The sequence below is a fragment of the Sebastes fasciatus genome, chromosome 13, assembly GCF_043250625.1.
Source record: "Sebastes fasciatus isolate fSebFas1 chromosome 13, fSebFas1.pri, whole genome shotgun sequence".
NCBI classification, from domain to species: Eukaryota; Metazoa; Chordata; class Actinopteri; order Perciformes; family Sebastidae; genus Sebastes; species Sebastes fasciatus.
This window is the reverse complement of record NC_133807.1, coordinates 28,830,244-28,974,025: the sequence shown is the minus strand read 5'-3', so window position 1 is coordinate 28,974,025 and position 143,782 is coordinate 28,830,244. Positions and strand designations below refer to the sequence as shown.

The following is a 143,782-nucleotide window of genomic DNA, read 5'->3' as shown; positions in this document are numbered from 1 at the left end:
TTATCTTACTGATTTGTTTTAATGCACTATTTAGGTTGTATTTTTTACATAAATTTTTTTTGCCTAGATGAATAGACTTAGCAGGTTACAGACATAGGAATAGTTACATTAAATACAATTAAAGGCACTTGTTAGGAAAAAGGCTATAATAGACTTGTTGACACTTTTCCCAAAAATGTGTGTCTATAGCTGCTACAAGCACAGAATGAAACCATAACAACATGTGAGTGAAGAACAATAAAGCTAATTCACTGATTTTACAATCATGTACAATGTACAAGCCTCACATGAGCAGATCAGGTCCCAGAATTAAAAAAATACTGCATGAAACTGTTACTGATGATCCTTTAGACAGTTGATCAGCAGAAAAGTGATGTTTTTTAAGAATGCATTATATTTCAGTTAAAAAACGACCTATGAGCGTAATGTAACAGGTTTTCTTTTGTATTAACAGTAAAGCACTGTTTTGAGCAATAACAGGTTAATACTGTTGAAATCCTGCAATTGTTTACAGTGTAGATTAACACCCCTAAATTGATTATTTGCAATCCCATAAAATGAAGCTGTGAGTGGATAAAGAGGGGGAGGTTTGCATCTCTATTGTGTGATCATATTTCAGACCAGCAGCAGCAGCTTTATGAATACCTGGTCAGAGGTGTCATGGCTGCCATGCTTTACTCATGCTTATCCAAGACTGCAATGGTGACAATTTAGGGACTCAAATTGTGACAACAGATGACTTCCACTTGTTCACATGCACCACCAGCATAAAGGCATGATGGGAGGGGTGGGGGAGGAGGTATAGTGGGGGTAGTGGAGGGTTTAGGGGGGGGGGGGGCTTTACCATTGAAAGCCTCCCTGCCTGGTATAGATGGACTGGAGCAGCTGAGGCGACAAGCATGTGACGACAGGGGGAAATAATAGGCACCACAGCAGTATGTGGATGTGTCAAGCAGCCAGAGATGACCAGAGTCACCCAGGGAAAGAGGCTGGATTACTTTCAAAATAAGAGTGTCGCATCATAAAAATGAAAACTGTGACTTGATTGCAGAAGAAAAGGGGGCAGGGATTTGTGAGTTGACTTATTAAACAAATAGCAGCCTAAATAAAAAAGAAGCAGGTCATTGTGAAATACTCACTCAGTGATCCCTGGCTCCTTCTGACTTCTGTCAACATGTTTAAGTGAGCAAAAAACAAAATTTGCCCCTGATGGTCGGACCAGTGAGACATCAGTGTGTGTCAACAATTAACCTGCATGTCTTTGGACTGAGGGAGGAAGCCGGAGAACCCGGAGAAAACCCACGCTAACACGTGGAGAACATGCAAACTCCACACAGAAAGACCAGGTTTGACCTGGCGACCCTCTTGCCGTGAGGCGATAGTGCCATGATTTGTATCATAGAAATTGATCTACTGGTCAATCTTTGTTCCTCCTCTCACCTATGGTCATGAGGGCTGGGTCATGACCGAAAGAACTAGATCGCGGGTACACTCCTCTGCCTGCCTGCCTTCACTCACACGAAGCACGCGTTCTCACGTTCTCACGTTTTCGCTCCACCTCTAGACGTGCATGCGCGCTCACTACACACTGCAGAAGAGTTAGTAGTCTGAGAATATCTAGTGAACGTTTGTGCAGAAATAAATGCTGCAGCTCCTCCAGACCAACAGAGGTTTCCCGTGTCTTGTGAAGTGACGGGGCACCGAAACGAGAAACGGGTGCCGGTGTCTCCCGTTCCCTGCGGCTGCGGTCGGGAGGCTGAAGCAGGAAAAGCCAACACTAGGATCAGCAGTGATTCATGGAGAGACCTTCGTCTGGTCAGCTAACATTACTGCCACGCAGCTGAAATATAGAGTGATATTGTGGTTTTAGCTGACGTGTGTCGCCTCACTGTTTTGAGCGATGCTCGTTCATGTCTATGTAGAGCAAGCAAAGCGCGAGCAACAGGACGCTGAGTTTCGTTGACTTAACGGCCACAGGTGTCGCTGTTACAAGCATTTCTGAAAGTTACAAATAGTCCCTTTAAAGAACTTTATTCTGACAGGTACAACCGGAAATGGGAGTTTTAACAGTTTAACTTGACACTGTATTGGTATATTTTCTTTGATTTAGCGCAGTGAACGAGGTTAAAACAGAACCGCTGACTGGAACTAAGCAGGAGTGGTTTATGGAGAGTCCAAGTTGTGCGTAAAGTCTGTGACATTAAGACAATATATTTAGGAGGTGTGCGTAAAAGAAAGAGAGAGAGTATTTATCAAGGTGGTTCCTCCTGTCAGGCACCTATTCATTTATTGGAGAGTAAACCAGTTAAAGGGAGGAGAGGACAGAGAGTCTGTGGAGAGCTGTCACTTTCTCTGCCTGTGTGTTTGTGTCAGAGAGTGCGGAGAGGGATTATCAGTACGCGCGTTATGCGGAGCGCAGTTTTGGTGATGCGTTCAGTGGAGAGATGTGCAGCGAGGAGCAGTGAGCGTCAATAGCAGGAGAAGAGGATCCTGCAGGTTTTCGTGGTGTGCACCGGCTCTGTGCATCACATCACAGGATTCATTGTGCATTTTTATTTCTTTTTGATGAACGCTCCTCTGTTGGTGCAGAGTGAAAGTCAAAAGATGCGCACCGCTGAACAAAGGATTTAGGGGAAAACCACATTTTTTTTAATCCTGACACCCCGGTGTGCGTGTCGTCCATCCGTGCCCGTTCTGCCTCTGAGGACAACGGACTAATAATCGGGTCTCCTGTTGGGTTTCAAAGCTGGAGGAGCTGCAGGAGGAGGAATCATCTGGGCTGATCATCGCGTAGAGCTGCGAGTCCATGTGGATGGAGATCGAGAGAGAAATGTGACATTTTTAACTCTCCACAGTCTGCTGCTCATCCAACCTGACAACCAAACCGTGCATCTGCCTTCGTTCTCCACCGGATTTGTTTACATCGATTAAGGTACGTGCTGCTCACCATGTAGCTCATATTGATTATGGAGGTTATAGGGGAGATGCTTGTGGAGATGCATGATATATATATATTCAGTGAGTGTTTTTAGCTGAACCCACAGAGGGATCTCAGGTTTATTTGAATGCATCTCTCGGGTTGTGTTGTAATAAGGCTGTTTCAGGGCTTATTAGGTGGATGTGCATCACTGACAGCCCGGTGGGGAGAAAAGCCAATGTCGATGCACCAAATGCATCTATGCATTACACCTATAGGTGTGTGGAGCAGAAAGGGCACGCAGTATTGTAGGCATAAATATACATTTACGCACAGCAGGGCATGCTGCAGAAAGGTACATTTACACACAGCAGGGCATGCTGCAGAAAGGTACATTTAACACACAGAGGGCTTATGCTTATGTGCACATAATGGCCTTGACCTCAAAGGGCATTTGTTAAGCTTAAATAAAGACATGGAGGACTTTGACCTGTGTGTTATATATATATATATTGAAGGATTTGCTGTGGAACATTTTGTTTCTCATGAGGATGAAAATGTTGGTCTCTGTTAGTAGCTGCACCTCGATTTTTTTTTACCTCACAATACATTTTAGGAGTGTCAATCACTCCTCCATTCTTTAGTTTTAGAGGTTAGATGTCATTCTTTATATTTGGATCACCTCAGTAACAATGGTCTTACTGCTGTTCCCTCAAACAAACACTCTTCTGGAACCCCCTCCAGGGATCCTCCCATGTGGCCGGTATTGTTAAGAGAGAAAAAAGAGCATTCTCCAAATGTGTGTTTGCATTAAGCTGCTCCTTAGGTCAGCTAAAACCAAGGGTGTCCCCTTTAGGAGACGTGTCCCTCCCACGCTGGCCTCATAAACAAAAGCCTCCTTGTCTGATTCTGGGAAGAGATTGCACTTAAATGGCCACTTGAGTCCAATTAGACTAAGGAAGTTTGCATGGAAAATGGAAGTCAATGCATGGATTGACTTTCTGTTGGTCAATAGATAGATGACACATGAGCCCGAGGCCTCCGTCAGTGCAGTATTTGTGTACTCAGAAAGCTCCCGGGCCTATTTTGGAGTGTTCTGTTTTCCATCATTAATCAATATTCAGTGGAGAGTGGAGCTGTTTATTCTCAGACTGTGCTTTCATGAGTTAGTTAGCTTCCTCATGGGAGAAGAGGACGCCACAGTATCTCCTCAGGGCTGATGCCATATGTACCTTGTTTGGATGAGTGTGTGTGTGTGTGTGTGTGGCCTCTGTATGTACACATGACACAGCTGAGTGTATGAACTGGATTTTCACATACATGGGAACTTCTGTTTTCATATGAGCATTTGTATTCACGCACCCCTCCTCCTCTCACGCACACCCACACACACACGCTCCAGGCACAAGGCTCGCTCCAATTCTTCCTTCGCACATCCGCCTGTTCCTTGTTTCTGCTGCTCCTCTGATCACTATCACACTCTCTAACCAAATCTGATCTCTCTGGGCTCTTGTGATCACCCCCCCTGCTCCCATTCATTCCATCACTGTATCTATAATAGAAGATGCTCAGTGACATCACATAGAGGCAGGACACATGACACCGGAGGTCTGCGGTTCCGTTCCAGGGTGCATTTTTAGGTTTGGGATGCCGTCACATCTGACCGATCTCGCCACATCGATTGTTGATGTAGGAAGAGGAGGAAGAGGAAGAAAAAGGGAGCAGAGGGAGGGGTTGCAAGGCGCTGGCGCTGTTAATTGTTAAGTCAATTAGCATATGGTCTTGCTGTGAGTGCAGTCACATGGTAATGAGGCCTAATTAGGATGGCTGGGGATGTCTGAAGAGGCATGAGGAAAATATTTCCACTGTCAGTTTCCTCATGCTGACACCCAGGAGGCCGGTGCCTTTCCTCTTGGCCCTGCTTCTCCTGTCATCTTCAAGTCTATTTAATCCTAAAACTTGTCCTCGCTAACTCCTTTTCAATATTTTAGCACACCCATACGTCACACCTTGTCGTCTACCGCATCACTCCTCCTCTATCATCTTCTTCTGCATCCCCTTTTTTTGCTGCCACACAAGGGATTGGTGACGTCACTGTGGAGGGTTACAGACGTGGAGAGACTAAAGGCCCATTCACAAACGCACTACAACCATGAAATTATCCAGACATTACCCGGAGGAGCCATCTGAGAAGTCAGACGGCTCAGATCATATGATGTGATTTATGGTTATTGTGCATTTCATTGGAAGTATTGGATGGGTTTCAAGTGGCGAGCTAAATGCATTCCTTTGCATTTGTTCAAGAAAAAAAAATCGAAGGATCGATGTTGATGTGATCAAATGAGTTTTCAAGTATCTATGAACGGGAAATTTGTATCGAAGGTTCACTGTGGGTGCTGCTGTGTAGCTGTGATGTCAGGTCTGTTTATTTCAGCAAACTTGCACCGGAGATATCTCTCTCAAAACGCAGACTTCGAAATGTTCTGGCTGTGCTTTTGCGATTTTTTGTGCGTAGGAGGTCTCTGACTGAATGCACGATTGCTAAGGGAAGGCCATCTCTGAAAAGTCACAAGTTCAGGGTTGACAACGACCACGTGTCCTGTCTGTCAAAGTGTCCTTGGGTGAGAAAGAGAGAGTTTATCTGTTGTGGATGAGCATCCTAAAGAGTATGTCCACGTTAAGCTCTTTTTCCAAATGGACCTTACCGAAAGAGAGGATGAATGTTAAATGCCAGCTTGGTGACGTCAGAAACGTAGGAAGCAAGAAAGAGATTTGCCAGCTGGTCAAAGAGACACACGAATCAGAGAAGAAGAAAGACATATATATGTAATATATGTAAAGTAAGACAGCCAGGTCCTCGTTGGTACTCATTACTTCTGTGACCTCCCTCCATTCCTTCTCCCGTCTGGACAACGTTTCAGGCCAGACTCCAACTCTACGAGCAACTTCAAGCCAATTATTCCCACTCAGGACACTAGAGAAGGTCAAGAGAGCTTAAGAGAGAAGAAACAACTGATAAAAGACCAGTCGGAGATGCCTCCAATGACAAACATAGCTAGCAGAGCATACAATCTTATTTTGAAGCGCAGATGCGTTTTAAATCCAAAGTAAATTTCCTACAGTGAGACAGAACATCCAGACAGCTCGGGTTAATTTAACATGACTGATATCTAAGGCCTTATGTAATCCCAGAGATGTAAATTTATGCGCTGTCAGAAAAGGAAAGGTCTGCAAGTGTTAGACAAGACGGTGGACGAGGCTGTGGAGTCTCGAACGGCGCCACCAGCGAGCAGATGCCAGCACAGGTCCCGCAGACGACCTGCTCACCTCAACAGCTGTGTTACCAGCCACACACACCTACACACTCATGTAGACTCACACATTTTCTCCGTCAGTAGTCTGAATAAAACAAAAGTGGGAGAGAGAAAAAAAAAAGTATCGAAGCGAGTCGTCAAAATGCAATAATCCTCCCAATTATCACCACGGTAATTAGACAGCATCTGCTTGTGTGCTATGTCTGATAATTATAGGAGGAGGTAATTGTACAGGACGGCTCGCTAGATTCCCCCCCGTCCCTGCCTATATCCAGGACTGCAGTGCTGCACATTTGCACTCTCAACGCCTGTATTCCTGTTGTGTGTATAAGGAATGCACGCTGCATACTTGTCACATTGTGGGAGAATGTGGTGCCTTCACACACACACAGATGCATAATACATGCCACCAAGCAGAATGTTCTATTTACATGCAAATAGAGCCAGCACACATGGGCATTATGCCAGGCTGTGTGTGTGTGTGTGTGTGTGAGTGACACGTGCAGCACGAATGCATGTAACCCCGCTGTATATGTGCAGAATACAAGATGGACCTCTGAGTGCCAGCAAGCTGCTTGGCGTTGAGGAAGATGATGCCCGAGAAACAGCAGCCATGCAGCAGAACTGGCAGGGGCTGGATCCTTCCCCCAGTTACATAAGATACACAGCAAGAATAAAGGCAAAGGGGGGAGGGAGGGAGAGAGGGAGAGAGGAGGAAGGGGCACAAGGAGGGAAGAAGGAGAAGGCAAAATGGAAGGAAGAGGGGTGTGTGTTTGGGATTAGATGGCGGTGGGGGTGAAAAGAGGGAGAAAATGTGGGTGTGCGAGGCGCATCTCTCACAGCACGTCTTCAAATGTAGCAGAGAGACGAGACCGCTGTGGAGGAGAGGTGGCATTGAAATCCGACAGAATAGAGGATTTTTAAATGGAGGGGAGGACAGAAATGGCTGCGTGGAGTGGGAGTGACAGAGAGAGAAACATGTCTAGAAAGATGGGAGGGGAGGATGAGACGGTGGCAGCATCCTCTGTGCATGCACAAAGCGGAAGGCCAAGGGCTCTCTCGCTCTCGCTCTTTGCACATGACTCATATTAGTGAGAAGCAGGGACTCAAGTGTGTGTGTGGCATGTGTGCTGTAGGTGTGTGTTATGTACTGTGTGTCGTGCATGTTTGCAGGAGGTGATTTTGCACATGTGTGTGTGTGTGTGTGTGTGGGGCCCTCTGTGTGCATCCTTCAGCTCACCAGTCTGCCAAGTCCCACTCAAAAAAGTAGCCAGAGCAACCATCTGTGCAAGAGGGGAGCGACTGGGTGAGAGGGTGAGTGAATGAAAAAGTGGTCACTCACTAGTGTGCACAAGCTCCTGTCTCTGTGTCTGGAATGTGTGGTTTCACAGGCTCTGTCATTAGGAAGTGTCACAAAGAGAAGTAGAAAAAAAGAAAAAAAAAAAGACAGAGGAGGAGGAGCAGTCGGCTGGAGGATGCCGAGCTTTTCAGCTCACAGTGAGCCTTTCTCTCTTTGTCTCCATGTCCCCCTTTTGTTTTATTCCTGTCATTTAGAGATGGGGCGTAACCATGGTTATCACTAGAAAAACAACATGACGTTGAAGAGAAAGCATGTGTTTGTCAGGAGCGTGTTGTGCCACTTGTGCAGGTATGCATGTAAGTGTAAAGTGTTACTGTGTAAAAAAGCTCCAGCACTGTGTTTTTGTGTGTGCGTGCGTGTTTTGGTGACTCATCCCTCCATAAGCACTGATTGATGTTAATGTAGACCAATAATAACCAGCGGCAGTGAGCTGCTGCTGCAACAAGGCGGGAAGGAGACGACAGGAAACAACGCGCTGAAATAACGGCAGGAAACGAGGGGAGCGGAGAATTTTTGTAATGAGGAAGCGTGAGGGGGAATTTGGAGGACTGTAAATCTCTGAAGGATACATGAAAGAGCTCTAAACAAATGAATATGCACAAACACACACGCATGCATCTTTCACTGTTCTGCCCTCTGGGGTCTCACTGAAATAAATAATGATATTTCACAGGTTGTAAACAATCGCTGCCTTGAAATGTTTATATGGATATTAGGACAGACACATCAAAAGCTTGTGCATAAATAGATGGACTAGCTATGCAGGCAACATCTGTGTGAACATGTTTGTGTTTTGTGTGTATGTGGAAAATTGCTGACTCTGAACATATATTTTAATAGATGAGAGTTCACTCACACAATAAGTAAGGGATAATGTACAGCGAGAGGGTCATTATTGTGAAATAAACCACAACAACCCCTCTTGCATCGCCCTGGAGGGGTTTATTTCACAACAATGACCCGCTAGCTATACATTATCCCGCTTATTACACGGCTACTTACTTAAGAAATCAATAATTTGACACAAAATGGTCCGCCAGGGTTCAACATCAGAACTGCGCCCATAGCAACGGTCTATTATACATAGCAACGGTCTGTTACACATAGCAACGGTCTGCTATACATAGCAACGGTCTGTTATAAAGAAATAACAGACTGTAGAACGCCGTGATTGACCAATCAGAATCACGTATTCTACAAAGCCATGTAATAATGTTAATTAAGTTATTAATAACACATTATACATTATTAATATATATATATATATATATATATATATATACACATTAATAACACAACCCTCTGTTGGGCAACCTTCAATAGAAATCAGTGGTAATAGAAAACCAGATCCTTTACTAGTAAAAGTACTGATACCACACTGTAAAAATACTCCACTACAAATAAAAGTACTGCTTTCAAAATGTTCCTTTAAGTAAAAGTATGTAAGTATAATTAGGAAAATGTACTTAGAGTATTAAAAGTAAAAGACTCAATGGAAAAAAAATGTCTGTGACTATTTGGTTGTTGTATGTAGGGCAGCAAATAACGATTATTTTCATTATGGATTAATGTGCTGATTATTTTCTCGATTGATTGTTTGGTTTGTAATACTTCAGAAAATAGTGAGAAATGCTCATCACCATTACCATGAGCACCAAGTGACACCTTCAAAATGCCTGTTTTGTCCGACCACCAGTCCAAAACCTCAAAATTATTGATTTTGAAATGTTGACGAATAATCTGTTATAAAACAGTTCTGTCGATGGACTAATCCGTTAATCAACTAATCGCTTGTTTTGTATACAAAATCTTAATTTGTAAAGCAACTATTGGTGTTAAAAGTACCCTCTGAATTGTAGTGGAGTAGAATTACAAAGTTGCGTGAAACGAAGATACTTCGAGGAACAGCGTGTAGGATCTGGCGGTATCTAGCGGTGAGGTTGCAGATTGTAACCAACTGAAGCCTCTCCCCTGTGCCAAGCGTGTTGGAGAGCTACGGTGGCCGACGTGAAAACGCCCCTCTCTAGAGCCAGTTCTTGTAAGAGTAGCGTAGGTCATTTGGAGCAGAGTGTGTGTGGGAGGGAAGTGAGTGCTGAGGCGAGAGAGAGAGAGCGGCGGCTCTTATTTTCGGGTGATTATAAACTAAAGAAAACATAGTTATATAATATTATATTCCATTTCTACCAATAGATGCCCCTAAATGTGACACACTGTTCCTTTAAGTAAAGTAGAAGCACCTCAGATTTGTGCTCAAGTACAGTACTTACTAGTACTTTACTTACTAGTAAATGTACTTCATTATGCTCCACCACTGTAGAAAAGTTACATCTGGTCTGAGTATATTTGCTGCAGATCCACCAAACTTCCTCCCACTTCTGTCCTCACTTTCCTCATGATACCATAAATCACAGTATCTAGGGGTCTGTCTCCGTCTCGCTGTCTGCCCCAGTTAGTTAGCTACATGCTGGAAGGACTGTGTGCGACCTGTAGCCCCGGCTGCTATGTATTTAAATCCACCACTCTCCCCTGACGGCTAGTTCATGTAACTCTCTCCGATTTACAGGCATGGAGAGAGAATACGAAGCTAGGGATATCCAGTGTCCTTTATGTGGTATGTAAATATTGTGGTACAGTCTATTTGTAGACCCCAGGAGCTCTTTTTATGTCAAAACTACAGCTGAAATAAACAATCCAAAGTGTAGCTCCAAGCATGGAGCGGCTGGAAAAGAGTGTGTGTGTGTGCTCTTTGTAAGCGTACATTGTTTGACACACTAATGTATGAGCCAGCTTGGAAAGAATTTCTGAAAGCTTAGCGACGTGGTGGAGAGACAGTTGACAGTAACCTGGCAGAATGACGTGTTGTGGTGGCTTTAAATACAGATCAACCTCTCAAAAAACACACAGATTGTCAGGTGAAACGACACCACTGATCATCCCGGCAAAGACCTCAATGAAACGAAAGAATGTGTATCTGTGTGTGTGTGTTTGTGTGTGGCTGTCTGACAGTTGTGATGAATAAAGGAATAAGTAGACTGAGACAGCATTGATTTTGCTCACCGAGCGCCGCTGCTGTTTTTTTTGTATTTTTTTTTCACGGGGACACAAAAGTACTTTGAGTGTTTGTACTTGTGCTGGAGGCGCTGTGTATTTGTGTGCAGTGTATTATGCATTGTCTCACGCCTTGCTAGATGCCCTTAGATGCCTGATAGCGAATAGAACTGCTTGTACGCACTACTTCCCTTCCCAGTATCTTGTTTTTTTCCATAAAAATATGCATGATGCTGCAGCTTTCCTGTCAGCGCTCCAGCAGCCGGTTCACTGGACATGACTGGACAAATAATACACTCTAGGTGCTCCGACTCTGACCTCGCTTCTCTGTGAATGAACTGAAGGCAGCTTATCTGGACTTTTCTGGGCTCGTTGGTATTATTTCTGCCATGTTTGTGTTGTTTGTTTCAACAACAAAATGAAACCTTAAAGCCTTTAAAAGAGGGCAGGGCTAAAGGCCTGTAGACCTTTAACCTTGAGCCCTTAAAAAAAGGCAGGATTTCAAAACCAAAGCGGGGGTCTGTTCAGAGTTTCAGAGACTTTGTTTCCTGCGTTTTTGTGACTTTGATAACAAAATAATAAGTACACTGCAACAGCATATGTTAAACTTTTGATTTTACCTCTAACTCAGGAATAACGTAATAATTCGCCCCTCTGGTCTGAGCTTAGCGTGTGAATCTCTGGCGTAAACTAATATTCATCCGTTTTTCTTTATTGTTGTTCCTGCTTGAGTATTTCGTTCTCTTAGTTCTCTCCATTTCTCTCTCCGTCTCTCACTCACTGAAGGTCCTTTCAGACACAACGCAACAACGGCACCACTGCTCTCTGAAACCTGTTATTTCCAACGGCTTACGCCACGCCACAACGGCTTTTCGCTACATCGAGCAAAGCTCAACTTTAGGAGCTGCACGCCGTGGCGAGCGCAGCTCTAACATGAGCTCAAACTGCGCTGTGTCGCGAGCATAGACTGCTCTATTCCGCCGGGAAACGACAGTTGGTGTGTTTCTATTGTCGTCCGGGTGGAAAGAGTAGGGATTATACACCAGAAACAGGTTGAGATAACGAAAAAGGGAAAAAAAAGTGTGAACATTTGTCAGAAATCGGGAGAAATACGTGAGAACAGTGACCCCGGGAGGAAACCGGGAGAGGGCAATGAGAAACGGTTGGGTTGGCAAGTATGGCTATAGGCTACAATTGGTGAAACAGGATGTGTGTGTTTGGAAAGGCTTCAGTCATTCACCCCGCATGAACTACTCTTCTTTGTTTCCTCTCTAAAACACAGCAGTGGCTGATTATCTGTATTGTCACTCACAGACGGATGATTACTGTGGGAATGACTGACTGCTCAGCACCGTTGCATTCATGACCAGAATGACTCATTCTTTTTCTCTCTCCATTCCTTTGACTTTCTCCATCTTTGCTCCTTCATCTCTCTCTCTCTCTCTCTCTCTCTGTCTTCTGGTCTGTTGATCTCTCAGAGATGGCGTTCCTCCCAGTCCTCCTCCTGCTGCTGCTGACTGTTGTTCAATGCGCCACCAATCAAGACATGAGCCCGTACGAGGCTCTCCCAAGAGGCTGCGGATGGGGCCTTGTGCATCCCTACACCCTCCTCTGTGACCTGGACTCCATATGGGGTGTTGCTGTCGAGTCAGTGGCCGCCGGCGGGGTGCTGACTGCCATCTTGCTGGCCCTAATCCTGCTGTGCCGCTTGCACCACATCAGCGAGGCCGAGAAGCGCAGCGGCGTGGGACCCATCCTCCTGCTGCTCCTCGGCGTCCTCGGCTTGTTCGGCCTGAGCTTCGCTTACCTGATCGAGCAGGATGAGTCTTTGTGTTTGCTCCGCAGGGCCCTGTGGGGTCTCCTGTTTGCCGTCTGCTTCTCCTGCTTGTTGGTGCAGGGCGTCCGCCTTCGCAGGATTGGCCGCGAGCGCCGGAGCCCCGGGGGCTGCGCCCTAACAGGCCTCGCGCTGGGTTTGAGTGCCGTGCAGGGCATCATCGCCGCCGAGTGGCTACTTCTCACCGTGCTGAGGGAGGGACGAGCTGCCTGTCAGTACCTGCCGGTGGATTTCTCGCTGGCCTGCAGCTACGTGCTAGCTCTCCTGCTAGTCGCGCTGACTGCCGCCTCCCTGGCCCTGTGTGGGAAGACACGCCAGTGGCGCTGCAATGCCATCTGGCTAGTGGTGACCTGCCTGCTGTCGCTGCTGCTGTGGGTGGCCTGGGTGGGCTTCTATCTGTACGGCAACGCCTGGCTGGGGAGGTCCCCGGAATGGAACGACCCGGCACTGGCCATCGCTTTAGTGGCTCAGGGCTGGCTGCTGCTGATCTTCCACGCCATTCCTGAAGCCCACATCTGCCTGAGACCCCCTCCTCAGCCCACCGCCCCAGATTACTTTGACACCTCCCAGAACTCGACACGGATGAGGGAGACCAGCTTCGACGAAGACATCCCTCTCTCCCACAGGCAGTTTGTGGAGAACCAGGGCTACGGATACAGCGACGAGAACGCTGCAGGTACAGCACAATCCAATATTTCAGAGCAGACACGCGCAATGTGTGCGGACAGGAATGTAGGCCAAAGTGAGTAATAGAGCACCAGGAAATATTTGCATGCGTGGCTAGAAATAAGTACAACAGGAAATTTACTGTGGTTACACAGCAAGTGTTTCTTTCTACAAGAGAGAGACAGTGTTGTGGTGAGTCACAGCGAGTAATCTCTGTGTCTATTCCACGCAAAGGCTTGAGGACTGGTGGCGGTGGCGGTGCCGGGCAACACAACAGCAACACCGGCCCCAGACCCAGCGCTCCTTTCCGCAGCAACGTCTACCAACCCACCGAGATGACCATGATCCTGAACGGGGGAGCGGTGAGTACATCCTCCCAGTCACAGGTACACGCCGCTTACACGCCGCTCTCTCATTCGACCACGCCGACAAGACTGCATGCACATTTGTGCGTTCCAGACCGTTACGTCATTGCACAGGAATGAGGGAGAGGTGTGAGTATGTGTGCATTATCAGGTTGTTGGATGCATGGTCATGTGCCTGTGCGTGTTGTATTTTGTGTTTTTTTGTCACAACTGGTCACTCATCTGACATTGAGATTGTGAGTGTGAGAGAGCTTCCATATGCTGCTGCTGCTGTGTGTGTAAATAAGCCGCTATATAGATGCTATCTGTCCACTGAGTGATGCTACTGTCTGCCGGGCCTGTCGCGCCCTTCGTTATGCAGGATGAATTGGCACTCTGCCGGGCACAGGTGGACTTATTTCCAGCCACTGTGTTATGAATTAAGCACAACACACCACCTCGCACACCACTGGAGGCTAAAACGCTGAAGCAACACTCTCCACTGACTAAATTTGTAGTCACTATTCCTAGAGATCGCAGGCGTGCTGATTTAACCGACAAAACGGGAACACAGAGATTTCTCCTTAAGCTGCTCTGCATAAAATATCATTAGTGTTTTTTTGTGCATTCATTTTAAATACTCAAAGGGAAGTGCTTTGCATAATGCGTACAATATATTAAATGAGAAATTCAGCTTCTAACATCGCAATTTAAAAGGATGGAAGCACAGAATTAAGTAGAAGAGAGCGTAGGATGCAAGTGCAAGGTGGATAATGGTCTAAGTGTGTAAGATTGAGTTAACTGAATAGTTTGACATTCCAGAAAATATGTTTATTCGCTTCATTGCAGAAGGTTAGATGAGAAGATTGATACCACTCTTTTGCCTGTACAATAAATATTAAGCAGCAGTTAGCTTAGCTTAGCGTAAAGACTGGAAATAAGGGGAACAGCTAGCCGGGCTCTGTACAAAGGTAACAAAAAACTAGGGATGTACCGATCCAACTTTTTCAGTCCCGATACAGTTTACCGATCCGATACCAGTGTTTAATTAATAAGCTGTAGGCCTCACTGTGTGGAAGTGACTGGGATCATTATTTTTATGTGTAAGGCAACATCAGGCTTGACTTAAACATTGTTTTCAGAACTTTGTAAAACAAAACGTAATAAATAAAATACATAAAATAATAAATCATACAAAAAATCTTAAAATTTAATAGGAATTACAATTCCAGTATATAATGTCTATAAACTAGAATTGAATTGAATAGATCGGCCCCATTGTCACCGATATCCGATCCAGCTATTTGAGTCAGTATCGGCCCGTTATCCGATCCGGTATCGGTGCATCGCTACAGAAAACACCTACTAACCACCCACAATTTTACACTTTGTTTTTTGTAAACATATGAGGTATAAAACTAGTGAGCTTTAGAGGTGCTGGTAGATGGATTTTGACACAGCCTGAGCCAGGCTAGCTGTTTCCCCTTGTTTCCAGTCTTTGTGCTAAGCTAAGCTAAACCAGCTGCTCATATTCTTTGTACAGACATATCTGAGAGAGATATCGATCTTCTCATCTAACTCTTGGCAAAAAAAAGTGAATAAGCCTAGTTCCAAAAATATCAAACAATTGCTTTAGAAGGAATGGCGAGCATAAATGACTATTTAAAGATGGTCAGGGCTGAGCCAGGTCTTTTATACCTTCTGGAGGTTTGTTCCAGCTTTGCAGAGCACAATAAGTAAATGCTGCTTCTCTGTGGTTTGCCTTAAAATCTGGGACAGTTAGACAGCTACTAGATGACACGAGAGGGTTTATGTTAAGTAGAAGACAGTCAGAGATGTATTTTTTCCTTAAAGCTGCAGTCGGTTATTTTTACATAACTGTCACTATATCCTGACAGTAGTGCATGAGACAGGTAATCTGTGAAAAAAATCATGTTCCTCTGCCTTCTTTTGGTGCTCCTAGCGGCATTTGCAAGTTCACGAGTGATTGACAGCTGCTGTAGAGACTGCTCAGCTCTGACTGGTTGTTTTCCTTTGGCCGTTTTGCAAGGAGAAAAAACTGACAAAAATGCCGGTAGGAGCACAGGAGGACACAGAGATTACCTGTCGCATGCACTAATGTCAGAATATAGTGACCTTTTATAAAAATAACTTTTTAAAAAAAATCATATTTGCTCAAAGTTACCGACTGCAGCTTTAAACCACGGAGGGATTTGTAGACAAACATGAGTAAAATGTGTAAATGGGGCCCATGCAGCTACTGTATGCATGTGTGTAAAGATGCATGTGTGAATATTAATGGTATCCACATTATTTATCATTCACAAACTTACATTTTTCCTTCTACAGGTGCCCTCTGCCCCTCCAACCTACACGGGGAGGCAGCTGTGGTGAGCGAGAGGATTGGAAAGAAGAAGATGTGTGGTAGAAAATGAAGAAGAGGATGGAGAGGGTGAGGAGGGAGGGAGGCGTCCGGGACGACGGGGCCCGCCTGGTTGAATTGGACTTAAAAACACGGATGCCAACAGGGCCCCTTTCACTCTGTGTACAGACTTAAACACTGACTGTGTGCCAATCAACTATAGTATGAGTGTGTGTGAGACTGAGAGAGAGTATAGGGTATGGAGGACAGAGCTAAAGCTCTTCTAGCACACAAATCTCTATAGAAGGGTTAAAAAAAAAACTCAAATGTGACCAGCAAGTAGCAAAACAAATCACGCTCCGACTCAGATCTGAAAACATCAACATTCTTCTTTCTTTGTGTTTGATTTGCTCTCATGAGACTATACAGCACTGTAAGCACCCTTGAAAAAACTGTGAAAATCGCTTTATTTTCCCCCGCTCCATCTCTCTTCCTGACGGTCAGGATGTCTTTTCTGCTGCTCCTCACAATGCTGACGCTCACATGGAAACATTTGGCTCTGTCCTCCATCCATCCACAGTGTAGGTGAAGACAGAGCACATGGGCAAACTGTACAGCTCGAGCACCGCCCGCTTAAAGAGAATCCAGCCTCTGTGGGTGTGTATGTAGAGTATATGAAAAAACAAGAGTGTGTGTATTCCCTACATCTCAACTCGACCGCTCCGATAAACCTCCCCCCTCCAGACTGTTACCCCTCCGTGAACACTTCTGCTTCCTCCCTCTCCATCTCTGTTTCCGGTTTCACTGCACCGTCTGTGAATATATCACATAAACTCTTCTCACCTTGCCTCATCCTCCCACCTGCATGGACACTTTGCAAAAATGTGAAACAAACTGTGAAGCCCGAACTGCGGGTCGGAGAGATGAAGAAGTGAAGCAGCCTGGAGCACCTGAACAGAGGGGACGCAAGCTGCTAATGAACCGCTGTTAGATATTCGACGGAGCAGAGAGCGGATTCTGATTGGACGAGGAGGGCGTCAGTCATCGGTGGGGGGAGGCAACCGCCTGGTGAATCTAGGTCAGCTGCTCTCCCACATCTCCGGTGGCCACTGGCGTTTTGAACCAGCCAGGAGAAACTGTCACTTTATATCAGCAGGAAACGGAGCGAGGAAAATGAAACGCTCTCCTGTACTTAGCTCCTCTATCTGTGTTAATGTGTGCGTAAGTGTGATTTTATGAGTGTCGGGGCGGGGGGAAAATTCAAAAGTCAAGGTTGCTTTCCAGCCCGCTCTCATTCCCAGGGCGTCAAATACCGACGCTTTGTCACGGCCATCGGCGTTAAATACCAATGCTTTGTAATGCCGTCGGCGTTAAATACCGACGCTTAAAGCACCCTTTAGCGTCGGCACGCACCGGGCTTTCCATTAACTACAACGTCAACTCATCCGCGTCAATACGAAACGCTCAGGGAAAGTGCGCCGGGAGTGTGGCGACGTAGCTTTAAGAGCGAAAAGAGACACACCGGGCGGGCGGGAAGGTTGCTGGATGGGTCCAAAAAACACAAGGCTTTTATCCAGGAGACCGCTATTTGTGTCCCGTGCGTCACGTTACAATCAGCTGTTCATTCATGTCCCGTGTTCACAACGTTCAGTGTCACTTTTCACTGTACAAACGTAGTAGTTTTCCCAACCATGTTGGCTTTTCCTAAACCTAACTATCGTGGTTTTTATTGCCTGAACCTAATCAAGTGTTTTTTGTTCAAATCACAACATTAAGCACATGTTCACTGCGACCGAAAAGAGTGACGCCGAGGGGCCTGATGAAGCGTCAGTATATGACGAGTTGGGATGAGAACGCGTTGGCGTGCGTATACGTCAAAAGTCGAGGTTGCTTTCTGGTGCTAAATAATCCTCCACACGACTTCCCAGTGCGGCACAGAACTACAGGAACAACACTGATGCAGAAAACTGTGTGAGTGACAGGTTATAGATAGAGCTGTGGCTGGTGTGTGGAGATATCCTAGAGCCTTAGAAAAGATCAGATTTACAGTGCAAGGTAGAAAGAGGGAGATCAAACAGAAGAGGAGGAAGAAGAAGAAGGGGGGATGGGAGCGGGGAGGAAGGAGATAGCGAGTGACGGTCCGAGGGGAGTTTATATGCGACAGTGCGAGATCTGTGTGAGAAAATGGCTCCCTGGTCCGTCTGTGTGTGAGTGTTTGTGTGTGATGTGCGGGCGGCCGTGCTGCTCTGCTTTATGTGGTTGTCTTCTTTATCTGGTGAAGCGTCTCCCTCCTCCTCCTCCCTCCTCTTCCTCCTCCTCCTGTCTCCCCGTGGTCGGCTATAGCTCGAGTGTAGCCCCGTGCCAAGAAGGACTCTTGTTTCACTGGAGTCGCCGTTTCACGCCCTTTCCCTTCATCACGACACCAGCTCTCTCTCTCTCTCCACCCCGAGAGAGCTGTGTACATAGTAGTGCTGTAAAGCTTTGCTTGCTTGTTTACTTTCTTTTTTATTTTAACTGTAGCCTGAGTTTAGACACCAGTGTCATAATGACCCACTGGAAAACTGACTACTGTTTTTATCTGGGGATCTTTTTTTATTTTTGCTTTGTTGTTCATACATTTGCTTGTTGTTACATTATGCTTTCTCTCTTGCTGGTGTCTTTTATTTTTTTAAACTAGCATTTTTGGAACTGTTTGCCAACACTAGATATGCTTTTTTTTTTTTTTGGATTAATGGTCAAGGAAATGATATGAGTTTTATAGGGATTTACGTCGGTTGTACCTCCCGCGCAGTATTCTCAGTCAAGACAGCGGTCCTCTCTTTGCTTTAACAGTTACGGGGAAACAAACAACTTATTTTTTCAGAAAAATGACAATAGCTGTGAATATTTTTTGGCACTTCATGCAGTAAACAATGACTTATTCTTCGATACTTTTAGGGATAATTATATATAAATATATATTAAAAGAAAAAAAACAGGGAGCAGGGACGGCTGAAAAAACTTCAAGCCCTCCCAGTAATTTTGGCGACCCCTGGTCTCACATCAACCCTTGACTAAGAAAAGCCAAAAGGGTCAACCCTTGACTGTTGCTGTATGTTTATGTCTTACCCACTGGCTATTCTAAAATAGGACTGGTACCAGCAGGCCAGCTCCATGCCCAAAGAGAGCGTGTCCTGCTACGTCAGGCTCTGTTTGGGCCGACCCTGGTCAGAAAACAGGCTACGGACCTCCAGATCTGTGCGTCGTAGCCCGTGAAGAAGAACTGTCCTCAGGGTTTTGGATGGTCGGCAGTAACGAGACAGAGCGGAGGAGGGGGGGGAGGAGGTTTCAGTTCTTGTGATGTTTTCACTCAATGTGGAGTACAAAAAAAAAAACAATAACATGTGACTTTGTAGATTTTGCACTTGTCGACTACCTATCTGTGCATGCTTATCACCATTTCTACATGTAAGACCTTTCTCAGACGTACTTTTGAATACTAACTATTTATGTAAAGGTCGTGTGACAGCAATCATAATTTCAGTGTATATCAGATGACACACTTAATGTCTGTGCTTTCTTAAACACAAAAAGAGAGCTGGCTCTTGAGAAGCAAAGAGATTAAAGTCAGGGGAAAAATGGTCCAAAATAGTATGATTCCACAGAAAGGAACACAATGCCATCATCACTGGACCTAATAATAACTTCCTCTGTTAGTTTGAAGACTCGAGGTGGGGAGAAAAAAAAAGAGAATCTTCTGACTGATATCGTCTCTGTGTTTAAAATCAAATAGACTGTGGTGAAATTTGCACAAAACTTCTATATGTTAAGTTTGTCATCCCTGGGCAGCCCACTGAACACCCATCCTCCCTGGGGTTGACATGTCCTTGCCTGTCCTCTCCTGATTTGTCTTGCCTTCAGACTGTTCCAGCGGGGCAGCTGACAGGGGTGATATTGGTTTTCACAGCTGTGACTGTGCAGTGACGCAGCATGCCTATGTATAGAACTTGACTCCCCTGATTAGAAAAATTAAAAGAAAAAAAAACACACAGTTAACTCTCTTGTTTCTGTAACTGAATCAGGAAAAAAATAAGTTCAATAAAAGTGTCATGTTTGTAGTTAACTTTTAATTTGATGTGGTGTTTTTTTCCAAGGTAGTGATGCGGTGACATACATGATGAATTAGAGCCCAAAATTAGAGATATTTGACAGTTAAAAATCTGATAATGATAATATCATTACATGTTACACTTTTGATAAGGACCCCCTTAATTAATTTAAAGGTACAGTTTGTAGGTTTTGGCGACATCTAGTGGTGTGGTTGCAGATTGCAACCAACTGAGTACACCTCCGCTCACTCCTCCTTTTCCAAGACTGCGGTAACGTGAGCCGCCGAGTGCAAGACCGTGGGAACGCCGTTCGATGTCCTTACCATAATAACACTACTTTAGGAGCAACGGAAGTCAGACGGCGGCTGGCGGTACCACGGTTTTGCACTCTGTGGTAACCGCAGTTTCCCAAGCATGTCAGAGAGCTACGGTGGCCTTCAGGTAACGTGAAAACGGGAAAGTTTCTCTCTTGAGCCAGTGTTTGGTTTGTCCATTCTGAGCTACTGTAGAAACAGGGCTGACTCCGTGAAGAGGACCCGCTCCTTATGTAGATATGAAGGATTCTAAGCAAACGAAAACACACCGATTCTTAGTTTCAGGTGATTATACACTAAAGAAGAGATAGTTTTGAATATTATTTTCCATATCTGCTAATAGATCCACCGAAATGTCACACACTGTTCCTGTTTGGGCTCACTCTCAGTCTCACTGCTCTCATTGCGTCGTTTCCGGCCGCAGCAGGCAGCTGTTTTCAACACAAAAAAAACCCCTTTACACTCCCTGCTCAGCACCAAACAGCAGACAGACACAGTTAGCGACTAGCTGGTGAACATAGTGAAGCATTTAGCAGCTAAAGAGTCAGATCTTTCCCTCAGCAGTTGGTAAAGACCAAAAATGGAGCTAAAAGAGAGACAATATTGGACTTAAATTCACAAGGAGGACACAAACACCACTCCAAATGAATGATAATGTTGCTCCGTGACTGTTGGATGTATAAATAGTTTGCCATATCATCATTGAGAGTGGTTTTTTTTCGGAAAGAAATTGTATGATTTATGCAGGAATCCAGCTCCAATTCTACTGGGATTTATTTTTAGACTAGTCAGTGGCTAATATACTATAAACTGTATGTTTTTGCACTCTGAAATATACATAATAATATATAATCAACTGCCTTTTATTTAGGCCTATAACTTCCTATGTTTTAATGTTTGTGGCGTACTGTTTACATCTAAGAACATGGTGTTAGAGTAATTTATAATCAGTGTATTCCCAGCCTACACAGGAGTACCCACTATAAACACAGTCGCATTCTTCACTTCCACCTTCAGCCTGAAATTGCAGCCCAGAACCAGTTGTTTTCTGGCTTTGCTCTGACAGCCCGGTGCCCACTCCCCTCTGCTGCTGTGTGATCCAGTTTCAGTCGGGGCCCAGCGCTGCCAGACTCCGTGGAGCTGGCTGCACTATCAGATGTCCCCAGAATGAAATGGGCTGTTTTATCACCTCACCCAGTGGCAGCTGTCTCCTAAGCATCCACATACCTGCAAAGGGAGATACATGACCCTCCTCATGCCTCACTGGGAGGCGGTGTGCATCAGTGACTGGAATGGTCAGGAAAGCCGTCCATCACGAGACCGCCGCCACCGCCGCCGCCACCGCCGCCGCCACGCTGCTCTGCAGAGACACTGGAGGGGAAACCAGAAGTATCCTCTCAGGTACGTGATGGAAACATGCCAGGAGTGCACTCTATTCACTCAGTTTAATTGACACACAGTCGGGAGAAGACGGTTATAACCTGCACGGTCTTTTAAAGTTGACATGAAGGAGAGTGAAGAACTGCAGTTGAGCAGCATGCACGTCTTTTTATCCTGAATATTCTTTGCAAATTTCATGAACTTTCCATGACTGATGCGTGGCATTTACGATGACGTTTACCAGGTGCCAGAAAAAAAAGGCAGCTGAATGTGATGGAGTCATTAGGGGCAAAATGTCCAACCTTTATCTACAGTACATCTCGGAAAAATACCAAAAAGAAAAATACTAATATTCCAACTCTGCTGTCATGTGAGAATAAAATACAGCGAGTAAAACAAATTCACAGACGATGCTGGAGAACACCATCATACAGTATCACATTTTTATGATAGTGAATAATGTTGCCTGTTGGGCTTCAGTTTGCCATGTTATGATTTGAGCATATTATTTTTTATGCTAAATGCGGTACCTGTGAGGGTTTCTGGACAATATCTGTCATTGTTTTTTTTATTGTTAATTGATTTCCAGTAATAAATATACACATACATTTGCATAAAGCAGCATATTTGCCCACTCCCATGTTGATAAGAGTATTAAATACTTGACACATCTCCATTTAAGGTACATTTTGAACAGATAATCGTGATAAATTTGCGATTAATCAACAGCCCTAATATATGTAAGGGATAATGTGCAGCGAGCCGGTCATTGTTGTGAAATAAACCCCGACGAGGAGCATCGCATCACCCTGTAGGGGGTTTAATTCACAAAAATGACGCCCTAGCTGTAAATTATCCCGCTTATTACACGGCAACTTACTGAAGAAATTTGACACAAAAACGGTCCGCCAGAGTCTGACATCAGAACTGCGCCCATAGCAACGGTCTGTTATACATAGTATAGCGTAGAACGTCGTGATTGACCAATCAGAATCGAACATACTTATGTTTTGTGGTAGGGTATAATGTCCAACTTGGCTTACTGAAGCTAACATTCATACCACATAGTGTCAGGACATACAGTATATAACAGGGTTATTATCACGTGTAAAACAGTAGGATCTAAGGAGAATAATAGGATATTCCTGTTTGCTGCTCTGTCTATCATCCACCAGTGACGTCAGTGATGTTCTTAAACTCTGTTTTTATTCTCTGTTCCTCTGACAGGATAATTTCCTTTCCTGATAAACAGGATAGAAAGTGCTGCTCTGCACGCTGACTCACCTTTCACTCTGGCCTCAATTCCTGACTTGAATGGAAATGCTATAACCTCTTTAGTGGAGTGATATGTACTGCTAAGGAAAAAGGAAATGACAAGGCGAGGAAATACGATTTAGTTATCTTCCAGTGAGCTGCTATCAGCTAGAAGTGCTGCGAGGAAACATTAAGTCTGTTACGGGACGCCTCACTCCCGACAGTAATAATATGTGAACCGTGCTATATGGCGTTCATTTGTCGGGTGGGACTCATGAAGGGAGGCGATCCATCAAAAAGGCAATAAAAGCAATCAACTAATTAGACACGAATCTCAGACCATAAATCCCTGCCTGGCCATATCCAATTGGTTACAGGCGTTTTTAATGGCTTGTTTGACTGATCACTTTGGTCAGTCTGACATCAACCTAACAGAGTTTAATAGCCTTTAAACACAAGAAAAAAAAGAAAAAAAACATGTTCATGGAGCTAATGTTTCAGTTAAGAGTACCACCAGTCTAGAGCAGGTTTGGAGGTCCTAGTAAAGAAGGAGACGCTGCAGTCGGGGATTTGTCACCGTTCACGGACACAGAGAGGAAATCAGTCAGGGATGGCGTGCAGGCCATTTTCTCCACCCTGCGCAGGCTGGGGGTCAGCCACTCAACGCCCTCAGGGGTCATCTCGGGGGTGGGGGTGTGGACCACGGTGCTCTGGGGGGTGGGGGAAACCACCTGGATGGACACATCCGAGTCGCCGGGCTGGGGGCTTCCTGGAAGGTCTGTCATGGCAGAGCCCACTGGAGACAAACAAGAACTGCATCCTTAATATGAACAGGTTCATCGTTGTTGCAAGCAGACCGGGATGTTCATCACGACAACAATAAGCTTTATTTTTGAGAATATTTACATTGTGCTGCTCTCCACTGAGGCAACAGTTGCCTTAAATCCTGAAACAAATCTCCTGATAAAAAAATCAAAAGCTCAAAGAATTGTCAGACAGATCCTCAAATGATTTACCAAAAAGGCTTTTTTGTGTCAGGTTTCATAAACTTTACTTTTGCACAACTTTCGCCCATTTTTATCTGTAAAGCATAAACATATCTACGTTGGCCGACAAGGGCAAACGCGTTATAATGACACAAAACATTTCCATCAGGAGAAAACGTGCTGCAGCTTCACAAACAATGCCAATTCACAAACACATACGAAAATCCAAAACAAATATGGGAATGTGTTGCAAATGAAAAAGCGACGCAAAGTCAAAAACACACAAACCCCCAAAACAAATTGAACAAAAAGCTATGTATATCCAGTCAACACGAGGGAAGTTCTCCCGGCCTCTAGGCGGAGCGCTAAGTGGAACAACTTGATTTTTTCCCCCGACCAGGGTCACAACCGTCACGCTGTCGTCACAGCTTGCTAACTCCTAATGACCTAAGGACCTAATGATTTAAAATAAGGGCTATTAGAGTGTTCATACTGTTAAGTTGATTCACCTCAAAAAAAATTATCCGCTGAGTTACAGACGTCTCTTTCCCAATGTAATGTCTTTTTGGGTCCAATGGCATCACGTGACGGACACGGAAGTTGTAGTACCGTCGTTTGGCCACTACGAAAATTGGCATCAACGACCGGTGCTCATCCCGGGGGCTTGGATGCCAGACGTTTCTGTTGATATAATTGTTTTGGTTTGATTTGATTTTCATATGTATTTTTGAATTGGCATCGTTTCTGCAGCGAGTTTCTCCTGATGGGAATGTTTTGGGCCGTTGTAGCACGTTTGCCCTTGTCGGCCACCGTACATTTGTGTTTTTGGTAAGTACATTATGCTGGTGTTTGAAGACCTAAAACGATTAGTTTCTGAAAAATAAAAGTTGTGCCTTTTCCCAATCATAATTGACAGAAACTATATTTTAATAAGGCCTGGGTGGAAACCTGTTTAACAAACCGTGATTCAGCCAGTTACTGACACTTTCTCACTGTGACAGCTGCAAGGCTATTGTGGTGGCCTTTTGTTATCTGCCAGTAAAAGGCAATGGCTTTGACATTATGGAAGTGACGCTGTGATGAATACATTTGGCCTTTTATAACACAACACGAGACACAGTGATGATGCTAGTGAGAGTTGTTTTGCTTCATTTACAAGCTAATGACTGTAACTGTGGTTTTAAGTGTGGTTTTGAGAACTCTTTGAGGTGCGTCGATACCATCTGTAGCATCAAAATCTGCACCGACGCAGCTATTCAGCAGGCTTTTAATCATCTAAAAATAATTGTCTCTGTTTCAGATGACTCATACTTTTAATAATGTGCCATTTATAAACATGGTTTTGGATGGTCCTTTTTAATAAATGAAGATGATAATAAAAATGCAGTGTAATTTGTGCCAGACTGGGATACAATTACCTGCAATTGACACATTTATATAACGGTTTGATTTTATGCTGTAGGGCGGCGCAGGAATGAGTCCTAAAACCTGGAAATGAGTTGTCATTTTAGGACTTCATGTTCCCTCATCTGGAAGTCAATGGGTTTTTAGTTAGATGCCTGAAATAAGGTCTGTGGTTAACACAAGCGTGAAGTCATGCGACCGTGGTGTAGTTTGTTTATAGCCGTAACGTTAGATTTTTACTTCTGGCAACTGCATGTTGTGTTCATTTGTGGAGATTATTTTACGGAACAAAGCTTGCAAGTATCATAAACGTGTGTTTGCCACAGAGCTTATTTTCTGCTATAATCCGAAACCAAATGGAAAAATCCCATTGGCTTTTTGTCGAGGGAACCAGGGAGATGCTAACTTCCTGGTTGGCCTACAAAAATACGTCATCCCTGCAGAACTCTATACTATTGACAACAACATGAATTGCCATATTGATAGAAGTTACTACTACTATTACTATTAGGAGGAAAAGATGTTTTCTGAGGCCAGATAACTATTCTGTTTTACCAGCGCTTGGACTGACGGTACACATGTCAGGCTGCAGTCAAGGACAGCCATGTGGTGATTCACGAGCTGCTGAGAGCTGCACCTGCCCAATGAGCCGTGACCTCTCGACCCCGAGGTATCATCGTGTGTCTGCTCTCTGGGTTACTTTGCTCTTTCCCTCTTTTGTTTTCCTCTCCGTCTCCGATTGATTCTGATGTCAGGCTGTGAAATGGCAGAGGAGGTATCGCATGCTGGTTTCCTCGGGTCAAATGAGACGAGTGCAGCTGTTGCTGGATCGACTTAAAGAGCTTGTGTACAGTAGGGAGGGGGCTTCCCTAAATAATCTCACTCGCCCTCTCTCTGCCACAGCCTCCACCCCCAAACATGGGTCATTTATCTGTCAGTGCTGAGGGGGATTAGGGGGGGGGGGGAGCGCTTGCTTCATTACCTCCAAAAGAACAACAGACAAACAAAGTGCAACTTCAGCACCAATCCCTGCCTGCCTCTAGCTCACACACGTCTGGTTCTCTCTCCATCTCATCCATTTTTAGATTTGGTCAGAAAATGGCTTCCATTCAGGACAGTCTGGACAGACTCTGTACACACACACACACACACACACACACACACACACACACACACACACACACACACACACACACACACACACACACACACACACACACACACACACACACACACACACACACACACACACACACACACACACACACACACACACACACATCCCCAGGCCCCCCTGCTAAAATGTCAGGTCAGCAGTAGTGGTGCAGCAGCAGCAGTAGCAGCAGCTAGCAGCAGCACAGCGTGGCTGTGGCACCCCAGCGGAAGAATGTTCCGTCGACCCGCCGCGGCTGCAGCGAGCGCCTTTGTTGTGAGGAATGTGTCGGCGTGGAAGAAACCTGTGTTTACGGTGGCGTCATTGTTTGTGGGCGACAAAAACAGACATGCTACGATGCCCAACGGTAGTGTGCGAGTTGGAGTGTGTGTGTTTGTAAAAAACTATTTGTATTTGTGTTTATTTTCTTCCTTTTTTTTTTCCAAATTTGCTTTTCGTCACAGTCTTTTCATGTACCCTCTGGTAACCCCTAGAATAATAGGGGGTACTCGCTGGGCGTTAATCACTTGTACAGTGTACCACTGTGTGTGTGTGTGTGTGTTCAAGGTCAAAGTTCTTTCACTCTCATTGAGCTCTAATGCCAGTCAGTAACATTGGACATGGGCCTGCATTCCCAGCTGCTCTGCTCTGTCCTTCATGTGTGCACACACACTACATACACAGTAAGTACATACACATACAGGCCTCGACACACTTTATCACTTTATACTCTTCTCCGTCTCCCTCCCTCTTCGCTCTGTGTCTCTTCTCTGTCTTCACATGTATCCCCAGCCTCCATCCTCTGCTCTATCTCTGTCACTCAGACACACCCTGAGCCCTGCAGACATTTTCTTTCTCTCCTTCACTTTCAATCTTCCGTCTCTGTCTCTGCCCTCATTCTCTCTCTGTGTCACGGCTCTCCTCATCTCTCTGCTTTAACTTCAAAGCCGTGTTGGGATGAATACTGTATCTCTGCAGTTTATATGGGAGTAATTGTGTGTGTGCGAGCGTGATACTGTACTATGCACAGGCTGACATATATTGGTGTGTATAGTACTGTATGGGTTGGTGTACTGTAGCCTGTTTTTGTGAATGTGTGCTGGCGTCCTGCCTGCCTATCAGCAGCTGCTGTCACACACCACATGAGAAAATTCAAGATCAATGGTATTGTGTTGCCAGCGAGCCTGAGGCCTGGCATTTAGTGATACCATGTGAGTGTGTGTGTGTGTGTGTGTGTGTGTGTGTGTGTGTGTGTGTGTGTGCGCTCTCACCTCGGCTCTCTTGTTGGGCCCAGAACTGCTCGACAGTTTTGCCGATGTCGCGGTTCTCTCTAAGGTCTTTCTGCCACAGACGTAGCTCCTGCACATCTGGGCGCGCCCTGACCTACAACATACACACCCAGCAGAACATGCAAACAGCATCAATAGCTTAATTAAGTCACAACCTAATCAGTGCTAGTAAGCAACCAGTGTAGTTGCCAATATGTTTGTTTAATTAATATATCATTCTCTTTTACTTGTATGGTGGTTAAACAGTGAAAGTGGCTCATTTACTGTGTTTGGATCACAGACTGTATATAAGAAGTGGATGTAGTCAATGTGGCATCACTTATTGGTTTGCGGACGGCCGTTTTAAGGCCTCAAGTTCGTCATTTTGGCTATTTGCAACCAGAAGTGACACAAGAGGGGGGGTGGAGCTAATGGTGCCTCCAAATGAAACTTGTGAGCTCGTGTTTACAACATTGGTAGAAAATGTACTAAATGAACATCATGCTGTATTGAAGAAGACTTGAAACTAGCGATTGAGACCATAAACTCATGTTTACAATGTTTACTGAGGTAATAAATCAAGTGAGAAGTAGGCTCATTTTCTCATAGACTTCTATACAATCAGACTTCTTCCTGCAACCAGAGGAGTCGCCCCCTGCTGGCTGTTAGAAAGAATGCAGGTTTAAGGCACTTCAGCATTGGCTTCAGTTCTCAGACCCAGGAAGAAGCCCACTAGTAGACTCCATAAGTCATGTCACATCTGTCCAGCTGACTATGCTTATGCTCTACCTTCATCACTTGTGTAAATAACATATTTGTGCTCATATTACGTAGAAAATTGACAATATTTTTACTGTGTGCTAACAACAACAAGGTGAAACAACTTTACAAACCAGTAGATAAACAAGCCATTAGATGCTCCATCATCTAAACCATCACTGTTGTAAGTAATGAAGCGTGTTAACATGTATAGCTGAGTGTGTTTGTGCATCTGTGCCCACATAGGTGAGTAAATGGGTCAAATTCTGCTGCAGATTCGTGTCAATAAGCCGTCTCTGATGCTTTTGTTCTTGCAGGAAACCCCTGTAGTTGTTGTGTGTGTGCGCTGCCTACTTTCCTGAGAGATTATTAAACAGTCTTGCTGTTTTAGATGAATAGAAAATGTCCCTGAAGAGCTAAGTCTCATTTCCTTTCTTTATCTCCTCCTTCTCTTCTTACTACTACGACTACCCTCCCACTAACTCGGCCTCCTTCTCCTTCCTCTTCCTCCGCCCTTCTCTTCTCCTTCAGGTGTGCCTCTATATCTCTCACACCAACACCTTATTCTCCCCTCATTCTCCAGCACATCGACGTTTCATCTCTACTCTGTATTCTCTCCCACCTCTCCTCTCTCCAATCTTGTTTTCCTCTTACTCCTCCCTCTCCGTTCGACTGCTTGAATGACGACAATAGTGTTGCCATTAGCAGTGGGCATGAAAGTGGGCCTGTTATATAAGCCTGGCGATGGGTTGAGGAATGGGTAAGACTAGCAGGGCCTCCAATAGTTAATTCACCGGGTGTCACAGCGCTGCAACAGCCTCTCCACTGATGGGAGCGAACCATAGAAATGGAAATGAGGGGTGAGGGTCAGGAGGGGTGGAGGAGGAGGGGGGGAGGCTGGTAGTCTGTCGTGTTTGCTCACCGTCGCTTGTGTGTGTGTCTGTGTGGCCATTTCTACTCTGTCACTTTCCATTGGTGTCCTGCAGAAACGTTGTACCTCCAGTTCCTTTTCGATCGCCGTCAGCTACTGCTAAACGACGGGAATATCTCACGGCCGTGGGACCTCCCCGAGACAAAGCTTTACAAAGTGCCACACAAAATCAAAGTTCTTGGAAAGCTGACTTTTTGAATAAACATGCTTTCTACGGGGGGAGCCTGCCAGTTTGTGTGTGCTAGCAGGAGACAAAGAGCTGTGTGTTTTGAAGCCTGTCTGTGTGCATCAGTACAGCTGATTAGCAGCGGTGAGGTACTGTTTTGACTGAGTGCATCAAGGACTCTGTGTGTGTGAGCGTATATACATATGATTAACAACACCAAATTCTGCTTTTTCTCATCTAATCTTCCTGGTATGAATCATTAATGAAGCTTTGATAATACAGTATCGTGTTGATCGTACATGTGTCTCATTCCGTGTACGTGCATGAAGGTTGGTATCAGAGTGATTAGTTATATTGCGAGGCTGCGTGCATTCATGCGCATTATTTGACATGCAAAAGCACAACCGAAATAAAAAACACACTGAAAATAGAAAAAGAGGAACTCCATCCTCCTCCATCTCTTAAAGGCAGCAGCACAAAAAGGCCCCCCACGCTCCAGCCACACAGTGACACAAACTGCGCCCTCTTTCTCACACACACACACTTCAATCCCGCTGCACAGCCTTTTTATGAGCTGCCTTCACCCTTTTTTTTGTGCAAAGCTTGCCTGTGAGAGCGAGCTCTTCTCCTGGTCTCACACTCAGCAGCAGCAGCAGCACAATGGCTTCTTTTCGGAGGGGACTGGCTGCAGTCACATCACCAGCCGCACTGACAGGCTGCATAAAGACACGGCGACAGCAGCCGGCTCCGTCTACGCCTCGCACCCCATCCACACACCGATCCATCATGGTTTTGTTGGTGAGGCTTAACCAGCTGAGCAACCTGTGATCTGATTCGTGCCTCCGTAGACTCAGGCACTGTCCCTACTGTCCTTTGTAAGAACACTTAGAACTGAAATGCTCTCTGTGTTACATATGATATTACAGCCTGTGTTAGGCCTTTCATGCTACGACTAGTCCATCTCAGCCTGGGACAGTGTGCCCCTACAGCCCTTCTGCAGGAGGGGGAAGTGAGGACAAAGCAGAGCCACCGGCTACTGGACGTCCTGCACGCCTGTGACAAATTTTCTGCACGAGTGTCAGTGCACGTGGCCCGTCACTGACTTAACACTGGAGCTCAATTCAAACCATTCATCTATCACTGCCCTCGGATCATTCAGCTGGAATCACAGACCTACTTCTGCTGTTGACTCTACAGCCTTCTGGGTGTGTGTGTGTGTGTGTGTGTGTGTGTGTGTGTGTGTGTGTGTGTGTGTGTGTGTGTGAGAGAGAGAGAGAGTCTTTCAAACAGCTCCATTAGTTTATGTCATGTGGAATACACTCAGTACTCACAGTGTCCTACTTTCAGACAATAACTGGGCCTGCTAGGCTAAGACGACTTTCCTCAGACATGTCAGGACTGTAACAACGTTTCTATTCAAAATGACTCACCAAATGATGCTAAAAAATGATGACTTATTATTTTTTTTGTGGCCTGTTACTCTAAGAAACAAAGCATCCACTTCAGGTGAGAAAATCGACATCAGGGTTTCTGCTGGAGTAAGGAGTAATTTTTACTGACGTTATGTCACATGACATTATGGCGCTAAGTCACATGACAGTACGTCCATATATTAGGTTACATTACAAGCGTACTTGTTTTAAGCCAAACCATGATGTTTTTTCTAACATTAACTAGGTAGTTTTGTTGCCTAAACTTAAACGCCACACGTTACAATATTAGCTGCGCGTCACGATACTATGCAAAAGGAGGAGCTTCTGCCTAAGATGCAAATTATGACAAGTAGGGATGAGATGAGAAAGATAACCAACTGTTAGTTGTAGCTTTGTATTTGCCGGACAAATATGACGATATGATATGGTATCGATCTTCTCATCTAAAGACCTTTACACACCAGCAGCTTCGTTATTGTGTGATTAAAACATGTCAGTATATTTTTTTTGAACTGTTGTTTTTATAATGAGTACTTTCACACAGAACGTGAATATTATGCTGCTTCTGAGCTTTCGCACCGCGAATAAAGGCATCAACCAATCACGTTGTGCAGAACGGTTTGAGTTAGGCCTATATTTATGAAACAACCACACGGAGGCTGCGCAGTCCAAACCAAGACGGAAAACTTTAATACTTTAAGACAACGCAGACCAGATCCACTACTTCTGTCCTTATTTTTCACAATGAAATCCCTAGATAAATAATATTCGCATGTGAGTATTTCGCATTTTCATGTGGTTTATTCGTCACGCCCCCCGGTGTGTAACGGCCTTAACTCCCTGCCAGAAAGCAAATAAGTATGTTCCCAAAATGTTTAACTATTCCTTTAAAAAACATAGAATCCAATCTGACAACAGATCATGGACCGAAACAAGAAAACCAATCACAAACATCTTGTTAGACTTGGACAGGGCTACAGGGTCAACCACAGTGTGTGCACGCTTGATAGATCAGTGGAAATGATTATGATAAAAGCCTGCTTCTCTACATGACCACAAACCCTTAATACTGTCAGCCTAATTGTAATGCCTATTTATTACACAGCACACACACATCAGCTGACCAGACCTGAGAGAGCCTGAGAAGTCTTAGTGATCAGCGGACTGCGTGTGCAAGTACATACTGCATGTGTGCATTACAGTAGCAGGCATGGATGAATGGATTAGTGTCGGCACACAGTGTAAAGAAGATTATGTAATATGTTTAGACCGCAGCAGCTCTTCATAGTTGTACATGAGAGAAACAAGAGACAATCGCATTGTCCGGGTCATAGATGTGAGTTAGTGTGTGTATTATCTCTACCGCTGCTCTTCTTCACTCCTCAATATGGTTTGATGAAAGAGATTAATAATGGAGGGATAAAATCCTAAACTACAAAAATACTCCCTGCTTCCTGGACCTCAGTCTGTCTTTCTTACAAACACACACACACACACACACACACACACACCCCCTCTGCAGTCAGCGCTGCGTCAGGCAGGTTATATAACAGCATAGAGTGTAAGAGTGAGGGGGAAAGAGACGGTGTGTGGAGGAGATGAAGAGTATATTGATGAAAGTAGAGGTGTGCAATTTGGATAAAGATGTTATTATCACAGCATTAGATATCTACTGTTTATGTTACAATATTTAGTGAAGTATTCAAAAAACACACAGAAAACTCATATTCATCATTGAGTCAAATGATTTCTTACAGCAAAATCTCATAATCCGATTATACTCTCCTATAAAAATATTCTCAAGCATTTGAAGATTAGGACAGATTATGGTGAAATATAGCCTGATATTGTTCACTAAGATTTTAAATCTGTCAACAATGACATCTTGATATGAGAGTTTTGCTGGAATGGAGTTGGTTCCAGTTCCCTCATCTCAAAGTCAGTGGGTTTTTAGTTAGATACCTGAAATAAGGTCTGTGGTCTTTAACGTTTTGTTCTACGATATAAAATTCGTCTGTAAATATTAGGGCTGACCCAAATGCTTCAAAGCTTCGACTGTTGCCATGGTATTCAATTTTCAAATCAGTATATGAATGCTTTGTTTTCTAATTAAAAAAAAAAATTTATATATAAGTATGTAATATTAATGTATAAATCCCAAAATAGCCCATGCAATAAGTAATAATCCCACAACATTATTCATTATTCATATCCAACATCAATTATTATTAGTTATTCTCAGACAGATATCGCTGTTTATCGTGTGTAGAGGTGCGTGTGTATGTACAGTAGTGCGGCAGCGGCACTGAAACAGGGGAGATGGAGACAGAAGACCATGTCAGCGTGCCGCGCTGCGCTGCGCTGCTCCGCGAAGCTTCGAATACCTTCGAATATTACTCACCGAAGCTTCAAAGCCCCAAAAAACGGATTTTGGGACAGGCCTAGTAAAAACCCCACTCGTGAACTTTGAAGCCTTTACGTATCTTAAAAAAGACGGTTGCTAACAAGCGGCTAAATGAGACTACTAAACGCCATCACGCCGACTCGTCCGCCTTTACAGCCTCGTTGTGTTTATATTCGAGCTCATGTGACCGTGGTGTGGTTAGTTTATAGCTTCATGTTAGCTTTTTACTTCTGGCAATTGCATTCAAGCTTCAAAAAACATAAAAGTTGTGTTCATTCATGGAGATTATCTTGCTGAACATAACGTGTTAGTATCATAAACGTTTGATGGCCACAGAGTTTATTTTCTGCAATAATCCAAAACCCAATGGAAATATCCAATTCGCTTTTTGTCGAGGGAACCAGGGCGATTCTAACTTCCTGGTTGGCTTACAAAAAAACGTCAACGCTGCAGCATTCTATAAATGATAATATTGAATTATCACGTGCTATTTGAAGAACGCATACATTCTCACGCCAGTAGACACAAATGATGTCAGAAACTAATGACGTTTTTACATCACAAAATGACTCCTCGTCTCTGCTCTGCTGCCCACTGAGCTGTTAACTGCTGTTTTTCCCCAGCCGAGGTAACACACAACAACATCTGTCAGGCCTCAGTGCCTACCCAAAATATCTCAGCCCTGTGTACTTTGAATAAGTCATGATCTTAAGACGCAAACCCTCAACTTTGGACCCCGATTGTGCTGCGTTCACAGCCTCCTGTGTGCTTCTCAGAGGCTCCGTCTCTCTCTCCCTAGTCTTCCCTCAACCATTCCTAATCCAAAACCACTCTGCAACATCATTTCTCCTCCCTTTTGTCATCCATCCATCCATCTGAAAATGTTCCCGTCATAACCTGAGCTTCATCCTTTCCAGATATTACCCTCCCATCCTCTCACTGCTGTCTCTTTCCGGCTGTGTCTCTCTCTTCCTCTAAACCCCTCGGGGTGCTGGGCTGCAGTGCTATCAGCGGCCCTGCTGAACCTCTCTTAGTTCAGGGTAAACAAAGTGAGGAGTGACAGGCAGCCCGGCTCACTGCTGCCACCTCATGCGAGCATTTTTTATTGTTGTTACAGAAATAAAAGAGGAGGTGTTGCCCCCTGCTGGTGCACAAGTAGCCCAAACATGGATGCATGCACACACACAGATTCAGTACATCTTTTCGTGCACACGACCACAAATTCAACTCAAATGTTCAGATCATTCAAACAGAATGTAATTGCACACAACAGCACAGCTGGCATCTTCTCCTCTCAGCGGTTTGTGCAGCAACACTGAAGCTGAATCCTCCCACAAGCACCGAGGATAAGAAAAAAAATAAGCTCTTCTGTTGAGACAAACAAAAACACGACCCCTGCTTGCGAGACTGGGTTTATTTGTTTGTGAGTGTGGAGAAATTGCTGCTGTTTGCCTCTGGTAGTGTGTCTGTTTACGTCTATTTATATCAGAGTACTTCGACGCCCACACAGGAAGGAATTAAATCCCCGCATCACTGATTACATAATCGAGCCGCTGAATAAAAATTGCAGTCCCCGTGGAAGAGGGGCTTTTCAGCGGGGATGGGATTATACAACAAGATGGCACTGTGGGCCGATGCACTGCAACACGCAGGAGGGCGCCGGTTGTTTGTTAAGATAGCAGACCCACACACACAGAGAGCAGGCAGGCAGGCTCGCTGTGGTGTGTGGGGTAATTGCAAGGTTCCTTCAAGCTTTCTACGTCAAAAACCCATTATATTTTCTCCACTCTGTAACTTCTTGAATCAATCTGAGACGTTTGGGAGCTGGTAATTAGAGTTGGTCAGCCTGACAAGCCCAGCCAGGCGTAGCTAAAGTTATGTGTATGTCAAATGATAGGCTTTTCTTCCAGGCTTTTAATTTGAAATTTTCCCGATATTTTTAAACTTTAGAGTTTATTCTCCATGTTTCAAATAGGGCTGTCAAAGTTAACGTGATAATAACGCGTTAACGCAAAATTTGTTTTAACAGTTTTAAGGCTAGAGTGAAGATACTTCGAAACTAAAAACACCTGATGAATCCATCGGTACCAACCACGTCATACTAGCTCTTCGCGAAGGAAGCTAAATAACACTCCAAAGTTGCGCTAAATTTTGATGAGGAAAAACTGTCATGGACATTTTCAACCTCTGACCTCAAGATATGTGAATGTAAATGGGTTCTATGGGTACCCACGAGTCTCCCCTTTACAGACATGCCAACTTTATGATAATCACATGTAGTTTGGGGCAAGTCATAGTCAAGTCAGCACACTGACACACAGACAGCTGTTGTTGCCTGTTGGGTTTGAGTTTGCCATGTTATGATTTGAGCATATTTTTTATACTAAATGCAGTACCTGTGAGGGTTTCTGGACAATATCTGTCATTGGTTTGTGTTGTTAATTGATTTCCAATAATAAATATATACATACATTAACATAAAGCAGCATATTTGCCCACTCCCATGTTGATAAGAGTATTAAATACTTAACAAATCTCCCCTTAAGGTACATTTTGGACTAAATATTTTAATCCATTTACAGCCCTTGTTTCAAAGCTTTTAAGACCTGTGTTGAGCCAATGTAATCATTTTTCTTCCACCTCTGTTGGTCTGAATTCCCAATACATCTTTATTTTTCTTCTAGTCATATCCAGTGTACCTTGTATCCCCTCCAGAAAGCCTGGATGAGCAGAGCAGCCTGATCCTCACTCAGCAGTAGAAACAGAGGGATGGGAGGCCTGGGACTGAAGACAGAGAGAGACAAAACAGGAGGGTGTGTCAGCTCATCTGGATTAAAAACAAATGCAGCATGTATCTGTGAATGAGCATGTTTGTGTTGTCATAACTTTAATCTAGTTTTTGCATAGTTATTTTCCTTGAAATTAATGTTTGTTTTATACTTTAAACACAGCAACCTTGGAAGGTGACCATGGGACTCAAAAAGGCAAATTTGTGTCATATATCTTGACAAACAATGAATTTGCAGATAACAGCTGTAGCGTGTGTGTGTGTGTGTGTCAGGTTAGGGAGACACTCACTTCATGCTGAGCCAGTCCTTAACAAACGGGATGTCATTAAAGTTCACTGGGACTTGTTCTCGCCTGCGGGGGTTGTGGCTGAGGAAAAAGGACAAAAAAAAAAGACATGACACACAAACAAAATATTTTTGCACACAGCACTTCAATTATCACATTTGAGCTCTTACTTGTAGAGCCACTCAGTCAGGAAGTCACACGGGTTAAATGCCGTTTTTTCCCTCTGCAACACAGAAGAAAGTACATGAGTAGAAGTAAAAATATAACAATGTAGAAATACTCCATGACAAGTAAAAGTCTGACAAAATCTCACTTGAGTAAAAGTGTTACCAGTAAAATGTACTCTGTCAATATTATAAGATTATTACTACTGATGCAGTAATGTGTGCACATTTCACTGTCGTAGCTGGTCAAGGTGAAGTTCATTTAAATTACTTCAAAATGCTGCTGGGTAATTTAATATATAGCAATGTATCACATTTTATATGATCAAAACATTTTAGTAGAATTTTGTAAAATTTTCAAATCAGCAAAGTAACTAAGAACTACAGCTATGAAATAATAGTGCTGAATTAAATTTAAATTAAATTGCAATATTTACATCTGATATGTAGTGAATACTTAGAGTATATACTAGCAGTCTAGTAGTCAAGTAAAAACTAAAAACTGTACTTGTCGAGGGAACAGTGTGTAGGATTTGGTGACATCTAGTTGTGTGGTTGCAGATTGCAACCAACTGAGTACCCCTCCGCTCACGCCTCCCTTTCCAAGACTGCGTTAATGGGAGCTGCAGAGTGCAAAACAGTGGTAACGCCGTTCACCTCGCTCAGAGGCCATCCTTACTATAATAACACTACTTTAGGAGCAACGGAAGTCAGCCGGTGGCTGGCAGTACCACGGTTTTACAATCTGCGGCTCACGTAACCGCAGTTTCACAAGCGTTTCGGAGAACTACGGTGGCCTTCAGGTAAAAAGGCTCTCTCTGGAGCCGGTGTTTGGTTTGTGCTACTGTAGAAACATGGCAGAGAAACATGGTGATCTCTGTGAGGAGGACCCGATCCCTATGTAGATATGAAGGGCTCATTCTAAGCTAACAAAAACACAACGATTCTTAGTTTCAGGTTATGAATATTATATTCCATTTCTGCTAATAGATCCCCTGAAATGTTACACACTGTTCCTTTAAACACAGTAGTTGAGTAAATAATGTTAATTTTACCATATTTATCCTTTAATTTCCTGTATTAAATTAATCTGTGGTCATTTTAACCACATTGGCCGCCTGTTTATCAGAAGAAATTCAGACCTCGAAGCAGCCATGTTTCCGGGCTTCTTCCAGCAAAGCCTCCAGTCCAGGCAACAACACTGGGAACACTCTCCTCTCCATAAAACGCATGGCAGGACCTGAGAAACACACAAACATACATTTATTATACAACATATATGGACCACGATGGCAGTTGCAAAGCTCATTCAATTACATTCATGTAGTTGTGGAATTGATGTAGTTTCAGCTGTTGATGGGCGCGTCTGGCTTGAAGGAGGTTTTCCCAACACAGAGTATCCAGCGAGAGCAGGGTGGCAGAGAAGAGGGTCAAAGTCTCTCAGAGGATCATCATCCACAAACACCTGATGAGACCAACGATGAACATTTAAAGGTCCCATATAATAAAAAAGTGAGATTTTCATGTTTTTTTATTATGTTCTAGTAGAAACACAAAATACAAGTATGAACCTGAAAATGAGCACGATATGGGACCTTTAAAGGGACTGTTTGTAACTTCTTACACGTATAAATCACCCGTGTCGGTGTCCCATGCACGCCCGCATATACGCGCTCACGGGTGGCTACGCTGTTCAGACAAGACTCCAACACAAACTACACCCAAACCGAAAAGTTCTATCTAGTGAAGCCCGTCTTGCAAAACGTTGTTGGCCGCGGTCGGAGGACGCGGGGGAGACCGTAGCTTTGGTCTCCAGGGCCGGAGTCTCTGCTCCTCTGCCTTCACTCAGCTCGCTCCACCTCATGTGCATGCGCGCACACTACACACTGCAGAAGACTTCGTAGCTCTGAGAATATCTAGTGAAACATTGAGACGTTTGTGCAGAAATAACTGCTGCAGCTCCTCCAGACCAACAGAGGTTTCCCGTGTCTTGTGAAGTGACGGGGCTCTGCAACGAGAAACGTTATCGTCTCTGACCAAAACTCCGGTGTCTCCCGTGTTCCCTCTGGCCGCGGTCGGGAGGCTGAGGCAGGAAAAGCCAACACTAGGATCAGCAGTGATTCATGGAGAGACCTTCGTCTGGTCAGCTAACATTACTGCCAAGCAGCTGAAATATAGAGTGATATTGTGGTTTTAGCTGACGTCTGTCGCCTCACTGTTTTGAGCGATGCTCGTGCATGTCTATGTAGAGCGAGCACAAGCGCGAGCCCGACGCTGACTTTCGTTGACTTAACGGCCACAGGTGTCGCTGTTAACAAGCATTTCTGATTCTTACAAACAGTCCCTTTAAGATCCAAACTAATCAGACACATGAGCTGACTGATGAGCTGACTGATGAGCTGAATGATGAGCTGACCTTGGCTGTGGTGAGTCCATAGAAGACCGGTGAGTGAGTGCTGGCGCTGTACTGGGAGACCTGGGTGCTCACTGAGCTGCTGTCTGTCCACACAGCAGCACCGGGAGCACTGGGCTGCTCAGCTTCATACTCTCCAAAAACACACATGAAACAAAAATAATATTATAATTCAATTCCCTAAAAGCTTAAGTTAATACAATATCATCATCTTACCGTCACACACTTGTTGCCAAAGTGATTTTTTGGCTCCGATTGTCTTCGCCATTTCTGTCTGTTCGGTTCGCTCCGGTGGTTGCTAGGGACCAGTGGTTGCTAGGGACTCGCTCGGTTGCCAAGGAAGTAGCTGTGACTTCCGGTGTAAACAACAAGAGCAGACTAGACTAGTAGCGCTGGGAGATAAAAAGGGAGAATCTAACTAACAAACAGCTAAACAAAGGATTAACCAAAACAATGCTTAACAGATTTTCTAAACAGTTTTGTGGAATATATCGACTCACCGAAAATATAATATAATATAATTAATTTATTATATATATTAATATTATATAATAATACTATTAATTTATTATATATATTAATTATATATTATTAATGTATTATATATATTAATAATATAATATTGATTTATTATATATATTTATAATATAATTAATAATACTATTAATGTATTATATATATGCATAATATAATATAATTAATTTATTATATATATTAATAATATATTGATTTATTATATATATTAATAATACTATTAATGTATTATATATATTAATTATATAATATTATTAATGTATTATATATATTAATATTATATAATACTATTAATTTATTATATATATTAATTATATATTATTAATTTATTATATATATTATATAATACTATTAATTTATTATATATATTAATTATATAATAATATTATTAATGTATTATATATATTAATAATATTATTGATTTATTATATATATTTATAATATAATTAATAATACTATTAATGTATTTTATATATATATGAATAATATAATATAATATAATATATACATAGTCCGACTTCATAATCTTCCCTTACGTTAACTAGTGCTGCAATATTTACACGGTACCAACACTTCTTATAATCATAGTGGAACACATTAGGATAACGTTACTGGTTGAATAATATATAATAATAATAACGATAATCATAATAATAAAAGGGCTAACGTACCTGAAAGTTGAAATTCATACCAAACAAACAGCTCTTCTTTAATTCCGTTGTTCCTGTATTGGCCGCTAGAGGGAAGCAGATCACTTAAAATAAATAAACAAAAGGCTTTATGACCTATAGATGCTGTAATAAAGATACAAAATAAGATTCACACACTATAAACTATTGGAAAAAAAATTGATGTAACATGTAATAACTTAATGTCAGTGTTTCTATTTAGTTTACTCTGAAAGGTCATTTTTTAGACTTCTTTAAATATGATTCTCAGTAGCCGAAAGTCTGTAAATCAAACTGTTTAACTATAATGCTCTTTTAATTAACCCTACTGTGGGTATTTATGCATGCAAGAACCCACCACATACCTAAAAGCAGCAGTGGGTAGAAATGGAGTGAATATGAATCAAAAAAGTTATTTTTATAAATATATATCACTATATCCTGACAGTAGTGCATGAGACAGATAATCAGAAAGAAATAATGTGTCCTCCGGTGATTCTAATGGCATCTGCAAGATTTCACAGACCGGAGTAAAACAACCAATCAGAGCCGAGCTGGAGCCTCGCCGTCTCTGAGCAGCTGTCAATCCCTCTGTAAAATGAGAAAGACATGAACATGGCTGCCGGTTCTCAAACTTTCTCACTTTACAGCTTAACAGTACACTACAAGATGTTTCTGAAAACATTTGAGGCGAGAAATAAGCATTATAGTAACAGAGTATTGAGTCATATTTGATCAGCCTAGTTTGACTGTTTGATCAGAGTTTGCGAGTGATTGACAGCTGCCTCCATTGAATGATATTACAGCAGCTACAGACGACGGCTCTTTTCCGGTCCTTTTTCAGAGCTCATCAGTAATGGATCGCTGTCGGGGTGTAGAGACAATTTCAACCAATATAACAAATATTGTATACTGGAGAACATCGTCAACCCTGCCTTTTAGGATTTTACTTTTTCAAATTGATAGACAAGGATCTTTGGCTATCATCACACCAAACACCAAACACCATGATCTAAGATTAAAAGGTTTTCAGAAGTAAAAATCTAATTATTGTTATCTTGAGGGATTCTTGTTTCATACCACTTGTCATCTTGTATTTTTGTTTCTTTTAGTTAAGATGTAATTACATTCCTGATGTGCCAATTTTGCTTTTCTACCAGGAAAAAGTTCAGTCCTACATAATGTCAGATCTGATATTGATGGAGCAAACGAAACCGACCAAAAAACAAGTTGCATTTTAAAAAACATTTTTTTCTCTACAATAATAACAGAGCAAAAGGTAAAGATTGTGCTGAAGTGATCACAATCTTAGTCTTTAACCATGATTATATTATTCGGAGAAATTCTTCAAAATTAAAGTCTTTATTGGAATATATTCCAAAGCAGTTAAGTCATCTCATGACTGAACAAAAATAGCCATTTATCTTAAAAAAAAGTCCCAAGATGGTTCCAAAATGCACTGAACAGCTTTTGACAAAATATACATTGCAGTAACTCACATCTTGCAGTCACTAATTGACTTGTTAATAAATAGGATTGTGAACAAAACATTTTTATACATAACATTTTTAGACTTCCCCATATTTGCAACCAAAATTAATGACTACACACACCCGCGGTATTTAAAAATTGTGAAGACCTGTGCCACAAACATTTCTCTAACAAGTCGTTGCAGTGCATCCTCGGACATAAACAACCCCCCCACTCCCCCCAAAATAAAACAAATAAAAGCAGAACACAATGAGTAACAGTAGAAATAATGGTAGTATTAGAATAATAATTATGATAATGACAGGATGATTATTTTTTATAAAGCAACACTGATAAAAGCAGATATTATAAAGGACCAACTATCAACAATGAAATATACAGATTACATTCCTTCAGGGTTTCAGAATAGAGGGAGCCCATGTGAAGAGGACGTTTATAACTGAGCTAGAGGGAGACAGACAGAGTCTCCGCTTTATAGAAACAGAAAAGAAAAATCACACTCTTGTCTACAGGAGCAGTTATATTATTTAGCGTTCAACAGTGAAATGTCGAAAGCTAAATAACGGTCATTATTTAGCTTTCGACATCCGTCATTTTGAGATCCAGGCACAGGAGCCAAACCTTCAGAGAGGACACACACTCGTGTAAATCCATGATGCGTGTAAAAGTTAAGGAGTATGGTTTGGGAAGAGTCACATGCTAGAATTAATGCTGGAGTCCATCCGTAACCATACACATATTTAATCTAATGTACATAACGAATAGCCTCCTAATACTCTGAGCTCAGGTCAGTGGTTATATAGTGTTGCTGTGAAGTTAAAGGATGATTTGCATCAAGCCTCCACTCGAGGAAACATTCAAGAGCGCGTCCATAGGCAGCGTGTTCGGTTCCAAAAGAAAAAAAGTTATGGCTATGTGGATGCATGATGCCGAGTGTTGAATGTAGTGAACCTTATGTCCCACTGGGAGTGAGTTCCAGTCCTGCAGGCTGCCCAAACAGCTCAGTTAAAGTCATTGCAGAGACTTGACAGGGAGTGACATGCCTGGACAGCGTCACAGGCAAAAGGTGCTTTGATCCTGAAAATAGTACACTGACAGGAAATCAAAGTGAAACACGGATGATTAAGAACAGAAATCAGAGAAGCAGTGTGTAAGGAAATGGTGGAGATGAGTCTGTTATCCCCCATTTCAAGTGTCCACCTCTCAGTAGGAGTGGAAGGTGCCAAGAGGGGGATGGATTTGTGTCCGCTCGGTGGAGCCTGCCGCCCCTCGAGGGCTGATTCAGTGCAAGAGGCCTTTTTTACGAAAAGGGGACCGGGAGTTTTAGCTTCTTCCGTGGTTCTATTCTTCTTCCGCGATCATTTACACTCCCCATACAGACTTTCCTGTGATTCTTTCAATATTACAAAACACATGTTCATGATTCAGTCTGGGCACATTCCTTTAACAATCCACAACTTCAGCGTGTCTTTCGTACAAAAAACAAAAAACGTCCAGAGTTCTTCCGAGTCCCCCTCCGTTTTAATGAAGTTGGCGAGAGCTATGTACAGATAGGGTGATATGTCGTATATATGAGTGTGTATGGTAGTGGTTGGTTCACTGAGGCCGAGGTTCTCCGTGGACTCTGAAGCGGTACATGCATGTGTATTCTGGGTGACCCCAGTTAGACAGCACCCGCACCTCGATGATCTGGAACGCCCTGTCGTTCTGCTCCTGAGAGAGAAGAGGGGGAATATTCAGAACATGCTGGCAGACAATTAAATATTTTATTTCTAATAGGTTACGAAAGGCATCTTAATTTACCATGACAGGAAAGGTTTGCAGTGACTCCCCATCGTCCTCGTATTTGTAGTGCCCCAGCAGCTTCCCTTCTTCCTGGTACTCATCATCTAGACCCTATACGCAAATAAACATCAGTGAAAACAGGCATTCACCACTGTGTCCAGCTATAAGGCTTTACTTTGGTGTGTTTCTTACAAAGACAGTGAAGTTCTGTGGGGCGCTGGTGATGTTTCCGGTCGGGGACAGGGCCTTGGGAATGTGCTCCACGCAGAAGGATGTGGGCATGATCCTCAGGGACAACCGGATCACCAGATAACCCTGAGAGCCTTTGAACGCCCAGCAGTTACCGGGGTACACATCGGGCTGAGGAGGGGAAGTGAGGAGGGAAATGACAAAATAAGTTTCATGACAGCAGCCAACACTTGTGACTGAGTGTTCCTACTAATCAGTTTTATTTCCCACCAATAATCAAATGACATTAATAGTTGAATAATCATATAGTATAATCAAAGAATAACCACCGTTAGATCTTAAACCATCATAATAACTTTAAGCCCTAGCCCTCAGAAAAAACGGCTAAAATAACTACCCAAAATGAATCAGGGCTAGCTCTGCAACCATATGGCTTAGATGCATATCTCTGGTCTCATTTGACTTGTAAGAAGCTAAGGAATATCAATACATTGGAAGTAAATTAAACTATAATACCATGGAGATTACAAAGCAATAAAAAATAAGGATAGTACAATAGTTTATGAACATTTAAACAGGTTTAGCTGGCTGTAATCATTTCTCCTGTTCACACTTGCCATTAGAAGATCTCTTCTTTATGTGCTTTCACAGTAAGTAATGGGGGACAAAAGGTAACATGAGGCTTCAGCAGCCTGAGTAAAAACAAACAATGTTCCCTCTTTGTGTTTCCCTGCTGAGAGGAAGAGCGATTACAGCAAGAAAAGGCTGTTTCAAAGTTCACATGGCTTCACCTGACTATTGTTGAAAGTCAAACTGTGAAACTATTCTTTAACTAACTTTACATAACCAGTAAAATAGACATTTCTCTCATGGATATCTCCTGGTGAAGCTCACCTGGATGACGACACGTGGCGACTGGGAGAAGTACCAGAGCGGCAGGCCGAACAGACTCATGAGGGCCGTCTTGGTCTCGTACGTCTCAGAGCAGCGAGTGCTGAGGATGCTGCCACCTGAACACACACAAGTGGTAAACTTGACTTTAATATCAAATAACTATTAGTATACTTCAATGATTGTGGAGTGGAAGTTGGGGGTCAATCACACTGCACAGCTTGTGTGTACAGTTCCAACCGCAAAACAGCATTTTTATCCTTAAAGCCATCTGTCAACAGTTCAGATGGGCACCATGTCCTTACATAGATGCAGTTAATCTGGTGGATCGTGACCTTTGACCCCTTTGCTTCACTTATCATAAGGACAGAGACTCAGGCAACAAAGTCTGCAATGAAGTGTTTCTTTGTACACCCTGACTTAAGATAAGATAAGATAAGATAAGATAAATATTCCTCATGTTTGCTGAGGTTTCCTCCTCATTTGGTCCCGCCTCAGTGTTTCTGTCTGACTGTGTGCACTAGCTCCAGGGTTTCCCACAGCGCCTCGCCTTGCCTGTAATGAAGAGCTCCTTACATTTTTATTACCAATCTTCAGTGAAAACTAGCAGTGGCAATACATCACATTAAAGGCCATATATTGGGGTGAGGCGTTTGTTTAGACGTGGAATAATTTGCAAAAAACATCTAAAATATGAAACATTTATATTCATTGATAAATTTAGGGGCATCATATAGTTTTGTTTCAAATAATTCCCTTTTCTTCAATTATTTTTTGTTACTCCTGCCTTCGAGGCCACTTTCCTTAAATGATAAATGGGAATTTTGTGTTGTGAATAATGAATGTTAGATGGTGAAAATGCTGAAACGTGGCTCTGTTTTCATCATATCACGACTGTTTTAGTCAAATCGGCTTTAAATCAATCAAATCACTTGATAATTTACGGCTCAATTTTTTAATTCACATGCATTTTCATCACCTCAATTTTTATCAATTATTTTTGTTACTTCCACCTTCATGCTTATAAACACGCAGTGAGTACTGATGTACTGATGATCATGGTGCACTTAATTTATGTTACGCGACAGTTAATAAAAACATCATAGTCAAATCATGGCCCATATCTGTTAACACATACCGGCGATAATGTCCAAGCCTATTATCTTGTCAAAGATATTTTGGATTCTCAGCCTGTATTGACAGTAGAGACAGACAGGAAGTATTGGAAAAAAGGTCCCCTGCTCAAAACCAACCGGGTGGTTGTGATCATACGGGGTGTGTCTGAACTAAACTACCATGACCTCTCAATACCCACAACCGCCTACTATGAAGCGACTCATGTAGGTCAACAGACGGATCAGTAATGCGTCCGACAGAGGAGCCTGAGCTTTTTCTGTTAATACCCCGTTGTCCTCGAGCCCGACTGATGCCTGCACCCTCATTACGTAAGAGACGTCCATTAGAGCACAGTGCTGGGTTATGGAGCAGCTAGCTTGCTTACATGTCTACCCATTACAGGGTTAACTACTGACTTGGATGGACAGGCGGTGCTAACAATGTGAGGCTTCCTTCTTACCTCCAGACTCCAGGGCGTAGTCCACCAGACCTGTTCGATCCTGTGAGTAGAGCCTCAAAGCGTTTTGGACAATCAGCTTCACTTGCTGGAGTAGAGAACACAACCCAAGATTAGATAAGAGCCTCAAACACACGTTTAAAAAGAGCTCAGCTTCCTCAGCGATGATGATGTTGACAGTGCACGTTCATTACCTCTTCTTTCAGTCCTTCAGCAGCAGCAGTATGCTGGACGGTCCCGGTTACGGTCTGAACGATGGTCTCGGCTCGGGACTCGGCGTCTCCCAGGGTCTGGGCCCGGTTAAGCTCAAGCTGCAGGGACACGTTTTTCAGGATGCTCTGCTCCATCGAGGACAGGGAGGCCTGCAGGTCGGGCGTGCTCACGTAGCGCTGGGACAGCCAGAGGATCAGAGACTCCGGCACCTCTCGCTGCTCCTCTCCTGACCCGCCACTGCCGAAGAACAGGGCCTGCAACTCCTTACGCACCTGCGAGGACACCTCGGAGGACACCTGGGCTGATATCTGGGAAAAGGATACACAGAAATATAATGAATAAAGAAATGTAATAGAGACTGGATGTCAGGAAAAACTATTTACAAAACTGCATCACAGTAGGTGCAGATTAAAGCCCCAAAGAGTCAAAATTTGTGTTACTTACCGTCTCCTGCAGTGTGTCCAGCTGCTCACACTTGCCCTTGCATCCCACAACACCCTGCAGGTCCTGTCTGATTTTGCCCAACTCCAACTCAAGTCTCTGCACCTCCACTAGCAGAGCATCATGGTCCTCCTGCTTCACACCCACACTGAGCGAAAGACACAATCTACATGTGAGCTGCCATAATATTGGAGAATTTGCTCACAAAATGTGAATAACACATAATAAAAACTACCACATAACCAAAAAGGAAGAAAGAAAATCCGTCAACATGTAGGTTTGAAGGTTTACTCATTCTTCCTGTTTTTTTGTACCTGACAGGAGCCGTGTCTGCTGCTGAAGTGACAACCACCACCTTCTCTCTTTCCTGCTTCTCGTGCTCATACTGCTGCTTCTGCTGCACCTCCTACAACAAATATCATGTACAAGGGTTACTGAAAATAGCACAGAAACAAAAAGATCCAGATCTGCCTTCACATCTGTTCCTGTCTGCCTCTACCTGTCAGGATATTCTTTCGTCTTTCTAACACTGTTGTCTCTGTGGTTGTGGTATGTATCACATTATCTCATGCTATTACATACGTTTTTTGTTAGTTAAAGCTTGGGTAAGTAACACTTGAGAAACCGGCAAGAGTACGCTAGATTAAAAAAAAGAAGAAGATCTGACCAAAAAACCCAGCCCCGTGTTGCCAACAGTTTTCCTTCCAATGAAAGTAGCTAGCAGCACTAGCTCCAAAAGTCGCTAGCAAGCAAGTTTCCAAATCGACAACACTGACAGTTCGTCCCTTCAGGTCTCCCCCCAAATCCACTCCCTTAAAATCATCATAATGAACGTGAATGGTGAACATGTCTATTGTTAGTACTCATAGCTGTCAAGCTAGCAGCTTGTGGAAGACCTCGTTGACGTGCAATGAGTGCACGGGCGGAGTGTACGCAGACAGGTAGCCCGTCCAATCATTGCATTCAGGCCAAATGAAATGATTGGACGGGTTTATTACGGTCCTGCGAAAGCCACAGTTACCGGACATTTTTCTTTATTTTGTCAGAGCATTTGATTCATTGATTGTTATCGGGATGTAATGACAAATTCAACAAATATATAAAAAATGTTTCTAAAATACATTACCCACCCTAGCTTTAACAACAAGACTCCAGGCTTTGTATGATTGCCTGTGTTGTATGTTCCTTGTTAATGTTTACCATTTGACCTCTACTACCTCTGCACTTCATTATGGATTATAATGTTACTTTTATGATTTATCTACTTAGTTTTGCTTCTATTTATAATTTTGGCAGTTTTAATGAGTCATTTTTGTGGCCTGTAAAATAACAAATATCAAAAAAGTCAGATAAATAAGCCATCTCGTAGGCACATTTTCAAGATGTTTTCTCAGTGGATCTGCTCAACGTACCTCAGTCTTGGCCGCCAGGGCGTTGAGTGCAAACTCTAACTCAGCAAGCCGTGTTGCCTGACCCTCTTGTTGCTGTTTCTGCTGCTCTGCACTCTGCAAGGAGCAGGGATGAAGAGAGAAAAGTGAGATACCTGTACACTTTTTAATCAAAACATAACTCTTGTAACGCAACCCTCGTCCTCATCTCTTTACCTGTGCTATGTGTGTGTTCTCCTTCTCCAGCTCTCCCCGTAACACGCCGAGTCTCTGCTCCAGCAGGGAGGACACCCACAGTCCCAGGCTCTCCCTGTCGGTCTGAGTGTGGAGCTGCTCCTTCAGGCCGCTGTAAAGACCCAAAATGTCCCCGTGACGCTGCTCCAGCTTCTGGTCACCCTGCTGGACTTGCACCCAGAGCAGGTTTAGCTGGCGCTCCACGCGCTCCAGCCGCTCTAAGTCCAAACTAGAGACCGCCACTGGGGGAAGGAACGGCTGAGGAGAAGGTTGGAATAGAGAAAGAAATAAAATGACAAATTTGTGGTGACTCCAAGACAGCCCTGCATTGCAGCAAACACACAATGGCATTATTTAAGTGCAGCGCAAAAGCACTGTGGTCATTAAAAAAAAATCTTAAGTAAAAAATTCATGAACTGCAACATGCATCATGAAATACTTTATACACATACTCACAATCACTCAGTGCTTTCTAACAATGCTCAAGTGCTACTCATAGTTTCATCTCTTACTGGTGCCTGTGAGACCGGGGTGGCTGGGGTCAGCTCCACTGGAGACTCTGCTGCAGGGACGGGGACATAGGCGGGAACTGGAGCAGAAGCCGGCATCAAGTTAGATAGGAGGGTGAAGGGAGACGCAGGACGCCACTCGGTTAGGTTTATGGCTGGGAGGTAGGCGAGCAGGGCAGCAGTGGACGGACCCCACCACCATAAAGCTGCACACAGACGACAGATAGAGAAGGTTAAACCACACGCACCTGCTGGTTGGTTAACTCATAACAAACTCACGATGTGCGGATAAACTTTGTTCAAACCCTTCAGAAATGTATTTTTAAATTCTGGTCAATATCACAGATGGAACGAGCACATACAGAATTTTTATTTGAAAATTGACTTCCAGGGATGAATATGTAAATTATGGAGCAGTTCACCAGGTAAGCGAAAAAAAAGTGTTTTGCTGCTGTGTAAGTATTTGTGAGCAGAGCAGCGCTGAAACACAGACTGGAGTAACTCACTAGAAGCCCAGAAAGGCTGACCTGAATCTGGTGCTGGATTTGCAGCACACTCTGGGGATGCGTGCTGGTTAAGACATCTACTGCCTCACTACAGCCTGACTTTTCTCTGCATGTGTGCTCACTAAATGGGTTACAGCTGCGACAAAGGAAGAGAGCACTTCTTAGAAACTCACCAAGGAGGAGCAAAAGAGGCAAAAGGAGCAGGAGGAGCCTCCAGAGTTTGGGAAGGCATCTGAAACAGAAACAGAGTCACGCACAGGTCAGTTAAACACACAGCTGACGTACGTGCTGTTAATTCACAAAGATAAGGACCTTTATGAATCAAAACTCCTCAAAGGAAAACTTGAATATTTAATCAAAATGAAATATTTCAAGATACAAGGTAAATAATTCCATCCCGATTGCTGTTATAGCTCTGAAAATTTGGCTTCACTGGAAAATGAGTGTAATACATTTATTTTATTCTCATTTAAAAGGTCTTATTGGTAACATTTTTATGTAGACGAATATTTTTTTTAAATAATAATACATCCACAGACTTTTAGAAAGGTGCCGAATAAAAGTATGGCTTTTCCTGAAAAAATTATTATGATTGAGAATTTATCATTTTAAAAAATTGGACAGATCCAAAATGAATATTTTGTTTTTCTCAGTGGAAGATATCTGACATTTGGTTCCCACTTCTAACAAGGCTTGTGAGTCAATAGTAAAACGACGTTGGTATCACGTGGTATCTCTGGGTCGTCAGTTAAGTGTGGAAAAAAAACAGATAAATTGCTGAGTTGACGGTAAAAAGCCTGGCAACAACTTGTTGTGAAGTAAATGCAATGGAATACGGGAGGGAGAATGAGAAATGTAGCGGCTCAATGTCATCAATAGCACCTTTAAATATATAAGTAACCTATAACTTCACCAACAGCTGTCTCTTCTTGAAAAGCTCAATGACAGCATTTTTTGTAAGAGCAGTCATTAAATCTTAATGATTATGCAGAAAATCATCATTTTGAACATTTAAGCCTAAAATAACAGATTTTTGGGGCATTTGGGAGCAGCGGAAACAACATAACAATGACATGATATCACCTTATAACGCTCAAATGTTGAATTTGTTGCTTATTTACACATCCAACAGTTATGGAACAACATTATCATTCATGTGGAGTCGTTTTTCTGGTCACCTGGTGAATGTAATATTCTTTTTCTTAGTTTTGTTTTTGGTCTCAACCAACTCCTGAGGAAAATAGATCCCCCTTAATGCGACACACCGGTCCTTTAACTATCAAATTGTTACTTCTGTGCATTGTAATACCTGAAGGTTCATTAAAGATAATGGGTGAAGAGCTCTTTACCGTGTCAGAAAGAAGACGTTGAGGAGAGACATGAGAGACACCAGCTGGTACCATCCTGCTGCAAGAAACCACAGGAGTCCCCTGCCTGCCTTCACTGGGATGATCGAATGAATATAAAAACACATACAGACCGAGAATGAGAACACAATCGCACGATGTTGCCAATGAAAGAAGCAGAGAAGATGAAGATGAGAATAAATTGCCCCCCAACCTGGAGCTGCCAGGAGCATCCAGAACAATGAGAGCAGCCTCTGCACCACCGTCCCGACCCCGGATCCCAACGCTTTGCCTGCTCTCACCACACAGTAACCTGGCTGGATGAGAATGTGACCTGGAAGACAAAGACAAATTGATTAATGGCAGCAAGAATGATCTATATCTACAAAGAGGTTGAGTTATAGACGTATCAGTACTAATCATGTCCTTGTAACAGTATATAAACAGGCTATCATCAACATAAGTGAAGTGCTGGTTAACCTGTGTAAGCTAGGACGCTCCACAGCGCCCCCACCAGGCGCTGAGACCTGGAGGACTGTGTGAGGAGGACGGTGTGTGTCTCTGCATGCTGCTTCCCTTTACAGTCATCGCCTGTGTACGCCGACATGATGGATGGCAGGCAAACACACACACACAGAAAACACAACAACAAAGGATGTGTGAATGAATGACATTACGATGGTATACAAGCAAAATAAAATAAAACAAAAGAAAAAAATCTGCAAAAGCAATAGAAATTAAAATACAAAATAAGTAATAACTAAATCATATGTTTAGAATAAAAAAGAAAAAACAAGTGAGCAACTTGCATGCATGTTGCAAAATAGTGCATGTGATGACAACATGAACACGCCTGTGGTCATTCCTCAGCTGTGTCTCCTGAATAAAACATGCTTTTATTTAACTGTAACTGTTTAATTATCAGCCTAAGTTTACAAATGTGGTGCTGGGTACGTGGACCTCACCATTCAAACACAATATTAAACTTACTTCTTTTCAAATGATCCAAAATGCTGAATATTATCTGCTGAGCAGAGCTGCATTGTTCTGTTTGTGTGTCTCTTATTTTTCATTATTCTTTATATTTTATTCATGTTTTTTTTTTATATATTTGTTTCATTATTTAAGGAAAGGTCCACTACTGGACGTCTTCCATCACATATATTTAACCTTTGATTATCTGGTTTTATACTATTTGTATAAGTGCAAAATAAAAACTAGGGTTGTCAAAGTTAACGTGATAATGTGTCGACGCAAATTTGTTTTAACACCACTAATTTCTTTAACGCATTAATGCAACTTCTGATTTTTAGGTTGTAGCGGGCTCAGTTTTAAAGCTAGAGTGAAGATACTGGCATCATATGAAACTACAAAAACCTAATGAATCCATCGGTACCAACCATGTCATGCCAGCTTAGCCTAAATAACACTTCAAACTTATGCTAAATTTTGGCGAGGAAAAACTGTCATGGCCATTTTCAAAGGGGTCCCTTGACCTCAAGATATGTGAATGAAAATGGGTTCTATGGGTACCCACGAGTCTCCCCTTTACAGACATGCCCACTTTATGATAATCACATGCAATTAGGGGCAAGTCAGCACACTGACAGCTGTTGTTGCCTGTTGGGTTTGAGTTTGCCATGTTATGATTTGAGCATATTTTTTATGCAGTACCTGTGAGGGTTTATGGACAAGGTTTGTGATTGTTTTAATATTAATTTCCAGTAATAAATATATACATACATTTGCATAAAGCAAGCATATTGGATAAGAGTATTAAATACTAATATAAAGATGTAAAATGTGTGATTCATTTCCGATTAAATATTTGAATCGATTGACAGCCTTAATAAAAAATGAAAACTAGACTTAAGACAAGCCGGCTGTTAAACCGAACTGTATTCATCTCTGGAATGGTCATCAATTATGTCAAGTTGTTGGTGTCAAATTGGTCCCTCGAAACAGGTTTGAAAGAGAAGTATCTGCAGGTCACAACGGTCAACAAGCTGCAGACCGGTTAAAGTGGTTCACACAACCTCTGCTCACTGGTCCTAACACAGGTCACGCATGTCATTAACTCTGTCAATCACGGCCACCGCAAGAAAACATACAGAGTATAGAGAGAAAGAGAAAAAACGTGTGTGTGTGTGTGTGTGTGTGTGTGGTTTGTGTGTCTGCTTACACAGGGAACCATTGAGATTAAGATGCAACGCATCTTCAGTCACCAGATCCTTCACATTCAAGCTTCCACAGAAACTCGAGTGAGCTGCAACACACACATACAACACATTTCTTTACATGACAAAAACCACGTCGCGTGAGAAAACTGACGGAATGAACGATGGGTGAAGAAGAAGAAGAGTGAACGCGCATGTCACCGATGTGACGGCAGAGGAGCTCGATTGTCATCATGAAGAAAATGAGAACAGAGGCGCATGAAGACAGTTAAGGAGGATACACGGTGACAACTGCTGGAAATAAAATAAAGAACTGTGAGTTGATGAAATTCTTCTGCAGCTGTGAAAGAACCATCTTAAAATCAGCAGTATACTAGAAATAAAACTGGACTTGTACAAATAGAAACCTGCAGAGTTATCAATGAGGTAATCACGGTGTCTTTTTAGTTCTCCCATCTTCTCACAAGTTCATGTGAACTTAAAGGTGCAACTTGTCATGTGATAGCTTTGTCTGAATTTCGGTAATGGTGTTTCGGGGGTAGGGCTGTGTATTGGCAAGAATCTGGCGATATGATACTTATGATGCAGGGATAACGTTTCGATATATTGCGATATATTGTGATGCTGTAAGCAAGGCCATATACCGCAATTTTTTCAAATCTAAATTTTAGGGAAACTGTCATAGTATAAAGACACAACACCATAAAATCTGAGTTAAAACAAGTCACTATGCGAGACTGCTACTATGGGGACTAACATCATCACACATGACTACAATTGTACTCATTAGATCCACAAGAGTCTCAGCTTTACAGTGATACACAATTTATGCAAGTCTAAGACTGTTTAAGGACCCCAGTATGCAGAAATATTAAAATAGCCTACCCTATTTTAGAATAGGTGAAAATAACACATTTATACTGCATGAAAGAAACTGCATGGTTTTAGGCCAAAACTGCATGTGATTATCATAAAGTGGGCATGTCTGTAAAGAGGAGACTCGTGGGTACCCATAGAACCCATTTTCATTCACATACCTTGAGGTCAGAGGTCAAGGGACCCCTTTGAAAATGGCCATGCCAGTTTTTCCTCGCCAAAATTTAGCGTAGTTTTGCTGCGTTATTTAGCTGCCTTCGTGACATGCAAATATGACATAGTTGGTAGCGATGGATTCCTTGGGTTTTTCTAGTTTCATATGATGCTTCTCTCCACCTACAACCTCTGAAAGGATTTCCAAGAGGTTAATTAAAAATCAATACAGCGTATCGGAGAATCAATAACCAAAATATCGAGATACTCGTGTGTATATATTTTCTTACACCTCTATTTGGGTGGGGAGGTACAATGTAAATTTTGTTTCTAGTATACGTCATCCTTCAGAAATAGAAAGCCACAGTGTGAAAGTGAAGGCAGGATGGACCGAGAAAGAAAAAAGTCAGTTCAACTATCGTAATATGAGGCTTCTTACTCCTTAAAAAGTAAGAGCTTAGGAAGGAGAGAAATGGTGACAAGAAAGTTTATTAATAGAAGAGCAGCAGAAGGGGTCAGGAGCTGTGACCCTTGCCCTTTGTATTTACGGCTGGTACCTTGTCCTTCATAGCCATTGGCCTTGTAGCCCATCATCCTGTGGAGAGTGGTCTGCTTAAACAGCCACAGTTGAGACAAACTGGAGGACACTGCTTGTCTCATCGCGTCCGAAAACGACGCTAGGACACCTGGTGACACACCCAACCCGTACAATCACTGTTAGTCAAAACGCACAGTGGCGGCATGGCTAGAGACACAGAGTAATATTAATAAAAATGGGTGATATGATGATAGAAAATCCCCTGAAGGTAAAGAGAAAAACAACATGGATCACTATGGAAAGCCCGATAAGAGGAAAGGTAATAAGGTGAAATAGACCACGACTCAGCCAGAAACATTAAGAGTGATGAAGAGAAGCCTGCTCAAACAGGAAGAGGAGATTTCAAATTAGCTGCAATAGAGAAATGAGTTTAAAATCTGTCAGTTTTTCCCCCAAGATCAGTGAGAATCTCCCTCTGAGCGACTCAGGAAAAAAATGCCACCACAAAAGACAGAAGAAGACAAACAGAGTGATGTGTAATGAATGAAGAGCAAGAACATCTTGTGTTGTATACCTTTTCCTGGAGGACTCTTGGCCCTTGAACCCAGCCAGAGCACATTGTTGTAGATCAGGGTGATTAAGGACACTATGGGGGCCACGGCTCGCTTGCTGTAGCGCATACACGTGTTAGACATAGACACCAGGACACCTGGAGAGAGACACCTCTACCAATTATACTCTCATTATCACAACATACCGCCGATTTCACCTTCCGGCGCCAATAATTTCAATATGTGGAAGGACAAATGTGAGGAAGAACAGTTTCTCACCTGTCTTGCTCCTTCGACTCCTGTCTCTGGAGTATATGCTTGTGAAAGGTGACGAGGAGGAGGAGGAGGAGAGGGCTTCCGAGGAAGCTTCCGCAGTCTGAGATGATGATGATAATAATAATGACGATGAAGACTGTGTAATAGGGGAGTCCCCCTTCTCAGAGTGAAAAGAGCAGTCTTTACAGATGTAACCGTTGGCGAGCGAGGCGTGGGACTTTGACACGCTGGTGTCGCCGTTGACGCTTGATGAGCTGTGGTCGTTATTGGAGCTCCTCCCTGAGCACAGAAAAATAAGACACATTAACTCAAAAACACCTTATTTAGCCTCCTTCACGACAAGCTAGAATGAAATACCAATGAACTTTGGATGGAATGGAGGTTTTCTAATTTCATAGGATACCAGTATCTTCACTCTATCTTTAAAACTGAGCCTGCTACAACCTAAAAATCACAATTTGCATTAATGCGTTAAAGAAATAAGTGGCGTTAACGCGTTATTATCCTGTTAACTTTGACAACCCTAGTTATAACCTGTGACTAGTATTTACCATTGTATTCTTCTTCTTATACTATTCTAGCTTTGTGTTTTAATTGCATTTATTTAATCCCACTGAATATGACTTTTTAGATCTGCAGTGCCTTATTTTCCCATGCAGGTCAACAGTTTAATGTTATCTCGTGATATACTCCACTCTTGGGTAATTACTTCCTTACTACTGATTACGAACCACATGATAACCAGGTCTAGATAATGTCAATGATTACCAAGAATAACTATCTCATAAAGAAAACTTTAAGAGACAAGGTCATTCAATTAAAATATAATCAAATAACTTCTAAATTTTGCAAAAGCATAACAGGTCACTTGTGAAGGAATCCACATTTTCAACAACTGACCACAGTGTCGAGCCACAGACGTCGAGGTGGTGGTTGTGGTGACGGTGCGTTGTCGCAGTTGGGACTGGTCCAGGATGGAGGTGAGCAGACCGCCATCGGACTCTGTGTTGCTTTCATGAATGACGCTGCTGCTGCTGTTGTTGATAATTGGGGTATTAGCGGCTGAGAAGGAGAGGGTTTTCCTCGGTGTGGCGTCTTGGCTCAAGGATAAAGACAGAGAGCTGGAGCTGGACTGCTTGTTTTTGCTCCGCAGCGTCCTGGAGGAGCAGAGACAGGAAACAAGAATTGAGTTTTGGTGCATCTATACGAGTACGGCCGTGGCATGTTGAGAGCACCTGAAAGATATGCACTGTAGAGTCTGTCCCAACACCTACACATACGGCCTTGAGCACTTACAGCTAAGTGCACGCTCACGGTGCGTCAGGTAGCCACGGCGGTAAAAATACCAATGCTCAGTACACTTAACATGCACACTTCTCCTAACACAAGCAGCATTCAGAGCTAGGTGTATCCCACAATTCACTGTGGTCAAGGGCTGCACGACCATGGCCAAAATGATTATCACGATTATTTTGATCAATATTGAGATTTTTCATTGATTTTAGGGACAACATATTTTATTGCACTTTCATAAATAAACAGAGCAATGGTTTCACTTCCATGTTGTGCTACGTTCCTGTTAATGTACCAATCTTTGCATCAAGATAATCCATATTCACAGTGCATCTCCTAGAAGCAAAATAAAATCGTACCAAAACGTTTTACCCGAAATTAAAATCAACAGAGCACTGCTTTCACTTCCATGTTTTGCTACGTTCCTGCTAATTAACCAATCTTTGCATTAAAATAAGACGACATGACAGCTCCCCAAAAGTGAAGCCAAAACATGTCGATCTCCCCCCTGGTGTCCGTTAGTTTAGGAAGCGCTTGATTTGATTTGCAGCAGAGTTTTCTATGAGTGGGGAACACATTCTAAACAGAAATATTGCAGTCAATCATGTTTATTTAATTGTGGGAAGCCAAAATCGTGATCATGATTAATATTTTATTACTTGTGCAGCCCTTCTGCGGTCTACTGCGCAACATCAGTCCAGCTGTTGGTGGTATTATGCCCACAGGCTGCTTTTAGGAGTGACATTAAGCAACAAACATGACTAAGTTTTATGGTTATCACTTAATATCAAAGTCTATTCCTCCTAATGACACTAATATGAACAATTGATTGATTAGTTGTCAACTATTAAATATGATTCCAGCTTCTTAAATGTGAATATTTTCTGGTTTCCTTACTCCTCTATGACAGTAACACTGATGGACATTTTTAACCATTTTATTGATCAAGCAACTAGTCAATTAATTAAGAAGTTAATCGACAGATTAATTGACAATGAAAATAATCGTTACAAGAGTGATATTGTATATCTGACACTGTCCACATGAATATTAGACATCATCTCCTTTTATAATTGATTTTAAACTTTGAAAATAATGCATGTCTGTGTCTCTTTCCTATACAGCAGAGCTACGTGCTTCTCACTCCATTTAATTGCTTTATTAGTTGTGCGTGAGTGTTAGTATCTATTGCTAGTCTCACCGTGTCTCTCTCCTGGTGCTGGTGTAGCTGCTGTTGCTGTTGCTGTGGTTCTGGGAGTAATCAGCCAGGCTCTCGTTGCCATAGTGACCGGCACCGTTCTGCAGACGCAGGCTCCGCCGTGACATCCTGGGCGACTCGTACACGGCAGCAATCTGGTGCTGCTTCTCAAAATCTAACGCTGCCGTGGAGTAGCTGGAGCTGAGCGGGAAGAAGAGTGGAGCAGAAAGAGCGGGAAGTTAGAACGAAGAAGAAAAAAGAGGGTTTGATGAAAGGAGGTATTGCATGACAGTTTCTAATGTCTGCTGCACGCAAATTATTTGGAGACAACAAACAGGCCTCGAGCGACTCCAACCTCAAATTAATACTTAACAGGGATATCCTGCGCTTTTCCTGATGCGTGTGCCATCTTCAGAGAGGCATTCTTTTAGAAAAAAACAAACAAAACACAGGAATCGACAGTACGTTTACAGAGCTGTTGTTCCCTGCAACTGGCAGTGGGCCTAACAGGAAGTGACTCACTCGCAAGGGAGGGAGAAAACAAAGACAAAACAAAAAGGCACAGTGTGTTTCTGAAAGTCAAATTTTGCCAGATAAACATCCCAAAGTATGCAAGTAGGTTGAAAAAAAACATATTCTACTCCACTCACCGCAAAGTCAAAGCCAACAGTAAGTGGAAACACACCATGAATGTTGTAAATTTTGACTTTGCCATTCAGCGCTGACTCACAGTGCCACACCCACCTGGCAGAGTAGGCAAGCAGAGTCAAGGCCAGCACTCAGACATGACTAACAGGCAACAGGGCAGCAGTTGCGAAATTCAGTAGAACCTCGATAAAAAACAATTTATATAACCCCTCTTAGCTGCTGCAAACAAACAAACAATGCTTAAAAAATACTCTACTTTCTCCACTGTGGTAAAAATCAACCTCTTATATAATATCAATTTGTGTTAGCATACAATATTGTGTGAACACCAAGTGAAATGAGCTGACCGCGCTGCACTTGTCAGGCTGTGTACACTCCTCAGCATGAGGCTCAACTAGGTCAGGCAGAATTACTCCACAGATATGATGCAGGGGAGGGTGGATGAAGAGGAGGGGCTTAGCACTTTATCTGCCACTGGAGGACAGAGAATAAACTTCCTGTTAGACGCATGTAAAGGAGTGACCTTCACTGTATAAACAAGAGCTGTTTGGTTTAAGACACAAGCACAGAGTCCCGGTCAGTGGCTGTTGACCAGCAGTGAGTATATCAAGGCAGATAGGACAAACAACACTGAACAATACTAGCAGTATGCATGTGTACATGTACAGTGCATTTTGCTCTCTGGCCCTCCCTCTGGCTCTAAACCCAGAGGATTACACCGAGAGCCAATTATGTGCTTTCGTCTTCGCTCTGCCTCCTGCCTCCAACTGGCTTTTCTCTGAACACATGACCCGGGCAGGGCAGCACCTCTCCCTCTGAATCCCATTGGTCTGACTTTGACCAGGGCTAGCGTCTACTGTTAAACACTTGCCAAGGAGAATGACTGTAAGTACATGCTTGGACCAGAGCCCTTGTTTACATGTGCGTTTATGTGGAATATCTGCTTTTTCATTAAAAGCACAACACTACTTCTATTTGTTCCAACACTAGCAGACGATCATCTTTTCTGTTTAACACAACCCTCTCCTTATGTCTTTCTGTCCAACAAAAATAAATCTTTGAGAGGAAAGATTGTGTATTAAAGGTTTGTAAAATCACAAAAGTCACTACTACATTAAAACCGCACAAAACTGTCCAAACAGCACAACTCTGTGTACTCCTGTAACTCGAGTGTCTGAATATGTGTCCTTGTGTGACACACCCCTCTGTGGGGATTTCCCAGTCACATAACTATATAAGCTAATATATAGCTATATAAGTCCAAGTCCATCCATAACTACAAAAAATAAAAATAAAAACATTTAAAAAAGGCAATGTGGTATGAAAACAGCACTTACATTAGTGCTACCTTCAGGAGTAAGTAACGCTAGCAATACCAACTCATGCTATTCCCAAATTGTATTATATTAACTAATAAACATACCAAGTTTTACTTCATGTGCATTGAAAATATCAAGCAAAATTGAGCTTTAACTTAGGGATGCGCCAAAATCACTGGATCGGATATCGAAGGAAAAAAAAGTATAATCCGATCCATTTCCATCACATACGCTCTTCTATGTCGGCGTCTGTGCCGGGGCTGTCCGGGGCTCAGCCCGGCACACACGCTCTTCTAAGTTGGCGTTGCCAGGGCTAAAGCCCCGAATGTTTTGAGTGTCGCCCCGACAGAAAACGTAATGTATGTGAATGTGCGATAATGTTTATTACAGAACCTACTGTCAACTTAAATGCAGCTCTGTAAACCAACTGTGTGTGCAAGGGTCTGACAGCTGAGTGACCTACTACAGCGGGAAGACGAGAGGAGAAATGGTGTTTGTTTTCTTCATGATAGTAGCTGTGGTGGTATGCTTTAACTGTTACAAATATATCTGTATCACACTGTAGACCACGTATCTCTATATGTGCTGAATTGCCTGAGAGGGATAGTTACACACTGTCAATGATACCAGCACAAGAGGCCATGCAAGGACAGCTGAGCAGAGAGGTGAAGTAAAGTCACTGTGGCTTCCTGCAGTAGAGAACATGGGGACCCTGGGGGAGACACTCATGTGTACCTGATCACAGGTGGGCCGGATATCCACAGAACAATCAACTTTCCATCATGTCTACGTCACTGCTTGTCTGATTCAAATTTGACATTCAAATCATGGAAGCTAGCAGTGAGGCAGTGCTCTTTGAAGACAATAAAATTCATTCCAGTGGGCCAAATGACCAAATGAGTACTTCATAATAATATTTTATTAACAAACCTAATAAAGCTTGCTTCCAGGTAACATCCTGAGCCAACAAACAACTTCACTGTCTTTATGTGTATAAGAACAAGCAGGCAATGTAGTTTATCATACCAGAACATCAGGATTCATTGGTAATGTCTCTAACTGAGTGCCTGTGGCGTTGGGCCAGGGCAGGGCAGGGCAGGGCAGGGTAGGGTGTGTGTGTGAAAGAAAACAGACTTGTGTCTGTGTAGCCTACAGCCAGACACAATCATTAATGTAACCGTCTGCTCTACCTGGCAACCCATGGACACTGTCACATACAGTAGATCTTTATTTGAACAACACAATAGGGCTGGGACGATACACCTATCTCCCGATTCGATACTATCACGATATTTTAGTGCTGATTCGATATGTATGGCGATTTGTAAGTATTGTGATTTTTGTTAACTTTTTTAACACTAGACCATGGGAAAAAGTTGAATCATACACTTCTAGGGACTTTTACTTTGGAAAATATCTAAATTAATACAGTAAATTTTTTTAATTTTCAGCATGTATGTAGACAGAGATGTCCTGAAGTCAAATATATCAGTCATTGTCAGGAATTATTTATTAATACTTTTCCCTCACAAATGTGTAGTGTTATTTTCTTTTTAATTTATAAAGGGATAAGTAACATGTTTTATACTTCTGGTGAATATAATCCAATCAATCTTATTTCCATATATGTATTTTGTATATAAAGTTCCCTTTGTAAACACCTTATTTTGAAAACCAGACGTAGTCACACGTGTATACTTCCGCTAACTTCGCCAAGTCCTTCACTAGCTCTCTCGTCAGCTCCGTTCTCTATATACATCGATGGTCAGCTCCATCGGGGCCGTTTGAAAGCATTTAATATAAATATCAGTATATGGGTGCTCTACAGTTGTAGCGTTGGCCGATTTGACCACCGCACGTTACCGCAATACGATAACGTTTCCTCTCCATGACAGAGTTAGCATGCAGCTTTAGCCGTGATGTCTAGCTCTAGACTCAAATGAAGCAAATATATCAATTCTGGCATTAAAATAAATAAAAAATAATCACGATACATAGGTGAATCAATTATTTTTCCACCCCTAAAAATTAGAGTGTGCATCTCCCTGTCGGTGCTTCCGATCACGCCGTCCTTAAACAAATTAAAACAATGTTTAACACTGAGTGACTGTTCAGATCCCAGCCTGTCTCAACAGAAGCTGTAAACAATGATTAATTAGTTTGCAAAACTCTTTTCAGTTGTTCTTCTGGGTATCCAAATTGATTTGTATGCTGCTCTCTCTCTCTCTCCCAGGCGGCTCCCCGGCCCACATCAGTGATAAAAATAGAGACGGACTTTCAGAACTGAGTGAAGAAGACACAGATTAAGAGAGCGACATACAGTATAGAGAAAGAAGACACTTCCGTCCTGACTGGAATCTCTCCTTGCATAACACTAACGCTTTGATTCTCTTCCCACACTCAGTGGGCACAGCCGGCTTTCTTACAACACACAACTACAGAAAGCAGCAGATCAGATAGGATTCGATATTTTAGTAGCTTATGTTGTGCTATTTAGCACATATATTATGCACAGCGACATGAGCATGCAGGATGGGGTTCAAAGTTTGTGGGCATCAGAGGATAATAAAAAGATACACCATCATCATACATGACTCACAATAAATAGCCAAGCACTGAGATCCAGGCACACTTCATGACAAACTATCTGTTACATTAAAAGGCAGTGTCCGAAATTAACTTTTTGGTCAAAAACCAAGAAGACGACGGTCAAAAACCAAGAGGGCGATGGCCAAAAACCAAGAGGGCTACGGCCAAAAACCAAGAGGGCGAAGGTCAAAAACCAAGACGGCGACGGCCAAAAACCAAGAGGGCTACGGCCAAAAACCAAGACGGCGACGGCCAAAAACCAAGAGGGCGAAGGCCAAAAACCAAGAAGGCTACGGCCAAAAACCAAGAGGGCGACGGCCAAAAACCAAGAGGGCAAAGGTCAAAAACCAAGACGGCGACGGCCAAAAACCAAGAGGGCGAAGGTCAAAAACCAAAAGGGCTACAGTCAAGCATATTGTGTAAACGATTTCTCATGTTGTAAACACAAGCTCACAGGTTTCAACTGAAGGCACCATTAAATCCAGAGAATATGATCCATGTCTACCTTAAGAAAAATGTATATTACTTCAAGGTGCACATGCCCGATTGGAATGAGATCAGATTTTCCAGACAGCCTCAGATGGGGAGATTGGATATCAGCCATCCATCCAGGTGTAAACGCAACATGATGAATGCGTTTGTGTCGTTGAGAAAGTATCTGCCCTTGGGGTGGAAGCACCATTACTTCAGCATCTGCCCTTTATCGGCTCATCAGGATATCATACCCTGGAGACAACAAGAAACTCAAATTTTACGGCGGTGTGGGGTTCACAGCAGCTGCCAAAATTTCAAAACCGGCTCGTCGTCATTTCTTTCACATCCAACTTGAGAGCAACAAAAGAAAAAAAATCCTCCATGACAAAGAAAAAGTAACTTTAGTAACATCACGTCTTCTGGTGAGTTTGGTTTGCTGCCACTAAAAAAAGGGCCACCCACCCACCCACCTTCTGCCTGCTTTGCATGGTGTATGCAAAACAGTGAGCTCCCATCACAAAGCACACAGAATGGACACAATGAGACATAACGTTTACATGCATAGACAATGATCTGGTACTTTACCATCGACAAAGCAGATTGCATTTGAACAGATCAATGACATTTGGACTCAAAGAAACATTTCTCGAGCAAATACGGATTAGCTGAAAGATGTTTGGATCGTAACATTTAGGGCTGCAACTAACTGCATAATACTACAGATACTAATCCGCAGACTATTTTGTAAATATTGGTGATAAATCGATTAATTGTTTGGTTAATAAAAGTCCTTTACAATTTCCTAAGACCCAAGGTGATGTCTTCAAATTGCTTGTTTTATCTGACCAACGGTCTAAAAACATTGATTTCATAACTGAATAAATGTTTACCAAACACAAAAACAAATGCAACAGTCAATTTCTTCTCTTTGCTAAACTTCCAAAGGGTACAAAACACCGTCAAAACAAAATAGAAATAAGATCATCTTTCTGCTAATTCTGCCAACAACAAACATAGAAACTGATCTTATAATAGGACCTAATCTGCAGTAGTGAGCCTAAATAGTAACACACACTTGCAAAACAATACCCTTAACCAAAAAAAACACTGTGGCTACCATTTGTGGTCTCACACACACACATATCTTAGAGATTATAGAAACCACGTGGGTTGTAAATCTCAACTTCAAAACCGCAAGTGTGGCTACAAAGTCCCTGTCAAGAGCTTGCCAGAAAGCCCATACCTTCACACGCACAAGAAAACTGAGAAGTTTTTACAAGACCAAGGGGGCTTGTTGTTCCTAATGAAACTCTTAGGAGCAAAATCTGCCAGTCAAAGTTACTGAAAAACATACATTAGTTAGCCGTTAAGTGTGTGCTGCATGGTGAGACTACTCAGAAATTCTTGTCCTACCATGTGACAGATTAAAAGATCAATACAACAAAATGTTATGCAGCCAGGAGTCAGATCTTTTAAATCAGATGTATGACACTTTCACCAATGAGTCTGTAACTGCCATCCCATAAAACGTTGTTCGGTTGGCTCTATAATCCGATCTCAACTACAAAAATTTGTTTTTCTCCCTCCTCTCTGACACAGCACAGAATGTGGTATGGGAAGCACAAGCAGAGAGTCTAAATCTTTATGGGTTAGATCGCTGCCAACGACAAATAATTTTAGAGACTTGGGATGCTGTAATTTAGCTTAAGTAAACAGAGTATTCTGTCACCCATTCCCAGCAATTCATGTACAATCTCCTCCCTGCTACACTATGGGACCATGCTGTGTTTACTGAAATTATACTGCACTCATTATTTCCTCCTGAAATTCAGCTGCGAGAGAAATCTGGGGAAAATACCGAAATCAGAGCACAAACATAGCACACTCTGCCTTCCTGTTTCCTCAAACTGTTACAGAAAGTCTCTTCCCCTGAGGTGCTGAGGCCTATATTTACCAGAGACCAGGAACTGGGAGCAAATAGCCATCGAATTTCCATCCAACTATCTCTGGGTGGGTAGGATTTGGCAGTGTGATTAGGATCACTACAGCCCACCCTCACTTCGCCTCCCACAGAAGCCACTTTCCCTTCAGCCCCCCTCTCTCTCTATCTGTGGTGTCCTTCGCTCGCCACGTTATAGCACTATAGTGTGCCGTTTCATGTCGCCGTGGTTGCCATGGAGACCCCTCCAAACAGCTCCCTGGCTCAAGCCAGGCTGTGGTCAGCAGCGGAGGCTGGACATGTTAGCATTTCCAACGGACAGATGCTGTAACACAAACGAACACAACTCAGCCTGGCTGATAAGGAAACAGAAACGCTTTTGACGTCTAAAACACCTCCATTTTTTGTGGTTTATTAATCATATAAATAATTAGTAATAATAATAATAATTAGTAATACTTCTAATATGGTGTAAAGTAATATGTATATGAAATTATTTAATTTGTAATAATGTCTTCTTTTTTTTTTAAATAAACAAAAGTGGTGTTTGGACCCATAAAATGCTTCATACATTTTATTAAATAATATTATTTAGTAATTATTTTCTATGTCGAGCTGGGTAATAACTAAGCCTGACCTAAATGATTCAAAGCTTTTTGAATGTTTTGTTTTTTAATATAAGTATGTAATAATAATGTATAAATCCCAAATAGCCCATGAAATAAGGAATAATCCCACAATTATTCATTATTCATATTCAACATTAATTATTATTAGTTATTCTCAGACGGATATCGCTGTTTGTCGTATGTAGAGGTGCGTGTGCGTACAGCAGTTAGGCAGCGCCACTGTACCGGACACTGAAACAAGGCCACGCCGCGAAGCTTCGAATATCTTTGATTATTTCTCACCAAAGATTCGGGACGGCCCTAGTGATAACACTGTGTATATATTTATCAAGCAAAACAAATTTTAACATGAATCCAAAATTTCACTAATGCGACTTAAAAATGCCCGTAGATGCAGAAACACCCATCTGCTTTTGAGATGCGGCGTGTGAACGGTCCCTTAAGCATGCAAGGAGACACACGCTCGGCTTCTAAAATGTGTCAGGGCTCTGTTCATCGGAGTAGTGACAGTTAAAGCAGGTTATAGAAATCTGTCTGTGTTGGAGTAACTATATGGCACAGGTTGACTCCAGCTGCTGGCATTTGCTTGGCTCTTGAGCAGTGGTGCATGTCCTGGAATACACTCAGACCAGATGTCAGAACAACTGTGACAGCAGCAGTGTGAACAACGCCTGTCCAACTGGCATCCCTGAACCTTGTGTTGCAGAGTGTGACTTGCATTTACAAATGTGAAGCACCAACTGTGTTTTATATGCTCTCTCAGATCAAATTGATTTAAAAAATAAATAAATAATACTTTAAATTAGGGCTGTCAAAGTTAATGCGATAACGCTTCAACACAAATTTGTTTAAATCACCATCACTAATTTCTTTAATGCATTAACGCAACGGGCATGAAGCTAGAGTGAGTATACTGGCATCATATGCAACTAGAAAAAACTAAAGAATCCACTGGCACCAATAATGTTATACTAGCTTGTCGCGAAGGAGGTTAAAGAGCATGCTAAACTTGCACTAAATTTTGTAGAGGAAAAACTGGCATGGCCATTTTCAAAGGGGTCCCTTGACCTCTGACCTCAAGATATGTGAATGAAAATGGGTTCTATGGGTACCCACGAGTCTCCCGTTTACATACATGCCCACTTTATGATAATCACATGCAGTTTGGTGCAAGTCATAGTCAAGTCAGCACACTGACACCCTGACAGCTGTTGTTGCCTGTTGGCCTTGAGTTTGCTATGTTATGATTTTAATAGATTGACAGCCCTACTTTAAATTAATAGTCTTAATAAAATTGCCTTTTCAGACAGTTTTTCTGTTTTCAACATTTACACAGATCTTTGAGGGATGGGAGGTTGAGTTTCCACCTCTTATCTCTCATACGATTTTTCTCATCTGCTGCTGCTGTTCCCAGACAGCCACATACACAATCAGATGACTCCATCACTGCTGTTGCTGCTGCTTACTGTCACAGTTCAGCTATCACTAGTGGGGGGAAAAACACTCCAGCCAGAGGCCCCACTGACCCACTTCCACCATCATAGAATATGAAAGGTCTGTGTGAGTCCATACACAGCACACATGGCTGCTTTCAGTGAGGATATGGGCACAGTCAGTCTGTCTTTTGAAGAGGTGAAACAGCTCGATGCTGAACTACAGAGTGTAAAGCACCACTGTACCACTTTACAGCCAGAACGCAAATCACAAAGCTTTATCGATGCAGTACTTCTCTAAAATTGTAGCTTTGTGTGTGTAAAATTCCCCCCCCTCTAGAAAGCTGTATATTATTTCAAGGAAAAAATAAAAGTACTGTCAAAATAAAGACAACTGCCTCAGAAATATTACCCGTTTTAAAAAGGAAGGGATAACATTTTCAGAGTTTTAGATCCAAAGGTTCCATTGCATAAAAATACTACACTATTTGAACCCTCTGAGACCCACAATAGACCTGTTTTAATCTTTTTTAGGGGGTTACAGGTGGTCTTTAGGGGGGGATAGCAGGTCAACAGTAGATGTCACATAGAAGTGGTGTACATCATCTGAAAGCTGGGAACCTGAAGATGAATTTGAGATGCTTAATAAGATGATTAATAATCCCTCCAAAATACCACATTAAGTCACCAAGACCTTGAGTAACACCATAGAAAAAGCCGAAACATTTGACATTTGGAGATTTCTGCAAGAATGGCATTATTATTGTCAATCTAACTAGGAAAGCCGTCCATCCTCTGAATGCTCTAGGTCTCTAGTTTGTGGTTGTAAAGTGTCATGAGGCGGTGATTATCCTAGAGGTCACCACAGGTCATTTTATACAGTGAGGTCAAATTTAAAAAAATGGGCTCACTACAATGAAATGGCTACTATGGGGACTAACATCACACATGAATTCAAGAAAAGACAGAAAAGATCTTCTCAAATTAAAGGCTTGCTAAATTTATCTGTATTATCTAAAAGACATGTAAATTGAAAGTTGGCTTCAAGACGTAGTTTTTTTTAAATCCCTGTGCACAATAAAACATGTTCATATCTTCTATATGACACAGATACTGATCAAACAACAAGATCATATTCTCTCTAACTGAAATTACTGAATCAGTCCAGTAAAGAGGAGAGTGAGAGCAACTGTGAGGAAGAGAGAGAGCACAGAAACCTAAATCTATTAGTGGTTCCCTCCCTGTATTTACAATATTAATTAAATCAACAGAAGGTTGGTGGTCCAAGTTGTAGGCTAATGGTCTCTCCCTGGTATGTGGATGGAAATAGCACGCGATTGGCTGGCCTCCTCTCCCTCTTTCTTCTTGGACCATTCAATGGTACAAAACTTGTCGCTGCCCTTTTGAGTTTTGACAACAGATGGGCCAACGGTTTCTGTCACCTGACTCCGTCCGTCTCTGCACTGGTCTCTTGTATTCACTTTAGGCCACACACACATACAGACACGCTCTAAAGTCTGAACACAATCCGCCGTCAGACTGATGGGTTCATATTTCTGAACTTTGAACAAGCAGCAAATTACAGCATTTAGCATCTAGCTGTTCTGTTATTTACTTAGAGGCTGAGACAAAGAAACGTAACTAACCGCTATCGAGGTTGTTTCTCGAGAGAATCATTTGTCGCCGCTCCGCTGCAGTACACACAGGCTAATAAAGACCACAGATCTTTCAACTAGCTAGTCAAGAAGCATAAACTATTAGTCTAATCCTGGGATCAGGGCCAGGGTTGTGACTGAGGTTCATTAATAGCTTCTCAGCTGACTGTTTTCAAAGGAACGCGATTAGCTTGTTACCGCCTTCACGTCTACCTGGAAGATTCCAGAAGGGTGTCAAACAAGCTTTTGTACATTCACCTTGCTTTGCCTCAATCCACAGTGTGACTCATAAGACTAGTTTTCACATTAGTGGAATGCAGTTTGTGTGCGACAAAGTTGACCAGAAATCATGAAGATGTTAAGTTTGCCATTTGTTTTGCCATTTATGTCATGATAAAACATCAGCAGCATACCGGCTATTCTACATCTCAACACGAAAACCCCCAACAGGCAAATTCCCATTGTGCTTCAACGCCATTCCCACAACCTATAAAAATATAAGATAATAATACATATATAATACAACTGTTACATGTTAGCTGTGTTTCCACTCAATTATCAAGAAAATTTTAAGCAAACATTTGAAATGTCGCAAAAATGAAATGCAAATTAGCCTCTTAAGCCCTAGTTGCTGGAAGGTGTGGTTCTCCTAGACAGATATATAAAATACATCAAGAATAGCTTCAGAACTACCAGGTCTATATGCATGATCTTGGTCTCTATGGATAGGTAGGACCTCAGAGAATTCATCCACAGTGTAAGTAACATTATGACTGGTTCTATGCCTGAGTAAATTGTGATGAACCAAAGGAAAAATGTACATTTTTATCTTTGCCTAAAATGTTTTCTAGATTAGACAGTGGATAACACCATTATAGCAACGATGCCATGCACAGAAATGCCACTGAATTCATTCAGCAACTCCTTGACTACAACTGTGCCATACAGCTTTTTTAATGTGATACTTAAAAATGCACATAAAAATGTGAGAATGTGTGACATATAATTACACCTTAAAGAGACTGCGGTCTGAACTTGTTCAGCTGGACTGGAAGGAGTACTGTAGGCCTGCTGACTGTAGTTTTCACAAAGTGCTCTGCATTTCTACAAGACACCGCTGTAGATCTAATGAGAGGTCTTTGTTCACACTGGATTTTTTTACAAGACAGTTTCACTCCCTCATTTAAATGATGGAATCTCCCAAAGGTCATGCAATAACTCTTCATTCCCTAAAGTCAGAAAGTGAAGGCAGGGTGATATTTCACTCCCTGGCATAGACACCCTTTCTCTGTTCTGAGAACTGCCAACATCAACGGTGACAGTACTAAAGATAACAGCATTCCTCCACATGCACAGACCTTCCCGGTGAGGTGTCTGTCGACCACACCTACAGTATGAGCTGTGATGAGGAGCCCAAGAAACAATGCATGGATGAGGAGCACGATGGGAGAGGTTACAGGAGTGGTATGTATGGTGTAACCCAAACTGACTGTGCTGCCTTTAACTTCTCAAAAGCTGAAAATAGTTGGCAGTTGGCACCTTGAATCTACTTTATAGTAAAAGTATGTATGGAGAAATCTAGGGTACATGCTCTGTTTTTACCCTCTTCAAGACACCCCAATTCTCCACTAAGCATACAAACACACACACCAACTGAATCATGAGGCTGAGTCATCAAAACCACAGGATTTTTCTTTTTAGAAAAAAAAAAAAAAAGGCTGACTTACAAAACCTCTGCAAGTTAAAAAAAGAGAATGTAATCAAAAGTAAATACTAGGGCTGTCAAAGTTAACGCAAATTTGTTTTAACTCCACTAATTTCTTTAAAGCATTAACACAATCGATTTTCTGGAGGTTGTTTTGGATGTCAGTTTTAAAGCTAGAGTGAAGATACTGGCATCATATGAAACTAGAAAACCTAAGGAATTCATCGGTACCAATCATGCCTAAATCGTGCCTAGATTGTGCCTAAATAGTGCTCCAAACTTAAATTTTGGTGAGGAAAACCTGTCATGGCCATTTTCAAAGGGGTCCCTTGACCTCAAGATATGTGAATGAAAATGGGTTCTATGGGTACCCACGAGTCTCCCCTTTACAGACATGCCCACTTTATGATAACCACATGCAGTTTGGGGCAAGTCGCAGTCAAGTCAGCACACTGACACACTGACAGCTGTTGTTGCCTGTTGGGCTGCAGTTTGCCATGTTATGACTTGAGCATATTTTTTATGCTAAATGCAGTACCTGTGAGGGTTTCTGGACAATATTTGTCATTGTTTTGTGTTGCTAATTGATTTCCAATAACAAATATATACATACATTTACATAAAACAAGCATATTTGTCCACTCCCATGTTGATAAGAGTATTAAATACTTGACAAATCTCCCTTTAAGGTACATTTTGGATTGATAAAAAATGTGTGATTAATCGCGATTAAATATTTTAAGCTATTGACAGCCCTAGTTTTAACATGTCATGCTGCATTTGTAACCAATATCCACCTGGGAAACGGGGCCCGACTATCAAAGCAAGCCGCTTCCTAAAAACAACATACAGTTGGCTCACTGCTCTTAACAGAAAACCAGCACCAGCAGTGAAAGTAACACAACCTTTGGCATAATTTGACAGCCTAGAAACCGTTCATTATATTACACTGACATATGACATAAGTAAACTGACAACAGTTATTATAATAGCATTAAGGTTGACAGCCCTCAATGGCATACTCTGACCAGAGACCAGATCAAATGGAGTATGGAGTAGCTGCTGGTTGACAATACACACGCAAAGCCTTGATTAAAATGCAACAGCAGGAGTCTCAAGGACAATTTAGCTCCATTCTGAGTTCATTCTCAGAGCTACCCGGAGTCACAAATGACAGGCAGGGTGTAACTGAAATGTTTGATGCTGCAGCCAGCATACTGCAGCACAGCACTGAGGTCTCACCTGAGAGAGTAGGTATAGCCGGTGTTCTCCGGAGCACACTGTGGCGGCGTATATGTGTGCAGTTGGGAAAAATCCATGTTCATTCTTCTTTGTTTAGACTGCTAGAATCAGGACGCAAAGGACAGGACTCTTTAAGCCAAAGCTTACATGGTGGAGGGGGATAACAACAAGCACAAACTAACTACCATACATGCTCACAAAAAGAACACATGCATTGCCTTGTTCAGCCTGTCTCCTGCAGACAAATGAGTTCTGCTAATGAGCTCAAGTTCTGTGTAATTGTATTTTTTTTTTTAAATCTGATTCAAAGCCGCATCTACACATTAAATACAAACAGCACTGGTAAATTCCCTGCCTCTTCCCAAATCAATTCTAGCGCTATTCCCTGGGCTGCTCTCCAAGAAAACACAACCACCGGTTACTGCTACGCTGTAAAGGCATGTCAGAAAGCCCAGCAGGCCTTAATGAGCTGCTGGACATTCCTTTTCCTCAGGAACACAACAACGCTACTGTGGCTCTGACAGTGGACGAGAGTTGGCCGACCTCTTCCTGCATGTTGGCTCTGGCTGGTTGTTGACGGAGCCGTAATGGTAATGAATGACTTGTCTCTTCTCCTCCGGTCGGCAACTGATGGGAAAGGCTGGTGGAGACAGCACAGAGAGAACGGCGATCCTCACTCCCGTCCTGTTGTATTAAGTAGACTCCTCACCAGGACAGCTACTCCTACAGTGCCTGCTTGGGTAAGCTCCACACGGAGAACGAGCAGTATTATGAAACCAAGGAAAACAGCAAGGGGTGGGGCTGAGTTTTAGGCAATGGGCGGGAAACAAACTGCTCTGAGGGTTGAGCTTCAAATAGGGAAACTTGCATTATGGGAACAAGCTGTGCAAATACTGTTACCATAATACACTCAGCTGCCAGTTTATTAGGTGCACATGGCTAAAACAAATGCAGTCTAATATAGTAGCAGGCATGCAATAAATCCTACCTTCATTAAGGTGATATGTTTTGTTGAAACTTTTTTTTGAGAGGTGTTGATTTAAGGTCGTTTTGGAGGCTGTTGATGCACCGATTTATCGGATGATTTTCGCCTCGTTGCCTGCAATCGGCCTATCGGCAAATAAGATGGAATTCACCGATCGCAGTGGCTGATGTTTATGTGTTGTGTTCATTTTGTGCTGGCTAAATGTTGTGTTGTTAGCTGCTGATTTAATTACATTTAATTTATGTTTCACAAAATGTTTTTGTTGGGCTATAAAAGTACTGCAAAACAAATTCCTCTCATGGAGTAGGTGGTGAAGCAGTTATTTATCATATGAAAGAAGGTTATACTAAAGCTTGTTTCGTAAATTTTTATAATTTAATTTGTGCTCATTCAAGACATTAATGAAGGGCCGAGTGAGTGTAGAGTGAAGATAATGCAGTTATTTTTTTCATAATGAAGATGTCTATGTTTCCATGAAACAGAATAAACAACAACAAAACATCGGTATTGGCTCATCATTTTGATATCGGTGCATCCCTAGAGGCTGTAGTTTGTGCTGCTGTTGAACTGTATTGCGTTATACAGAGAGGTGTTTCTATTATTTTATTCACCCCATTTATAATCAGTCAGCTTGGGCTACATCAGTGGTTCTCAGTGTAGGGGTCGGGCCCCTTCAAAGGATGACAAGATAAATCTGAGGGGTCGTGAGATGATTAACGGGAGAAGCAAGAACCAATTTGGCTTACTTTTTCAGACTTTTCTTTACTCTTTGATTCTTTGTGAAATAATTTGAGTTAACAGTTATTTAAAATGTGGGGAAATATCTCTTTGGTGGAAATGCAAAAACCACTCATCTGGAAATTAGCACCAGCCACCAGCCAAATGCTGGTAAAATATGCAAGTGGCTGCTAGATTTGCATCACTCACCGGCCCAAAAAGAGTGGCAGGTGAACAAGAAAGTTATTTTCACTGGTCCCCAGCCAAAAAAAGATGGGAACCACTGGGCTAAATGATAGAGACACCCCTCTGTATAATGCAATAAAATTCATCAGCATCAAACTACATCCTCCAAAATGATTAGAAAGTTGTATCGACACCTCTCTAAAACAATTTAAACAAAAACTGAACTTCATGAGCGTAGGATTTATTGCAGGACTGTTGTACTAGTCTGCACTCTGCATTAGTTTCAGCCAGGTGTACCATAACAAACTGTCAGCCAAAACTGCATAGCATTATGTAGTCAGCTATGAAAAGGTAAAACTTACTGATCTTGCCGGGTTATATAAAAGGTTTAACCATTGCTCTATAAAACATAAATACAATAACAGTGTCTGACTGTTTTGATTTAGCATTTCAGGTCATAACAAGCTCGACCATGCTTCATACTGCTCTATCCATGTGGTTTAAACTTCCTCATATATCCTGAGCAAGAAGGGAACTCCTACTACAAATTCTGACAATGCAAAAAATGTGAGCGGCAAATAGAACAGATGGCTTTTTCCTAAAATGTTCCACCAAAGTCTCAACCCGTAATCTTAATCATGTTTCCAATCGGCCTCCAAGTCTCCCAAGCCGGATAAACAGAAACAAATATCCAAAAGCCAAGGGGACTACATTAATTCAGCCGGGATTAGGTTGAGTTTGACTTGTCTGGTGCAGTGAATCATGAATGTGGGCACTCACAAATCAAATACCAGCCGGCTCCTACAGTGCATCAACTACTGAACAACTGAAAATAAGGATTCTTAATAAAAAGCAATGTATATTCTGCAGCTTATAGAAATATAACACCATTTAATCATTGAGCTCATAATTCAGGAGACAGGTTCAACAATAACAGAGCATGCATTCATCCCACAAACACACAACTACAGTGTAAACATGCTGCACGGTGACACCTCTCCCATAGTGATGGATGTTTGTTTTGCTGGCTCCTTTACGCAAAACCACCTGCGACAGAAGAGGGCAAACTACATAGTCCTGTGAACCAGTCAAAACAGGGTTTCACACTGACCAAGTGTAATAATAACTGCACATAGTGTCCGGCCAAATGACATATAAGCCCCGTTACATGCTCACATTGCCCAGTGCTAAATTTAGTCTGCATGTATTTTAGACAAACGCAGTCACTCGTGAAAGCACCGACTTACAGGCTTGAGCAAAGATTCCCATTTCTTATTATATCCTACAGGTTCATTGCACATTTCAGTCTACACATGTAGAATACTATTAATGAAGAATAATGTCTGATAATGTCGCAGATGTGCAAAAATCACCCAATAACATAAGGCCTGAGATGGGTAATAAAGGAGCTCAGCAAGGACAACACCAATCAGGATAAAAAACACATTCACACCAGATATCTGCAGCTGCATTAACGCATATAGGATGTTATTTATAGTAGCTTGTCAACTTGCCCGCGTGGTTAGAGTCCATGTATGTTATTATTCTTTTAGAGCGTAAATCCAAAGCAAAAGAAAAAGATCCACGTTTCTATCACGGAAGATGCGCAAACTTCCGCCCGCATCCCGACGCACGGAGACCCAAAGATGATTTATTACTGCGCACTCTCGGATCCTAAATTTTGGTTTTCTGGTTGAAAGAGAAAAACAAAAGTTTGCTGGTAGCTTGAGAGTGTTATGCTGGTGCACAACAAGCAGAATTCCAAAATGGCTTCCCGGGCGTAACAAAGCCAGAAGGATCTCTGCCGAGCTGGTCCTCCCACTGCCGGGCCTCTATTGTCGGACGGGGCGCACACTTTGAATCTATTGGAGGAAAGCAGAGCTGCTGCAGCGGCAACGGCGTGCAGTGGACCGCTGCTGGAGCTCCGTGCAGTCAGAGGATCACACGCTATCACACACTATTGTTAATGTTGACGGTGACACTGAACCCCTGAAGGAGTTTCAACTGTTTCAGCTGAAACTGAAGGCCCCACATATACCACAGCTATACCCACCAAAACAACGTGAAACACATGTCTGACATCATCAATGATCGATGATATATAGCCTACTAATAACATTATTATGATTATGATGATGATGATTATGATGATTATTAAATATTATAATAATTAGTATTATTAAATATTATTATTATTATTATTAGTAGTATTAAATATCATTATTATTATAATTAGTAGTACTATTCATTATTATTATGATTAATATGATGATGATTATTAGTATTATTAAATATTATAATAATTAGTAGTTGTATTAAATATTAGAATTATTATTAATAGTAGTAGTGATAATTCTTATTATTCTTATTAGTAGTATTGTTAGTAGTCGTAGTAGTAGTAGTAAATATCATTATTATTATTAGTAGTAATAGTATTAAATATTATCATTATTATTATTATTAGTAGTAGTAGTAGTAGTAGTAGTAGTAGTAGTATTACATATTATATTATTATTATTGCTTGGTATATGTACTTAATTAGTTGACACACAGCTCACCAAAGTTCATCCAATGAAAACAAGCATTTGTTTTGAATGCCCCAATAACATTATTTTTTTAATTATTATTATTAGCTTGGTTATTATTATAAGCATTATCATAACAGTTAGTATTATTAGCATTAGCATTAGCATAATAATAATTATTATTATTGCTATAATTATTATTATTATTAGTAGTAGTAGTATTAAATATTATATTATTATTATTGCCTGGTATATGTACTTAATTAGTTGACACACAGATCACCAAAGTTCATCCAATGAAAACAAGGGAACATTTGTTCTTCTGAGGTGCCATCACCTTCACTAAAGGGTGTCAAAAAGAAATCAAATTGTCCATTTTCTACTGCATTATTTTCATTAAGAGTGAAGCATAATTAGTACTGCTAGAGAAAGACAGAAGACCTGTAGGGACTATAAGTCCTATACTTTTAGCTGCTACCAAGTATGCAAGTTCCGATACTTTATAACATGGAGTTTATTTACTAATCACGTCCATCACTTCTTCTAATGCATTTTAATCTTGGTTGAGACACAATGTCATTTGATACACACAAAACCCCAAAACTCACACGACAATCAATAGAGCACAAAACACAGGCCACGATCTCCTCAGAGCACGGTTTGTTTCTCCTAATCAGCAGAACCTGTGATCACTGGCATGAGGCCTATATTACCTGAGGCCAGTCTCTGCTTACACCATACACCCCCCTAGTGCTTGGAGGCACATTACACCTAACACAAATAAAATACCACAAATACTACATGGCTCCTACAAGACCATTGCATGTGTCAGCACACTCACATAAAACAGAACGAATTCTGAAAATGTATTTTACATCAAAATGTCTGGTGTGAGTCCAAGACGAAGCCTTGAGAAAGTGTAAAAGTACACAGATAACCACACATTATCTTGTGTGCATAAGATCTTGAGACATTGTAGGTATGTAACACTCTGAAAGGTCTAATGTTGCAAAGTGAGTACTTTTATGTTTGACACTTTAAGTGCCTGGTAGTAGTTATGTACTTTTAGAAGTAGAATTTCAAATGCAGGACTTTTACTGACCTCTTTCAGTTGAAGCGGCACATTTTCCACAGAGATATTAAAACATTATTGGCGTCTTATAAATCTGAATCCTTTAACTGAACTGATGAGAGCAAATAAGGACCTAGGCGAGGCGCCATCTGCTGGACAGCAGTCTGCACACTTTATTTAGATGGACTTTGGATCCAACGTGACTGAGACTTTGCAGAAGGCGGGCTATCCCTCTGCCAAAGATTAAACAACACACCCTGTTACAGCCAAGATAAGCCCTCTTTAGAAAACCTTTCGTTTAGTATCCCTCATGCAAGTTTGTTTCAGATGGAAAAAGTATTCAGATCCTTTACTTAAATAAAAGTACCAATTCAACTCTATCACAAATAATACTGCATTTAAAATCCTACTTAAAGTAAAAGAAGTACAAAAGGGATCAGGCCCCTTCTCAATAGGCCTTTCTCACAGTAGATATTTGGACTTGTCATAGCAGGAAAGCACAGACGTTACAAATAACATTAACAATGGCTCTATTATATTCAAGTGCTCCAGTCATCATTAGTTACATCATAATCACATGCAGTTTGGGGCGAAAAGCATGCAGTTTTTTGTTCGCCTATATACTAAAATGCTGTATTTGAATATTTCTGCATATTGGGGTCCCTAAACAGTCTTAGAATTACATAAATTGTGTATCACTGTAAAGCTGAGACTCTTGTGGATCCAATGGGCTCAACTGTTTTCATGTGTGATGATGTTAGTCCCCATTTCATTGTAGTGAGACCATTTTTTGAAACTTGACCTCATTGCATAAAATGGCCAGTGGTGACCTCTAGGATAATCACAGCCTCATGAAACTTTACAGCCACAAACTACAGACCTAGAGCATTCAGAGGATGGATGGCTTTCCTAGCTAGATTGACAATAAGGGGGTTTCTGAACAGTTTCTACAACAGAAGTGCTCGCCATCCAATCGCCGAGAAATGCAATTCTTGCAGAAATCTCCAAATGTAAAAAGTTTTTGAAAACAAATCACAGCACGGCTTTTTCTATGGTGTTGCTCAAGGTCTCTGTGTCTTAATGTGGTAATTTATTGTGGTAACAGTCTCTTCTGCACTATATTCCCTTTTTTAATAGTCCTGTATCACAGCTGTTACCCTGCACTATATTCAGTTTTAGTAGTTTTCTTCATCTCCTTGTGTTTTTATACCTGGTATATTTTTTTATACTTTGTACTTTGCACTGCTATTTTTTTTACTGCCTTTTTACTAACATGTTTTGCACTATGGAACTGTGATGCTGGAAACTTGAATTTCTCTCGGGATCAATAAAATTACTATCTATCTATCCATCTATCTAATTTGGAGGGATTATTGATATTTTTTATCAATTCTCCAGTGATACAAAACTTGTTAAATTTAGCAACAAACCTGTGTGACAAATGGTATCAACCCAAAAATTGCTGCAACAATTTAGGAGACATAATAGAACATGAGAATGACCATCGCATACTTCTATCAATATGTTCTATGCTCTAATACACTTTCAACTGATTAATTAATTTATTCCGTCCTGCAGCTGTCAGACTCCACAACCAGCTCTTCTCCCAGTAGACCACATACACACCAACAATCTGACAAGAACTGCACTTTACTGTACACCAACTGTCTATCAGTACTACTCAGGTGTAATTCTCACTGTGCAATATCATTTTCCACTTGTGCAATTTTGTTAATAGTCTGTTTATTGTCAATACTGTATATACTGCTCCTATTTTTATACTTCCTTCTATTAAATGGTTCATATTTGGTTACACTTTGTTTAGCTCTTTTTTTACTGTTAGCTGATGGATCTTATTTTTTGCACTATCCCCTTTGCTGCTGTGCACTGCACATTTCCCCACTGCGGGACTAATAAAGGAATATCTTATCTTATTAATTAATCTTTATCTATTATTAATGACTAGAACAACTTGACTAGAGCAACTTGACTCATTTAATTGCTGTCTTGTAATTGCTTTTCCTCATGTATCTGTTTTTATATTTTTTCCCACTCATAATGTTGTTTGGTTATGATTACCCAGAAATCATTATAGATATTTAAATCAATATCTTCCTCACAAACACTATCCATACACTTCCACGCAACACACACAAACACACTTATCTTGTTTGATATATTTACTGTATTGTTATTATTATATATATATATATATATATATATATATATATATATATATATATATATATATATATATATATATATATATATATATATATCTTGTCCTAATTGTTTGTTATCACTATTATGTAGTCATATTATTACTTTATATTAATCTTGTCTCTAGGTGGAGGCTTCAGATAAGCCCAGTGGGTTTTTTGCCTCTTCCTGCACTGTATATTATTAATTAATTTATTTGTTGTTATGTTGTATAGTCTTAAATTGTACAAAAACAAATAAACAAACACACACAGTGCTGAGCTGCAAATTAACCTAAAGGTTCCCAGCTTTCAGATGATGTGCACCACTTCTATGTGACATCTACTGTTGACTATTTATCTACCCTTGAACATCCCCTGTCCCCCTATAACCCCTATAACTCTAAACAAAAACAGGCTGGAATGGTAGCAACTGCCAAACAACAAAGCTCTCCCATGGTTACTCTGCCTTTACTGGAGTAAAGTTCAAGGAATAGTGTAGCCTTAGTTAAAATGTGACTTATTGAAAGGCAGCAGTTCAATAAATCTTTCCAGTATTGCAGTGGTGCGTTCAATGACCCCATAGACAGTCTGACCACACAGAAGTTAGCTTAATTTAGCCTCTTTGTACTGTACTTGTCAGTGGTCAAGAAACGAACAATAACAGTCAGTTTCTTTATGTTCAAGTGCTTATCAGTAAAACCTTTGCAGATACAAACACGTTGTTCCCAAAAAACACACAGAACCACAAAGACAAAACAGTTAAAGATGCTACTAGCATAAAAGTTGTATCCTCTCCTGACAGTTGGGATTAGCACATGTGGAATAAATTAACATAATTATCAACACAGACTACTCACATGTTGCCTCCGACGCTGCTGAATGTCAAATGTGTTTATCCTGAAGTGAGTTACATCCAGCTCGTTATTTGCTTCTCAGAGCAGTTGTACATAAACTCCCTCTGGAAGGAGAGAAGGGAGAAGAGAGGAGACCTTCTCGTCGTCTTTATTCTAACGTTCGCCTCTTTTCCCGCACACATGGTCACACTTTCCGTTGAGACAGGGGCGTCACGTGTGTCACTCCTTATATGGTCAAAATGACCATATATGGGATGGGTCAAAACGCCTCGATGCTGGTTTTAGATATGAAACAGCTCCGCCTAGTGGACGCTGACAAGAACAACAACCAACACTGAATTAAATTTAAAAATGAATAACTACTTCTACTGCTGCTACTACTGCTACTGCTGCTACTGCTAGTCTACTACTACTACTACTACCATATTATATTATATTATATTATATTATATTATATTATATTATATTATATTATATTATATTATATTATTATATTAGTTTTAACTGTACGTTGAATATGGAAAAATGACAATAAAGTTGAACTTGAACTTGAACTTATATTATATTATATTACATATGTATATATATATATATATATATATATATATATATATATAGTCTGTTTATTGTCAATACTGTATATATTGCTCCTATTTTTTTATACTTCCTTCTATTTAAATGGTTCATATTTTGTTACACTTTGTTTAGCTCTTTTTTACTGTTGATGCTGGATTTATTTATTAATTCATTAATTCTTTTATTTATCTATTTATTTATAATCTTTATTTATTATCTATAAAATGTATATTTTTATTATATATATATATATATATATATATATATATACATTTATTATTCCTAAATTCATCTTGTGAATACTACTAATACTACTACTACTATTATTATTATTATTATTTCTATTATTATTATTATTATTATAATAATAATAATAATAATAATAATAATAATAATAATAATAATAATAATAATAATAACTTAATTGCTCCAGAAGAGTGTCCTGGAACTCTAATAGGTGTTTTTTTAAATAATAATTATATATATATATATAATTTGCTCTATAATAATAACAATACAAACAATTTATTACCCCCCTTATCAAGAAGAAGAAGAACAAGAAGAAGAAGAAGAACAAGACGATATTAAACAGTTTCCTAACTTGTTTCTCATATGAATCCTGGCAAAGAAAATGTTTTAGGAAAATTAATATATGAATGATGTTGATTCTCACAGTTGGCTCAAAGTACCTCTATGTATCTGTGCAGGGACTCTCCAAAAATAAGGAATTGCTTGATTATACTGTTAAACTCAAACAAAGATTATTTGTAACTCTGTTCATTAAGTTCATAACTAAGCATATCCCAGTGCTAGAAAAAAAAAATATGGCAGCCAATAATGGGCAGTTCTTACTTTACTAACTAAATTATTACTTTTACCTTTTTGCACAAGAATTCTTTCAGTATCCAGTACATTGGCAAAATGTGTATTTTGAATTGACAGTACTTTGAGACCCCTTTTCAAAAACCAGGCACAACTCAAGTCTGTGAGCAGTCAAAGAGTCAGAGAAAACCGGAAAAACTGGACACCTGTCATCTGTGGAATGATGGTGAGGTGATACCATTGTCCTTAAGATCACATGACCCCATTATGTGAAAGAGAAGAGGATTTAGCCTGAGAGCAGTTGTCTGCTCTGACGTGTCTTTCCTAAAGTATCTAGAGAGCTGTTAGTTGTGTGTGTTTAGAATCACTCACAATGAAAATCTTTATTTTTCTAATGTGTATGTGCCAGCTTCTTCCTGTGCAGCCTGGAGACATGGAGCGCTGTAAGTAAATTAAACACTATGATAGCAGGCTATTTGTAGTTTGTCTATAGCCTTGGTTTCTGTTGACTCTTTGTCTTTTTAACAGACGCCGATTGTGAGAGTTGCCTAACAACAGCACGAGGTATGTTGGATTCAGCTTGCCCTATAGTGCAAGAAACAATGGTTTAAAATGATACACACTGAATTATCACTGCCACTTGTTTTGACTATTTTCTTTAAGATATAGAAAGTAAATAAAAGCATATGCATACTGCCCTCCAGAGATTGAGAAAGCCCTGAAGGAAGCCCCAGCTGAGAGCAGACAGACAGTAGTTGAGAACCTCATCAGCGGGGCTGTGTGTGACAAACTGCGGTCCTACAATCATGACAACATCTCTAAGGACAAAATAACATCCTCCTGCATGCACTTGTTAGGTAAGATCAGGAGGAAATAATGGATTTGCATATTTTTACTTACGCATACTTAAATAATAATGTATTTTTGAATCCCCATCCAGAGTCTCATTATGACCAGTTCCATGTGGCTTTGTTGAATAAAGAACCAAAGCATCTGGATATAGTCCTGTGTTATGAGCAGTCCATGGCATGTGTAGGGGTGAAACGCCAGTCTTTTGAGGTAGGCCAAACGTGTAGACATTGATGTTAATAAGACTAAATTGCTGAGAACTAATATTGTTTGACTTTGTCTGACAGAGTTCCAAAACTACCTTCTCAGAAAGTGCCATTGAAGCTCTACTTCGGGACAACAAGGAACACGTGCGCATTGCTCAGCCTGTACATCCGGATTCACCTGGGCACTCTGAGTTGTGAAAACAGCAGTGTCATTTGCTCTGTCAGTATAATAAAGACATCATTGAAAAATATTGTCTGCATTGTATTGTATTGTATATACGTATATATTTGCCCACTCCCATGTTGATAAGAGTATTAAATACTTCCCTTTATGTCCCTTTAAGATACATTTTGAATATGTAAAGGGAGATTTGTATTTAATAGTAAAAAATATGCTTGTTTTATGCAAATGTATGTATATATTTGTTATTGGAAATCAATAACAACATAAAACAATGACAGATATTGTCCAGAAACCCTCACAGGTACTGCATTTAGCACAAAAAGTATGCTCACATGATAACATGGCAAACTGCAGCCCAACAGGCAACAACAGCTGTCAGTGTGTCAGTGTGCTGACTTGACTATGACTTGCCCCAAAACTGCATGTGATTATCATAAAGTGGGCATGTCTGTAAAGGGGAGACTCGTGGGTACCCAGAGAACCCATTTTCATTCACATATCTTGAGGTCAGAGGTCAAGGGACCCCTTTGAAAATAGCCATACCGGTTTGTTTTTTTTAGCGAAAGTTTGGAGTGTTATTTTGCCTCCTTCGTGACAAGCTAGTATGTCATGATTCCTCAGGTTTTCTAGTTTCATATGACTCATCAACGCCCTAGCTTTAAAAATTCAATGAGGTGAATAATAATTTGTGCGTATAAGGAAAGAGAACAAATAGTCAATATGATTAAGTTAAATATGTAAGTAATGAATTGGTATTCTGGATTGATAACAAATGTATATTTTGATAAGGATAATTATATCAGTAATTAATTTATATTTCTGTATGACACAGAATAAAGGTAATAATTATAGTTAGAATAATTATAAATAATAATAATTATAGTTGGACAAATTTAGGAAAATTTAATTAGAGTATAAGTATGGCTCAATAAGGAAGCTGGTTAATAATTAATAATTGATTTATGGAGAAGGGGTGGGATTAAATAAGTTTGTACTTCTTCTCACTCTTCGAATATGTAAATCAAGGCTTCAAGTGTTTGACAATTTATTTTTCTTATGCTTTTCATTGTATGTGAATACTACTTGTTTCTGACTGTCCTCTTGTTGGTATGATCATTCTCTTTTTCTTTATTTTTTATTTTATTTTTTTTGTATTCTACATGTTCGAAATACATTTTGAAATGAAAAAAATGTCAAATGTAGATGGTGAGGTGGAAGATCTCGTTCCATTTGTCTCACCCTTCCCACCTTTACTTCCCCCTCAGTTACTCTACCCGCATCTTTCCCTCCACATTTGATCAAAACATCCCATAAAACATAAAAAAAAAATCATTAAAAAAAAGTGTGGGTGAAAGTGTGAACAAATGGATGGAAACGGTTGCTAATAGCAACATGGGTAGGTCGCATGGACCATATTGGAACGCGGCCCATACGCGCTGTTGCTAGGAGGCGCTGCAGGAGCCCGGAAGAGTTGGAAATGATGATGATGATGGGCAGCAGAAGCAACCCGAGATTGAAGGAGAAACACAAGGTTCACGTTGCAGCCACAATTTGTTGGTTCTCTGCGACATCTGTGCGCGTCTAACACTCATAGGAGACAAGGAAAGCAAAGGAAAGATCACCTTCTCTTCATTTTTTTTTTGAAGGTAAGAAAGGTTGTCATTCCTGCAGAGCACATCTGGATTAAAACGCTGGTTTCAAAGGATTGATGCCTTCACTGCCGGTACAAAAACAAGAAAACCCCACCTTTGCTGTGCTGTCAGCTGCAACGTTAATGCATCTGTGTAACGTTAGCTACTGTAACGAGGCAACTGAAGGCATGCATTGTAGGTTGAATGGTCATTTTAATAGGTCAACTCTAGAGTAAAAAATTACAATGCAGTTTTCATTGAAATGATGTTGTAATTTCATGCATAAAACAGCTGTGTGTTTGGGTTAACGCCCTGTACGTGTTCCACTACCTGTCTGTGAAGGGTCCATCTTGCTGACAGGCATATTTCATAAATAGAAACTGTATTGATAAGACACATGATTCCATATGCATTACCATGGGACAGAGAAATGCAAGTGAGTCACCAGCAGCATGGTCTGATAGAAAGGAATGACAGGAATGTGATGAGTGTGATAAAACCCATTAAGAGCAGACAGACACTCTTTGTTTTGCTCTTCCACACATGATACCAGATGATGTTGCCTCCAGTGATCCAGCTCAAGCTCACGTGTCCTCCACCACCCTTTTCTCTCTCCCATTTGTATTTAACAGCTGGGGTGGCGAGGCTACATGCTGTCTGAGCGTGGATGTGTGGGTGTCCAGAGATGGAGAGCTATGAGGAGTTCTGTCTGCGGAGTTTGGCCTTACTGCAGGAGGAGGGGAAATTCAAGAAGACCTCATGTGAGCCGCTGTGGTCCCTGAAGGCTCTCTCTGTCATCTGCTTCCATGGAAGAGCCGTGCTCTCGCCTCTGGTGAGGAAGAAATAAACACACATGAGAACTGATCCTACATTCCTGTCTACACCTTTGTATATATAGATTTGTAGTACTTCTCATTATTACATACTACACTCCTGTCTACACCTCTGGATATATATTTGTAGTACTTCTCATTATTGCATACTACATTCTTGTCTACACCTCTTTATATATATATATTTTAGTACTTCTAATTATTACATATTACATTCCTGTTTAAACTCCGGATTTATATTTTAGTACTTCTCATTATTGCATACTATTCTTGTCTACACCTCTGTATATATATATTAAGTACTTCTCATTATTGCATTCTACATTCCTGTCTACACCTCTGTATTTATATTTTAGTACTTCTCATTATTACCTACTACATTCCTGTTTACACCTCTGTGTACATGTACTACTCATCATGCATATACATACTACATCCTGTTTACATTCAGTTTTCCCATCTGAAATACTGTCGTCAACAAAATTACAAATTTACATTACTATTTTATGTTTACTTATGTTTATATTTAAGCCCTATATTTTAACAGCACTATTGCTTTAGATTATCATTTTGCTTTTACTTTTACTTGTGTGATTTCCCCTTTTATTTATATATATATATATATATATACATGTTTTATGAGCATTGTTGAAGGAACCTGAGACCAAAGATTTTCATTGCCGACGACTGCTTTGCTGGAATTGACAAATAAAGAACCTTGAACTTTAAGATGTAGCTAAACCAATTACAGTTTCTAAAGTTTCTTCATTAAAAGCAGACAGAAAGCGTAGCTAATAGATGCTTTTAAGACGTGTGGAAATGGCTTGGTATCCAGAGCGAGTAATTTGTTGACTGTCTGCTTTTTAATGACACAATGTCTGGTTGGTTTCCCCTAGAGAGTCTGTATCTGTCCTGCTGTGGCTGTGTTTTCATGCTGCATAGTAACAGAAAGAGTTGCACCGTTCAGTTATGTATTTTTTATTTATTTAACTAGGAGTAAAAAACTCATTGTGATCTCTTTTCAAAGAGTGTCCTGACCAAGATAGGCAGCAACACAGACATAAAATAAACATAACAATTTAAAATGAAGACAAATTGAAGAATCCTAACAGCCAAATGTGCTTGCTTCAAAGTCAGATGCACTTAAAAGACGTTCAGTGAGACCAGCTCTCAAAGATTCAGGTCATTTTGTAACTGATTACAAGAAGAGGGAGCAGCATACTTGAATGCCCCTTTTTCCCACTTCAGCACGAACTTTGGGGACAGCTAATAGGATTAAATCCTGGGAGCCAAGACAGTAACTTCCTGTACTTTTTTGAAGGATGTAGATCCGTAGATAAGATAGAAGCAAACCGAGAATAGCCTTATAAATAAGAAAACGTGTTTCAGTCTACGGCTGGACAAGGCAGACCATCCTACCCGAGCACACAAAGAGCAGTGGAGTGTAAGGGCTTTAAAATTGGTAATAAATCTCAGTGCTCCATGGTAGACAGTATCCAGCGTGCGTAGGCTTTGAGAGGATGCATGCATGTATATAACGTCGCCATATAGTCCAGCACAGACATAAAGGTGGCAGCGACAAATCTCTTTCTGGCCTCGAAAGAAAAGCAAGACTTGTTTCTAAAATAAAAACAACATGAGTTTTGTTTTGTCAGCATTTAAAACGAGTCACACAAATGATGCTTCGTATAGTATTATTAAAAGCTAGTTGTAGCTGACAGAGAGCCTGGTTTGGTAAAGACGAAGTAACAATGAGAAGGATGTTATGATACACATTTCAGGCATAAAACACAGACGTGCACAGAGATATCATAATCGCACGGTTTGACTTGAATTAAATGTAACATTTAAGGTGAAAACACATTTCTTTATGAGACCTACTTAATATATCTGAAGCATGTGGGCTGACTATTAGATCAGCAGTTGGCAGGGGAGAGAGAGAGAGAGGAGATAATTGATGAGGAGGAACACCAAGGCGGTTTGATGTTAGTCAGGAGAATCCGTCTGCTAGTGACTGCTGACAGAAGGAGTTCTCAGGAATAGTCACATGACGGAGAGGCCAGGGTGAGGCCGAGGATCGTTGAAGATATCTCCTCCACTCAAACAAAGGAGACACAAACACATAGCGGAAGAAGAGCTTGTGTTATCAATAATAACTGCAAATAGATCACAAAGTCATGAAATACATTTTGTGTCATAACGATAATCTTCTTTCATGTGTTGTTGCTTGAATACGTTCAAGCCAAAAGTGAAGCTCAAGAGGTACACGGTTTTGAACAAGTGTTAACAAATAGTGTGTATTTTATTGTTTTTCCAGCTGAGTGCAGAGCAGCGCAGTGAGATGTGTGACCACAGACGGAGGGCGGTCCAGCTGGAGGTGGACAGGCAGAACCAGCAGAGGAACAACCTTATGACCCGGGTTCAGGACATACTGGAGCAAGCTCAGGTCAGTAGCACAGTATGGGCTTACAGTGAGCACTGAATCATCAAAAGTGAATAGCAAAATCCATAAACATATACAGTATATGCCACATAGAAAACATAGATTTTAACCACTCTCTGTTCAGAAAATAAAACATCAAGCCACTTTGTTTATTTCATATAAAACACTTCATCTAAATTTCTCAAATGTGCCCAAATGTGAAATAGGTCTGTGTGCCATTCCCACGATGTCACACAAAAACTAAATTACAGTCTGCCCCGGAATCTCTTGTGACTTTTGCAGACTTGAATACAGGTTGTCTGACTCAACGACGTCTCTGGTAGGCTGTGCTATTTTTACCTGATGATGGCCCTCTTTTGTCAACTCAACGTCCAAAAACGATATTATCCACTTGCAAATCAGCTGTTGTTAGGAAATCTTTCAATAAACGTGATTGGCCAGTTATCGGTGTGGTAAGAGGATGTAAGGATTCAATATCTCAGTTAGGATTAATCTGAGGTTTGCTTGGATTGGAAGTGACAGGGCCAAGTTAGGATTGGATTATTCTAAAACTTGAAAAACGTCCTTGATTTTAGCAATTATTTGATGATTGGTCATCATTACTTATTGTCTCTGCACAGGAACAAAAAGTACCAAGTGAAGATGCTGAAAAGCTGCCAGTTTCTAAATCCGCGACAGTCAGTGGCTACACCCTGGTCACGGACTCTCCAGGACTTCCCAGAGACCCTGGGTTTGGGCTTCAGACGAATGATCAGCCACGCTCTGAGACCCCCATCCTCAACGGCTACAAGGCAGTGGAGGAAGTGATGGTGGAGAGGGAAGAGAAGAGCGCGGAGGAAGAGGAGGAAGAGGAGGAGGAGGAGGAGGAGGAGGAGGACATCAGTTTGGACAGCCTTCTGAAGAGATCAAGGGAGTATGTGAAGAGAGAGCAGGGGTCAAAAGTTGTCCACACGGTCACCAGGACTCCTCCGCCGGAGACAGTCTTTGACAAGGAGAATAAGAGCTGCAGTCCCAGGAGGGATTCAGGCGTTGAGTTTGGATTCAGTCTGCACCATAGCCCTATTGGACCACCTCAGACCCAAATCCAGCAGCAGACTCTTTACGACCCCAGTCCCCAACAGTGTGGCTGCCTCTCACCTAGTCTACCTGACCGGTATGCTCGTCTCCCCAGTCCAGAGTCCAGCATTATTCCTCGTGCACAGAGACGCAGACCACGTCCAGTTTCTACAGGGAACATCCATATTTCGTTTCCGATCGGCCCGACAGACCTTATCCCCCGAAGCCCAGGAAGGTCAGGGGAAGGTGCTGGCATGGCAGATTGGGGAGAAGCACTCTTAGGCGCCCCAGATCATTGGGGCTCGATGGGGAGTGAAGGCGGTGGCGGCGGCGTTAGCGGTGACAACCGTCGTTCCAGCCACTGTGGTACCAGTACAGTGCAGGAGACCTGCAGCCCCGTCAGTGCCTCGGGGCTTAGCCCGATGGGACACCACGACCACCTGGCTGCAGGATTTCGCAGGCGCTGCCACACCCTGGACAGCCAGCTGCACGGCTACCACTCTGGAGTTAAGCACATAGACCGCAGCCAGGAAAGGGTTCCTCGCTTCATGGCAGGATCGACATGGATGGCTCAGAATTGGCGCACCCCTGCAGCCCCTTTAAACCAGTCGTATGACGTAGATATTCCCTCACCATCTCTGCTGAGGCCCCGCATGACTCCTGACTTGGCTCAGGTGACACTCAGGATGGAGCCCGATGACCCTCAGGGGACAAACAACGGAAGGATCACACCAACTGTCCTCAGAAATGCAGCTGAGGCACAAGCCAGCAAGACAGGTGAGTCTCTCTTGAACGGTTCCTGTAATGCACACTGTAATTTCTAAAATCTTAAATTGTGCCATTCCTATTGAGATCACCGCTTCTCCCACTGCTGCAGCTTTTAGGTTAAACATTGTATGATGGAGAGGCAGGGGAGGTGAAGTAAAATCTTTAAAAGGTAAAAGACGAATGATTTTACGTGTATTTATTTTTGCACATCAACAGAGGAGACCCAGAGGCGAGCACAGGCTCTGGAGGACATGCAAAGGCGTCTGGAGGAGGAGCACGCCTTGCAGATGTCGCTGCTCCTGGCTGAGCAGGAGAAAGAGCAACAGCACCTCCGTCTGGTCAGCATGTGGAATCACACAATATCTATTCTAAACAGAAGGAGATACCAAACATGTATTTTTTGTGCACTATTTTATCAGTTATTTTATAAATTGGCAAGAATTATTTTGTTGTTTAGTTGCAATGCAGAAGTGTGGATTTATTCTCTTTTGCATAAGGTTAAAGTAATGAATTGTGTGTGTGTGTGTGTGTGTGTGTGTGTGTGTGTGTGTGTGTGTGTGTGTGTGTGTTAGGAGCTTGAGGAGACAGAGAGAAGACTGAAGGAGCAGCAGCCAATGAGTTGGGATGCTTGTGGGTGGAATTGCAGGTCTGTGAGTGACAGCCGTCCTGTTGTGAGCCCCTCCTGCCCGGGACTGAGCCCCGCCCATACACCATCTGAGCGATCACCTGGACACAGTATAGGTACCACTTCACCATGCTCACTTATTACTGTGTTGACATTTGTAAAAACAGTAGTGACAAAATACTCAGAGTCAGAAGAGTAATGTAATTCATTAATTCTGGAGAAAGTGTTGCAGAGGTTTTTTTGTTTTATCCTTACCCTTTTTGAAAACCTAATACTGGAGCTTTCTGTCAAGATTCAACATACTAGCTTGTCACAAAGGATGTTAAATAACGCTCCAAACTTGCGCTAAATTTTGGCGAGGAAAAACTGGCATGGCCATTATCAAAGGTGTCCCTTGACCTCTGACCTCAAGATATGTGAATGAAAATGCGTTCTATGGGTACCCACGAGTCTCCCCTTTACAGACATGCCCACTTTATGATAATCACATGCAGTTTGGGGCAAGTCATAGTCAAGTCAGCACACTGACACACTGACAGCTGTTGTTGCCTGTTGGGCTGCAGTTTGTCATGTTATGATTTGAGCATATGTTTTATGCTAAATGCAGTACCTGTGAGGGTTTCTGGACGATATTTTTCATTGTTTTGTGTTGTTAATTGATTTCCAATAATAAATATATACATACATTTGTATAAAGCAGCATATTTATACGCTCCCATGTTGATAAAAGTATTAAATACTTCACAAATCTCCCTTTAAGGTACATTTTGAACAGATAAAAAACATGCGATTAATCCCGATTAACTATGAACAATCATGCGATTAATCACAATTAAATATTTTTAATCAACTGACAGCCCTAATTTATACCTGTATAAGACAACTCTTCATTTAATATTTAAACAAGATAAACTGACCATCGCTTGCAGGTTCAAAGACAGTTGAAAGTAACTGTATGTTTGTTTCTCCAGGTTTTCCCAGTCCTGTAAGCTCCGGTGTGTCCTCTCCCTCTGTCCAGCCTCCCGTCTATCTGTGGGGGCCCACATGGGCAGTTAGCAAACCTCGAGCGAGGCTGAGTTTGGTGAGTATGACCAAGTAGACAAGAGGGTGTGTGTGTGTGTGTGTGTGTGTGTGTGTGTGTGTGTGTGTATGTGTGTGACTGCATGTGTTTACAGTATACGCACCTTTATTTCTTCCCTCTCTTCACGTTCCCGTCTTCTTGTGTCCTTGTCGTGTCCTCCAGGTTCTGACAGCAGCGCAGCAGAGAGCGTTCTGTCGAATTGGCGCCATCATTCGCGGCTTCCTCACTCGCAGGCTGCTCAAAACAGAGAAGGTCAAGCACCTTCGCCAGACCATCATGGTGAGATTACACTCTCACCAACACGCTAATAATGTGCAATTGAAAACACCAATGGGAGTGTAATAATGGATATTTAAAGGTGCTATTGATAACATTGATAACATTCAGCCTCTAGATGTTCTCCCTCTCCCTTTTCATTGCTTTCACTTCACAACAAGTGGTTGCCAGGCACTCACCGCCAAACGGCAGTTTTTTTCCACACTAACTGGCAACTTGATCGCTGACAACCGACACAGACATATCATGTCAAATATTCATCTACATAAAAATGTTATCAATAAGACCTTTAATTAATTGATCATCATGTTAGCGACTGGGACAAAACTGTATGTTTACGAGTGTGTCCTGTGCATATGTGTGCTTAGGATACGCAGGAGTTCATCCGTTCATTCAAGACTGAAGCTCCACAGAAGAAAGGCCCCTGCTCAGCACAAGATCGCTCCCTGCAGGAGAGAGTTAGAGCCCAGGTATGAATGTGTAGTTATCGTCTATAGACAGCAGAGGTCCGTCGTTCTTTGTGTTCACGTGTGCATCTTTTTGTCCCTCAGTTACGCGCAGCCCTTTTTGACGTCCACGACATCTTCTTTGAAATGCCTCTGGGGGATCGGTTAGCGTTGCTGCAGCAGGACCGGGAGCTCCAAGCGGAGAGGAAGCTGCGAGACATGGTAACCTGGGAGACATGGTAACCTGGAAACACAGGCCTGCAACCAATCACATAGCCACATTTAATCAGGAGAAGGTGACATTTGTTGCTCCTCTTTTAAAGTTCAGCCGTCTTTTCACTCTCAACTAACTAACTTGAGTTTGTCTGGACAATTTGCGTAATGTTTACCAAAGTATAAATCAAAACAGTCATGGCTAGGGGAGTCAAGATTTCGATTCTAAATCGGATTGATCGATCAAAATTAGCTTCCGATTTCGATCATCAAAAACGAAAATGTTCGTGTGCAACTTTTTGGCCAAGACAAAGGCGACGTGAGACGATGCAACCGGTGGCCTTCATCGCCGCTAGTTCTTTGATGTCGGCTTAGTGTGTCCCCGGCTTTACAGTGAAGAAACAATGTTTTGTGGGAACCTTATAACATGCCTCGTCTTATGCTGTCGATGTCAGTACTTCTATCATAAACTATGTTCTTTACTGACTGTGTCGAAAGGAAAAAGCCAAGGGCCCCAAGGAGAGAGTGGTTCTGTCTGCTGCCACACAGAGGTCTCTGGACAGGAAAAAGAGGTAAGATGGAAACGCAGCCTTACATTGCAGATGGGATCTGGTTTTAGATGTTAATGTTTTCCATGATCAGCAGTGTTTTTATTGTATGCATTTGGTACTCCGTCAGGGTCGGTGAATCCCCAGCTCAGGCTAGGAAGATGCAGCAGAAGCCAAAGAGCCCCACCACTAACAGGTGCTTTATAATACTCTCCGTTTTTTTGCATCATACTGCATTTCACTGTGTTTACTATCCCCAGAAAATCACTTCTCTAAATACATCCTTCCTTCCTTTCCCAGAGTCCTGAAGCCAAGCCAAGGCCAAAATTCTCCTGTTCCAGGCCAGCTGAACCGCCAGGGGTGAGTTTACACTCGTTTCACCATAATTGCAAAGTGCCTTATCTTGCTATCATAAATCACATAAACTGTCGTATGAAATTTATTTGGAGATATATTCCTCACTCCACTACAGAGGCCCTGTTCAGACCTGGCATTAACATGCATCCTGAGTGATCGGATCACAAGTGGACAGCTTTAAGTACGTCTGTTCACAGTCACACCTGGCATTACAATGCGTCTCCACATGCGTCTCCAGTGACCACTTGTGATCCGAATCTCACTTCCCCGCTCTATATGCAAATATACTCGTAGTAAGCACACGGCTAATACAGCAGGCGTTGTGATGTAATATTACATGAATGTCAGTAGTAATATCCTACATATTCGTGAATTTGGGTATATCTTATTAACATGAAAATATAAGGTTATTGTACCGAGACAGCACCAAAACAAAAGCACCGACACATCTCCGACAGTATGATAATAATGCACTTTGCATGCCTAGTCTGATAGTCTGTAGACTATGTAGCCTTAGGATACAATATATTTGAATAAAATACAGTTGTACCGACAGAATACAGGAGAGCACGGAAGCTGTTTCCATACTGCGAGGCAGACCAGCGCTCGCATCAGCCTGTCTATTAACATGAGGAACGCAGAGAGACCCTGCGGATCCAAGCGGGATGTCAGTTGAGTAGGCGGTCCTTTAATGTGGCCCAGGACACATTTGCGTACACACTGCTAAAAGAATGTGGCCATATATGACCCAGACCACCTCTGGATGTGATCTGAGTGATCGGATCTCAATGCATCCTCAATGCATCTTGAGTGCGTTCACACCAGTACTTAGAGCTGTCCACTTGTGATCCGATCACTGAGGACGCACGTTACAACCAGGTCTGAACAGGACCTGAGAAAATGTTGAGTGGCTTGTGGGGTTGCTCCTGTCCTGATTAACAAACATTACACCTATTGTATTTCAGCCGAAATCCAGTAGCGGATGTCATACTTTTGCTAACTAATGAACTGTAATTCCAACATCATTTAGGCAACAGTGTACAAAAATGTATGGATTTCAGCTTTTACCGTTGACTTTACAGTCAGCTAAAGCATGACCGTGGCTGTTTCCTCTCAGGAGCTGGTACAGAAAGACCCCGGAGGAGAGAGTGAGGCGGTCTGACAGCCTGAAGAAGCAGCACTCTCTGGGTTAACAGGTGACTCAACATCCCCTGACCTGTGTGAACTTGAATTTTTAGTCTTTGAATACAAACCTCGCACCACTGAAACGCCAGTCTACGCTGCTAATACGATTGTCCAATCTATCTTCTGAAATTCAAATGATTGTATTCACTACCACGCTTTAGCTCGTCGATAGACATCATCACAATGTCTTTGTTTCAGCTTGTTACTGTGTGTGGAGTATTTAATGACAAAGTAGGTACATTGTACATTTTAAAGAAGAAAAAAAAGTATCTGTACTTAAATGCAAGCTAGAAGAAGGTCAGAGTTAAAAGGAAATAAGTCAACATTTGTTATCTGTGCCTCAGAACTATGCCTTTGCTATCTGTAACATTTTAGCATGCTTATATTTACCAGTTCAACATCTAATGCTTATAGCTATAAGTGAATTTACAAACATCGGTCACGTAGTTTCTATAAAAAAAGAGTATTTAAGTGCTTTGTTCAAGGGCTTTGAGTATCCGTTTGTGCTTTGTTCCTTTTATTAAATGGTGCTGATTTTACAGTAATCGGAGACATTTCACCGTGTTTCAACATTTGGCTTAAATCAATGCCAAATGAAAAAAAAAAATCTAAATGTATTTGTTTACACACTGTTACCTTAAAGTAGCTTCACATAACAGGAGATGCACAGCAGACACTGAGTTAAAGTAAATTATTGAGAACATGTCAAGCAAAGGGTCAGACTCTGCATAAAACAATATAGATGTGAACATATTATCTAAACTCATGTTAAGGAATACACCCACTTGTTCACTGCTATACCACATTGACTTTATACATCTGCATCAGTAGTATTCAGTGTGTTGATGTTTGCAGACGTTGCTGTGCGCTCTTTTAAAAATTTTTTTTTTTTTTTTTATTTAAAATGCTAAATTGTCATGTTTTCTATGACTAGAAATAAATTCTGAAATTATTTGAATTTTCTGGACTCTCATTCATGATGAAATGGAAAGATATTTACCATGAAACTGGCTTGACTCATAAGCCACGCAGGGGAGGAAATGACAGTTAAAGCTGGGGTAGACAGGTTGGAGTAAATATTATTTAATATTTTTTACTGTCACTATATCCTGACAGTAGTGCATGAGACAGATAGTCTGAAACAAATCATGTGTCTCTTTGTCCTCCGGTGCTCCTAACGGCATCTGCAGGATTTCACAGACCGGAGGAAAACAACCAATCAGAGCCGAGCTGGAGCCTCGCCGTCACTGAGCAGCTGTCATTCACTCGCGAACTCAGATCAAACGGTCAAACTAGGCCGCACTGATCAAATATGAATCAATATTTTGTTACTGTAATGCCTATTTCACGCCTCAAATGTTTTCAGAAACATCTTGTAGTGTACTGTTTAGCTGTAAAATGAGAAAGTTTGTGACCCGGCAGCCATGTTGAGATCAATTTAGGAGATACCAAGCACCGCGAGATGGGTCTGATTGAAGTCGAGGAGGGGCGTCCCTGTAGCATAACAGGATCGCCCACTGCTTTGATTGGCTCGTGGAGGAAAGGAACGCCCACTTTTTCTTCTCCTGTACTTTCTCAATGCACAGCTGGTTCTGACCGTTATTACCATATTACCACATTACCACACGTACTTCATCATAAAGACACAAAAAACGGCAGCAGACAACAGTAAACCAAGATGAACTTGTGGATGTTCATGGTGGCAGTTCAAGCACACATATTTGGATATTGTGAATTTCTATATAGCCACCTCTCCAGCCATACCAGAGATTTGTCTCCACTATCCGAGGCAGCTCCTTAATTCATATTTCATATAATTATATATTTCATTTTAAGTTTTTCTTGCTATGAACACCAGAGGGCAGTAGAAGTCAATGTTTCGCTGAGCAGATGTTTTGATTTCTCCCCACAGTATGCATGCAACATTTGAAAATGGAAGTTTCAGTGATTAAAGATACAGTTTTGATTGATTTAGTCAGAGTGTGATTTAATTCAATGAACAACACAAAACATTGACAAATATTGTCCAGAAACCCTCACAGGTACTGCATCTAGCATTAAACAATATGCTCAAATCATAACATCAATTCAAGCCCAACCGGCAACAACAGCTGTCAGTGTGTCAGTGTGCTGACTTGACTTTGACTTGCCCCCAAACTGCATGTGATTATCATAAAGTGGGCATGTCTGTAAAGGGGAGACTCGTGGGTACCCATCGAATCCATTTTCATCCACATATCTTGAGGTCAGAGGTCAAAGGACCCCTTTGAAAATTGCTATGCCAGTTTTTCTTCGCCAAAATTTAGTGTAAGTTTGGAGCGTAATTAAACCTCCTTCGGTTTTATAGTTTCATATGCCAGCATCTTCGCTCTAGCTTTAAAACTGAGTCTGCTACAACTAAAAATCGCAAGCTGCGTTAATGAAAGTAAAACAAATTCGCGCTAACGCGCCATCGTAACTTTGACCGCCCTAGTATTTATGCATGTCAAATCTGGCACAACATTTAAAAAAATGATGCGACTGCATTGACATAACCATAGAATCCAATCAACACCTCTCTGACACTATGCTAATACTAAGGATTAGGGATGTCCATAATTAACCGTTTAACCGTTAACCGACATAAAGCATTTCAACCGATTAACGCTATCGGTTAAAACGGTTTAAAGAAATGTTAATAATTAACTCAAAAGCTGAGCGGCTCAGAGGAGCGGCTCATCACTTTAAGGAGAAAAGCTGGTCGACCTTAACGGGCCACCTTAAGAGGCGGAGCCGGAGTTGCAGGATACAGGAAGTCGGCTCCGGTCTCTGGCTCACTTGAGCGGAGCGGAGGAGTTGTAGTTTCGTAGCATTTATTCACCGTCAAATAAACTGTACACACACTGCACACCTACGATCACAACTATAATGCCACCAACAACCTCACACTCACCACCAACACACACACACACAGTCTGTTGGAAACTCGCTAAAGTTACGCAGACTACGTGTGCGGCGGCGAGCACGAAGCCTTCGGCAATGCTAGAGCTGCTAACGTAGCACAAACACACACACTGTTTGTTGGACACTCACTAAAGTTACGCCGGGCAGACACACAGCTGACAACCTGCTAAACTAAACTAAATGTGCGGTGGAGACTTTTACTGGGAAAGTGGCTGCATGTCCGCGACACTACACGCAGCATCGTAGCTGCTGAGTTAACGCTCCCGGACGGTGAACTGGGACTCCCGTCAACGAATATCGGTTAATAATCGGTTAACGGGGGTCGGTTATCGGTTAAGAAATTTTTTCAAAAATTAGCATCCCTACTAAGGATCATAAAATGTCGGATTTGTTTCCAAGCTACTGTATTGGATTGCAGTGGATGTAGCTAACTGTACCAAATATACTGGCAACTCTGAGTGACTCCGCAAATGAGCTACCCCCGTTCACCTGCCTCGAGTGCCAAGCCCAGCTGACCAGACCTTTCCATGACCCTGCTCAGTGGTGACAGCTGCACCCAGTCTCTATGGAACAACTCACCATCCAAGAACTGGACAAACAACGGCTCCTTCAAGACAGACAGGCAGTCAGACCAGGTCTTGAGCAGGACCTGACTCAGCCCCAGCCACCCAGGTGTGCCCTGCTCGGCCCAGCACAACAACTCTTCTATTCACCCTGTTTACCTCACTTTAACCTCATTTCCCCTCATTTCCCAGACCCCGGGAATCTGAATCATAATGTGAGAATTAATAGACAATAAAAACTAAGATCTCAAAAGAGAGGAGAAGGAGGGAGAGCAGCAAAGGTGCAAAAAAAACATACGATTTGGTGCAGCTGTGAACCAAAAATAGGCAAATCTTCAACCTGCAGGACACCTGTGTTTACTCTTTCCTGGGTACAGTACCGGTGTATCTCTGTGGCATGTACAGCCACTTCCTCTGCCCAGAAAGGGTCATTTTCAGGGCATGGTCTTTAAGACGTACTGTAAGCAGTATGAAACGAAACCTGGCTTACCCCTAGACTTGCACTAAGAACCACCACGAAATGTCCTCAGCACTAGCTATATGGTGCTCTGTAATCAATGTTGAATGTTGAATCATACACTTCTAGGGACTTTTACTGATGAAAATATCTAAATTAATACAGTAAGAATGTTTTATTTGCAGCATGTATGTAGTCAGACATTTCCTGAAGTTAAATATATCAGTCATTGTTAGACATTATTTATTAAATTTTTTCCTGCAACCAAAACATTTTAAAGAATAAAGATATTTCCTTTATAAATTAGTGGTATTTTCTTTTTATTCTTTATTCTAGTGAATATAATCCAAACAATCTTATTTCCATATGTATTTTGTATATACAGTTCCTTTTGTTAACACCTTGTTTTGAAAACCGGACGTAGTCACACGTGTATACTTCCTCTAACTTCGTCAAGTCTGTCGCTAGCTCTCCCGTCAGCTCCGTTCTCTTTATACATCCATGGTCAGCTCCATCGTGGCCATTTGAATGCATTTAAAGTGGCAGTAGGCAGTAAGTGTTCTGAGAGAAAACTCGACTTCTGCACCTCCTCATGGCTCTGTTTTCAGGCTTTAAAAAATCCTGTGACGGTAGACTTTGACCAATCACAGGTAATTTCATTGAGAGAGCGTTCCTATTGGCTGTGCTCCGGTCATGTGACAGGTGCTTGGCGTTCCTTCGAGAGCTTTAACACAAATGTCAGTATATGGGTGCTCTACAGTAGTAGCGTCACGGAGATGAGAGTGACGGCTCACGTGACCGCACGTTACCGCAATACGATAACGTTTCCTGTCAATGACAGAGTTAGCATGCAGCTTTAGCCGTGATGTCTAGCTCTGCTTTTCCTGGCTATGTGTGAAACCCAAAGTGTTTCCATACTTTACTGTATGTGTAGCGTTTACCATGTTGGATTTAACATGTGAGAGTGCAGGTCGGATCCACACAGACCCTCTGCCGTTTTTCACTTTTTCGTTTCAGCTCGCGGCGGCCGGTGAATCGATTTTGTTCCCCACCCCTATTCATTATGATGACTGAGATATAACAGCGATGGTGGTTTACACGTTCATGTGATGAATTAAAGGGACGGGAGCTATACATTCACAGCCATGCATAATGGTCACGCATAATGACAGCTGTTCTTCATCAGAGTCCAAAGAGTGTTTCCTGGTCCTCTCTGTCTAGTGTACAGGACAGTTTTCTCCGTCACTTTACTCATCTCAAAGCTCCTTTACTTCTCATGCCGAGTTCATTTGAGCTTTACAGTTTCTCTCAATCACTAAATCGTCTTAACATCCTCTAAACTGTAAGTACAAATTGTCACGACTGTTTCATGGGACATCACAACTCTATTGCATGTTTGCAAAAGGTAGTAACTCACCCAAAACATTTCATTCATGCTTCAAAAGCTAGTTATTGTGTCAGTAAGTTGGCCACCAAAATGAAAAGTTGTTTTTTCATCGTGTGAGCCGAACTGGTCAAAATGTTTAGATGTTTTTTCACTACGGCAGTTAACCCCGTAAATGTTTCTCATATACTAATTTCTGTTTTGTTCTACTATTTTTTGACACTGACTGCTTTCTGTACAATACAGGAATGTCAGTTTTGTCAAGCTGAATGCTTTTGTGTATCTAACTTAGCTTTTAGATCTACATTTCAACAGCAGGTAAAGGTTTACTTGGAAAAGTCAATACTGTAGGCTACAATACTGTGTACCAGAAACAGGATATGCAAATTTGTGTTTACACTACGTCTTTGTGTAGCAATGTGTAACATGTACTGTAAACAGAAAATTAACCTTGGGCTTTCATGTAAAGTCATATATAGTGAACAGAAAATTTGCCACAAAATGGCATCCATGCCAATAAACAAAATGTAAAAACCCTGCAACAATGAAAAAAGCTGCAGTAGTTCAGTAATAAAAACAACTAATTGTACCTCCTCACAGTACGTAACACCATGTCATAGAGATTTGTGGAATATTGATGTATGTCTAACATATTTTGATGATTGAATGGATCATTTTGCATGTGATGGCTCAAACAATGAAAGAATGTTTCGAAGTTGTGAAGAGGGCGACAACTTCACTGAGAATCAACTCATCAGTTTTGATTAGCAAGACAGGAAAGTGGTTGTTGTACTTACTCTTTTGCACACGTGCCATAACACGTGCAATTTGCTTGAGTGAATGAGAAACTGTTCAAAGATTTGAACTCATTGTTTTGAAAAAAAAAAATTGTCATTCAAGAATTGAGCCAAAGCGATTGAGAAAAACTGTAAGGCCCTGACACGGTCGGCTGTCGGACAGTTTTTTGGCTCTTGTCTGCCTGTGTTGGAGTTTTTTCGGCCGATTCAGCATGTTGAATCGCGGCGGCGCCCATCGGTGAGAGAAATCACTCTGATTGGCTGTTCAGCTTAAACGAATCAGTGCACGAGAAAAGGATGTGAGGAAAGCAAGCCAATGAGTAAAGTCAAGAGGACACATACACATAAGTCTCTTCTTATTTTTCATCTTCATCTCATTTGATTGTTCCAATACACGGATATTTCCACAACGACATCTGGAATGAAGCCAAATGATGAGTGAGAGTGGTGTGAAAATGGTTTTATTTCATGTATGTATCATAACAACGGCTTGTATATCCACAGTCCTCGGTCTTCCGGTTTCCCTACCGACCTGCTGGTAGGGAGAGTTATTTCATCTCACGCTACCGCGGAACGTACGTAATACTTGGCTGTCGGCTGTAGTATTTGCGGTGTGTTCGAATGCAACTTTTTGGCCAAGACAAAGGTGATGTGAGGCAACGCAACTGGTGGCCTTAACCGCCGCTAGTTCTTTGATGTCAGGTTGGTGTGTCTGGGCCTTAAAAGGTGCTAAATATGAGACTGGGAGCATTTCTATTGCCTCCGAACGGATCTCAACATGGCGAAAGCTGAGCTGGCTTAACGGTGCTAACGGCACTAACAGTGTAAACAACAGCAAACACTGCTGACAGAACTAAAGGCGTTAACCTGAAGGGGAAAGGGAGGGTGGATGCTACGCTTCTGCAACGACAACGTCAGTCTGGACGGCGTTATCAGCTGTAAAGTTTACAGGTTAGACCCAGCGCCGCCAATGGCCACCAGCCTGCTGTGTAACGGCAGCAACAGAAAGCAAACTTTCAAAGTTCCAGGTGTGAATGTGTAACTGTGTGAATGTGATTCGGGCATTCCTTAAAAAGAGAGTATTGCTCTCTGAATAAATAAAGGTATTTATCGTTACTAATTTGGTATTTCATAATGTTCTGTTTATAAGGGACCCCACTTATTCTTTTTTGGTATAATTCAATTTATTGTTAATTCAGCTAACAGGTCAATTTGCAATGGCATCCTTGTTTCTTTATATGCACTCAGTGTTTATATTCCAAATGTAGCCTACTGTTGTAATATGTTTTTGTGGGCTGCAATGTTAGCTGTGAATATACATCTGCTGATGCCTCTGGAATCATCAGGTGTTTCGGGCCTTTCAACATCCTACACCAGGGGTCTCAAACTCGCGGCCCGCGGGCCAATTGCGGCCCGCAAGACGATATTTTGTGGCCCCCACCTTGATATGAAAGTTTAATGTTAGTGCGGCCCGCAAATTTTTTTTTTTTTTATAAAGTTTTTTATAAAGTTTTTTTTGGGGGCATTTTTTCATTTTTATTGACAGGACAGTGGATAGAGTCTTGGAAAGGGGGGAGAGAGAGAGTGGATGCGGAAAGGGCCACAGGCCGGATTCGAACCTGGGCCGCCGCGGTCAGGACCAAGTCTTGTTACATGGGCGCCCGCTCTACCAACTGAGCTAACCAGGCGCCCTCGGCCCGCGAGTTTTATGTGAATGGCATTTTGCCGTGGAAGGTCCCTTTGTTGCGCGAGCCCGAGCTGAACGAACCTACCAATCACAGTGGGGTATATGGCTCCCGGGGGCGGGCAATCGGCCGGGCTTGATGCAAGCAGAGAAACATTTCACAACAACTGTGGCGGCGCCCGTGTAACATCGCATAAACTCGATTAAAGCTTGATTTATACTTCTGCGTGTAATCGACGCCGTAGCCTGACGTGCACCTCTCCAGAAATGTAACTACACGTCGCGGCGACGCAGACCGCAACAGCTGTGATTGGTCCAGTCTCTCAGCGATGCTGAGCGGCCAGGACCAAGTTCTACTTCTCTCTGCCTCCATCTTTTCAATGTTTGTTCACACAAATCCACTCAGATATATTTTCTCTTTTCGGCGTTGCAGTAATGTCAGTAAAAGTTCTGTGGTTCAACAGTTATTAGCTCCAACTCCGCTCAGTTTCTGTTTGTAGTACAAGAAGAAGAAGAAGAAGAAGGAAACTCATAGAGACGCCGCCGCCAACTAGCGGTTTGGTGGTGTAATTGCAGAGCAACACAAACACAGCAGGCACAACTTTATTGCGGAGTGACACCAAGTGGAATGAATATATATCTTGTCACACAGCCCCAATCATGTCTTTTTCAAAGCCTGCAGTGAAGAGAAAGGTTGGTGACGAGCACAGACAATTTCAGGAAAAGTGGGAGACGCAATAGAGGCCATGTTCAGAAGAACCGTTCATGTTCTTCAATGTTCCATTCATGTTCAGGACAGTTCATGTTCAGAAGAACCCATTCAAGTTAAAGAACTGTTAATAATGACGTTTGAGAAGATTGTTGTTTTTTTTAACAAAGCTTTTTTTGTGGAATACCTGATGCGGCCCAGCCTCACCCAGACTCTGCCTCCAGCGGCCCCCAGGTAAATTGAGTTTGAGACCACTGCTATAACCTATTGAGGTTTGTGAATGTGCTGCACAGCTTCCGCCACCAGGTGCTGCCTTCTGGCGAGCTAACGTTATAAAGAAAAAATATATGCTCCTTTGTGTTTGTTGTAAAGTGGAGAAATAAAATGACGTCCCAGCGTCCATCTGAGTCTCTGGCTTAGTATACCCAACCAAATGAAATGCCTACTGCTTATTTTACACCTTTATAATTATCATGCATTTAACGTCCATGCTTATCCTCTTTGGATCAGACTACACGATATTTTTGGACGGTTACGATGGTCACTATCTGAGATTAGACGATTGAGAGTCATCAATTTTTGAGTTGGCCGCGACACATGACAGACTACACGTTGGTCCCCTGTTCCGACAATACACACTCTCCCGGCACCGCCTTCTTAATATACGGGCTTGCCGGGGCTCAAGCCGCCGGGCCCGACCATGTAAAGGGGTCCACGAGGCTCCAGGGGAAAACTATAAAAATATAATTCACAGAGAGAAGCGAAAGTGGGCGAGCAACGGGATGCGCAAAGACGCAGCGGCGGCTGCGTTTTTTACTCTGACACAACCTAGATGGAATATCCTACTGCCAGGTCCAGGGATGGTCTGATGACATCATTCTGCATAATAAGTAGCCATGTGCTTCTGTTTATAGCTGTGTGTGTCTGTGTTAAGCCGGTCAAATTCACGGCCATGACGGAACACGTCGTGGAAAGCAAAATAACAATCAAACATGCGAGACTTTCTGTCGGGATGTCGTCAGGCATCCTAGACGCCGCGTCGCTTGTCGTGTGCTATGACACACTACACGAGATAAAACTATTGATTTTCACACACAATACTCATTTATCATTCCCGATTCGAGTCGACACCCTACGACGGCCATGTGGAGCTAGAATCCGGCTGATATCGTGTAGTCTGAACCGGGCATTATAACTACACATTTAGTGTGTTATTGAATGGACCCAAATAGAAATATTCAGCAACAGTATAGTCACACATTCTGGGATTGTGTTGTAGCTTAGATGTTTAAATAACTATTTTTTTGCTGCAGACAAATATGATATATACAAATTTGCTTGTACCAATGTTTGAGTTGTGTAGCACAAAAAAACACCTAATAGCCTGGGGGAGCTGCCTTTTCTTAATAAAGACGAGTTTGAAACAAACTGATTGCAGGAGCTGAGGGAGTACATGAACTTCAGTCAGAAGAGACTTTGTTCATTCTTTAACCACCTGAAGAAGAAGACCCACAAGAGAACTACTCGATCTGTGCGGACGTCAGAGGAATACGCTTGTTTCTACGTGGAGTACATTTCTTTAAATAGAGAACTGACACAAAGAGAATCATGGCAGCATCCTGGTAACTGTTTTCTGTTTGATAGTTGCAACATTTTCGCCTTTTTTTTGTTTTTGTCACTTTAGTCTTTATTGCTTTTTTACATACACAAATAAACACAAATATAAAAACGAAACTTGCAACAGTGCAGCGAGGGGTTCAGTTTACAATTGATGATGCAGTATACAGGGTTATTTTCTTATTAAAACATTTTCCAATAACTTACAGTTTTTACAATACAATTATACAGTGCTTATGTCTTTATGTCTATACCTAATCCATTTTTCCCATTTTCTGTTAAACTCATCTTCTTTCACATTTTCGCCTTTTTTACAGAATTTCTCTGAAGGCTTGTTTGATTTAAAGCCACCATTAATGCATGAAATATTATTGCTGAAAATGTTATAATCTATAAACACAGTTTAATTCCCACTGAAAACCTATTTAACCTAATCTATCTATTAGTGGGGGTATTAGTATTTTAGTTTCTGAGTTGTCCGATTCCTTGGCATCTCATGCCTCTGTGACTATCGATTCCTCTTATTGATGCTTTCCAACAGTTACGCATGCACAATGATGCATACGCACGCTGTATCATGTTTAAGTTTGTTTGGGACAAGAGCCACGGCGGAGAGAAAAAAAAGCACTCAAAAGCATGCCGCTACTAATACTAAACCTGAGGGGGACCATGGTGTTGAGCATGTATCACATCTACTGATCAAACCTTTTGGAGGCCAATGAAACAAAACAATACAGTGTCAGATTTGGTGTCAGATTTGCTGTGACTGTCAGATGAAAGCCAATGTTTTTCAGTAGGTAGAACTAGTCTATTCTTATCCATCACCATGCCCGTTACTGCCACAGTCCACCTGTCTGTTTCCCTGCAGCTCTTCGGTGACCTCAGGCAGGAAACATGTTAATGGAGTGGATCTGTACTACGAGCAGACAGGCAGAGGGAAACACGCCGTGCTGCTGATTCCTGGTTCTCTGGGTAAATCCAACACCACACCTCTTCTTAATGGTGGAGAGGAGACTTTCTGGCAAAATCTCTCACACACATACTGTATATATGCCTCGAGCTAGTGAAAACCTTTTCTGTCTTTTCTACTCTTAGGGAGCGTTCGGACTGATTTTGGACCTCAGATGAAGTCGCTGAATAAGGAACGCTTTACTGTAGTGGGCTTCGATCCCCGTGGTTGCGGACAATCCCGTCCCCCAGCCAGAGACTTCCCCCTTGACTTCTTCGAGAGAGATGCAAAGGACGCAGTGGATCTGATGAAGGTCTTATCAGTCTGTTGATCAGCCATGGGTGATAATTATTACCAATCTGAATTGCATAGTTTACTGAGAAGCCCCCCTGGGGGATGATACGGTGGGAAGGAACATGGGTGTGTAAATCTGAGAGCATGGATTGATAAATTGTAGATCGGTTTAATGTTTAGTAAAATGTAAAGGCACACTTTGATGCGAGTTGCTGGAATGTACGCATAGACTGTATGTAAGAAGTGGACGGAGCCAATGCGACGTCACCCGTTGGTTTGTGGACTGCCATTAGGAAGCCTTGAGTTTGGCATTTTGGCATTCGCCATCTTGGTTATTTGCAACCAGAAGTGACACGAAAGGGTGGAGCTAAGTACAACCAATGCAGAATAAGACTTTTTTAGGTGACCAAAAAGGTTCAAATTAACTTTCATGAACTGAAAACACACTGCGAAAGTTCTAAGACGAAAACACAGACAACTCCCAGACCTCATGTTTACAATGTTTACTGAGGTAATAAATCAAGTGAGAAGTAGGCTCATTTTCTCATAGACTTCTATACAGTCGGACTTTCCGGGGCGGCTGTAGCTCAGAATGAGAATCTATTGTGAACAGCAAACTAAGTGTTGTTCATTCGAGAATTGAAACAAAGCGAATGACAAAAACTGAAGCATTCTCACTGTTATTCTGACACTAATGATAATCCTGATTGTTAAATCAAACACACACGGTGTTTAGCAATCTGTGCACACAAATGTTAACATCAGTATTTCTTTATTTATTACCACATGTAATTCACCGTCTAGCAAATATGTGCTTTGATCATCTAATTTTGTGATGAGGAAAATGGAAGCTTATTTATGTCTGTATTTTCATTTCTTAGTTCATTTGTTGCATATGAGAGAATAGAGACTTTATTAGTGAAGGTGAAGTATATTTCATTTTATTGACAGGCATTGGGCTATGACAAGTTCTCTCTGCTGGGGTGGAGTGCCGGAGGAGAGGCCGCTATGATTGCAGCAGCGAAGAACCCTGACGTGATTAGAAAGATGGTTGTATGGGGAGCCGGTGCCTATATTACCCTCGAGCAAGTCGAGTTTTTCAAAGGTAATCAGCCAATGTATTCCTATACTGTATGAACTGTGCATGGTGTAATCTTTCTTAACTCTGTATATTGTGTGTCCTCATGTGTGCATGGGTTTCTTTGGGAACACATAGCGTTATTTGCTACCATCCAGCCGAGTGCAGAGATGATGGAGTTATATGGAGAAGAAGTCTTTCTTAAAACCTGGGAGGCCTGCTTGGAAACGTTCACACAGTTTGCAAAAAGACCAGAAGGTACTGAATCCATGTTGTTAAAGTCTCGTTACATAAGTAATCGATTCACCTATGCATCGTGATTTTCCTTTTTTATATTTTGAAATCGATTATTTAATGCCAGAATCGATATATTTGCTTCATTTGAGTCTATGTGGAGGTTGAAGGAAGTTATTGCTTTTATTGTTGTAGTCTGAGTAACATGACCTCATAACCGTTCCGTATCCGTCAACCAAAACAAACCGCAGCGAGCCAAAACGACCACCAAGGTATTTGTATAGTAATAAATCAGGAGATAGGTGTATAGTTCCAGCCCTAGAAGAGATGTATTTCTGCCACAAGATCTCTACTACTTTTACACACCAGGAACAAATTAAGAATATATTTGAGATGCTCCTTAAATTTGTTATGTTCTAATAAATGTCAGCTAAAAAAGAGTGAAACCAAAATGTTAACTTAAATGTTTTCTGGTCAGGGAGTATCTGCCTGGAGCTTCTACCCCTAATCAGCTGTCCAACCCTCATCATCCATGGAGAGAAAGACCCCATTGTGAACATCCAGCACTCACAGTGTCTCCTCAAAAACATCAAGGGATCACGGTGAGACCACACACACATTTACAGAAAGTTTACTGGGAAAACGTCAATACTATAGGAAACAAGAAAACAACACATGTGACGTGCATACCCCTTTTGTGTCCCAAATCTAGATTACACCTGATGCCAGAGTGTGATCACACTCTCCACCAGCAGAACGCTGATGAATTCAACAAACTGGTGGAAGACTTTCTGGAAGACTGATTGATTAACTAACACTGTGAAATACGTGCAGGCTCTGCTGGCTCTCCTCTCCACCTCCAGCCAGACTGCCAGCAAGGATGTTCCGTGTGCAATCTACTATATCTGTCTTTTCTGACTTCTGTCTTTAGGTTAGCAACTTGTCTTTTGTTTTCTTATTTGAGTAGATAAGTTAAGGTTGTGAGCTAGCCAGTGGGGAAGAATAACAATTATTAGCATCTTCAGAGAGTTACTGGTAACTGAAGCGCATAAAGGTTGTCACCTCAAGCTCATTTATTGTGGGATGCTGCGAAAGTTGTGTCATGAAAAATAAAAGACTAAAGCTCCCCTACATGTCATTTTTGAAAATACAAGAGAAAAAAAATGATATTTAAATATTCAATGAAGTTACGCTGCTGTGACTCGTGCGTAAATGCGCACAGCGTCTCTCTTAAAGGAGAGACGCACTTACCGTTTCTGCTGCGGTGGGATCGCTGCAGGTATATATATATATATATATATATATATATATATATATATATAGCTCTGGAAAAAATTAAGAGACCACAAAATGATCAGTTTCTCTGCTTTCACTATTTATTGGTATGTGTTTTGAGTAAAATTGCATTTTTTGTTATATTCTATAAACTACTGACAACATTTCTCCCAAATTTCAAAGAGAAATTTGAGAGAAAATGACAACTGGTCAAAATAACAAAAAGGATGCAGTGTTTTCAGATCTTGAATAATGCAAAGAAAACAAGTTCATATTAATTTTTAAACAACACAATACTATTTTTTTTACTTAGGAAGAGTTCAGAAATCAATATTTGGTGGAATAACCTTGATTTACAATCACAGCTTTCATGCGTCTTGGCATGCTCTCTCCCAGTCTTTCACATTGCTGTTGGGTGACTTTATGCCACTCCTGGCGCAAAAATTCAAGCAGCTCGGCTTTGTTTGATGGCTTGTGACCATCCATCTTCCTCTTGATCACATTCCAGAGGTTTTCAATGGGATTCAGGTCTGGAGATTGGGCTGGCCATGACAGGGTCCTGATCTGGTGGTCCTTCATCCACACCTTCACTGACCTGGCTGTGTGGCATGGAGCATTGTCCTGCTGGAAAAAACACTCCTCAGAGTTGGGGAGGGATTTTTTCCAGAGCTGTATATATATAATATTCAGCAACAGTAATCACATTCTGGGATTGTGTTGTAGCTTAGATGTTTAAATAACTATTTTTTTGCTGTAGACAAATATGTTATATACAAATATGCTTGTACCAATGTTTGAGATATGTAGCACAAACAACCACCTAATAGCCTGGGGGAGCTGCCTTTGTCAATAAAGACGAGTTGGAAACAAACTGACCGCAGGAGCAGCCACTGACTTCGGTCAGAAGATACTTTGGTCATTCTTTAACCACCTGAAGAAGAAGACCAGCAGCAGAGAACTGCTCGATCCGTGCGGACGTCAGAAGAATGCACTTGTTTCTACGTGGAGTACATTTCTTTAAATACAGAACTGACATAAAGAGAGTCATGGCAGCATCCTGGTAACTGTTTTCTGTTTGATATTTGTAACATTTTCGCCTTTTTTACAGAATTTCTCTGAAGGCTTGTTTGATTTAAAGCCACCATTAATGCATGAAATAATATTGCTGAAAATGTTATAATATATAAACACAGTTTAATTCCCACTGAACATCGATTTAATCTAATCTATCTATTAGTGGTGGTAGTAGTATTTTAGTTTCTGAGTTGCTAGTTGTCCGATTCCTTTGCATCTCATGCCTCTGTGACTATTGCTTCCTCTTACTGAGGCTTTCCAACAGTTACGCATGCACAATGACGCATACACACGCTGTATCATGCTTAAGTTTGTTTGGGACTGGACCACAGTGGAGAGAAAAAAAAGCGCTCCAAAGCATGACGCTACTAATACTAAACCTGAGGGGGCGCACCCTATTTTTTCCCTGATAATGCTGCATAGTGAACAACAAATTCATGTTGAAATCAAAAAGAGGAAAGCTAGTAATTTTACCTGTTAGATGTCAGTGGGCAGCTCAGTCCTGCTTGGTTAAGAAACTGAGCTACTAACGTAAACGGAGGTGCCATTGAGTTACAACTATGAGGCGTTCAGGCTCTGCTCAGTAAAAATGACTATTGGGTGAATGTTCAAATGTAATCTTGGAAAATATAGTTTTTGGTGAGAAACTTTAATAAATTCTGTTGTTTGAAGGAGATGTTTTTACAGTAATATAAAATAGATAATAGAGAGGGAATTATGACCTGTTTAACTTCCTAACAGCTAGCCAATATTTTTTTAATCAAAACATATGTTTAATTAATCATAATCATTTGAATTGTGTGTTTTAATGCAAATAACCACTATAGATTATAATAGCACAGTACAGTACAGTACTGTGTACAGTACCCTCCTCCCCCCAAAAATAGGGCTCCCGGAAGCCACGGTGTAATTCCAACACTGGAATTTACCATGCATATAATGTTTTTATGTAAAGTATATCGAACTTTAAAACAGCTCAGTTAGTTTTTTTATACCGAAGATGTCTTTGTTTCCCTGGCACAAAAGGGAAATAAATAACAGCAAAACAAAATAAACAAAAACAGTGGTCTCTGTATAGGCTATTGCCCAAATTGTTATTTTAAACATCGGTATCAATTGGTGCATCCCTAATCGAGATTCAGTCGAAATTACAAGAATGTTTAAAACAGAAGCTGTCCTTGAGGGTAATGGGGACCCTGGTGTTGAGCATGTATCACATCTACTGATCAAACCTTTTGGAGGCCAATGAAACAAAACACTACAGTGTCAGATTTGGTGTCATATTTGCTGTGACTGTCAGATGAAAGCCAATGTTTTTCAGTAGGTAGAACTAGTCTATTCTTATCCATCACCATGCCCGTTACTGCCACAGTCCACCTGTCTGTTTCCCTGCAGCTCTTCGGTGACCTCAGGCAGGAAACATGTTAATGGAGTGGATCTGTACTACGAGCAGACAGGCAGAGGGAAACACGCCGTGCTGCTGATTCCTGGTTCTCTGGGTAAATCCAACACCACACCTCTTCTTAATGGTGGAGAGGAGACTTTCTGGCAAAATCTCTCACACACATACTGTATATATGCCTCGAGCTAGTGAAAACCTTTTCTGTCTTTTCTACTCTTAGGGAGCGTTCGGACTGATTTTGGACCTCAGATGAAGTCGCTGAATAAGGAACGCTTTACTGTAGTGGGCTTCGATCCCCGTGGTTACGGACAATCCCGTCCCCCAGCCAGAGACTTCCCCCTTGACTTCTTCGAGAGAGATGCAAAGGACGCAGTGGATCTGATGAAGGTCTTATCAGTCTGTTGATCAGCCATGGGTGATAATTATTACCAATCTGAATTGCATAGTTTACTGAGAAGCCCCCCTGGGGGATGATACAGTGGGAAGGAACATGGGTGTGTAAATCTGAGAGCATGGATTGATAAATTGTAGATTGGTTTAATGTTTAGTAAAATGTAAAGGCACACTTTGATGCGAGTTGCTGGAATGTACGCATAGACTGTATGTAAGAAGTGGACGGAGCCAATGCGACGTCACCCGTTGGTTTGTGGACTGCCATTAGGAAGCCTTGAGTTTGGCATTTTGGCATTCGCCATCTTGGTTATTTGCAACCAGAAGTGACACGAAAGGGTGGAGCTAAGTACAACCAATGCAGAATAAGACTTTTTTAGGTGACCAAAAAGGTTCAAATTAACTTTCATGAACTGAAAACACACTGCGAAAGTTCTAAGACGAAAACACAGACAACTCCCAGACCTCATGTTTACAATGTTTACTGAGGTAATAAATCAAGTGAGAAGTAGGCTCATTTTCTCATAGACTTCTATACAGTCGGACTTTCCGGGGCGGCTGTAGCTCAGAATGAGAATCTATTGTGAACAGCAAACTAAGTGTTGTTCATTCGAGAATTGAAACAAAGCGAATGACAAAAACTGAAGCATTCTCACTGTTATTCTGACACTAATGATAATCCTGATTGTTAAATCAAACACACACGGTGTTTAGCAATCTGTGCACACAAATGTTAACATCAGTATTTCTTTATTTATTACCACATGTAATTCACCGTCTAGCAAATATGTGCTTTGATCATCTAATTTTGTGATGAGGAAAATGGAAGCTTATTTATGTCTGTATTTTCATTTCTTAGTTCATTTGTTGCATATGAGAGAATAGAGACTTTATTAGTGAAGGTGAAGTATATTTCATTTTATTGACAGGCATTGGGCTATGACAAGTTCTCTCTGCTGGGGTGGAGTGCCGGAGGAGAGGCCGCTATGATTGCAGCAGCGAAGAACCCTGACGTGATTAGAAAGATGGTTGTATGGGGAGCCGGTGCCTATATTACCCTCGAGCAAGTCGAGTTTTTCAAAGGTAATCAGCCAATGTATTCCTATACTGTATGAACTGTGCATGGTGTAATCTTTCTTAACTCTGTATATTGTGTGTCCTCATGTGTGCATGGGTTTCTTTGGGAACACATAGCGTTATTTGCTACCATCCAGCCGAGTGCAGAGATGATGGAGTTATATGGAGAAGAAGTCTTTCTTAAAACCTGGGAGGCCTGCTTGGAAACGTTCACACAGTTTGCAAAAAGACCAGAAGGTACTGAATCCATGTTGTTAAAGTCTCGTTACATAAGTAATCGATTCACCTATGCATCGTGATTTTCCTTTTTTATATTTTGAAATCGATTATTTAATGCCAGAATCGATATATTTGCTTCATTTGAGTCTATGTGGAGGTTGAAGGAAGTTATTGCTTTTATTGTTGTAGTCTGAGTAACATGACCTCATAACCGTTCCGTATCCGTCAACCAAAACAAACCGCAGCGAGCCAAAACGACCACCAAGGTATTTGTATAGTAATAAATCAGGAGATAGGTGTATAGTTCCAGCCCTAGAAGAGATGTATTTCTGCCACAAGATCTCTACTACTTTTACACACCAGGAACAAATTAAGAATATATTTGAGATGCTCCTTAAATTTGTTATGTTCTAATAAATGTCAGCTAAAAAAGAGTGAAACCAAAATGTTAACTTAAATGTTTTCTGGTCAGGGAGTATCTGCCTGGAGCTTCTACCCCTAATCAGCTGTCCAACCCTCATCATCCATGGAGAGAAAGACCCCATTGTGAACATCCAGCACTCACAGTGTCTCCTCAAAAACATCAAGGGATCACGGTGAGACCACACACACATTTACAGAAAGTTTACTGGGAAAACGTCAATACTATAGGAAACAAGAAAACAACACATGTGACGTGCATACCCCTTTTGTGTCCCAAATCTAGATTACACCTGATGCCAGAGTGTGATCACACTCTCCACCAGCAGAACGCTGATGAATTCAACAAACTGGTGGAAGACTTTCTGGAAGACTGATTGATTAACTAACACTGTGAAATACGTGCAGGCTCTGCTGGCTCTCCTCTCCACCTCCAGCCAGACTGCCAGCAAGGATGTTCCGTGTGCAATCTACTATATCTGTCTTTTCTGACTTCTGTCTTTAGGTTAGCAACTTGTCTTTTGTTTTCTTATTTGAGTAGATAAGTTAAGGTTGTGAGCTAGCCAGTGGGGAAGAATAACAATTATTAGCATCTTCAGAGAGTTACTGGTAACTGAAGCGCATAAAGGTTGTCACCTCAAGCTCATTTATTGTGGGATGCTGTGAAAGTTGTGTCATGAAAAATAAAAGACTAAAGCTCCCCTACATGTCATTTTTGAAAATACAAGAGAAAAAAAATGATATTTAAATATTCAATGAAGTTACGCTGCTGTGACTCGTGCGTAAATGCGCACAGCGTCTCTCTTAAAGGAGAGACGCACTTACCGTTTCTGCTGCGGTGGGATCGCTGCAGGTATATATATATATATATATATATATATATATATATATATATATATATAGCTCTGGAAAAAATTAAGAGACCACAAAATGATCAGTTTCTCTGCTTTCACTATTTATTGGTATGTGTTTTGAGTAAAATTGCATTTTTTGTTATATTCTATAAACTACTGACAACATTTCTCCCAAATTTCAAAGAGAAATTTGAGAGAAAATGACAACTGGTCAAAATAACAAAAAGGATGCAGTGTTTTCAGATCTTGAATAATGCAAAGAAAACAAGTTCATATTAATTTTTAAACAACACAATACTATTTTTTTTACTTAGGAAGAGTTCAGAAATCAATATTTGGTGGAATAACCTTGATTTACAATCACAGCTTTCATGCGTCTTGGCATGCTCTCTCCCAGTCTTTCACATTGCTGTTGGGTGACTTTATGCCACTCCTGGCGCAAAAATTCAAGCAGCTCGGCTTTGTTTGATGGCTTGTGACCATCCATCTTCCTCTTGATCACATTCCAGAGGTTTTCAATGGGATTCAGGTCTGGAGATTGGGCTGGCCATGACAGGGTCCTGATCTGGTGGTCCTTCATCCACACCTTCACTGACCTGGCTGTGTGGCATGGAGCATTGTCCTGCTGGAAAAAACACTCCTCAGAGTTGGGGAGGGATTTTTTCCAGAGCTGTATATATATAATATTCAGCAACAGTAATCACATTCTGGGATTGTGTTGTAGCTTAGATGTTCAAATAACAATTTTTTTGCTGTAGACAAATATGTTATATACAAATATGCTTGTACCAATGTTTGAGATATGTAGCACAAACAACCACCTAATAGCCTGGGGGAGCTGCCTTTGTCAATAAAGACGAGTTGGAAACAAACTGACCGCAGGAGCAGCCACTGACTTCGGTCAGAAGATACTTTGGTCATTCTTTAACCACCTGAAGAAGAAGACCAGCAGCAGAGAACTGCTCGATCCGTGCGGACGTCAGAAGAATGCACTTGTTTCTACGTGGAGTACATTTCTTTAAATACAGAACTGACATAAAGAGAGTCATGGCAGCATCCTGGTAACTGTTTTCTGTTTGATATTTGTAACATTTTCGCCTTTTTTACAGAATTTCTCTGAAGGCTTGTTTGATTTAAAGCCACCATTAATGCATGAAATAATATTGCTGAAAATGTTATAATATATAAACACAGTTTAATTCCCACTGAACATCGATTTAATCTAATCTATCTATTAGTGGTGGTATTAGTATTTTAGTTTCTGAGTTGCTAGTTGTCCGATTCCTTTGCATCTCATGCCTCTGTGACTATTGCTTCCTCTTACTGAGGCTTTCCAACAGTTACGCATGCACAATGACGCATACACACGCTGTATCATGCTTAAGTTTGTTTGGGACTGGACCACAGTGGAGAGAAAAAAAAGCGCTCCAAAGCATGACGCTACTAATACTAAACCTGAGGGGGCGCACCCTATTTTTTCCCTGATAATGCTGCATAGTGAACAACAAATTCGTGTTGAAATCAAAAAGAGGAAAGCTAGTAATTTTACCTGTTAGATGTCAGTGGGCAGCTCAGTCCTGCTTGGTTAAGAAACTGAGCTACTAACGTAAACGGAGGTGCCATTGAGTTACAACTATGAGGCGTTCAGGCTCTGCTCAGTAAAAATGACTATTGGGTGAATGTTCAAATGTAATCTTGGAAAATATAGTTTTTGGTGAGAAACTTTAATAAATTCAGTTGTTTGAAGGAGATGTTTTTACAGTAATATAAAATAGATAATAGAGAGGGAATTATGACCTGTTTAACTTCCTAACAGCTAGCCAATATTTTTTTAATCAAAACATATGTTTAATTAATCATAATCATTTGAATTGTGTGTTTTAATGCAAATAACCACTATAGATTATAATAGCACAGTACAGTACAGTACTGTGTACAGTACCCTCCTCCCCCCAAAAATAGGGCTCCCGGAAGCCACGGTGTAATTCCAACACTGGAATTTACCATGCATATAATGTTTTTATGTAAAGTATATCGAACTTTAAAACAGCTCAGTTAGTTTTTTTATACCGAAGATGTCTTTGTTTCCCTGGCACAAAAGGGAAATAAATAACAGCAAAACAAAATAAACAAAAACAGTGGTCTCTGTATAGGCTATTGCCCAAATTGTTATTTTAAACATCGGTATCAATTGGTGCATCCCTAATCGAGATTCAGTCGAAATTACAAGAATGTTTAAAGCAGAAGCTGTCCTTGAGGGTAATGGGGACCCTGGTGTTGAGCATGTATCACATCTACTGATCAAACCTTTTGGAGGCCAATGAAACAAAACAATACAGTGTCAGATTTGGTGTCAGATTTGCTGTGACTGTCAGATGAAAGCCAATGTTTTTCAGTAGGTAGAACTAGTCTATTCTTATCCATCACCATGCCCGTTACTGCCACAGTCCACCTGTCTGTTTCCCTGCAGCTCTTCGGTGACCTCAGGCAGGAAACATGTTAATGGAGTGGATCTGTACTACGAGCAGACAGGCAGAGGGAAACACGCCGTGCTGCTGATTCCTGGTTCTCTGGGTAAATCCAACACCACACCTCTTCTTAATGGTGGAGAGGAGACTTTCTGGCAAAATCTCTCACACACATACTGTATATATGCCTCGAGCTAGTGAAAACCTTTTCTGTCTTTTCTACTCTTAGGGAGCGTTCGGACTGATTTTGGACCTCAGATGAAGTCGCTGAATAAGGAACGCTTTACTGTAGTGGGCTTCGATCCCCGTGGTTGCGGACAATCCCGTCCCCCAGCCAGAGACTTCCCCCTTGACTTCTTCGAGAGAGATGCAAAGGACGCAGTGGATCTGATGAAGGTCTTATCAGTCTGTTGATCAGCCATGGGTGATAATTATTACCAATCTGAATTGCATAGTTTACTGAGAAGCCCCCCTGGGGGATGATACGGTGGGAAGGAACATGGGTGTGTAAATCTGAGAGCATGGATTGATAAATTGTAGATCGGTTTAATGTTTAGTAAAATGTAAAGGCACACTTTGATGCGAGTTGCTGGAATGTACGCATAGACTGTATGTAAGAAGTGGACGGAGCCAACGCGACGTCACCCGTTGGTTTGTGGACTGCCATTAGGAAGCCTTGAGTTTGGCATTTTGGCATTCGCCATCTTGGTTATTTGCAACCAGAAGTGACACGAAAGGGTGGAGCTAAGTACAACCGAATGCAGAATAAGACTTTTTTAGGTGACCAAAAAGGTTCAAATTAACTTTCATGAACTGAAAACACACTGCGAAAGTTCTAAGACGAAAACACAGACAACTCCCAGACCTCATGTTTACAATGTTTACTGAGGTAATAAATCAAGTGAGAAGTAGGCTCATTTTCTCATAGACTTCTATACAGTCGGACTTTCCGGGGCGGCTGTAGCTCAGAATGAGAATCTATTGTGAACAGCAAACTAAGTGTTGTTCATTCGAGAATTGAAACAAAGCGAATGACAAAAACTGAAGCATTCTCACTGTTATTCTGACACTAATGATAATACTGATTGTTAAATCAAACACACACGGTGTTTAGCAATCTGTGCACACAAATGTTAACATCAGTATTTCTTTATTTATTACCACATGTAATTCACCGTCTAGCAAATATGTGCTTTGATCATCTAATTTTGTGATGAGGAAAATGGAAGCTTATTTATGTCTGTATTTTCATTTCTTAGTTCATTTGTTGCATATGAGAGAATAGAGACTTTATTAGTGAAGGTGAAGTATATTTCATTTTATTGACAGGCATTGGGCTATGACAAGTTCTCTCTGCTGGGGTGGAGTGCCGGAGGAGGGGCCGCTATGATTGCAGCAGCGAAGAACCCTGACGTGATTAGAAAGATGGTTGTATGGGGAGCCAAAACCTATATTACCCTCGAGGAAGTCGAGTTTCACAGAGGTAATCAGCCAATGTATTCCTATACTGTGTGAACTGTGCATGGTGTAATCTTTCTTAACTCTGTATATTGTGTGTCCTCATGTGTGCATGGGTTTCTTTGGGAACACATAGCGTTAACTACCATCCAGCCGAGTGCAGAGATGATGGAGTTATATGGAGCAGAAGTCTTTCTTAAAACCTGGGAGGCCTGCTTGGAAACGTTCACACAGTTTGCAAAAAGACCAGAAGGTACTGAATCCATGTTGTTAAAGTCTCGTTACACAAGTGAAGATGAAACTGAAAACCATCAGAAATAATAACATCATGATATGGAGGGGAAATGCTTTGCAGTCATAATGCAATTATAATGGAAGTTGTTGTATTGATGATGTTTGTAAAGTATTGATAATATATAATTACTGTGACTTTGCAGGGTTTTACATAGTGGATATGTAATTGAAAACACAAAACTAATGGAATTTAGGATGGAAGATATTAGGGGTTTAAAAAATAATCGATTCACCTATGCATCGTGATTTTCCTTTTTTATATTTTGAAATCGATTATTTAATGCCAGAATCGATATATTTGCTTCATTTGAGTCTATGTGGAGGTTGAAGGAAGTTACTGAGTCTGAGTAACGTGACCTCATATCCGTTCCGTATCCATCAACCAAAACAAACCGCAACGAGCCAAAACGACAAAGCAGAAAACGGCGGAGGCTCCACGTGGATCCGACCTGCATTCTCACATGTTAAATCCAAAGTGGTAAACACTACACATACAGTAAAGTATTGAAAGACTTTGGGTTTAAAGAAAATACCACTAATTATTGAGGGAAATGTATCAATAAATAATGCCTGACAATGATATATTTCACTTCAGGACATCTCTGACTACATACATGCTGAAAATTAAACAATTTTTACTGTATTAATTTAGATATTTTCCGAAGTAAAAGTCCCCAGAAGTGTATGATTCAACTTTTTCCCATGGTCTAGTGTTGAAAAAGTTAACAAAAATCCCAATAATTCGTAATATTGAATCACAATACATATCGAATCGGCACCAAGGTATCGTGATAGTATCAAATCGGGAGATAGGTGTATAGTTCCAGCCCTAGAAGAGATGTATTTCTGCCACAAGATCTCTACTACTTTTATACACAAGGAACAAATTAAGAATATATTTGAGATGCTCCTTAAATTTGTTATGTTCTAATAAATGTCAGCTAAAAAAGAGTGAAACCAAAATGTTAACTTAAATGTTTTCTGGTCAGGGAGTATCTGCCTGGAGCTTCTACCCCTAATCAGCTGTCCAACCCTCATCATCCATGGAGAGAAAGACCCCATTGTGAACATCCAGCACTCACAGTGTCTCCTCAAAAACATCAAGGGATCACGGTGAGACCACACACACATTTACAGAAAGTTTACTGGGAAAACGTCAATACTATAGGAAACAAGAAAACAACACATGTGACGTGCATACCCCTTTTGTGTCCCAAATCTAGATTACACCTGATGCCAGAGTGTGATCACACTCTCCACCAGCAGAACGCTGATGAATTCAACAAACTGGTGGAAGACTTTCTGGAAGACTGATTGATTAACTAACACTGTGAAATACGTGCAGGCTCTGCTGGCTCTCCTCTCCACCTCCAGCCAGACTGCCAGCAAGGATGTTCCGTGTGCAATCTACTATATCTGTCTTTTCTGACTTCTGTCTTTAGGTTAGCAACTTGTCTTTTGTTTTCTTATTTGAGTAGATAAGTTAAGGTTGTGAGCTAGCCAGTGGGGAAGAATAACAATTATTAGCATCTTCAGAGAGTTACTGGTAACTGAAGCGCATAAAGGTTGTCACCTCAAGCTCATTTATTGTGGGATGCTGTGAAAGTTGTGTCATGAAAAATAAAAGACTAAAGCTCCCCTACATGTCATTTTTGAAAATACAAGAGAAAAAAAATGATATTTAAATATTCAATGAAGTTACGCTGCTGTGACTCGTGCGTAAATGCGCACAGCGTCTCTCTTAAAGGAGAGACGCACTTACCGTTTCTGCTGCGGTGGGATCGCTGCAGGTATATATATATATATATATATATATATATATATACAGCTCTGGAAAAAATTAAGAGACCACAAAATGATCAGTTTCTCTGCTTTCACTATTTATTGGTATGTGTTTTGAGTAAAATTGCATTTTTTGTTATATTCTATAAACTACTGACAACATTTCTCCCAAATTTCAAAGAGAAATTTGAGAGAAAATGACAACTGGTCAAAATAACAAAAAGGATGCAGTGTTTTCAGATCTTGAATAATGCAAAGAAAACAAGTTCATATTAATTTTTAAACAACACAATACTATTTTTTTTACTTAGGAAGAGTTCAGAAATCAATATTTGGTGGAATAACCTTGATTTACAATCACAGCTTTCATGCGTCTTGGCATGCTCTCTCCCAGTCTTTCACATTGCTGTTGGGTGACTTTATGCCACTCCTGGCGCAAAAATTCAAGCAGCTCGGCTTTGTTTGATGGCTTGTGACCATCCATCTTCCTCTTGATCACATTCCAGAGGTTTTCAATGGGATTCAGGTCTGGAGATTGGGCTGGCCATGACAGGGTCCTGATCTGGTGGTCCTTCATCCACACCTTCACTGACCTGGCTGTGTGGCATGGAGCATTGTCCTGCTGGAAAAAACACTCCTCAGAGTTGGGGAGGGATTTTTTCCAGAGCTGTATATATATAATATTCAGCAACAGTAATCACATTCTGGGATTGTGTTGTAGCTTAGATGTTTAAATAACTATTTTTTTGCTGTAGACAAATATGTTATATACAAATATGCTTGTACCAATGTTTGAGATATGTAGCACAAACAACCACCTAATAGCCTGGGGGAGCTGCCTTTGTCAATAAAGACGAGTTGGAAACAAACTGACCGCAGGAGCAGCCACTGACTTCGGTCAGAAGATACTTTGGTCATTCTTTAACCACCTGAAGAAGAAGACCCGCAGCAGAGAACTGCTCGATCCGTGCGGACGTCAGAAGAATGCACTTGTTTCTACGTGGAGTACATTTCTTTAAATACAGAACTGACATAAAGAGAGTCATGGCAGCATCCTGGTAACTGTTTTCTGTTTGATATTTGCAACATTTTCGCCTTTTTTACAGAATTTCTCTGAAGGCTTGTTTGATTTAAAGCCACCATTAATGCATGAAATAATATTGCTGAAAATGTTATAATATATAAACACAGTTTAATTCCCACTGAACATCGATTTAATCTAATCTATCTATTAGTGGTGGTAGTAGTATTTTAGTTTCTGAGTTGCTAGTTGTCCGATTCCTTTGCATCTCATGCCTCTGTGACTATTGCTTCCTCTTACTGAGGCTTTCCAACAGTTACGCATGCACAATGACGCATACACACGCTGTATCATGCTTAAGTTTGTTTGGGACTGGACCACAGTGGAGAGAAAAAAAAGCGCTCCAAAGCATGACGCTACTAATACTAAACCTGAGGGGGCGCACCCTATTTTTTCCCTGATAATGCTGCATAGTGAACAACAAATTCGTGTTGAAATCAAAAAGAGGAAAGCTAGTAATTTTACCTGTTAGATGTCAGTGGGCAGCTCAGTCCTGCTTGGTTAAGAAACTGAGCTACTAACGTAAACGGAGGTGCCATTGAGTTACAACTATGAGGCGTTCAGGCTCTGCTCAGTAAAAATGACTATTGGGTGAATGTTCAAATGTAATCTTGGAAAATATAGTTTTTGGTGAGAAACTTTAATAAATTCAGTTGTTTGAAGGAGATGTTTTTACAGTAATATAAAATAGATAATAGAGAGGGAATTATGACCTGTTTAACTTCCTAACAGCTAGCCAATATTTTTTTAATCAAAACATATGTTTAATTAATCATAATCATTTGAATTGTGTGTTTTAATGCAAATAACCACTATAGATTATAATAGCACAGTACAGTACAGTACTGTGTACAGTACCCTCCTCCCCCCAAAAATAGGGCTCCCGGAAGCCACGGTGTAATTCCAACACTGGAATTTACCATGCATATAATGTTTTTATGTAAAGTATATCGAACTTTAAAACAGCTCAGTTAGTTTTTTTATACCGAAGATGTCTTTGTTTCCCTGGCACAAAAGGGAAATAAATAACAGCAAAACAAAATAAACAAAAACAGTGGTCTCTGTATAGGCTATTGCCCAAATTGTTATTTTAAACATCGGTATCAATTGGTGCATCCCTAATCGAGATTCAGTCGAAATTACAAGAATGTTTAAAGCAGAAGCTGTCCTTGAGGGTAATGGGGACCCTGGTGTTGAGCATGTATCACATCTACTGATCAAACCTTTTGGAGGCCAATGAAACAAAACACTACAGTGTCAGATTTGGTGTCATATTTGCTGTGACTGTCAGATGAAAGCCAATGTTTTTCAGTAGGTAGAACTAGTCTATTCTTATCCATCACCATGCCCGTTACTGCCACAGTCCACCTGTCTGTTTCCCTGCAGCTCTTCGGTGACCTCAGGCAGGAAACATGTTAATGGAGTGGATCTGTACTACGAGCAGACAGGCAGAGGGAAACACGCCGTGCTGCTGATTCCTGGTTCTCTGGGTAAATCCAACACCACACCTCTTCTTAATGGTGGAGAGGAGACTTTCTGGCAAAATCTCTCACACACATACTGTATATATGCCTCGAGCTAGTGAAAACCTTTTCTGTCTTTTCTACTCTTAGGGAGCGTTCGGACTGATTTTGGACCTCAGATGAAGTCGCTGAATAAGGAACGCTTTACTGTAGTGGGCTTCGATCCCCGTGGTTGCGGACAATCCCGTCCCCCAGCCAGAGACTTCCCCCTTGACTTCTTCGAGAGAGATGCAAAGGACGCAGTGGATCTGATGAAGGTCTTATCAGTCTGTTGATCAGCCATGGGTGATAATTATTACCAATCTGAATTGCATAGTTTACTGAGAAGCCCCCCTGGGGGATGATACGGTGGGAAGGAACATGGGTGTGTAAATCTGAGAGCATGGATTGATAAATTGTAGATTGGTTTAATGTTTAGTAAAATGTAAAGGCACACTTTGATGCGAGTTGCTGGAATGTACGCATAGACTGTATGTAAGAAGTGGACGGAGCCAATGCGACGTCACCCGTTGGTTTGTGGACTGCCATTAGGAAGCCTTGAGTTTGGCATTTTGGCATTCGCCATCTTGGTTATTTGCAACCAGAAGTGACACGAAAGGGTGGAGCTAAGTACAACCAATGCAGAATAAGACTTTTTTAGGTGACCAAAAAGGTTCAAATTAACTTTCATGAACTGAAAACACACTGCGAAAGTTCTAAGACGAAAACACAGACAACTCCCAGACCTCATGTTTACAATGTTTACTGAGGTAATAAATCAAGTGAGAAGTAGGCTCATTTTCTCATAGACTTCTATACAGTCGGACTTTCCGGGGCGGCTGTAGCTCAGAATGAGAATCTATTGTGAACAGCAAACTAAGTGTTGTTCATTCGAGAATTGAAACAAAGCGAATGACAAAAACTGAAGCATTCTCACTGTTATTCTGACACTAATGATAATCCTGATTGTTAAATCAAACACACACGGTGTTTAGCAATCTGTGCACACAAATGTTAACATCAGTATTTCTTTATTTATTACCACATGTAATTCACCGTCTAGCAAATATGTGCTTTGATCATCTAATTTTGTGATGAGGAAAATGGAAGCTTATTTATGTCTGTATTTTCATTTCTTAGTTCATTTGTTGCATATGAGAGAATAGAGACTTTATTAGTGAAGGTGAAGTATATTTCATTTTATTGACAGGCATTGGGCTATGACAAGTTCTCTCTGCTGGGGTGGAGTGCCGGAGGAGAGGCCGCTATGATTGCAGCAGCGAAGAACCCTGACGTGATTAGAAAGATGGTTGTATGGGGAGCCGGTGCCTATATTACCCTCGAGCAAGTCGAGTTTTTCAAAGGTAATCAGCCAATGTATTCCTATACTGTATGAACTGTGCATGGTGTAATCTTTCTTAACTCTGTATATTGTGTGTCCTCATGTGTGCATGGGTTTCTTTGGGAACACATAGCGTTATTTGCTACCATCCAGCCGAGTGCAGAGATGATGGAGTTATATGGAGAAGAAGTCTTTCTTAAAACCTGGGAGGCCTGCTTGGAAACGTTCACACAGTTTGCAAAAAGACCAGAAGGTACTGAATCCATGTTGTTAAAGTCTCGTTACATAAGTAATCGATTCACCTATGCATCGTGATTTTCCTTTTTTATATTTTGAAATCGATTATTTAATGCCAGAATCGATATATTTGCTTCATTTGAGTCTATGTGGAGGTTGAAGGAAGTTATTGCTTTTATTGTTGTAGTCTGAGTAACATGACCTCATAACCGTTCCGTATCCGTCAACCAAAACAAACCGCAGCGAGCCAAAACGACCACCAAGGTATTTGTATAGTAATAAATCAGGAGATAGGTGTATAGTTCCAGCCCTAGAAGAGATGTATTTCTGCCACAAGATCTCTACTACTTTTACACACCAGGAACAAATTAAGAATATATTTGAGATGCTCCTTAAATTTGTTATGTTCTAATAAATGTCAGCTAAAAAAGAGTGAAACCAAAATGTTAACTTAAATGTTTTCTGGTCAGGGAGTATCTGCCTGGAGCTTCTACCCCTAATCAGCTGTCCAACCCTCATCATCCATGGAGAGAAAGACCCCATTGTGAACATCCAGCACTCACAGTGTCTCCTCAAAAACATCAAGGGATCACGGTGAGACCACACACACATTTACAGAAAGTTTACTGGGAAAACGTCAATACTATAGGAAACAAGAAAACAACACATGTGACGTGCATACCCCTTTTGTGTCCCAAATCTAGATTACACCTGATGCCAGAGTGTGATCACACTCTCCACCAGCAGAACGCTGATGAATTCAACAAACTGGTGGAAGACTTTCTGGAAGACTGATTGATTAACTAACACTGTGAAATACGTGCAGGCTCTGCTGGCTCTCCTCTCCACCTCCAGCCAGACTGCCAGCAAGGATGTTCCGTGTGCAATCTACTATATCTGTCTTTTCTGACTTCTGTCTTTAGGTTAGCAACTTGTCTTTTGTTTTCTTATTTGAGTAGATAAGTTAAGGTTGTGAGCTAGCCAGTGGGGAAGAATAACAATTATTAGCATCTTCAGAGAGTTACTGGTAACTGAAGCGCATAAAGGTTGTCACCTCAAGCTCATTTATTGTGGGATGCTGTGAAAGTTGTGTCATGAAAAATAAAAGACTAAAGCTCCCCTACATGTCATTTTTGAAAATACAAGAGAAAAAAAATGATATTTAAATATTCAATGAAGTTACGCTGCTGTGACTCGTGCGTAAATGCGCACAGCGTCTCTCTTAAAGGAGAGACGCACTTACCGTTTCTGCTGCGGTGGGATCGCTGCAGGTATATATATATATATATATATATATATATATATATATATATATATATAGCTCTGGAAAAAATTAAGAGACCACAAAATGATCAGTTTCTCTGCTTTCACTATTTATTGGTATGTGTTTTGAGTAAAATTGCATTTTTTGTTATATTCTATAAACTACTGACAACATTTCTCCCAAATTTCAAAGAGAAATTTGAGAGAAAATGACAACTGGTCAAAATAACAAAAAGGATGCAGTGTTTTCAGATCTTGAATAATGCAAAGAAAACAAGTTCATATTAATTTTTAAACAACACAATACTATTTTTTTTACTTAGGAAGAGTTCAGAAATCAATATTTGGTGGAATAACCTTGATTTACAATCACAGCTTTCATGCGTCTTGGCATGCTCTCTCCCAGTCTTTCACATTGCTGTTGGGTGACTTTATGCCACTCCTGGCGCAAAAATTCAAGCAGCTCGGCTTTGTTTGATGGCTTGTGACCATCCATCTTCCTCTTGATCACATTCCAGAGGTTTTCAATGGGATTCAGGTCTGGAGATTGGGCTGGCCATGACAGGGTCCTGATCTGGTGGTCCTTCATCCACACCTTCACTGACCTGGCTGTGTGGCATGGAGCATTGTCCTGCTGGAAAAAACACTCCTCAGAGTTGGGGAGGGATTTTTTCCAGAGCTGTATATATATAATATTCAGCAACAGTAATCACATTCTGGGATTGTGTTGTAGCTTAGATGTTCAAATAACAATTTTTTTGCTGTAGACAAATATGTTATATACAAATATGCTTGTACCAATGTTTGAGATATGTAGCACAAACAACCACCTAATAGCCTGGGGGAGCTGCCTTTGTCAATAAAGACGAGTTGGAAACAAACTGACCGCAGGAGCAGCCACTGACTTCGGTCAGAAGATACTTTGGTCATTCTTTAACCACCTGAAGAAGAAGACCAGCAGCAGAGAACTGCTCGATCCGTGCGGACGTCAGAAGAATGCACTTGTTTCTACGTGGAGTACATTTCTTTAAATACAGAACTGACATAAAGAGAGTCATGGCAGCATCCTGGTAACTGTTTTCTGTTTGATATTTGTAACATTTTCGCCTTTTTTACAGAATTTCTCTGAAGGCTTGTTTGATTTAAAGCCACCATTAATGCATGAAATAATATTGCTGAAAATGTTATAATATATAAACACAGTTTAATTCCCACTGAACATCGATTTAATCTAATCTATCTATTAGTGGTGGTAGTAGTATTTTAGTTTCTGAGTTGCTAGTTGTCCGATTCCTTTGCATCTCATGCCTCTGTGACTATTGCTTCCTCTTACTGAGGCTTTCCAACAGTTACGCATGCACAATGACGCATACACACGCTGTATCATGCTTAAGTTTGTTTGGGACTGGACCACAGTGGAGAGAAAAAAAAGCGCTCCAAAGCATGACGCTACTAATACTAAACCTGAGGGGGCGCACCCTATTTTTTCCCTGATAATGCTGCATAGTGAACAACAAATTCGTGTTGAAATCAAAAAGAGGAAAGCTAGTAATTTTACCTGTTAGATGTCAGTGGGCAGCTCAGTCCTGCTTGGTTAAGAAACTGAGCTACTAACGTAAACGGAGGTGCCATTGAGTTACAACTATGAGGCGTTCAGGCTCTGCTCAGTAAAAATGACTATTGGGTGAATGTTCAAATGTAATCTTGGAAAATATAGTTTTTGGTGAGAAACTTTAATAAATTCAGTTGTTTGAAGGAGATGTTTTTACAGTAATATAAAATAGATAATAGAGAGGGAATTATGGCCTGTTTAACTTCCAACAACATTTTTTTAATCAAAACATATGTTTAATTAATCATAATCATTTGAATTGTGTGTTTTAATGCAAATAACCACTATAGATTATAATAGCACAGTACAGTACAGTACTGTGTACAGTACCCTCCTCCCCCCAAAAATAGGGCTCCCGGAAGCCACGGTGTAATTCCAACACTGGAATTTACCATGCATATAATGTTTTTATGTAAAGTATATCGAACTTTAAAACAGCTCAGTTAGTTTTTTTATACCGAAGATGTCTTTGTTTCCCTGGCACAAAAGGGAAATAAATAACAGCAAAACAAAATAAACAAAAACAGTGGTCTCTGTATAGGCTATTGCCCAAATTGTTATTTTAAACATCGGTATCAATTGGTGCATCCCTAATCGAGATTCAGTCGAAATTACAAGAATGTTTAAAGCAGAAGCTGTCCTTGAGGGTAATGGGGACCCTGGTGTTGAGCATGTATCACATCTACTGATCAAACCTTTTGGAGGCCAATGAAACAAAACACTACAGTGTCAGATTTGGTGTCATATTTGCTGTGACTGTCAGATGAAAGCCAATGTTTTTCAGTAGGTAGAACTAGTCTATTCTTATCCATCACCATGCCCGTTACTGCCACAGTCCACCTGTCTGTTTCCCTGCAGCTCTTCGGTGACCTCAGGCAGGAAACATGTTAATGGAGTGGATCTGTACTACGAGCAGACAGGCAGAGGGAAACACGCCGTGCTGCTGATTCCTGGTTCTCTGGGTAAATCCAACACCACACCTCTTCTTAATGGTGGAGAGGAGACTTTCTGGCAAAATCTCTCACACACATACTGTATATATGCCTCGAGCTAGTGAAAACCTTTTCTGTCTTTTCTACTCTTAGGGAGCGTTCGGACTGATTTTGGACCTCAGATGAAGTCGCTGAATAAGGAACGCTTTACTGTAGTGGGCTTCGATCCCCGTGGTTGCGGACAATCCCGTCCCCCAGCCAGAGACTTCCCCCTTGACTTCTTCGAGAGAGATGCAAAGGACGCAGTGGATCTGATGAAGGTCTTATCAGTCTGTTGATCAGCCATGGGTGATAATTATTACCAATCTGAATTGCATAGTTTACTGAGAAGCCCCCCTGGGGGATGATACGGTGGGAAGGAACATGGGTGTGTAAATCTGAGAGCATGGATTGATAAATTGTAGATCGGTTTAATGTTTAGTAAAATGTAAAGGCACACTTTGATGCGAGTTGCTGGAATGTACGCATAGACTGTATGTAAGAAGTGGACGGAGCCAACGCGACGTCACCCGTTGGTTTGTGGACTGCCATTAGGAAGCCTTGAGTTTGGCATTTTGGCATTCGCCATCTTGGTTATTTGCAACCAGAAGTGACACGAAAGGGTGGAGCTAAGTACAACCGAATGCAGAATAAGACTTTTTTAGGTGACCAAAAAGGTTCAAATTAACTTTCATGAACTGAAAACACACTGCGAAAGTTCTAAGACGAAAACACAGACAACTCCCAGACCTCATGTTTACAATGTTTACTGAGGTAATAAATCAAGTGAGAAGTAGGCTCATTTTCTCATAGACTTCTATACAGTCGGACTTTCCGGGGCGGCTGTAGCTCAGAATGAGAATCTATTGTGAACAGCAAACTAAGTGTTGTTCATTCGAGAATTGAAACAAAGCGAATGACAAAAACTGAAGCATTCTCACTGTTATTCTGACACTAATGATAATACTGATTGTTAAATCAAACACACACGGTGTTTAGCAATCTGTGCACACAAATGTTAACATCAGTATTTCTTTATTTATTACCACATGTAATTCACCGTCTAGCAAATATGTGCTTTGATCATCTAATTTTGTGATGAGGAAAATGGAAGCTTATTTATGTCTGTATTTTCATTTCTTAGTTCATTTGTTGCATATGAGAGAATAGAGACTTTATTAGTGAAGGTGAAGTATATTTCATTTTATTGACAGGCATTGGGCTATGACAAGTTCTCTCTGCTGGGGTGGAGTGCCGGAGGAGGGGCCGCTATGATTGCAGCAGCGAAGAACCCTGACGTGATTAGAAAGATGGTTGTATGGGGAGCCAAAACCTATATTACCCTCGAGGAAGTCGAGTTTCACAGAGGTAATCAGCCAATGTATTCCTATACTGTGTGAACTGTGCATGGTGTAATCTTTCTTAACTCTGTATATTGTGTGTCCTCATGTGTGCATGGGTTTCTTTGGGAACACATAGCGTTAACTACCATCCAGCCGAGTGCAGAGATGATGGAGTTATATGGAGCAGAAGTCTTTCTTAAAACCTGGGAGGCCTGCTTGGAAACGTTCACACAGTTTGCAAAAAGACCAGAAGGTACTGAATCCATGTTGTTAAAGTCTCGTTACACAAGTGAAGATGAAACTGAAAACCATCAGAAATAATAACATCATGATATGGAGGGGAAATGCTTTGCAGTCATAATGCAATTATAATGGAAGTTGTTGTATTGATGATGTTTGTAAAGTATTGATAATATATAATTACTGTGACTTTGCAGGGTTTTACATAGTGGATATGTAATTGAAAACACAAAACTAATGGAATTTAGGATGGAAGATATTAGGGGTTTAAAAAATAATCGATTCACCTATGCATCGTGATTTTCCTTTTTTATATTTTGAAATCGATTATTTAATGCCAGAATCGATATATTTGCTTCATTTGAGTCTATGTGGAGGTTGAAGGAAGTTACTGAGTCTGAGTAACGTGACCTCATATCCGTTCCGTATCCATCAACCAAAACAAACCGCAACGAGCCAAAACGACAAAGCAGAAAACGGCGGAGGCTCCACGTGGATCCGACCTGCATTCTCACATGTTAAATCCAAAGTGGTAAACACTACACATACAGTAAAGTATTGAAAGACTTTGGGTTTAAAGAAAATACCACTAATTATTGAGGGAAATGTATCAATAAATAATGCCTGACAATGATATATTTCACTTCAGGACATCTCTGACTACATACATGCTGAAAATTAAACAATTTTTACTGTATTAATTTAGATATTTTCCGAAGTAAAAGTCCCCAGAAGTGTATGATTCAACTTTTTCCCATGGTCTAGTGTTGAAAAAGTTAACAAAAATCCCAATAATTCGTAATATTGAATCACAATACATATCGAATCGGCACCAAGGTATCGTGATAGTATCAAATCGGGAGATAGGTGTATAGTTCCAGCCCTAGAAGAGATGTATTTCTGCCACAAGATCTCTAATACTTTTATACACAAGGAACAAATTAAGAATATATTTGAGATGCTCCTTAAATTTGTTATGTTCTAATAAATGTCAGCTAAAAAAGAGTGAAACCAAAATGTTAACTTAAATGTTTTCTGGTCAGGGAGTATCTGCCTGGAGCTTCTACCCCTAATCAGCTGTCCAACCCTCATCATCCATGGAGAGAAAGACCCCATTGTGAACATCCAGCACTCACAGTGTCTCCTCAAAAACATCAAGGGATCACGGTGAGACCACACACACATTTACAGAAAGTTTACTGGGAAAACGTCAATACTATAGGAAACAAGAAAACAACACATGTGACGTGCATACCCCTTTTGTGTCCCAAATCTAGATTACACCTGATGCCAGAGTGTGATCACACTCTCCACCAGCAGAACGCTGATGAATTCAACAAACTGGTGGAAGACTTTCTGGAAGACTGATTGATTAACTAACACTGTGAAATACGTGCAGGCTCTGCTGGCTCTCCTCTCCACCTCCAGCCAGACTGCCAGCAAGGATGTTCCGTGTGCAATCTACTATATCTGTCTTTTCTGACTTCTGTCTTTAGGTTAGCAACTTGTCTTTTGTTTTCTTATTTGAGTAGATAAGTTAAGGTTGTGAGCTAGCCAGTGGGGAAGAATAACAATTATTAGCATCTTCAGAGAGTTACTGGTAACTGAAGCGCATAAAGGTTGTCACCTCAAGCTCATTTATTGTGGGATGCTGTGAAAGTTGTGTCATGAAAAATAAAAGACTAAAGCTCCCCTACATGTCATTTTTGAAAATACAAGAGAAAAAAAATGATATTTAAATATTCAATGAAGTTACGCTGCTGTGACTCGTGCGTAAATGCGCACAGCGTCTCTCTTAAAGGAGAGACGCACTTACCGTTTCTGCTGCGGTGGGATCGCTGCAGGTATATATATATATATATATATATATATATATATACAGCTCTGGAAAAAATTAAGAGACCACAAAATGATCAGTTTCTCTGCTTTCACTATTTATTGGTATGTGTTTTGAGTAAAATTGCATTTTTTGTTATATTCTATAAACTACTGACAACATTTCTCCCAAATTTCAAAGAGAAATTTGAGAGAAAATGACAACTGGTCAAAATAACAAAAAGGATGCAGTGTTTTCAGATCTTGAATAATGCAAAGAAAACAAGTTCATATTAATTTTTAAACAACACAATACTATTTTTTTTACTTAGGAAGAGTTCAGAAATCAATATTTGGTGGAATAACCTTGATTTACAATCACAGCTTTCATGCGTCTTGGCATGCTCTCTCCCAGTCTTTCACATTGCTGTTGGGTGACTTTATGCCACTCCTGGCGCAAAAATTCAAGCAGCTCGGCTTTGTTTGATGGCTTGTGACCATCCATCTTCCTCTTGATCACATTCCAGAGGTTTTCAATGGGATTCAGGTCTGGAGATTGGGCTGGCCATGACAGGGTCCTGATCTGGTGGTCCTTCATCCACACCTTCACTGACCTGGCTGTGTGGCATGGAGCATTGTCCTGCTGGAAAAAACACTCCTCAGAGTTGGGGAGGGATTTTTTCCAGAGCTGTATATATATAATATTCAGCAACAGTAATCACATTCTGGGATTGTGTTGTAGCTTAGATGTTTAAATAACTATTTTTTTGCTGTAGACAAATATGTTATATACAAATATGCTTGTACCAATGTTTGAGATATGTAGCACAAACAACCACCTAATAGCCTGGGGGAGCTGCCTTTGTCAATAAAGACGAGTTGGAAACAAACTGACCGCAGGAGCAGCCACTGACTTCGGTCAGAAGATACTTTGGTCATTCTTTAACCACCTGAAGAAGAAGACCCGCAGCAGAGAACTGCTCGATCCGTGCGGACGTCAGAAGAATGCACTTGTTTCTACGTGGAGTACATTTCTTTAAATACAGAACTGACATAAAGAGAGTCATGGCAGCATCCTGGTAACTGTTTTCTGTTTGATATTTGCAACATTTTCGCCTTTTTTACAGAATTTCTCTGAAGGCTTGTTTGATTTAAAGCCACCATTAATGCATGAAATAATATTGCTGAAAATGTTATAATATATAAACACAGTTTAATTCCCACTGAACATCGATTTAATCTAATCTATCTATTAGTGGTGGTAGTAGTATTTTAGTTTCTGAGTTGCTAGTTGTCCGATTCCTTTGCATCTCATGCCTCTGTGACTATTGCTTCCTCTTACTGAGGCTTTCCAACAGTTACGCATGCACAATGACGCATACACACGCTGTATCATGCTTAAGTTTGTTTGGGACTGGACCACAGTGGAGAGAAAAAAAAGCGCTCCAAAGCATGACGCTACTAATACTAAACCTGAGGGGGCGCACCCTATTTTTTCCCTGATAATGCTGCATAGTGAACAACAAATTCGTGTTGAAATCAAAAAGAGGAAAGCTAGTAATTTTACCTGTTAGATGTCAGTGGGCAGCTCAGTCCTGCTTGGTTAAGAAACTGAGCTACTAACGTAAACGGAGGTGCCATTGAGTTACAACTATGAGGCGTTCAGGCTCTGCTCAGTAAAAATGACTATTGGGTGAATGTTCAAATGTAATCTTGGAAAATATAGTTTTTGGTGAGAAACTTTAATAAATTCAGTTGTTTGAAGGAGATGTTTTTACAGTAATATAAAATAGATAATAGAGAGGGAATTATGACCTGTTTAACTTCCTAACAGCTAGCCAATATTTTTTTAATCAAAACATATGTTTAATTAATCATAATCATTTGAATTGTGTGTTTTAATGCAAATAACCACTATAGATTATAATAGCACAGTACAGTACAGTACTGTGTACAGTACCCTCCTCCCCCCAAAAATAGGGCTCCCGGAAGCCACGGTGTAATTCCAACACTGGAATTTACCATGCATATAATGTTTTTATGTAAAGTATATCGAACTTTAAAACAGCTCAGTTAGTTTTTTTATACCGAAGATGTCTTTGTTTCCCTGGCACAAAAGGGAAATAAATAACAGCAAAACAAAATAAACAAAAACAGTGGTCTCTGTATAGGCTATTGCCCAAATTGTTATTTTAAACATCGGTATCAATTGGTGCATCCCTAATCGAGATTCAGTCGAAATTACAAGAATGTTTAAAGCAGAAGCTGTCCTTGAGGGTAATGGGGACCCTGGTGTTGAGCATGTATCACATCTACTGATCAAACCTTTTGGAGGCCAATGAAACAAAACACTACAGTGTCAGATTTGGTGTCATATTTGCTGTGACTGTCAGATGAAAGCCAATGTTTTTCAGTAGGTAGAACTAGTCTATTCTTATCCATCACCATGCCTGTTACTGCCACAGTCCACCTGTCTGTTTCCCTGCAGCTCTTCGGTGACCTCAGGCAGGAAACATGTTAATGGAGTGGATCTGTACTACGAGCAGACAGGCAGAGGGAAACACGCCGTGCTGCTGATTCCTGGTTCTCTGGGTAAATCCAACACCACACCTCTTCTTAATGGTGGAGAGGAGACTTTCTGGCAAAATCTCTCACACACATACTGTATATATGCCTCGAGCTAGTGAAAACCTTTTCTGTCTTTTCTACTCTTAGGGAGCGTTCGGACTGATTTTGGACCTCAGATGAAGTCGCTGAATAAGGAACGCTTTACTGTAGTGGGCTTCGATCCCCGTGGTTGCGGACAATCCCGTCCCCCAGCCAGAGACTTCCCCCTTGACTTCTTCGAGAGAGATGCAAAGGACGCAGTGGATCTGATGAAGGTCTTATCAGTCTGTTGATCAGCCATGGGTGATAATTATTACCAATCTGAATTGCATAGTTTACTGAGAAGCCCCCCTGGGGGATGATACGGTGGGAAGGAACATGGGTGTGTAAATCTGAGAGCATGGATTGATAAATTGTAGATTGGTTTAATGTTTAGTAAAATGTAAAGGCACACTTTGATGCGAGTTGCTGGAATGTACGCATAGACTGTATGTAAGAAGTGGACGGAGCCAATGCGACGTCACCCGTTGGTTTGTGGACTGCCATTAGGAAGCCTTGAGTTTGGCATTTTGGCATTCGCCATCTTGGTTATTTGCAACCAGAAGTGACACGAAAGGGTGGAGCTAAGTACAACCAATGCAGAATAAGACTTTTTTAGGTGACCAAAAAGGTTCAAATTAACTTTCATGAACTGAAAACACACTGCGAAAGTTCTAAGACGAAAACACAGACAACTCCCAGACCTCATGTTTACAATGTTTACTGAGGTAATAAATCAAGTGAGAAGTAGGCTCATTTTCTCATAGACTTCTATACAGTCGGACTTTCCGGGGCGGCTGTAGCTCAGAATGAGAATCTATTGTGAACAGCAAACTAAGTGTTGTTCATTCGAGAATTGAAACAAAGCGAATGACAAAAACTGAAGCATTCTCACTGTTATTCTGACACTAATGATAATACTGATTGTTAAATCAAACACACACGGTGTTTAGCAATCTGTGCACACAAATGTTAACATCAGTATTTCTTTATTTATTACCACATGTAATTCACCGTCTAGCAAATATGTGCTTTGATCATCTAATTTTGTGATGAGGAAAATGGAAGCTTATTTATGTCTGTATTTTCATTTCTTAGTTCATTTGTTGCATATGAGAGAATAGAGACTTTATTAGTGAAGGTGAAGTATATTTCATTTTATTGACAGGCATTGGGCTATGACAAGTTCTCTCTGCTGGGGTGGAGTGCCGGAGGAGAGGCCGCTATGATTGCAGCAGCGAAGAACCCTGACGTGATTAGAAAGATGGTTGTATGGGGAGCCGGTGCCTATATTACCCTCGAGCAAGTCGAGTTTTTCAAAGGTAATCAGCCAATGTATTCCTATACTGTGTGAACTGTGCATGGTGTAATCTTTCTTAACTCTGTATATTGTGTGTCCTCATGTGTGCATGGGTTTCTTTGGGAACACATAGCGTTATTTGCTACCATCCAGCCGAGTGCAGAGATGATGGAGTTATATGGAGAAGAAGTCTTTCTTAAAACCTGGGAGGCCTGCTTGGAAACGTTCACACAGTTTGCAAAAAGACCAGAAGGTACTGAATCCATGTTGTTAAAGTCTCGTTACATAAGTAATCGATTCACCTATGCATCGTGATTTTCCTTTTTTATATTTTGAAATCGATTATTTAATGCCAGAATCGATATATTTGCTTCATTTGAGTCTATGTGGAGGTTGAAGGAAGTTATTGCTTTTATTGTTGTAGTCTGAGTAACATGACCTCATAACCGTTCCGTATCCGTCAACCAAAACAAACCGCAGCGAGCCAAAACGACCACCAAGGTATTTGTATAGTAATAAATCAGGAGATAGGTGTATAGTTCCAGCCCTAGAAGAGATGTATTTCTGCCACAAGATCTCTACTACTTTTACACACCAGGAACAAATTAAGAATATATTTGAGATGCTCCTTAAATTTGTTATGTTCTAATAAATGTCAGCTAAAAAAGAGTGAAACCAAAATGTTAACTTAAATGTTTTCTGGTCAGGGAGTATCTGCCTGGAGCTTCTACCCCTAATCAGCTGTCCAACCCTCATCATCCATGGAGAGAAAGACCCCATTGTGAACATCCAGCACTCACAGTGTCTCCTCAAAAACATCAAGGGATCACGGTGAGACCACACACACATTTACAGAAAGTTTACTGGGAAAACGTCAATACTATAGGAAACAAGAAAACAACACATGTGACGTGCATACCCCTTTTGTGTCCCAAATCTAGATTACACCTGATGCCAGAGTGTGATCACACTCTCCACCAGCAGAACGCTGATGAATTCAACAAACTGGTGGAAGACTTTCTGGAAGACTGATTGATTAACTAACACTGTGAAATACGTGCAGGCTCTGCTGGCTCTCCTCTCCACCTCCAGCCAGACTGCCAGCAAGGATGTTCCGTGTGCAATCTACTATATCTGTCTTTTCTGACTTCTGTCTTTAGGTTAGCAACTTGTCTTTTGTTTTCTTATTTGAGTAGATAAGTTAAGGTTGTGAGCTAGCCAGTGGGGAAGAATAACAATTATTAGCATCTTCAGAGAGTTACTGGTAACTGAAGCGCATAAAGGTTGTCACCTCAAGCTCATTTATTGTGGGATGCTGTGAAAGTTGTGTCATGAAAAATAAAAGACTAAAGCTCCCCTACATGTCATTTTTGAAAATACAAGAGAAAAAAAATGATATTTAAATATTCAATGAAGTTACGCTGCTGTGACTCGTGCGTAAATGCGCACAGCGTCTCTCTTAAAGGAGAGACGCACTTACCGTTTCTGCTGCGGTGGGATCGCTGCAGGTATATATATATATATATATATATATATATATATATATATATATATAGCTCTGGAAAAAATTAAGAGACCACAAAATGATCAGTTTCTCTGCTTTCACTATTTATTGGTATGTGTTTTGAGTAAAATTGCATTTTTTGTTATATTCTATAAACTACTGACAACATTTCTCCCAAATTTCAAAGAGAAATTTGAGAGAAAATGACAACTGGTCAAAATAACAAAAAGGATGCAGTGTTTTCAGATCTTGAATAATGCAAAGAAAACAAGTTCATATTAATTTTTAAACAACACAATACTATTTTTTTTACTTAGGAAGAGTTCAGAAATCAATATTTGGTGGAATAACCTTGATTTACAATCACAGCTTTCATGCGTCTTGGCATGCTCTCTCCCAGTCTTTCACATTGCTGTTGGGTGACTTTATGCCACTCCTGGCGCAAAAATTCAAGCAGCTCGGCTTTGTTTGATGGCTTGTGACCATCCATCTTCCTCTTGATCACATTCCAGAGGTTTTCAATGGGATTCAGGTCTGGAGATTGGGCTGGCCATGACAGGGTCCTGATCTGGTGGTCCTTCATCCACACCTTCACTGACCTGGCTGTGTGGCATGGAGCATTGTCCTGCTGGAAAAAACACTCCTCAGAGTTGGGGAGGGATTTTTTCCAGAGCTGTATATATATAATATTCAGCAACAGTAATCACATTCTGGGATTGTGTTGTAGCTTAGATGTTCAAATAACAATTTTTTTGCTGTAGACAAATATGTTATATACAAATATGCTTGTACCAATGTTTGAGATATGTAGCACAAACAACCACCTAATAGCCTGGGGGAGCTGCCTTTGTCAATAAAGACGAGTTGGAAACAAACTGACCGCAGGAGCAGCCACTGACTTCGGTCAGAAGATACTTTGGTCATTCTTTAACCACCTGAAGAAGAAGACCAGCAGCAGAGAACTGCTCGATCCGTGCGGACGTCAGAAGAATGCACTTGTTTCTACGTGGAGTACATTTCTTTAAATACAGAACTGACATAAAGAGAGTCATGGCAGCATCCTGGTAACTGTTTTCTGTTTGATATTTGTAACATTTTCGCCTTTTTTACAGAATTTCTCTGAAGGCTTGTTTGATTTAAAGCCACCATTAATGCATGAAATAATATTGCTGAAAATGTTATAATATATAAACACAGTTTAATTCCCACTGAACATCGATTTAATCTAATCTATCTATTAGTGGTGGTAGTAGTATTTTAGTTTCTGAGTTGCTAGTTGTCCGATTCCTTTGCATCTCATGCCTCTGTGACTATTGCTTCCTCTTACTGAGGCTTTCCAACAGTTACGCATGCACAATGACGCATACACACGCTGTATCATGCTTAAGTTTGTTTGGGACTGGACCACAGTGGAGAGAAAAAAAAGCGCTCCAAAGCATGACGCTACTAATACTAAACCTGAGGGGGCGCACCCTATTTTTTCCCTGATAATGCTGCATAGTGAACAACAAATTCGTGTTGAAATCAAAAAGAGGAAAGCTAGTAATTTTACCTGTTAGATGTCAGTGGGCAGCTCAGTCCTGCTTGGTTAAGAAACTGAGCTACTAACGTAAACGGAGGTGCCATTGAGTTACAACTATGAGGCGTTCAGGCTCTGCTCAGTAAAAATGACTATTGGGTGAATGTTCAAATGTAATCTTGGAAAATATAGTTTTTGGTGAGAAACTTTAATAAATTCAGTTGTTTGAAGGAGATGTTTTTACAGTAATATAAAATAGATAATAGAGAGGGAATTATGGCCTGTTTAACTTCCAACAACATTTTTTTAATCAAAACATATGTTTAATTAATCATAATCATTTGAATTGTGTGTTTTAATGCAAATAACCACTATAGATTATAATAGCACAGTACAGTACAGTACTGTGTACAGTACCCTCCTCCCCCCAAAAATAGGGCTCCCGGAAGCCACGGTGTAATTCCAACACTGGAATTTACCATGCATATAATGTTTTTATGTAAAGTATATCGAACTTTAAAACAGCTCAGTTAGTTTTTTTATACCGAAGATGTCTTTGTTTCCCTGGCACAAAAGGGAAATAAATAACAGCAAAACAAAATAAACAAAAACAGTGGTCTCTGTATAGGCTATTGCCCAAATTGTTATTTTAAACATCGGTATCAATTGGTGCATCCCTAATCGAGATTCAGTCGAAATTACAAGAATGTTTAAAGCAGAAGCTGTCCTTGAGGGTAATGGGGACCCTGGTGTTGAGCATGTATCACATCTACTGATCAAACCTTTTGGAGGCCAATGAAACAAAACACTACAGTGTCAGATTTGGTGTCATATTTGCTGTGACTGTCAGATGAAAGCCAATGTTTTTCAGTAGGTAGAACTAGTCTATTCTTATCCATCACCATGCCCGTTACTGCCACAGTCCACCTGTCTGTTTCCCTGCAGCTCTTCGGTGACCTCAGGCAGGAAACATGTTAATGGAGTGGATCTGTACTACGAGCAGACAGGCAGAGGGAAACACGCCGTGCTGCTGATTCCTGGTTCTCTGGGTAAATCCAACACCACACCTCTTCTTAATGGTGGAGAGGAGACTTTCTGGCAAAATCTCTCACACACATACTGTATATATGCCTCGAGCTAGTGAAAACCTTTTCTGTCTTTTCTACTCTTAGGGAGCGTTCGGACTGATTTTGGACCTCAGATGAAGTCGCTGAATAAGGAACGCTTTACTGTAGTGGGCTTCGATCCCCGTGGTTGCGGACAATCCCGTCCCCCAGCCAGAGACTTCCCCCTTGACTTCTTCGAGAGAGATGCAAAGGACGCAGTGGATCTGATGAAGGTCTTATCAGTCTGTTGATCAGCCATGGGTGATAATTATTACCAATCTGAATTGCATAGTTTACTGAGAAGCCCCCCTGGGGGATGATACGGTGGGAAGGAACATGGGTGTGTAAATCTGAGAGCATGGATTGATAAATTGTAGATCGGTTTAATGTTTAGTAAAATGTAAAGGCACACTTTGATGCGAGTTGCTGGAATGTACGCATAGACTGTATGTAAGAAGTGGACGGAGCCAACGCGACGTCACCCGTTGGTTTGTGGACTGCCATTAGGAAGCCTTGAGTTTGGCATTTTGGCATTCGCCATCTTGGTTATTTGCAACCAGAAGTGACACGAAAGGGTGGAGCTAAGTACAACCAATGCAGAATAAGACTTTTTTAGGTGACCAAAAAGGTTCAAATTAACTTTCATGAACTGAAAACACACTGCGAAAGTTCTAAGACGAAAACACAGACAACTCCCAGACCTCATGTTTACAATGTTTACTGAGGTAATAAATCAAGTGAGAAGTAGGCTCATTTTCTCATAGACTTCTATACAGTCGGACTTTCCGGGGCGGCTGTAGCTCAGAATGAGAATCTATTGTGAACAGCAAACTAAGTGTTGTTCATTCGAGAATTGAAACAAAGCGAATGACAAAAACTGAAGCATTCTCACTGTTATTCTGACACTAATGATAATACTGATTGTTAAATCAAACACACACGGTGTTTAGCAATCTGTGCACACAAATGTTAACATCAGTATTTCTTTATTTATTACCACATGTAATTCACCGTCTAGCAAATATGTGCTTTGATCATCTAATTTTGTGATGAGGAAAATGGAAGCTTATTTATGTCTGTATTTTCATTTCTTAGTTCATTTGTTGCATATGAGAGAATAGAGACTTTATTAGTGAAGGTGAAGTATATTTCATTTTATTGACAGGCATTGGGCTATGACAAGTTCTCTCTGCTGGGGTGGAGTGCCGGAGGAGGGGCCGCTATGATTGCAGCAGCGAAGAACCCTGACGTGATTAGAAAGATGGTTGTATGGGGAGCCAAAACCTATATTACCCTCGAGGAAGTCGAGTTTCACAGAGGTAATCAGCCAATGTATTCCTATACTGTGTGAACTGTGCATGGTGTAATCTTTCTTAACTCTGTATATTGTGTGTCCTCATGTGTGCATGGGTTTCTTTGGGAACACATAGCGTTAACTACCATCCAGCCGAGTGCAGAGATGATGGAGTTATATGGAGCAGAAGTCTTTCTTAAAACCTGGGAGGCCTGCTTGGAAACGTTCACACAGTTTGCAAAAAGACCAGAAGGTACTGAATCCATGTTGTTAAAGTCTCGTTACACAAGTGAAGATGAAACTGAAAACCATCAGAAATAATAACATCATGATATGGAGGGGAAATGCTTTGCAGTCATAATGCAATTATAATGGAAGTTGTTGTATTGATGATGTTTGTAAAGTATTGATAATATATAATTACTGTGACTTTGCAGGGTTTTACATAGTGGATATGTAATTGAAAACACAAAACTAATGGAATTTAGGATGGAAGATATTAGGGGTTTAAAAAATAATCGATTCACCTATGCATCGTGATTTTCCTTTTTTATATTTTGAAATCGATTATTTAATGCCAGAATCGATATATTTGCTTCATTTGAGTCTATGTGGAGGTTGAAGGAAGTTACTGAGTCTGAGTAACGTGACCTCATATCCGTTCCGTATCCATCAACCAAAACAAACCGCAACGAGCCAAAACGACAAAGCAGAAAACGGCGGAGGCTCCACGTGGATCCGACCTGCATTCTCACATGTTAAATCCAAAGTGGTAAACACTACACATACAGTAAAGTATTGAAAGACTTTGGGTTTAAAGAAAATACCACTAATTATTGAGGGAAATGTATCAATAAATAATGCCTGACAATGATATATTTCACTTCAGGACATCTCTGACTACATACATGCTGAAAATTAAACAATTTTTACTGTATTAATTTAGATATTTTCCGAAGTAAAAGTCCCCAGAAGTGTATGATTCAACTTTTTCCCATGGTCTAGTGTTGAAAAAGTTAACAAAAATCCCAATAATTCGTAATATTGAATCACAATACATATCGAATCGGCACCAAGGTATCGTGATAGTATCAAATCGGGAGATAGGTGTATAGTTCCAGCCCTAGAAGAGATGTATTTCTGCCACAAGATCTCTACTACTTTTATACACAAGGAACAAATTAAGAATATATTTGAGATGCTCCTTAAATTTGTTATGTTCTAATAAATGTCAGCTAAAAAAGAGTGAAACCAAAATGTTAACTTAAATGTTTTCTGGTCAGGGAGTATCTGCCTGGAGCTTCTACCCCTAATCAGCTGTCCAACCCTCATCATCCATGGAGAGAAAGACCCCATTGTGAACATCCAGCACTCACAGTGTCTCCTCAAAAACATCAAGGGATCACGGTGAGACCACACACACATTTACAGAAAGTTTACTGGGAAAACGTCAATACTATAGGAAACAAGAAAACAACACATGTGACGTGCATACCCCTTTTGTGTCCCAAATCTAGATTACACCTGATGCCAGAGTGTGATCACACTCTCCACCAGCAGAACGCTGATGAATTCAACAAACTGGTGGAAGACTTTCTGGAAGACTGATTGATTAACTAACACTGTGAAATACGTGCAGGCTCTGCTGGCTCTCCTCTCCACCTCCAGCCAGACTGCCAGCAAGGATGTTCCGTGTGCAATCTACTATATCTGTCTTTTCTGACTTCTGTCTTTAGGTTAGCAACTTGTCTTTTGTTTTCTTATTTGAGTAGATAAGTTAAGGTTGTGAGCTAGCCAGTGGGGAAGAATAACAATTATTAGCATCTTCAGAGAGTTACTGGTAACTGAAGCGCATAAAGGTTGTCACCTCAAGCTCATTTATTGTGGGATGCTGTGAAAGTTGTGTCATGAAAAATAAAAGACTAAAGCTCCCCTACATGTCATTTTTGAAAATACAAGAGAAAAAAAATGATATTTAAATATTCAATGAAGTTACGCTGCTGTGACTCGTGCGTAAATGCGCACAGCGTCTCTCTTAAAGGAGAGACGCACTTACCGTTTCTGCTGCGGTGGGATCGCTGCAGGTATATATATATATATATATATATATATATATATACAGCTCTGGAAAAAATTAAGAGACCACAAAATGATCAGTTTCTCTGCTTTCACTATTTATTGGTATGTGTTTTGAGTAAAATTGCATTTTTTGTTATATTCTATAAACTACTGACAACATTTCTCCCAAATTTCAAAGAGAAATTTGAGAGAAAATGACAACTGGTCAAAATAACAAAAAGGATGCAGTGTTTTCAGATCTTGAATAATGCAAAGAAAACAAGTTCATATTAATTTTTAAACAACACAATACTATTTTTTTTACTTAGGAAGAGTTCAGAAATCAATATTTGGTGGAATAACCTTGATTTACAATCACAGCTTTCATGCGTCTTGGCATGCTCTCTCCCAGTCTTTCACATTGCTGTTGGGTGACTTTATGCCACTCCTGGCGCAAAAATTCAAGCAGCTCGGCTTTGTTTGATGGCTTGTGACCATCCATCTTCCTCTTGATCACATTCCAGAGGTTTTCAATGGGATTCAGGTCTGGAGATTGGGCTGGCCATGACAGGGTCCTGATCTGGTGGTCCTTCATCCACACCTTCACTGACCTGGCTGTGTGGCATGGAGCATTGTCCTGCTGGAAAAAACACTCCTCAGAGTTGGGGAGGGATTTTTTCCAGAGCTGTATATATATAATATTCAGCAACAGTAATCACATTCTGGGATTGTGTTGTAGCTTAGATGTTTAAATAACTATTTTTTTGCTGTAGACAAATATGTTATATACAAATATGCTTGTACCAATGTTTGAGATATGTAGCACAAACAACCACCTAATAGCCTGGGGGAGCTGCCTTTGTCAATAAAGACGAGTTGGAAACAAACTGACCGCAGGAGCAGCCACTGACTTCGGTCAGAAGATACTTTGGTCATTCTTTAACCACCTGAAGAAGAAGACCCGCAGCAGAGAACTGCTCGATCCGTGCGGACGTCAGAAGAATGCACTTGTTTCTACGTGGAGTACATTTCTTTAAATACAGAACTGACATAAAGAGAGTCATGGCAGCATCCTGGTAACTGTTTTCTGTTTGATATTTGCAACATTTTCGCCTTTTTTACAGAATTTCTCTGAAGGCTTGTTTGATTTAAAGCCACCATTAATGCATGAAATAATATTGCTGAAAATGTTATAATATATAAACACAGTTTAATTCCCACTGAACATCGATTTAATCTAATCTATCTATTAGTGGTGGTAGTAGTATTTTAGTTTCTGAGTTGCTAGTTGTCCGATTCCTTTGCATCTCATGCCTCTGTGACTATTGCTTCCTCTTACTGAGGCTTTCCAACAGTTACGCATGCACAATGACGCATACACACGCTGT

General features: G+C 41.2%; 8 protein-coding genes and 2 long non-coding RNA genes across 28 annotated transcripts; 8 read left to right on the top strand and 2 right to left on the bottom strand.

Moving 5' to 3' along the window:
- The first annotated feature begins 2,097 nt into the window (after positions 1–2,097).
- gprc5ba (G protein-coupled receptor, class C, group 5, member Ba) lies at positions 2,098–19,947 on the top strand. Of its 4 annotated transcripts, none has more exons than XM_074656726.1 (4): positions 2,098–2,932; positions 12,118–13,215; positions 13,374–13,525; positions 15,833–19,947. In XM_074656726.1, the coding sequence occupies exons 2-4, from the start codon at positions 12,120–12,122 to the stop codon at positions 15,875–15,877; spliced, it is 1,293 nt and encodes a 430-aa protein (XP_074512827.1). In that variant the 5' UTR covers positions 2,098–2,932; positions 12,118–12,119; the 3' UTR covers positions 15,878–19,947. The 4 variants fall into 4 exon arrangements, with proteins under 4 accessions (XP_074512827.1, XP_074512830.1, XP_074512828.1 ...); XM_074656729.1 differs by having other exon boundaries at positions 2,099–2,932; positions 12,118–13,149; XM_074656727.1 differs by having other exon boundaries at positions 2,099–2,932; positions 13,374–13,501.
- A 3,428-nt stretch (positions 19,948–23,375) lies between these two features.
- On the bottom strand, positions 23,376–39,423 carry iqck (IQ motif containing K). Its single transcript, XM_074656733.1, has 9 exons — positions 39,254–39,423; positions 39,041–39,171; positions 37,942–38,089; positions 37,767–37,864; positions 36,631–36,683; positions 36,464–36,541; positions 36,085–36,169; positions 27,696–27,807; positions 23,376–23,677 (listed from the first exon to the last, which is right to left on the bottom strand). Exons 1-9 carry the CDS (start codon positions 39,303–39,305, stop codon positions 23,400–23,402), a joined length of 1,035 nt encoding a protein of 344 aa, XP_074512834.1. The 5' UTR covers positions 39,306–39,423; the 3' UTR covers positions 23,376–23,399.
- Positions 39,424–41,585: 2,162 nt separating this feature from the next.
- sun1b (Sad1 and UNC84 domain containing 1b) lies at positions 41,586–80,235 on the bottom strand. Of its 15 annotated transcripts, none has more exons than XM_074656706.1 (23): positions 74,903–75,191; positions 71,501–71,601; positions 57,871–58,068; positions 56,277–56,533; positions 55,380–55,655; positions 55,124–55,258; positions 54,569–54,697; positions 52,988–53,071; positions 51,286–51,396; positions 51,020–51,139; positions 50,809–50,902; positions 49,633–49,691; positions 48,957–49,159; positions 48,427–48,702; positions 48,235–48,327; positions 47,137–47,228; positions 46,826–46,970; positions 46,363–46,689; positions 46,172–46,256; positions 44,599–44,714; positions 43,708–43,875; positions 43,534–43,626; positions 41,586–43,443 (listed from the first exon to the last, which is right to left on the bottom strand). In XM_074656706.1, the coding sequence occupies exons 2-23, from the start codon at positions 71,581–71,583 to the stop codon at positions 43,327–43,329; spliced, it is 3,261 nt and encodes a 1,086-aa protein (XP_074512807.1). In that variant the 5' UTR covers positions 71,584–71,601; positions 74,903–75,191; the 3' UTR covers positions 41,586–43,326. The 15 variants fall into 15 exon arrangements, with proteins under 15 accessions (XP_074512807.1, XP_074512806.1, XP_074512804.1 ...); XM_074656705.1 differs by having other exon boundaries at positions 71,501–71,598; XM_074656703.1 differs by lacking the exon at positions 74,903–75,191 and adding an exon at positions 72,044–72,263.
- A 3,947-nt stretch (positions 80,236–84,182) lies between these two features.
- Positions 84,183–95,097, top strand: ccp110 (centriolar coiled-coil protein 110). Of its 2 annotated transcripts, none has more exons than XM_074656694.1 (14): positions 84,183–84,323; positions 84,941–85,140; positions 87,459–87,587; positions 88,205–89,417; positions 89,625–89,746; positions 89,981–90,149; positions 91,005–91,114; positions 91,277–91,393; positions 91,759–91,860; positions 91,942–92,058; positions 92,548–92,621; positions 92,728–92,793; positions 92,898–92,957; positions 94,072–95,097. In XM_074656694.1, the coding sequence occupies exons 2-14, from the start codon at positions 84,976–84,978 to the stop codon at positions 94,145–94,147; spliced, it is 2,520 nt and encodes an 839-aa protein (XP_074512795.1). In that variant the 5' UTR covers positions 84,183–84,323; positions 84,941–84,975; the 3' UTR covers positions 94,148–95,097. The 2 variants fall into 2 exon arrangements, with proteins under 2 accessions (XP_074512795.1, XP_074512796.1); XM_074656695.1 differs by lacking the exon at positions 84,183–84,323 and adding an exon at positions 84,384–84,503.
- Positions 95,098–103,309: 8,212 nt separating this feature from the next.
- On the top strand, positions 103,310–107,651 carry LOC141781559 (valacyclovir hydrolase-like). Its single transcript, XM_074657375.1, has 7 exons — positions 103,310–104,298; positions 105,162–105,265; positions 105,389–105,555; positions 106,488–106,641; positions 106,753–106,872; positions 107,327–107,450; positions 107,561–107,651. Exons 1-7 carry the CDS (start codon positions 104,285–104,287, stop codon positions 107,649–107,651), a joined length of 774 nt encoding a protein of 257 aa, XP_074513476.1. The 5' UTR covers positions 103,310–104,284.
- A 2,733-nt stretch (positions 107,652–110,384) lies between these two features.
- LOC141781558 (valacyclovir hydrolase-like) lies at positions 110,385–113,400 on the top strand. The gene is made up of 7 exons (XM_074657374.1): positions 110,385–110,407; positions 110,593–110,696; positions 110,820–110,986; positions 111,919–112,072; positions 112,184–112,303; positions 112,758–112,881; positions 112,992–113,400. Exons 1-7 carry the CDS (start codon positions 110,385–110,387, stop codon positions 113,080–113,082), a joined length of 783 nt encoding a protein of 260 aa, XP_074513475.1. The 3' UTR covers positions 113,083–113,400.
- Positions 113,401–115,821: 2,421 nt separating this feature from the next.
- On the top strand, positions 115,822–124,518 carry LOC141781557 (valacyclovir hydrolase-like). Its single transcript, XM_074657373.1, has 7 exons — positions 115,822–115,844; positions 116,030–116,133; positions 116,257–116,423; positions 117,357–117,510; positions 123,620–123,739; positions 124,194–124,317; positions 124,428–124,518. The coding sequence occupies exons 1-7, from the start codon at positions 115,822–115,824 to the stop codon at positions 124,516–124,518; spliced, it is 783 nt and encodes a 260-aa protein (XP_074513474.1).
- Positions 124,519–127,455: 2,937 nt separating this feature from the next.
- Positions 127,456–128,931, top strand: LOC141781642 (uncharacterized). The gene is made up of 3 exons (XR_012596911.1): positions 127,456–127,560; positions 127,684–127,850; positions 128,784–128,931. It is a non-coding gene; the product is annotated as an uncharacterized LOC141781642 (long non-coding RNA).
- A 4,316-nt stretch (positions 128,932–133,247) lies between these two features.
- On the top strand, positions 133,248–135,945 carry LOC141781556 (valacyclovir hydrolase-like). Its single transcript, XM_074657372.1, has 7 exons — positions 133,248–133,270; positions 133,456–133,559; positions 133,683–133,849; positions 134,782–134,935; positions 135,047–135,166; positions 135,621–135,744; positions 135,855–135,945. The coding sequence occupies exons 1-7, from the start codon at positions 133,248–133,250 to the stop codon at positions 135,943–135,945; spliced, it is 783 nt and encodes a 260-aa protein (XP_074513473.1).
- A 2,935-nt stretch (positions 135,946–138,880) lies between these two features.
- Positions 138,881–140,355, top strand: LOC141781641 (uncharacterized). Its single transcript, XR_012596910.1, has 3 exons — positions 138,881–138,985; positions 139,109–139,275; positions 140,208–140,355. It is a non-coding gene; the product is annotated as an uncharacterized LOC141781641 (long non-coding RNA).
- The last annotated feature ends 3,427 nt before the right edge of the window (positions 140,356–143,782 follow it).

Excerpts from the sequence above, each read along its gene's own strand:
- iqck (XM_074656733.1), bottom strand. The coding sequence starts at position 39,305 with ATGGCGAAGACAATCGGAGCCAAAAAATCACTTTGGCAACAAGTGTGT. Across the intron at positions 39,172-39,253 it reads TTGGCAACAAGTGTGTGACG|AGTATGAAGCTGAGCAGCCC; the intron begins GTAAGATGATGA and ends GTGTTTTTGGAG. Across the intron at positions 36,170-36,463 it reads AAGGACTGGCTCAGCATGAA|TCCCAGGCCTCCCATCCCTC; the intron begins GTGAGTGTCTCC and ends CTCTGTCTTCAG.
- LOC141781557 (XM_074657373.1), top strand. The coding sequence starts at position 115,822 with ATGGGGACCCTGGTGTTGAGCAT. Across the intron at positions 116,424-117,356 it reads ACGCAGTGGATCTGATGAAG|GCATTGGGCTATGACAAGTT; the intron begins GTCTTATCAGTC and ends TTTTATTGACAG. Across the intron at positions 123,740-124,193 it reads GTTTGCAAAAAGACCAGAAG|GGAGTATCTGCCTGGAGCTT; the intron begins GTACTGAATCCA and ends TTTTCTGGTCAG.
- ccp110 (XM_074656694.1), top strand. The coding sequence starts at position 84,976 with ATGTGTGGGTGTCCAGAGATGGAGAGCTATGAGGAGTTCTGTCTGCGG. Across the intron at positions 91,115-91,276 it reads CTCGAGCGAGGCTGAGTTTG|GTTCTGACAGCAGCGCAGCA; the intron begins GTGAGTATGACC and ends CGTGTCCTCCAG. Across the intron at positions 92,622-92,727 it reads TCTCTGGACAGGAAAAAGAG|GGTCGGTGAATCCCCAGCTC; the intron begins GTAAGATGGAAA and ends GTACTCCGTCAG.
- LOC141781559 (XM_074657375.1), top strand. Across the intron at positions 105,266-105,388 it reads GCTGATTCCTGGTTCTCTGG|GGAGCGTTCGGACTGATTTT; the intron begins GTAAATCCAACA and ends TTCTACTCTTAG. Across the intron at positions 107,451-107,560 it reads AAAAACATCAAGGGATCACG|ATTACACCTGATGCCAGAGT; the intron begins GTGAGACCACAC and ends TCCCAAATCTAG.
- LOC141781556 (XM_074657372.1), top strand. The coding sequence starts at position 133,248 with ATGGGGACCCTGGTGTTGAGCAT. Across the intron at positions 133,560-133,682 it reads GCTGATTCCTGGTTCTCTGG|GGAGCGTTCGGACTGATTTT; the intron begins GTAAATCCAACA and ends TTCTACTCTTAG. Across the intron at positions 135,167-135,620 it reads GTTTGCAAAAAGACCAGAAG|GGAGTATCTGCCTGGAGCTT; the intron begins GTACTGAATCCA and ends TTTTCTGGTCAG.
- sun1b (XM_074656703.1), bottom strand. Across the intron at positions 49,692-50,808 it reads AACGTCTTCTTTCTGACACG|ATGCCTTCCCAAACTCTGGA; the intron begins GTAAAGAGCTCT and ends TTTCTGTTTCAG. Across the intron at positions 43,627-43,707 it reads CACAGAACTTCACTGTCTTT|GGTCTAGATGATGAGTACCA; the intron begins GTAAGAAACACA and ends ATTTGCGTATAG.
- gprc5ba (XM_074656726.1), top strand. The coding sequence starts at position 12,120 with ATGGCGTTCCTCCCAGTCCTCCTCCTGCTGCTGCTGACTGTTGTTCAA. Across the intron at positions 13,216-13,373 it reads GGACAGGAATGTAGGCCAAA|GCTTGAGGACTGGTGGCGGT; the intron begins GTGAGTAATAGA and ends TTCCACGCAAAG. Across the intron at positions 13,526-15,832 it reads GTACATCCTCCCAGTCACAG|GTGCCCTCTGCCCCTCCAAC; the intron begins GTACACGCCGCT and ends TTCCTTCTACAG.
- LOC141781558 (XM_074657374.1), top strand. The coding sequence starts at position 110,385 with ATGGGGACCCTGGTGTTGAGCAT. Across the intron at positions 110,697-110,819 it reads GCTGATTCCTGGTTCTCTGG|GGAGCGTTCGGACTGATTTT; the intron begins GTAAATCCAACA and ends TTCTACTCTTAG. Across the intron at positions 112,882-112,991 it reads AAAAACATCAAGGGATCACG|ATTACACCTGATGCCAGAGT; the intron begins GTGAGACCACAC and ends TCCCAAATCTAG.